Source organism: Panicum hallii, chromosome 5 (assembly GCF_002211085.1).
Source record: "Panicum hallii strain FIL2 chromosome 5, PHallii_v3.1, whole genome shotgun sequence".
In the NCBI taxonomy this organism is placed as follows: domain Eukaryota; kingdom Viridiplantae; phylum Streptophyta; class Magnoliopsida; order Poales; family Poaceae; genus Panicum; species Panicum hallii.
In genome coordinates, this window is record NC_038046.1 from 1,366,865 (window position 1) to 1,496,887 (window position 130,023).

The 130,023-nt window shown below is 49.1% G+C and overlaps 20 protein-coding genes, 3 long non-coding RNA genes and 1 pseudogene across 34 annotated transcripts; 13 read left to right on the forward strand and 11 right to left on the reverse strand.

The window, feature by feature from the left end:
* Window positions 1-1,560: 1,560 nt before the first annotated feature.
* LOC112894265 (BTB/POZ domain and ankyrin repeat-containing protein NPR5) lies at window positions 1,561-4,957 on the forward strand. Its single transcript, XM_025961914.1, has 2 exons — window positions 1,561-2,574; window positions 3,678-4,957. Exons 1-2 carry the CDS (start codon window positions 2,041-2,043, stop codon window positions 4,659-4,661), a joined length of 1,518 nt encoding a protein of 505 aa, XP_025817699.1. The 5' UTR covers window positions 1,561-2,040; the 3' UTR covers window positions 4,662-4,957.
* A 4,424-nt stretch (window positions 4,958-9,381) lies between these two features.
* LOC112894012 lies at window positions 9,382-11,213 on the forward strand. Its single transcript, XR_003228933.1, has 3 exons — window positions 9,382-10,144; window positions 10,349-10,803; window positions 10,914-11,213. It is a non-coding gene; the product is annotated as an uncharacterized LOC112894012 (long non-coding RNA).
* A 1,177-nt stretch (window positions 11,214-12,390) lies between these two features.
* On the forward strand, window positions 12,391-15,790 carry LOC112892162 (U-box domain-containing protein 43-like). Its single transcript, XM_025959267.1, has 3 exons — window positions 12,391-12,942; window positions 13,221-13,521; window positions 13,899-15,790. The coding sequence occupies exons 1-3, from the start codon at window positions 12,688-12,690 to the stop codon at window positions 15,353-15,355; spliced, it is 2,013 nt and encodes a 670-aa protein (XP_025815052.1). The 5' UTR covers window positions 12,391-12,687; the 3' UTR covers window positions 15,356-15,790.
* On the forward strand, window positions 15,711-18,711 carry LOC112892163 (pyrroline-5-carboxylate reductase). Its single transcript, XM_025959268.1, has 7 exons — window positions 15,711-16,363; window positions 16,476-16,524; window positions 16,707-16,798; window positions 17,473-17,545; window positions 17,841-17,961; window positions 18,032-18,137; window positions 18,357-18,711. The coding sequence occupies exons 1-7, from the start codon at window positions 15,743-15,745 to the stop codon at window positions 18,537-18,539; spliced, it is 1,245 nt and encodes a 414-aa protein (XP_025815053.1). The 5' UTR covers window positions 15,711-15,742; the 3' UTR covers window positions 18,540-18,711.
* A 147-nt stretch (window positions 18,712-18,858) lies between these two features.
* LOC112892164 (protein GDAP2 homolog) lies at window positions 18,859-20,857 on the reverse strand. Its single transcript, XM_025959269.1, has 3 exons — window positions 20,525-20,857; window positions 19,558-19,822; window positions 18,859-19,272 (listed from the first exon to the last, which is right to left on the reverse strand). Exons 1-3 carry the CDS (start codon window positions 20,778-20,780, stop codon window positions 19,023-19,025), a joined length of 771 nt encoding a protein of 256 aa, XP_025815054.1. The 5' UTR covers window positions 20,781-20,857; the 3' UTR covers window positions 18,859-19,022.
* A 1,208-nt stretch (window positions 20,858-22,065) lies between these two features.
* On the reverse strand, window positions 22,066-24,630 carry LOC112895650 (scarecrow-like protein 3). Of its 2 annotated transcripts, none has more exons than XM_025963630.1 (2): window positions 24,434-24,630; window positions 22,066-23,940 (listed from the first exon to the last, which is right to left on the reverse strand). In XM_025963630.1, exon 2 carries the CDS (start codon window positions 23,688-23,690, stop codon window positions 22,362-22,364), a length of 1,329 nt encoding a protein of 442 aa, XP_025819415.1. In that variant the 5' UTR covers window positions 23,691-23,940; window positions 24,434-24,630; the 3' UTR covers window positions 22,066-22,361. The 2 variants fall into 2 exon arrangements, with proteins under 2 accessions (XP_025819415.1, XP_025819416.1); XM_025963631.1 differs by lacking the exon at window positions 24,434-24,630 and adding an exon at window positions 24,024-24,339.
* Window positions 24,631-31,517: 6,887 nt separating this feature from the next.
* On the reverse strand, window positions 31,518-39,211 carry LOC112895235 (crossover junction endonuclease MUS81-like). 4 transcript variants are annotated; one of them, XM_025963172.1, is made up of 15 exons: window positions 38,757-39,211; window positions 37,932-38,008; window positions 37,727-37,805; window positions 37,471-37,557; window positions 37,273-37,386; window positions 36,030-36,162; window positions 35,376-35,451; window positions 35,062-35,162; window positions 34,819-34,964; window positions 34,311-34,368; window positions 33,520-33,678; window positions 32,693-32,772; window positions 32,285-32,519; window positions 32,098-32,188; window positions 31,518-31,931 (listed from the first exon to the last, which is right to left on the reverse strand). In XM_025963172.1, exons 1-15 carry the CDS (start codon window positions 38,990-38,992, stop codon window positions 31,924-31,926), a joined length of 1,680 nt encoding a protein of 559 aa, XP_025818957.1. In that variant the 5' UTR covers window positions 38,993-39,211; the 3' UTR covers window positions 31,518-31,923. The 4 variants fall into 4 exon arrangements, with proteins under 4 accessions (XP_025818957.1, XP_025818956.1, XP_025818955.1 ...); XM_025963171.1 differs by having other exon boundaries at window positions 32,102-32,188; window positions 34,819-34,961; window positions 38,757-39,208; XM_025963170.1 differs by having other exon boundaries at window positions 32,102-32,188; window positions 38,757-39,208.
* A 1,366-nt stretch (window positions 39,212-40,577) lies between these two features.
* LOC112891833 (crossover junction endonuclease MUS81-like) lies at window positions 40,578-45,392 on the reverse strand. Of its 4 annotated transcripts, none has more exons than XM_025958812.1 (11): window positions 45,006-45,392; window positions 43,835-43,932; window positions 43,636-43,695; window positions 43,447-43,538; window positions 43,195-43,337; window positions 43,031-43,103; window positions 42,587-42,745; window positions 41,791-41,873; window positions 41,338-41,572; window positions 41,155-41,241; window positions 40,578-40,973 (listed from the first exon to the last, which is right to left on the reverse strand). In XM_025958812.1, exons 1-11 carry the CDS (start codon window positions 45,209-45,211, stop codon window positions 40,854-40,856), a joined length of 1,356 nt encoding a protein of 451 aa, XP_025814597.1. In that variant the 5' UTR covers window positions 45,212-45,392; the 3' UTR covers window positions 40,578-40,853. The 4 variants fall into 4 exon arrangements, with proteins under 4 accessions (XP_025814597.1, XP_025814598.1, XP_025814596.1 ...); XM_025958813.1 differs by having other exon boundaries at window positions 43,678-43,719; XM_025958811.1 differs by having other exon boundaries at window positions 43,636-43,719.
* A 468-nt stretch (window positions 45,393-45,860) lies between these two features.
* On the reverse strand, window positions 45,861-46,705 carry LOC112894538 (annotated as a pseudogene).
* A 14,117-nt stretch (window positions 46,706-60,822) lies between these two features.
* On the reverse strand, window positions 60,823-61,943 carry LOC112893151 (glucan endo-1,3-beta-glucosidase GV-like). Its single transcript, XM_025960330.1, has one exon. It carries the CDS (start codon window positions 61,891-61,893, stop codon window positions 60,949-60,951), a length of 945 nt encoding a protein of 314 aa, XP_025816115.1. The 5' UTR covers window positions 61,894-61,943; the 3' UTR covers window positions 60,823-60,948.
* Window positions 61,944-63,896: 1,953 nt separating this feature from the next.
* Window positions 63,897-64,691, reverse strand: LOC112893156. Its single transcript, XR_003228743.1, has 3 exons — window positions 64,437-64,691; window positions 64,055-64,163; window positions 63,897-63,933 (listed from the first exon to the last, which is right to left on the reverse strand). It is a non-coding gene; the product is annotated as an uncharacterized LOC112893156 (long non-coding RNA).
* Window positions 64,692-65,276: 585 nt separating this feature from the next.
* On the forward strand, window positions 65,277-67,788 carry LOC112893150. 2 transcript variants are annotated; one of them, XM_025960329.1, is made up of 6 exons: window positions 65,277-65,905; window positions 66,062-66,173; window positions 66,281-66,631; window positions 66,971-67,130; window positions 67,219-67,353; window positions 67,561-67,788. In XM_025960329.1, the coding sequence occupies exons 3-6, from the start codon at window positions 66,384-66,386 to the stop codon at window positions 67,663-67,665; spliced, it is 648 nt and encodes a 215-aa protein (XP_025816114.1). In that variant the 5' UTR covers window positions 65,277-65,905; window positions 66,062-66,173; window positions 66,281-66,383; the 3' UTR covers window positions 67,666-67,788. The 2 variants fall into 2 exon arrangements, with proteins under 2 accessions (XP_025816114.1, XP_025816113.1); XM_025960328.1 differs by having other exon boundaries at window positions 66,281-67,130.
* Window positions 67,789-68,524: 736 nt separating this feature from the next.
* On the reverse strand, window positions 68,525-69,406 carry LOC112893152 (NAC domain-containing protein 18-like). Its single transcript, XM_025960331.1, has one exon. The coding sequence runs from the start codon at window positions 69,319-69,321 to the stop codon at window positions 68,671-68,673; it is 651 nt and encodes a 216-aa protein (XP_025816116.1). The 5' UTR covers window positions 69,322-69,406; the 3' UTR covers window positions 68,525-68,670.
* Window positions 69,407-71,142: 1,736 nt separating this feature from the next.
* On the forward strand, window positions 71,143-75,363 carry LOC112893155. Of its 2 annotated transcripts, XR_003228742.1 has the most exons (3): window positions 71,143-71,934; window positions 72,021-72,076; window positions 72,172-75,363. It is a non-coding gene; the product is annotated as an uncharacterized LOC112893155 (long non-coding RNA). The 2 variants fall into 2 exon arrangements; XR_003228741.1 differs by having other exon boundaries at window positions 72,021-75,363.
* Window positions 75,364-76,037: 674 nt separating this feature from the next.
* Window positions 76,038-77,593, reverse strand: LOC112893142 (protein JINGUBANG). The gene has a single exon (XM_025960318.1). The coding sequence runs from the start codon at window positions 77,531-77,533 to the stop codon at window positions 76,253-76,255; it is 1,281 nt and encodes a 426-aa protein (XP_025816103.1). The 5' UTR covers window positions 77,534-77,593; the 3' UTR covers window positions 76,038-76,252.
* A 2,747-nt stretch (window positions 77,594-80,340) lies between these two features.
* LOC112893145 (RNA-binding protein Musashi homolog 2) lies at window positions 80,341-85,441 on the forward strand. Of its 2 annotated transcripts, XM_025960322.1 has the most exons (15): window positions 80,341-80,523; window positions 81,386-81,415; window positions 81,517-81,585; window positions 81,677-81,766; window positions 82,168-82,233; window positions 82,332-82,397; window positions 82,486-82,574; window positions 82,661-82,706; window positions 83,359-83,413; window positions 83,890-83,966; window positions 84,150-84,288; window positions 84,374-84,507; window positions 84,578-84,682; window positions 84,795-84,926; window positions 85,076-85,441. In XM_025960322.1, exons 3-15 carry the CDS (start codon window positions 81,568-81,570, stop codon window positions 85,139-85,141), a joined length of 1,083 nt encoding a protein of 360 aa, XP_025816107.1. In that variant the 5' UTR covers window positions 80,341-80,523; window positions 81,386-81,415; window positions 81,517-81,567; the 3' UTR covers window positions 85,142-85,441. The 2 variants fall into 2 exon arrangements, with proteins under 2 accessions (XP_025816107.1, XP_025816106.1); XM_025960321.1 differs by lacking the exon at window positions 81,386-81,415.
* Window positions 85,442-85,899: 458 nt separating this feature from the next.
* Window positions 85,900-89,215, forward strand: LOC112893140 (amino-acid permease BAT1 homolog). Its single transcript, XM_025960314.1, has 8 exons — window positions 85,900-86,139; window positions 86,261-86,521; window positions 86,692-86,710; window positions 87,470-87,689; window positions 87,848-88,029; window positions 88,140-88,429; window positions 88,514-88,643; window positions 88,733-89,215. The coding sequence occupies exons 1-8, from the start codon at window positions 86,033-86,035 to the stop codon at window positions 89,078-89,080; spliced, it is 1,557 nt and encodes a 518-aa protein (XP_025816099.1). The 5' UTR covers window positions 85,900-86,032; the 3' UTR covers window positions 89,081-89,215.
* A 1,979-nt stretch (window positions 89,216-91,194) lies between these two features.
* On the forward strand, window positions 91,195-93,849 carry LOC112893139 (amino-acid permease BAT1 homolog). 2 transcript variants are annotated; one of them, XM_025960313.1, is made up of 7 exons: window positions 91,195-91,525; window positions 91,600-91,860; window positions 92,092-92,110; window positions 92,264-92,483; window positions 92,590-92,771; window positions 92,865-93,284; window positions 93,362-93,623. In XM_025960313.1, the coding sequence occupies exons 1-7, from the start codon at window positions 91,419-91,421 to the stop codon at window positions 93,473-93,475; spliced, it is 1,323 nt and encodes a 440-aa protein (XP_025816098.1). In that variant the 5' UTR covers window positions 91,195-91,418; the 3' UTR covers window positions 93,476-93,623. The 2 variants fall into 2 exon arrangements, with proteins under 2 accessions (XP_025816098.1, XP_025816097.1); XM_025960312.1 differs by having other exon boundaries at window positions 91,202-91,525; window positions 93,382-93,849.
* A 180-nt stretch (window positions 93,850-94,029) lies between these two features.
* On the forward strand, window positions 94,030-96,946 carry LOC112893137 (amino-acid permease BAT1 homolog). The gene is made up of 7 exons (XM_025960311.1): window positions 94,030-94,384; window positions 94,474-94,734; window positions 94,955-94,973; window positions 95,329-95,548; window positions 95,675-95,856; window positions 95,944-96,366; window positions 96,456-96,946. Exons 1-7 carry the CDS (start codon window positions 94,266-94,268, stop codon window positions 96,801-96,803), a joined length of 1,572 nt encoding a protein of 523 aa, XP_025816096.1. The 5' UTR covers window positions 94,030-94,265; the 3' UTR covers window positions 96,804-96,946.
* A 3,384-nt stretch (window positions 96,947-100,330) lies between these two features.
* On the forward strand, window positions 100,331-103,139 carry LOC112893141 (amino-acid permease BAT1 homolog). Its single transcript, XM_025960317.1, has 8 exons — window positions 100,331-100,518; window positions 100,596-100,856; window positions 101,067-101,085; window positions 101,417-101,636; window positions 101,799-101,980; window positions 102,082-102,374; window positions 102,454-102,583; window positions 102,684-103,139. Exons 1-8 carry the CDS (start codon window positions 100,418-100,420, stop codon window positions 103,029-103,031), a joined length of 1,554 nt encoding a protein of 517 aa, XP_025816102.1. The 5' UTR covers window positions 100,331-100,417; the 3' UTR covers window positions 103,032-103,139.
* Window positions 103,140-103,429: 290 nt separating this feature from the next.
* On the forward strand, window positions 103,430-107,097 carry LOC112893143 (DNA repair protein recA homolog 2, mitochondrial). The gene is made up of 8 exons (XM_025960319.1): window positions 103,430-103,614; window positions 103,867-103,927; window positions 104,140-104,360; window positions 104,997-105,084; window positions 105,482-105,651; window positions 105,955-106,101; window positions 106,196-106,330; window positions 106,404-107,097. Exons 1-8 carry the CDS (start codon window positions 103,483-103,485, stop codon window positions 106,686-106,688), a joined length of 1,239 nt encoding a protein of 412 aa, XP_025816104.1. The 5' UTR covers window positions 103,430-103,482; the 3' UTR covers window positions 106,689-107,097.
* A 443-nt stretch (window positions 107,098-107,540) lies between these two features.
* LOC112893148 (glucan endo-1,3-beta-glucosidase GII-like) lies at window positions 107,541-108,933 on the forward strand. The gene is made up of 2 exons (XM_025960326.1): window positions 107,541-107,752; window positions 107,855-108,933. The coding sequence occupies exons 1-2, from the start codon at window positions 107,680-107,682 to the stop codon at window positions 108,787-108,789; spliced, it is 1,008 nt and encodes a 335-aa protein (XP_025816111.1). The 5' UTR covers window positions 107,541-107,679; the 3' UTR covers window positions 108,790-108,933.
* A 2,029-nt stretch (window positions 108,934-110,962) lies between these two features.
* Window positions 110,963-111,679, reverse strand: LOC112893154. The gene is made up of 2 exons (XM_025960332.1): window positions 111,270-111,679; window positions 110,963-111,176 (listed from the first exon to the last, which is right to left on the reverse strand). The coding sequence occupies exons 1-2, from the start codon at window positions 111,605-111,607 to the stop codon at window positions 111,014-111,016; spliced, it is 501 nt and encodes a 166-aa protein (XP_025816117.1). The 5' UTR covers window positions 111,608-111,679; the 3' UTR covers window positions 110,963-111,013.
* Window positions 111,612-112,564, reverse strand: LOC112895765. The gene is made up of 3 exons (XM_025963756.1): window positions 112,123-112,564; window positions 111,701-112,000; window positions 111,612-111,626 (listed from the first exon to the last, which is right to left on the reverse strand). Exons 1-3 carry the CDS (start codon window positions 112,423-112,425, stop codon window positions 111,612-111,614), a joined length of 618 nt encoding a protein of 205 aa, XP_025819541.1. The 5' UTR covers window positions 112,426-112,564.
* Window positions 112,565-130,023: the final 17,459 nt, after the last annotated feature.

Here is a 130,023-nt window from a genome sequence, read left to right on the forward strand (position 1 = left end):
ACGCCACTACATACATCGGACTTGATTTCTTGACTTTTTAACTTAATTTTTTATTTCGAAGAAGTCGGCCGAGGAGCCCCTACTTTTTTCTAACTCAAATATTAAACCCACTGATTAAAAAACAAGTAGAGAAATGCCAATATTATTGTGAATCGTATCATGGATGGATTAGGACAGCTCGATCGACTAATTACAACTTAATGTTGTTGCGGTAGCTAGCGACCCCACGCTTTCGATTGTTTCAATCGGTAACTATATGCGATGCTTGACACTTGCTATTGATGGGAGTGTTGTCAGTTATCTCTCCCCATATTCTTTATCTCTAAAGAGCAATCTGCTGGAACTATATTAATTGTAGCGATCATAGAATATACTCAGACGTCACGCCGTTATCTGTACCTTTTCATATCTCATCCAATCTTATTGAAAGAATGAAGAAGGGGAGAAAAAGAAAGGAAAGGAAATGATAGAACTAAAAGTCAATAACATGTATGTAGCCTTTGCAACTGATGAATCGTTATTATAGACCAAAAAGGTAATTAACAAAGATCTCTTCCTAATACTTTATGATCTCCCTAATCATCACCTAATAATGCTTGGGATCATCGTTTGGCCGGGCTATTAACAAACACATGGTGAGGAATCTTGTCCAGTTAGTCAACACAGAAAGAATGATCACTGATAGCAGCTAGCAGCGTATGTGTATATACACAACTATATCCGTCGCTGCATCGATCATACACGCATACACACGAGCCTATCTGAAATTCTGAATAGATAGATAGATGCTGTCTTCCTTGTCATGTTGCACGGGAGGTAAAGTTACGGGCATGCCTGGGCCGATACGCCACTTGAAAGCTTGCAGGCGGGCATTCTTTTTTGGGAAGCTGCTAGGTTGGACGCAATTATCACCAAATCATTTTATTGGCAGGGCGTCACTCTTCTGCCCAGGCCATACTTTTAATTTTTCCCTAGTAATTTGACATGCTACATAGACTCTAATACTATATCATGTACTACCTGTTTATCAATTCAACGGAAGCAAACAAAATTAGATTTGGATAGTTAGGAATCATTGTGATGTATCACCCGCTAGCTAGCAATAGCTTGTTCACGCCGGCTTTCCCAGTTTTTGCAATATAATAGCTGGCGGCACACAAGATACATGCATGTGTCGTAGCTTGAGCCAAGCAAGGATGATTGTCCCTGGTATTATGCTGCATTAAGATTTGTGACTTTCACCGGTCAAAAAACTGTCAAAGTAAGCAACTCTCTTAATTTTCGTCACACGCTACTGAATTATTAATTTCCGGGCCCCTGAATTGTAGACTCTGTTTGCGCATGTAGTAGGGCACGGCTAATATCTCCCCCCCCCCCCCCCCCCTCCTCTCTTTTCTCTCTCCTGACGGCATGCATTTTTAAACGCACCATACTAGTAGCAATTATTTATGCCCCCAGGCGGGCAGGACAGCCACCTACATTGCCCTCCTTCCTCGATGCATACACCGCAAACCCCTCCCTGCGAGACAGCCTCCAAAAAAATCTCGAGCATAAACAGTAACAGTAGCCCAGTCCACCTCTAGCTCTAGAGGGAGAAAAAGGAGGGGACAATAACTCGAGACGGAGAAAGAGGCCAGGGAAGAGAGAGAGGGGGGAGAGAGAGAGAGAGAGAAACAGGTGGTGAAGAGAGGAGAAGAAGAGAAGTGGTCACACGCAGAAGAGAAGATCAAAAGAGATCGGGAGATGCAGCGCGAGTTCGAGCTGCTGCAGCAGGAGCCCAGCCAAGAAAGCAGCAGCAGCAACCGCTTCCACTACCCCTCCCCCTGACTCTCTCAGCCTGTGTGGGCGGCTCAGTCCAAGCAAGCTGAGGAGCGAGCGAGACCGCAGCAAACCAAGCTGTGCTCCGTCCGTGCTGGCCTCCCTCTCTCCCCTCCGATCCGCCGTCTAATTCGCCAGCTCCACCACCCTAGCTAGCTAGCAGCGATTGAAGGCTAGGGGACGGAGCAGGAGATCGAGCAGATAGAGGGGCGGCGGCCGGCCATGGAGGACACCCTCAAGTCGCTGTCCATGGACTACCTCAACCTGCTCATCAACGGGCAGGCCTTCAGCGACGTCACGTTCAACGTCGAGGGCCGCCTCGTGCACGCGCACCGCTGCATCCTCGCCGCGCGCAGCCTCTTCTTCCGCAAGTTCTTCTGCGGCGCCGCCGCCGCCGACCAGGCCGCCGCGGCCGGGCCCGGCGCGCTGCTGCTGGACCACCTCAGCCCGCGCTCCCCTTCCGGCGCCTCGGCGTCCTCCCCGCGCGGCGCCGGCGCCTCCGCGGCCGCAGCGGAGGCGGCAGCGCCGGGCGCCGTGATACCCGTGAACTCGGTCAGCTACGAGGTGTTCCTGCTGCTGCTCCAGTTCCTGTACAGCGGGCAGGTGTCCCTGGTGCCGCAGAAGGGGGAGCCCCGGCCGGGCTGCGGCGAGCGCGGGTGCTGGCACACCCACTGCGCCGCCGCCGTCGACCTCGCGCTCGACACCCTCGCCGCCGCCCGCTCCTTCGGCGTCGAGGAGCTCGCCCTCCTGACCCAGGTAATTGTCTTAACTGCCTCGCTCATCTAACGAATCATCACCCACTTGCTGACGCCTTCTTGGTTTCTTCTTCATTGTTTCTGTTGCTCTTGAAAGAGATGTGGAAAAAAGAAAGAAAAAAATTCTTCTTGCCTTTTCTTTTTCGGCACTGCTTGCTGGGAAATTGAGGATTGCGGGGATCAAGATGGGAGTTGGGGTTGGTTATGTTGGGATTGGCGAGCATTCTGCAGCATTGATTTGATCTCTGTACCCCTGCTTCCGCTCCGCCCTTTTTAAATGAAGTGAAGGATGAGTAGCCGCAGCAGCAGCAGCAGCTGCAGGCAGTGGTCATCGTCGCCGTCGCCGCCAGCCTGCGCACGCGTGCGTACCTGCGCTTCTTGCTTTCTTTCTCTCTTTGTCCATCCATCTTTCTGTCCGTCCGTCGGCCTGCTGCTGCAGCGCTCGCATCCTTTCGTCCTCCCGGCCTGCTCGCTTGCTTTCTCCTTTCGCCCTTAGGGTTCGTTACACGGAAATTTCTCTTTTCCTTTCCGCCACTGTTGCCGCATCGCCCTCTCCCACCATGTTCTTCTTTAGGAGCATTTCTCTCCGACTAATGCCATTGCTTGCTGCCGCACTTACCTCTCCATCTTTCTCTCTCTTTTATGGTCACGCACTGTTGCTAAAATGCTAAGCGAGCAGCACAGATCGACAGTGATGGCTTTCCGTCATGCAAACTGTGCAATTAGCATTCCTGTCAGGAAAGGAAAGGTCCCTCTTTTCCCCACTGATTTGCAATTTTGGTCTAGGGTTTCGTCATGCTGGGTCTCGAATGCCTAGTGATGCTTGTTTAATTCCTCTGGTTTCCCCCAAAACTTTGCTCCCCAATCAGCACCATGATGCTCCCATACTGTTGCACCCCTTCTCTATATTTTATGCACAGGGCCAATCCACTATGCTTATCCGATTCTCTCAGCCAGAGCCAGCCCCAGCTCTCTCTCCCCTTTATATTCCATCCACCGCATGCTGTGCTCCATGCCTTTGTGCTTTTGCAATGCGCTACTTACTACTAGTCACAGTGAAAGCCAGCAAGGTCACACTGAAAATTTTGGTTGTTGCACTTGCAGAAGCAGCTGGCGGGGATGGTGGAGAAGGCGTCGATCGAGGACGTGATGAAGGTGCTCATGGCGTCGCGGAAGCAGGACCTGCACCAGCTCTGGACCACCTGCTCCCACCTCGTCGCGAAGTCCGGCCTCCCGCCGGAGGTGCTAGCCAAGCACCTGCCAATCGACGTCGTCGCCAAGATCGACGAGCTCCGCCTCAAGTCCTCGATGTCCCGCCGCTCGCCGTTCCTGGCGCACCACCACCCGCACCACCCGGCGGGCATCGAGGCCTCGTCCGCCGGGGAGCTCGACGACCACCACAAGATCCGCCGCATGCGCCGCGCCCTCGACTCGTCCGACGTCGAGCTCGTCAAGCTCATGGTCATGGGCGAGGGGCTCAACCTCGACGAGGCGCTGGCACTGCACTACGCCGTGGAGAACTGCAGCCGGGAGGTCGTCAAGGCGCTGCTGGAGCTCGGCGCCGCCGACGTCAACCACCCGGCCGGGCCGGCCGGGAAGACGCCGCTGCACGTCGCGGCCGAGATGGTGTGCCCCGACATGGTTGCCGTGCTGCTCGACCACCACGCCGACCCTAACGTGCGCACCGTGGAGGGCGTGACGCCACTCGACATCCTCCGCACGCTCACCTCCGATTTCCTGTTCAAGGGCGCCGTGCCGGGGCTCGCGCACATCGAGCCCAACAAGCTCCGGCTGTGCCTCGAGCTCGTGCAGTCGGCGGCCATGGTCATGTCCCGGGAGGACGCGCACACTGCGGCCGCGGCGGTCAATGCCGCGCCGATGTACAGCGAGCCTTCCGGGGGCGCCGGCCCCGTGTACAATGCGAGTGGCACCAACTCGAGCATGGTGAATCTGAGCTTGGACAACAGGATGGTGTATCTGAACCTAGGGATGGACGCGCAGTTCGGCAAGATGAGCGACGGCGATGACGGCGGGAGCAGAGGGCAAGGAGGCCCGTCTTCTTTGTTCTCCCCGCATGGCTACCATTGACAAGCCGGAGCTAGCGGCTGCTCTACTATCTCCTTGTAAGCTTAGATCGAACTAATTAATTACATGTTATTCATATCCACATTACAGGAGATGATGAGAATGGTGAGACAATCCTTTTGCCCTATCATCCTCTGACTCTTGGTAGAGATTAGAGAGGGACCGTGCATGCAAATTAAATGATGCATCATGTACAAGAGTATGTTGGTGGGTTAATCTTTTGGTGTCTTGTAGTTCTATTGGTGAGGGGTGTTGTTTTGGAAATTTAAGAGGTGTCAAGAGGTAAAACGGTTTTTGTTTGTTGGTGGGTCATGTGCCTTGGTAATGCATATACAAGAAAGCTATAACTTGGCCTTACAGTATCTTAATCTGTCTCATCAACCATATACCTTCAATTCAATCCTTTAGAAGTCGCACAAGATTGACTGAGCCATTCAATCTTCATGTGTGTTTGACTCCAGACCAATTTATAAATTATTTTCTTTTTTTCTAAGAGCCATGCACATATATAACTAGTATTCCTCCCTTAAAAATTGCAACATTTTTGCTAATATAAAAAGATAGTGACAATAATCTTTACTGTGTACTATATTTAACCGCATTAATGTAGATGTAAAGAACTTTTGGGGTGTGTGTGTGTCTGTTTCCTGTAAATGAGTGAACATGCATGTAAAGTAAAGGAAGCTTTTCATGACAAGCATTGCTGCTTTCAACTGTTTGTAGTGTGTTGTCTTTTGGAGTTATTTGCGGGTGAAATATTTTTTTTGAGTATTTGGCGCGCGCGATGGGCTACAGAGCCGGGGCCGGGGGTACACACACACACAAGCACAAGCATGTGGGGGATATGAAGAGGGAGACAACGAGAATCTAACTTGAGCTGTGAATGATGGAAGCGATCGATGCCGGTCAATGCTTTAACCTCACAGCCCCTCCCCGTTTGTTCTTATTGCAATTCTGGTCTGCTTCCTTGCATGTTACCACTTGCAATAACCAGTTTGCTACTGGGGACTTCCATTTTTCTTGCCATTCTTTTTTCCTTCTTCTATGTATCTTTTGTTCATCTTGGCCTTGCTTATTTTCCTCCGTTCATGGAGGTTCCAGCATATGGTTTCACACGCAGTGTCTTCTGTATCCAGTATACCAAGTATTAGGTGTGTACGTGAGAGAGAGAGACTATCTTGGCCAATGACAACTTTTAAGCCTTCTTGTATTAAGCTTATTTTTCGATGGCTGAATAAAATTATCTCAGCTAGCTAGCTGCACAGGCCGGGGAGAGAGAAGTGATGAGCAGAGGTGCTGTGTGTCCCCTCTTTTGCGCCATCTCTCCTTGATCAACAGTGCATGACTATTGCATGTATTGATTATAGAGACTCATCAGACTATATATTTATCTCTCAGCTCTCCGGCCGACCCCTGCTTGCTGCTGTTTCTCTCTCTGGTGGCTAGCTAGTGCAACGCTGCTGCTCCTAGCTTTCCATGAGACATGGCCTATCTATCTTTATGGCCAAATAGTGCCTGGGCTCACACGCTGCCAGGAAAATAGTAGGGTTTGCACAGCTGTGGACAAACGGATCCCTTGTCTTGCATGTTGCATGAGTGCAACACTGAGGGTGACTACACGACGCACACACCATGCATCCGTGCTGCATTCTAGCTACATGTACACCTCCCTAGCTTTCTCTCCCCACACAGGCTCTCTCTCTCTCTCTCTCTCTCTCTCTCTCTCTCTCTACCTCTCTCCACATGAGTACACTGTTAATTCCAAACAGATCAGAGCTTCCCGGGCTTGTTGTTCCTGTATGGCCTCCTCTCTTTTACTTTGGCTCCCACACCTTTACTTTCCATTTGTGTTACTGGTTTGTCTTCACAATGCAAAAGCTCTGCAGCTGATCCCCCACCCCCGGTTGTTACTGTTACTTGGTTCTGTGGCGAGCCAGGTAAGTTTTGCATGTGTGTTTGACTCCCTCCTGCATCCTCCAGAAATTAACAATTTATTTAGACCAAGAGATGTTAGGTGTGAATACTGGTACGTTGTATGATGCTGCACATCTATATATATTATCATATAGCATTCCCTGCCTATTGATCAGTTAAGATCTGTGCTTTGTTATGGTATGGGTGTTTTGTGTGTACTAATGCGTGAATAAATAAGCCCATAGCATGTGCATAGGTTCACAAAATAAAATCAGATCAATTCATAGTAACACTATCCTAATTTGTATCGTAGCAGCTTGCTGCTAGATATAAGAATAAGATAGCACAAGGGGGGCTATCAACATCAACTAAGATAGTGTGATGGAGAATCTGCGAGAAAAGGATTATCTTGGTTTATTACCTTTCTTAACTTAAACTTGTTTTGTGCTTTTCCTTATTTTGGACTTTCTATTGGCTCATTGTGTGATCTGTCTGCATTTGAGAACAGGCTATTTTGTTTCTTTGTTATAGATATTGTAGGTTTGACGTCCGCATCTGGTGACTTGTGAGGTCATATAGCAATTTTCTAAGCTCAACTTGTATGTGAATTGCACAACTGACTTGAACATTTTTTTAATATATGCTTATCTGAAGATACTACTGTATGATATGATCATCTTAATTGTGGTGGATGCGGTTCAAAGCAAATATCAAAATGTTATCCTGAAACGAAACAAACACATGTGACTAGCTAGTACAAAAAAAAATGGCGGATTGATATATATCACTGGCATATGTTTGCTAGTTCATTATTTGAGGTTATAATTTATTTTTCTTCTACCTTCGGGAATTATACTATTCACTAAATTTTTATGTCAAAATCATGCATTTCCTATAAATTAAACTAGTATCGCCCAAGGCAAGGCATTTCATCAACTCAATATATAATGTTAACATGTGTTGTGGATGTATCCCATAAGTGTGTGATTATGAAGTATTTATTACTTTCTAGTGTGTTATATGATCGTATGGCAGAAATAATATCATTTAGTGTTATAGATATATCATGTTAACATCTATGTTGGAAATTCTTTCACGTATGTTGTCTACCATATTAGTCCATCAGCCCACATAGGCTAGCAATATGATTAGAAAACATAGGGATAATAAATAGAGCTTCATGAAATATCTATTATTCAGGTTTATATATTATTGACGTGCGTATTTGCCCACATTTCATTACTATGTTCCCCTATTGAATCAGATTAGTTTTTGACAAAAGTATTTTATATTTTAGTTTGGTATCTAGAATACACTAGTGATTGAGGAGGGGTGGGGGTGTTGCTAATCAAAATGCTACAAGAAAAATGTTACTTCAAGTTATTTATGGTAGCGTTATAATTTAAAAGTAGACATGAAGGCGTGGGTTTGTTTTCATAATTGGTAATTTATATATAAGCAAGTGGGGAGGTACTTGGAGTTAAACTTTTAACAGTAGAGGTGGGTAATTGAGAAACAACTATTGGGGTGTTAGGTATATATAGTTTGTTTTTGCCTCTAACGCTATAGTTGGATAATTTAAATGAGAGCCATTGGTTAGTTTTTGTCGTCGTTGTCAATGAGGATTAAAGTCTACTAAATTGATATTCCTGTTGAATTCTCCTAACGCCTTTTTTGTGGAGTTTATTCATCCCTCTTTTGCTATCTCGTTCCGTTTGAGGATTAACACATAGGATCGCTTAGTTTGAAGTGAAGTATATATTAGTAGAAACCCAAAAAAAATATAGAAAATAGGGTGGAAACACACATTATAGGAAACCAGGAAGAGCATCTCCCATAATATTTTGACATTTACTACACCGAGCACAACAACGACATCCAGGAGACTCGGCAAACGATCGATCCACCTAAACGGATATACGAAATGGGCCGTAGATCACCGGGCTCAGAGGCCCACGTATCTTTTCCTTTCCTTATATACCAAGAAGGCCCACGTATCGTAAATCACTGTTATCTTCTTCTACTACCATTCGCTCGCTCACCAATTTTATTTATTTCATCAGGAGCCATCTCTTTTTATCTCACCTGCTGACCTGCTGCATAAGCATGAATGACAGACAAAGCTTTCTCTCTCCTCTCTGCGGATGATGAAGAAAAAAATATGTGATTTAGCAGGTCCGGTTGTGTCTGCGTCAACATCTAGTGCAACAGAAAGCTTCGCTTGAGAAATTACAAGAGGCAACCACACCTGCATGTACCGGTAGTCGAAAATTTGGATGTGAAAATGGCCTCAATCTTTTTTTAGATACAGGGAATTTTTCGCTAGATTTACCTTTTGAGACTTGTGCTTTCTTTTGCATATATCATGTTGCACTACCTATGATTCGAAACTTTATTCTTTCTCCACCTTCTTACTCTTATAACCATCATAGGACCAAAATGGCAATCAAGTGGTGGCCGAACTAGCACGGCACTTGGATTGCCAATTTCAAACATTATAGGTCCGGTAGCATTGCCCTTATCGCTGGCCAGTTATAGTTTGTTCTATTTCGGTCGAATTCGAATAAGTTCTGCGATTGTGCCGAAGTTTCATCAAACTATGTCAAAATTCTCAAATCCAATGATGCGTGCTCAGATCGATCACAAATGCTACGGTTAATCAAAACTTTTGACTTGGTTTAATTGGGAAGCTAAGGATCAAATGCAGCTAGACCCACATAAATCCTCGAGAAAATTTCATATTTGACACTGAAAAAATAAGCCATTCCTTTATTAGCTCTAAAAATTTTTGTTCCCTGTTTGACACGGACTTCAACTTTCATTTCCAAACTGACACTACGTTCCATTTTCCATCCATTCACCGTTAAATGCCATGCGAAAAGACCATTTTGCCTTCCTAGACATGGGCCCCACGGCTTCTTCCTTTTTTTCCTTCCTCTCTCTGTTCCTCTCCTCCGACTCTCCCATGCCCGAGCGCGTTGCCGCGCCGCTGCCGGCCCGATGGCTGCCGCGCCGCAGGGATCCAGCGCCTGCAGGGGCTGCGTGCCCGCCCGATGGGGCCACGAGCCCAGTTGCCGCCCCACCCCACCCCACCGACGGACCGCGAGCTCGCCTGGCTGCCGCGCCGCCGAGCCGCTAGGGCCACGAGCCCGTAGGGCCGTGAAGCCCGCACGATGCCGTCGGGCATGAGCTTGGCCCCGACCCCGTTGGCCAAGCGGTGGCGGCGCGAACTGGATGGCTAGGGCGGTGCCCGCGGCGTTGGCGTGGGCAGGACGGCCGGGGCAGGCCATCTCCCACGATGCAGGGGCCCGACGGCGGCGGTATGGCCGGGACGGTTGGGGTGGGCCGTTTCCCGCGGAGCAAGCCTAGGACGTTGGCGCAACGCGGGCGGGACGGCCGAGGCCCAGCCATCTCCCGCGGCGCAGGGGCCCGGCGGGGCAGCCGAGCGGCGGCGGCACGGCCGGGACGGCAGGGGCGGCCCATCCCCCATGTAGCAGGCCGGACGAGTCAGAACTGAAGGGAACACGAGGAAAGGAGAAACGAAGAAGCGGTGGGGCCCACGTCTGGGAAGGGTAAAATGGTCTTTTTGCATAGCAATTAACGGTGAATGGATAGAAAAGCGAACCGAATGTTAATTTGAAAATGAAAGTTGAAGTCGGTATCCACAAAGCTAGCTAGCCACTAGTCAAAAAATGTGCAAATTTTGTAACGCAGTCAGACACCCAGCATAAGTTCGCTTCACACTCTGCCTGGTTTGTTTGCTTAATCCGATGCAGTGATCGATGACGAACAGCAACCGTTTCCAGTCGCAATTGTACGACGGATGGACACGCAGCTAGCGACGTACTAACCAGACGCTGAAAGCCAAAACAGCGGCGTGCCCGGAACAAAGAAGAATCCAGTGTCTGGGTGGATGCACAGGAATTCCTGCTGCTGGGAATCGTAGGAAAACTTCAAGCGGAGGAGAGGAAAGGCTGCCGCTTTGCATCTGATCTTTTAATTTGCTCTTCGTTCTGGAGGGAACCAGATTCCCCGTGATCTGAACATCTCATACACGTCAAACTTTGAGAAAAAAAGGGAAGCTTTCCGACGTTCCACTTGGAGCTTTGCTTCCTCCAATCCTCCGTGCTCTGGCCGCCGACCAAACGCACCGCCGATGGCAGCCCTTTCTGTGCACCCGCTCGTGTCCCTCTGCTCTGTTCAACAAACTTTGATTCGATGCCGCGCAAATGTATGTGCAGCCTTCCACTCTTCTTCTTTCTGATTACGTACACGAAGAGATGAATACATTAGTTTTGTCAATTCGTCAAAGCTGTATGGGTCATGTCATTCATCATACAGGGAATTGACGAGTTGTCAATCTGTGAGTGCGCGCTAGAAAGGCCGCGGCACCTTTTGCCACCCTCTGCTTTCCATGTGTTGAGGATCCGTCGCAGGTCTTATCTGTAAGAAGACCAGGGCGGCAAGCAAGGAAGGCACCAGCAACACACTACTGCCCTGCACCTGGCGGCTTGCAGCTAGCTTCGCAATCTATATAAACCCTGCCGGGGTCTTGAGATCCCAACCAACAAGACAAGCCACCTACCCATATCCATCGTCAGTTAGAATCTGCATCATCGTGCTCTAGAAGCGAGGAAGAATGGAGAACAACGGCAACAGCCAGGCGCCACCGCCTCCACCAGGTCAGGTTTCTGAATAGATAGATCTCTATGACCAGCAGCACAGCACAAAAAACGCTTCAGTTTCTTGCTGCCTCTGCCTGGATTCTGACTGAACCCGTTCATGGCTTGCGTGGACGGCCAGGCTACCCGACGACCGCGGCGGGTGCGGAGCAGCAGGGAGGGAAGAAGGGGCGCCGGGGGAAGACGACCTCGCGCGGAGAGAAAGGCTTCATCGAAGGATGGTGATAACCTACTTTTACTGACTGAAAAATCTTTGCTTTTGGAGCAATCAATTTCATTCTCTGATTAAAGAAATCTGATTTCAGCATCGCGGCGCTGTGCTGCTGCTGGATCTGCGAGATGTGCTGCGACTAGCCACCTTATCATCTATCTCCATGGTTCGTTGGTACGGAGCATGATGCATCTTTCGGAAAACAAGGGGAGGCGTCGCGTTGTGTTGGTCTACAGTACATATAATTCCAGCTAGCTGCGTGGTTTCATGTTTAATTACCATGGTTGTAAAAATGTTGGCGTAGGGAGATTGCTAATAACTGATGAGACGTGCTGTGCGTGTGCATCCTTGTATTGTTCTGTTGCTTGGATTTGAACGAAGGTGCCGTGGTCTGGTCATTTTTACAGTCGTGAACCTTCCAGCCCCTACTTGAAAGTTGAAAACCTCCCTTCGCTGTCGTGCTCGTGCGCGTGGTTTCGTGAACCTTCCTATGCTTGGGAGCCTCATGGGCCGTTTGTTCTTAGAAATTGGGCTGTATGGAATTGGGCCGCAGCCGCTTTCTGCTCGGCCACGAAACAAGACAAGGAGCCCTTTGTTGATGAGATTAATGGCCTGGTATGGTAGGCAAATCTATCTTCTTCTTGCTTTGGCCTTTCCAGTCAGCACCGATGTCTGACCTGGTCGTGTGCGGTGTGCCCTTCATTTTCTCCGAGAACGGGTCAAACGCGTACGCTGCTGTGGCCGCGCATCGCCAAATCCGCCCTAGCATCTTACTGACGACAGCGACGGGCTGGGCTAGTTCCTTCCAGACACCTACGAAATTTAAAAATTAATAAAGGAAACAAAAAGGATTGGAATCATTGGAGGGATTCTTGCCTGATTCGCTGACTGGGATTTCGCTAACTGAAACTAGCACGGCCTCAGTTCTGACTGGCCCCCGCGTGTGGCGTGTGCGTGTCCCGCAAACCGGAGGCGGAGAGCGACCCCGACCCGGAGAGACGCAGCCACCCTATCCGCGGCCGCGGCCAAGTCGTCTCCTCCCCGCCCCTCCCCTTCCCCATGGACGGCTTGACCTCTTCGCCGGCTCCACCACAAAGCTACCACCTGTTACCTCTTACCTGCGTACAGCGGTCGCTGGCACTGCCGGCCGCTCTTGTTCTGCTGCTGCTTCGTTTTCTTCTCCTCGGCGCGCTGCCGGCGGACCGGCGGCTGCGGCGCTGCGATGCCGAGTACGGCGGTGGACGTCGAGGACCTCCTGGTCCGCGTCAAGAACGGCGACGACGCCGAGCTCGCCGGCGTCGCGCGGGAGGTGGCCGCGCTCGCCGAGGAGGGCAGGCTCGGGGAGGACGACGACGACGACGGGCTCCTCGTGCCCGCGCTGCTCGCGCGGCTCGCCGCCGCGGGCAGCGCCGAGGCCAGGGTCAGCGTAATGGCCGCGCTGCGCCGGCTCGCGGGATGCGTTGGCGGCGAGAGCAAGGTGAGACCGAGACTGACACCCGGTTTTGATTGTGCTCTTCCTTCTTAACCGTATATGCTTGCGCACGCTTTCTGTTCGATGCTATGCTCCCGGTGCGCTGCTAGTATGGTGGCACTTCGCTTGGTACGGTGGATCATGGCTGAGCTGCATTATGTTTCACTTTGGACTCTGTAAGCAGGGCATGCGAGCAAGCATTATGATTAATCAAACGAGTTACATCTGCTTGACGATCGCTCTTGTCACAATCACACTCAGTAATTCTCTCCATGGCTCTGCAGGAGAGGTTGGCTAGCATCGAGGCGCTTTCGAGCATTGTACGTTCCTTGTCAAGAGATGCTGATGAGAGAGGGGAAGCAATTGCAGTGCTATTGGATCTGTCATACATCCCACAAGTTCGGCAGAGGATCGGCAGGATCAAAGGGTGCATCGTAATGTTAGTCACATTGAGGAACGCACATGAATCAGGCACCAATGATGATGCAGAGAAGTTGCTGCACATCTTGTCGTCCAACCCACAAAATGTGCTGTTGATGGCGGAGGCTGGTTATTTTCGACCATTGATACATTACCTAAAAGAAGGTATTAGCTCTTGTACTATACTTTAACCTGACCTTTTTCAGCATATGTTTCTAAGAACACGCATCTAGAATTAGGCATTCGCAATATTCCATTTCATACAAAGCACTCCAAATGGTGCACAAAACTCCAAATTTGGGCTCTTGTAAGAACAATGACCACAAGACTACATGCTAACTGTTACTTGCTTTGTCAAATTTATCTACCAAGAATTTTGGTTCGGTCGGTCCGTTCCACCTATTCTCCTCCAGATTACAATACTTTAGCACACACTCTCAGAGCAATTTGACCTTATAAATTGGAATACCATGTCAGACAAAATTTTCTTCACTCTATCTAACCATATGATCAACTACTTCATTCTCCTATTTACTTTGCAGGTTCTGACATGAACAAGGTCCTAATGGCTACTGCTATTTCAAAGATGTTCCTATCTGAGCATATGAAATCTTCCCTCGGTGAAGATGGAGTTATCGAACCCCTTGTGCAAACGTTTAAATATGGAAATCTTGAAGCCAAGCACTCAGCCTTAGGTGCCATACGCAATCTCTCTAGTTCTCTACAGAATGCAGAACTTTTGATAAATTCTGGAATAACAGGACCACTGCTCCAGCTCCTTTTCTCTGTGACATCGGCGCTCATGACCCTCAGAGAACCAGCCTCAGCTATACTAGCAGCTATTGCACAATCTGAACGTATTCTGCTTTATAAAGATGTAGCTCCTCAGATGCTCTCACTTCTTAATTTGTCGAGTCCAGTAATTCAACTTCATCTTCTAAGGGCCCTGATTAGTATTTCTGGGCACAAGAATGCTAAAAGAGCCAGAAGTAAAATTAGACAAAATGGTGGGGTGCAACTGCTTCTGCCTTTCCTAACAGAAAAGAATGTGGAGATCAAAATTGCTGCTTTGGATTTAATGTTCCATCTGTCAAAAGATTCTTCGCAAGAATTGGCTGAACAGTTCAGGGAGACCCATCTAGATATTTTGGTAAAGATCATCTCTTCACCTACTTCTCGAGACGAGAAGGCTGCAGCTGTTGGTATCCTAAGCAACCTCCCAGTGACGGACAAGAAGATAACTGAGATTCTAACACGAGCGAACTTGCTTCCTATTCTGATCTCCTTGTTTGAAGCGAACATCACAGCTTCTGTGACACCTCAAAGGATGCGTTTACTTGAGGGTATTGCTGGTGTATCTATTCGGTTCACAGTTACCTGGGATAAGAAACTACAGAGCTTAGCAGTTGGATGCGGGGTGGTTCCTTGCCTTATCAAGTTGCTTACAGAAGGATCGGTAGACGCCAAGTCTAAAGCAGCAACATCCTTGGCTCAATTGTCTCAGAGTACAATGGCATTGCGTAAGTCAAAATCACCAAGGTGGCTTTGTGTTCCTCCATCAGCTGAATCCTACTGTATTGTTCACAGCTGCCAATGCACTGTCAAAGGCACTTTCTGCTTAGTAAAAGCCGGTGCCGTCAAACCTCTGCTACGAATACTAGAAGGTGAAGAGCGTGAAGCAGACGTAGCAGTGCTGGAAGCACTGGCAACCCTTATGCAGGATGAGATTTGGGAAAACGGGAGCAGGGCGATAGAAAAGGCATCAGGTATCCATGCTCTTCTGAGAGTTGCCGAAGCAGGCGACTTGAGTTCCCAGGATAAGGCGATATGGATGTTGGAGAGGATTTTTCGGCTTGAATTGCACAGGGAGCGGTACGGCGAAATTGCGCAGGCCTTGCTCATTGATCTGGCTCAGAAAGGAGATCCTTCCCTGAAACCAATGATCGGCAGGATACTGGCTCACCTGGAGCTGCTGCAAACACAGTCTAGCTATTTTTAAGCGCTGAGATGTTGATGCAGTGACTGGTGGTGGTGGGAAATGGCATGGGTAACCAGAAATGTGCAGGCTGCCGTTGTGCCGGGCAATGGCATCTGACTATGCTGTTGAAGAAAGATTGTAGTCAGCAGGGACGATCTCTTTTGAACCAAATGGAGTTCATGTGAACAGGTTCCAAGTGGCGCATCTCACTACTTCACCAGAAACTTTCCTTCAGGACTGCACCAGATTTTAGCTTCATTGTATGTTGTTTGTAGCAGATTGCGCAAAAAAGGTAGCGTTGTTTTTCTTGTAGATCCAATGATTTTCTCTTGAACGAAGAAGAATAGAAGATGTAGGTTGTGTAGTTAGCGACATGGTGCTCCTCTTTCGTCTGTAAAGTGTAAAGTGATGATAGTGGTTGCAGATAGAGTATACCAACAGATTAGCATTTGTGCAGCAAACTCGTTCAACAGCGAGATGCTTGTGAGTCGCCGTGATCATGACTGGACGGTGTGTCCATCTCCCCGTATGCCCCAGCACAATAGAGACACCGAAGATTTGATGCGCCGAACACATGTCAGATGCTATCTGGAGTTGAGCATCGTGGTGGCGTACCGGATGTCCTATGAATCCGGCGAGTGGCAGCCGGCGAGCCAGATTTGCAGCCGCAAGGCGACGAAATCCGCTCCCATTTTTACCATAAAGCCCCCGCTGGATCGTCAGAAATCTCTCGTCGGCCCCTGCCACTTGCACAAGCCCCCAAACCCGCTGCGCTCCGTCCCCCACTCCGTCTCCCTCGCAATGGCGGCGCCGCCTCTCCAGCCCGTGCCACCTCCCGCGGCCGTGAACGGAGACGCGTTCCGCGTGGGTTTCATCGGCGCGGGCAACCTGGCCGAGAGCATCGCCCGCGGCGTCGCGGCGTCGGGCGTCCTCCCGGCCTCCGCCATCTGCACCGCGCCCCACCGCCGCCCCGAGCGCGGCACGGCCTTCGCCTCCATCGGGGCGTGCCTGCTCGACACCAATGCCCAGGTTTCACGTCGTCGTCTTCACCCCTTTGCTCGAGTCCTCTTGATTGTGTATACTCCCTAACCCATCACGGTAAATACACCCAACTCTTACGCGAATTTTAACCCCGTGTTAGGTTGTCGACGACAGTGATGTGATTGTCATCTCCGTGAAGCCTCAGATCGGTAAGTGGCATCCAGTCCTTTTTGTTGGACATGTTGTTTTTCGGGGTCCAAAGGAGTTAATTGTGCAATCTTATCATATCCCGTGTTCCATGAACCATTCGTTGCCGTGTCCTACTTGTTCTCGATATTTGTTTTAGTTTATGTATTCATTGTTTTGATGTTATGCGCACATCAAATTGCAGTAAAGCAGGTTCTACTTGAACTGAAGCCCCTGCTGTCAGATGAAAAGCTTCTGGTGTCTATTGCTGCTGGCGTCAAGATGAAAGATTTGCAGGTCAGCATGCTTTTAGAAGACAATTTTCTCATCTCAGTCAACTTGGTTGTACAACTAAAAGTGCCTGAACTTAAAATGCCCAATGGGAATGCATTTTTTTTTCATATATCTGTATTCCAGTTTACCAGGGTAGTTCAGTACACAAAGCCCCTAGAGTTGTGTTTTGGATGAATCACACTATCATGTTAGTTCCTACCTGAATTTCATTCACAAGGCTCTGTTTCCTACCATTTTAAATCCATAGATGTATTCTGCTTCTTTTTTCTGGAGTTGGATTTTTTTTATTCGATGGGGGTATTTCATCATCGCAACTTTCCGATTAAAAACTGTCATACAGATCTATGATTTGCAGTACATGGAAATTAATTTGTATGTCTATATTGGATATATTGTGTTCAAAATAATTTCTTAATAGACCCCATTGAACTTGTAGGATAATGCTCATTTTAACTTTCAATTAACTAGTAATTATTACTTCATCGTTCAGTATGTCCAATTCTCAGCATGACTATTGCTACTAACACTACAGTCTACAAGCAACAGCTTATCCCTATCAGTTTGTAAGCTCTGCTACCCAAGTACTATTATAGTATTGTTTTCTCCAGGTCAACATGTTGTATGCTATGCTGGAATACTATATCCTGAGACCCTTCCTCCCTCCCTTTTCATTTCAGGATTGGTCTGGTCAACGGAGAATTATTAGAGTAATGCCCAACACACCTTCAGCTGTTGGACAAGCTGCATCAGGTAGCATTTCCTGACAACCCACCAGCCACGTTTTCCAGTATAGTTAGCTTTATACATTTTAACCTATCAACTATAAGTGAATTGTAGTATGCTTCTTGAAGGAATGAAAATTGCTAGGCAGCATCTATCATGAAGTGGCTGCTTTGTATGCTTAATAGTTACGGTCGTAGCAAATTTGGCTTCAGGATGCTTCCACTGTGGAAACTTTGAATTATCCTTTTTTAGTGCTCGTAAATGAAATTATCAGGGAAGGTAACAAGATGCAACAGTCTCTGATGTCTTTGCTGCTCCTCAGTGATGTGTTTGGGAGAGATGGCTACTCAGAAAGATGAGAATCGTGTAAGAAGTTTATTCAGCGCAATTGGAAAGGTTTGGACAGCTGAAGAGAAATATTTTGATGCTGTAACTGGCCTGAGGTATGTAGCTGATTATGCATACATGTGATCAGTTCGAGAATGAAGCTGAACTTCCTTCTTTTCAACACAGTGGTAGCGGTCCGGCCTATATTTTCTTAGCAATAGAGGCCATGGCTGATGGTGGAGTCGCTGCTGGGCTTCCTCGGGACCTTGCACTTGGTCTTGCATCTCAAACAGTTAGTGCTCATTACATTAAGATTGGCTGTGATCCGCTCTTTCCATATGCTTTTAAGTCACTTGTCTCCTGATAGACTTTTGTATTTTGCTTCAGTAAACTGAGTTCCTTTATGCTTTACATATTCAGTTTACTCTACCGTTGTCTTCTGTTTTATAGTGATTTCTGTTTATCATCGCACTTTCTCATTTACTGTTTTTGGCTATTATCTGCTATGTAGGTTCTTGGTGCTGCAACGATGGTGAGCGAGACAGGAAAACATCCAGGTCAACTGAAGGATCAGGTCACTTCTCCAGCAGGGACTACTATAGCTGGGGTTCAGGAGCTCGAGAAGGGTGCGTTCCGTGGAACGCTGATCAGTGCTGTTGTTGCTGCCGCAAAGCGTTGCCGCGAACTGTCCTAGATCTAGGTTGAAGTTCATTTTACCGGATTTCGACAGTTGCATTCTGTTGATATATTCGCGTTGAACGGCAAAGTGTGGATTGTTGTGATGATAACTTGGCAGCTTTTAGAGCAGCCGTGATGTTATCAGTTAAACATGTTTTGCAGAATCAGGTGGCATAGGGTTAATTATCTGTTTCCTTGCTAAAATATAAATCGTAGTGCTTAAGTGCTTTCAGTTTGAAAACTAGCAAAGCTTTGTGTCACCTTACCACATGTATTGAACCGGAGTCTGCCCATAGACACGAAGTTGCACATCAACCAGAGTTGTAAACTGCAGATTTTAAAATCACAGCATATTGCGTCTGCTCAAAAGTTTTACAAAAAGTTCAAGACATGACTGTATAAGCAAAGGTTTTTACATTAACCTGACATCACACATCATAGTCCACTATTACTATACAAATACAATCATCTTTTAAGCATTTGGCTACAACAGAACAGTTCACATGTAATTTTGAGAATACCATCGATCTTCAGGAGCCCACTTATTTTCATATCTTCCAAGCGAGTATCCCACAGCAGGTACATCAGCAAGATGCAGTGGATCAGGTTCTATGCCATAATCAGTCAATGGTCGGTGCTCAAGAATCTTATCGTGTTCAACAACAAAATCTGGAATTTCAACTACCCCTTTTCTTATATCTCCCCAGAGGTATTCTAGTCGACTAATGTACTTGATTTTCCAATACAACCTGTAACAGAATAACTATCAGAGGTCAGGAGTCAGGAATCTGTTATATTCCAATATTCTAAATAAACCTTCTATTTGATGTATTCATCTTATCACCAAAAGGAAAATGATCAGTAGGAATATACAACGTGTATGAGTATGGCAATTTTTATTAGGGTTTAGGGTACAGCAAGAGGATTGTATTCAGTTTTGTGACATCCTCGTTTTGTTTAAAGTGTCATTGTGAAACAACTTAACTACTTCCAAATTAGCGTAGTGCATGAGAACTATATGAAAGAGTACTGACCCTCCACTTAAGAATAGCCTGCCAAGAGTGGCAATGGCCAACCTGGAGCGAAGTCCAGGATGCAAGAAGTAGAAAACTTGAAGCCTTTCCTTGTATTCAGGTGGAAGGTCCTCATAAATTGTCCTCAAGATTGACATCCCAGGGTTGTTGTCATCTGACTGCACAGTGCTGTGAATGTACAAAATGCAGAATGGACCCACTGGTAATTCAGTTTGGAGCTTGTGGAACACATACTTCTTCAGACGTTCACCATCAATTACTGGCGCTGGAAGTCCACATTCCAAAGTAAATGTCATGTTAACATTGACAATGAGAAAAATCTGGGGAGCAATATCATGGTAAGACAAAGATTACCGACTTGTTAGCAGTAATAGTGAAGGAATAAAAGATCTACTGATATACGCGTTGGCACTAATGTAAGCTAAACAGTAGCAGATAGATCATCCAGATTGAAGTTTAAATGAATATTATGAAAAAAAATGCCTTGTGGTGGTAGAGGAACTTCAATATAATAGAATAAGCCACCTTCATCAAATTTATCATTTAATGCATGTAAAAGAATGTGTAGATGTTCCGCTGGAAGTCTGATAAATTTATTATCACTTCAATCAAAAGATCCATGTATCCGACCATTGTGAAACCTAGCACTGACATGCATTGAATATAAGTCAATTTGTACATAGTTCTGAATCTGTACCACCAAGTCATTTAGGGGAAATCAGAATCCCGTCTAGCAAGTACTCCACTTTATATTTCATACACAATTGCACATCAACGCAGCTACAAACTATCGGCAAACATGAGATTTAGCTCGAACAAATCGTTACTGGAAGTCACGCATAAATCAACAGATACTACAGGCGCATCAAGTATCCCCAATCACTAATAACCGACAAAACCCCTAAAAGAGCGGATGAGGGACCGTAAGTGGGGCGATCGATGGAAGATATGGGGTGGATTCCCTCACCAGGGAAGAACTTGCCGACGACGCGGACGATGTTCCGGCCGGCCCGGTCGGTGCCCTGGACGCGCACGACCTGGAGCTCCTCGAGGTCGGAGAAGCAGGCGTCGGCGTCGGCCTCGGAGAGGTCGGGGAGGCAGTCGTGCCACTCCTCGCGGTCGGCGGGGGTGAGGAGCGCGGCGCCGGCGTCGGTCGCGAAGTCGGAGCCCAGCACGAGCACGGAGAAGTCGCTCTCACCGCCGGCGGCGGAGCCCGACGCCATCGCCCTCCGCTCTGCTCTGACTCGGCAAGCCGGCCGTCCACTTCCGACCGTCGCGGCAGCTGGGCTGTGGTTGGGGAAGTGACGCGATTTTAGGCCGCGACGGGGTGGATTGTAATTTGTATCGGGGGCTATGGCTCAGACCGGGCCGCTTCTAGCTAAGCCCGTCCACTTTTATGGGCCGCAACGCTGTTTGTGTGGATTTCCCAAGCAAAAGAGAAAGATGCCTGCGGTGCGGTGGACAAGAAGCATTTGGGCTGTCCTTTTGTTTTGGGCTGGCCTCCTCTCTTCTCTTTCGGGTAAGGGTCTTCTTCAGTGTCGTCGATGTCTAATCTTATTTCCTCTGCGTTTTGTTTTGGACAGATCTCTAGTATCAGACACTGCCCAAAAAAAGGGGGAGCAGAAATATCAAAGGCAGCAAAAGTGCTACAGTGGCAGAAATCAGCAGCAGCACTCTAGAGCCTCCAAAGTTTCCAAACAATACTATGCTACGGTGGCATCAGCACCTGCACTTCCAGGAAAAGAAAAGAGAAGCGTCCATTTCGGAGAGGGAATCCTCGCCGCATGTCAAAAAGGTGTACAGCACCCGCCATGTTTTCGCAGAAACAGCAAGACTGCAAACGTTTTTGTCAAGCGTAATTGCATGCAGTCCGCGACTCCGTCCCAGCTCCACTTGGATCATCACTTTCTTCCAGCTTTCAGCTTTGTATGCTATCAGGAGCTATTCAGCTCCAAAAAAAAAACAAAGAAAGAAAGATCATGTCACGCGTGATGCAATGCTGCGTAAGCCATTCTTCCTTTCAGAAGAACCAGATTAGGCACGCGGCTCCGTGGAAGTTCCGACAAGGTGACCTTTGGCCGGTTTCCTCCGACGCGTTGAATTTTCGCTGCAAAGTCCAAGCTGCTGTTTTGTTTCTTGCGAAGGTCCAAGCTGTTGAATCGATTCAGATCAGACGGGGAGGTTTCAGTTTCAGAGCGTCCAAGCATGGCAAAAACAGAGTGCCACCCCTGCTTTTGCACGACACCAAGACTCAATTCCACCCAAACTTTACGCCTAAAGTCACAGATGGCGAGATGCCTCTCCACTAGCTATGCTCATCATCAGCATCACCACCCTTTACGTAACTCGTAAGAGATGGATTCACGTTTATGTAGTGCCACGACTACTTTTGTTTTTTTTTTCCAAATGCAAATCCTCGTTCCTTGATGTAACCAACATCGGCATCATGGTGGATGTCTGGATGAACTAAACAAAAAAGCACCAAAACAATCCAATCACTCGATCGAATTTATGGGGGCAAAAAAAAAAAGGAGATTTGTTTAGATCATTCCTAGGAAAGTTTATGCATTTCATCCAGAACGGAGAGGATACAGTTACTACGGAGTATGAACAAAACAACACATGGCAACCGACTTCGCCTGACCTGAACACGACACCACCCTAAGAACACGGACCAAAACAATACGTGACGAGCACCTGACGCGAGTACCACGAGCGAATCTACGTCTCCCTCCCACAAAATACGGGAAGGGCTTACAGGGCGGCACCGGCGGCGCCGTGTCGGTGCGTGCGTCGTCTGGGGGTCAGTCGAAGCGGCGGCCGCGCCAGGCGGAGACGGAGAAGATGGCGCGCTCCTGCCAGCACAGGAAGAAGGAGCCCTTCTCCTCGCGCACCTTGAAGCCGTCGCAGCCGAGGGCCTGCGCCGCCCGCCGCGCCTGCAGCAGCGCGTAGTAGCTCAGCGGCACGCGCCCGAACCCGGCGCCCTCCATCCGCGCCGCCCACCGGTCCAGCCGCTCGTGCCGCTCCCGCCGCTCGCCGCCCTCGCACGCCACGATGTTCTTGATCTCCTCGCCGAGGAGCCACCGCTCCACGCGCGCGCGCTCCACCGACCCGCGCGCCGCCACCACCTCCAGGCAGTCGAACAGCGCCGCGTAGTAGTTGAGCGCCTCCACGAACCGCTCCGTCAGCGCCGCCGCGTTGTGGCTCGCCTCCTGCTCCGTCACCACCATCACCTTGGGCGACAGGCCCCACAGCGCGCCCAGGAACGCGTCCGCGCGCGACGTCGACGGGGACAGCCCGGACTCCGGGCTGCGCCGGTCCTTACTGTTGCTGTCCTTGCCGTTCGCGGCCGAGTCGTCGTCGGAGGCGAGGAGGCAGTGCAGCTGGAGGCTGGAGGTGATGGCCAGCGCCTCGCCGGTCTTCACGCGGAGGGACTCCACGTCCAGCGCGTCGAGCCGGGACACCACGGGGTTGAACTGGAAAGGCACGTCCAGGCGCTCGGCCTCCTTCGTGAGCACCATGGCCGTCTGGGTGAGCACGTCCTTGTGCTCGTGGACGGCGGTGAGGCGGAAGTGCGGCGGGCCCTCGGGGCGCGCGGCCAGGAGGTGGAGGAGCTCGAGCCATTGGGTGGCGTCGGCGCCGCCGAGGTCGATGACGTGCACTATCTTCTCCGACTCCATCGCCTCCAGGATGGACTGGTTCGCGGCGGCGCCTGCGAGGCGGAGGAACGGGCAGAGGTCGAGGAAGTGCCGGCGCGCGGCGGCGAGCTCGGCCGCGGTGGGCGCGGCGCGGGGCAGGAGCAGCGCCCGGCAGAGGCCCGGCCACGCCCGGAGCGCGCGCCGCGCCAGCGCCTCCGCGAAGGCTGCCGCGACGCGCTGCATGGCGTCGCCGTCGGGGGCGGCGAGCGAGGCGATGTGCTCGAGCGCGGCGTTGGCGGCGTCGAGGCGGCCGGCGGCGGCCGCGGCGGCGCAGTTAAGGAGGAGGTGGATGAGGCAAAGGCCGCGCTCGTCGGAGCGGAGCTCCCGCAGCAGCCAGGGCGGCGTCGGGGCGGCGGCCGGGTGGAGCGGCATGTTGGAGAAGTTGTGGAGCGGGGAGGATGTGACCGACGACGAGGAGCCTTCGTCCTGGACCATGAGCCTCGCCAGCTTATTCGCCCGCCCGCCCGTCGTCCCCGGCAACTTTTATGAAGCAAGCAGAAGCAGGCACCACCGCACCGCACCAGGCAGGGCAAAGCTTCGACCTTTGCTGCTGTTTGTTGTGGATTTATACGACGGAAATGGTATGGCTGAGGAACATTTGATGGCTGGTCCGGGTGGCAGCGCCAAGCCAAGCGGGTAAAGTCAGTGGGAGTAGGCGGAGGCGGCCTGGCAAAGCCTGCGGCACCTGCATGCGGAGAGAAACGGTGTGAGGAAGGAGACAGGGCAAGAGATTAAGGGAATCCACCAATAATCTGAGGCAGCTTTTACATAGAAAAAAATGGACGGATTGAGCAACGAAAACGAAACTCTTATACAACATGCTACAGTGGCATATATTTTAGGGAGAAAGGAGGAGGAGAAGAAGAAGAAGAAGAGGCGCCAAAACGGAAAAGCCAAGGAGGTGGCACCAAGCAGGAACAGCTCGAGAAACAAAAATACAAGCCGGGGACGGGGAAGAGGACAAAGGGAAATCACTGGGTGGGCAGCAGCAGATGCAGAGGCGCCATTTATTTCATCAGGCAGCGCGGCAGTAGTGAGTCGGAGGTGGTAGCTTTATTGCTCATGGATGATGAAAGGGAGGGGGGGGGGGGGGGGCACGCGCAGCAGCGCCACCATCGCCGGCTCAGAAGCAGAAGCGAACAAAAGAGAAGAGGGGAGATGCTTGCTTGGTTGCTCACCTGGTCACCTCGGGTCTTGCACGCGCGCTTGCAGGAGGGAGGGAGGGAGGAGACGCGGACGCAGATCGCTGGCACGGCAGGGCAGAGCAGCAGGAGAAGAGACGACGGAGACGGGAGGGCGGCGGCCGGTGGAGTTATAAAGAGAGATGGCGGGGCGAGCAAGAGGAGGGAGATGGCCAGACGGGGAAGGAAGGAAGGAAGGAAGAGGAAGCAGAGGGAGGGTGTCCTGGACTTTTCGTGGCGTGTGCGGTGGGGTGGCGACAAAAAGGTGGCTCGGGCTTTTGTCCGGACCTTCTATTCTTCTCAGTCTACGTGGACGCACTCGCCGTGCCCCTCCTCGCTCGCTACGCCACAAAAAACAAAACTGCTCCTTGTTCTTGTTCTTTTCTCTGCACAGACCCTGGCGGTGGCCGGATCCTCTTGCAGTTTGGTGAGGCGAGAATGATTCTGAGCGACACGCGCTCATCTTACCTGTTCATCATCGCGTCTGCCTAAGGGTCCGTTTGACGCGGCTCCCGCCGCCGGCAGCTCCTGCGCCGGAGCTGAGGAGCCGCACCAAACGCACCGGCGAGTAGAAGCGCTTCTGCGCAGGAGAGCCGGGAAGGACGAGGAGGTGGAGCAGGCGGAGTAAAGAAAATCAGCTCCAGCTCCGGATCCGGCTCCGTCCTCGGAAAAGGGCTCCTAACGCTTGCCCGCAGATACGCTAAACTGGTTGGAGTTTTCTTTCTGGTTTTCTTGCAAGGATTTCTCTGTATCTTTTATACTGGTTGTCGGAGGATTTCTCTGGCCGAGTGACGAAATACACCCGCCTAATCCTAGTTTAGGATGAATTTGGGAAAGTCAACAAACGCTAGATCAAGAGGTGTATGAACATGGAAAGCACATAAGGGATTTAGAGTGTTTCAGGCCGCCGGAGCGTAAAACCCTACGTCCACTATGTGTTGTATTGCCTGAGCTTGTGAATCATGTGTGTTCGTGGAACTTAAGTGAACCCTAGTAAGCCCGTGTGGGTGTGCGTAATCTTGAGAGAGCACCTGAGCGAGCTTGAGAGAGCCTATGTTCTAACGTGTGCGTTCTCCCTTTTATAGGCTCAAGGGGAGTGAGTACACTGAGCGGGGTCCCGATAGGTGGACCCGGCAACATACGTACACATTGGAGACTTTAATGCCTCAGATCCGGAGATCTTCCTCCTCAGCCTCCGTGCGTGTCCTCCGTCTGTATTTGGTCTTGTGCCGTCCTGTCAGCATAGTGGGGGTCGTGCTGTCGCTGTAAAGTCAGCTCCTGCTGATAGGCGAAGGGGCTACACTGACCTGCCGTGCTATAGCTTTTCACACTGTAGCTGTGCACGCGCGTGGCCTTCCTGTGGCAGGTCATAATGATTCCTTGCTCACGCGCGCAGCGCTGTAACGTGACTATTCATCCCTCGCCCACGCACGCGTCGCGGTGACATGACGCGCCGCCTTGGTAACTGGCGGGCTTACCGTGATGTCGGCCATACCTGCCCGCCGTGTCAGAGGGCAGCCCATGCCCTGTCTCGGGCACGTTCACCCCAACCACCCCCATTTAATGCGTTAGTTGGGTTGGCTTCTCGCAGAAGACTGGAACCCTCCGTACACGTGGCGGCGCTGGTTTAGCAGGCGCTTCTCGCAGAAGACTGGAACCCTCCGTGGGAAGGGAGGTCCGGGTCGCCAAGGCTGGCACAGGCGCACAAGGCCCCCTGGGGTCCGGCTTCGACACGTAGGGGCCCGGACCATGCCGCGGTGGACCGAGCCGGCGGTAGCCGTTCCTGTGCGTCGTGTCCTCGTGGGCACGTGGAGGCGCCGGACCTGCCAGAGCACGGGGGAGGGCCGGAGACCGTGACCCCAGCTGTCAGGCCCGGGCCGTACGCCCCGTTACCCAAAGGCTTAGCGCGAGGTTACGGATAACCTCGCGCACCTCGTGTTGGATACACTGGCAGAAGTTACCTCTATCTGTATATATATATATATATATATATACCGACACTCGTAGTAATCAAAGTACAAAACACCTATTAATCAAAGTACTAAACGCCTGACGAAATTTGTCCGTGCCGTTCACTGATGGAGTATACGTACCGTCGTGGAATGAAGTCCGCTCTGCTACATGGGACGGGATAGGGCTGGAGGCGTAAAAAACGATGTGGCCCAGGCCCAAGCCATGCATGCGTAGGCGTAGCTTTTGGCGTCACGTAGTGGGAAGGACTGGAGGGAGGAGTATTAAATTGGGAAACCCCATCCCCACGGGCGTTGTCGCGAGGCGGCCAGCGGCAGAATAAAACCCCGCAACGCGACGAGGGCGCCGCAACAAAACAAAAACGCCCGCCCGCCCGCTTCTTGGCCTGGCCTGCCGTCGGCCTTTATTCCCTTGCGGCCTTGGAGTTGGAGTAGTGTGGCCGCTGCTTTCGCAGAACCAAAACCATTTCTTTCTTTATTTTTCTTCTTCTTCTTTGATTGATCATGAGATGTGGAGTAGGATGGGAGTATGTGCTCAAGAAGAACAAGGCAAGCAGCGCGACAAAACACGTGTGATGGTGGTTTGGAAAGAGGACGTCTTTTTTTGACCGGGGAGGAGGGAAATAAGGTCTTGTTTGGGAGAGCCTGGGGTGCTCCGGCTCCATGCACCGTAGTTGTGCTACTGTAGCGTTCCGGAGCAGGAGCCGGAGGGGCTACTTTTTCTGGCTCCACCGGCTTCGCTTCTTTTCCGGTGCGTTTTGTGGATCTCGATTCGCGTTCCATCTCCTTGCTATAGTGCAAAACAATACCACTACAATGCCATTCACTGCAGCATGGAGCTGGAGCTGTTCCAGCGGAGCCGCTCTAAATCAGCGCTCAAGATTGGCCGGCGCGCACCGATATGAATATGATTCGAGAATGCCAGAATAAGAAATGCTTTGGCTATGCGTTTCAAACTAGCTAGAGAAGGCGCGTTGGCTGGGCTTTTTTTTTTTTTGGGGGGGGGGGACGAGAATACTCCTGCTTATATAGAAAGCAAATGTTCGATACAGACACAACCGCACGCTGGGGAAACCAGCTTAACCAACAAGGCACTGAGGGCGCAGCCTCCAAATGTAAGAGAAATTCTCCAAGCTAAAAACAAGAACAAGACAGGCCACTTGAGGAACTCCTTCATCCCGCTCTCCATCACCATCAAAACGATCCCTGTTCGTCGCCTTTAGCAGCACCCCCCCCCACCCCCACCTTCTGCATTTTAAGATAGATCGAATATCCTGGATGATTCGGAAATTTCCTCTCCATTCGCATTTTGTTACGAGAAACCCGAAGCGACCACCATGTGATAGCAAAAGAAAACAGTTTTAGATCATAATCGGCGCACGCAGCCGGAATCCAGTCTCTGAAACCCAAGAGCCTCTTTAGAAGACGACCAAACAAGCGAGTGGAATAATCCAAACAAAAGGAGCCAGCCATCCGCGACCGCGACGCGACCTCCCTTGGCAATTGGCATCCAAAAGAAAGCCCAAGCGGCGGCCAAGCCAAAACCCAAATCAAATCATGCAAGAGGACGGGAAGGAGGGCCGTCGCGTAGCGTGTTGGCGCGGCGTCCGGAGTTCATCTTGGGTGCCTAGTATTAAAAGACGAGACGACAGTGGGATGGGATGCTGCACCGGCGGCCTCTGGGGCGGTGGTGGAGTCGGGTCGTCGTGGTCATGGAGTGATTCCAATTTCTCCCTCCCCGGCCGCCTAAGATTCTGTGCGCCCGTTGCGTTGCGTCGATGCAGCTGCACCCCTCGCTCCACCTCTTGCCTCTTGTCTCGGGCTCTGCCCCTGCTCAAAGGACCTTGTACTGTACGACGTGCTTCTTCATTTCACCAGTAAAACAATGCACAATATCCGCCGTGTCTGGTTCCACGGGAACAAAGCACCCTAGCTAGGGAGAACTTTGGGCGATCGATCGACAGCTCAAAAGGCGCGGTCCCGTTGGTGCCAAGAAGACCACCGGCGCCTACTACTAGCTCCGTCGAGGAACTACTAGAAATGCTAAAGATTTGAGCATGCAGATGGGAAGCAGGCACGCGTGAGTTGCTGCAACCGACGGATCGATCATCTTGCGACTCGACTTGCGCAATTCGCGACACGTGGCCGCGGCCGGGGAGATTATTGGCCCGCCCGGTACCGGATCAATGCAAAGCTGTGGGCGCCGCGCCGGCGAAAGGATTTCCTCCCAGATCACCTCTAATTATCTGCACAAATGGACGGGTAGAGGATCATCAAGAGCAAGCAGCAACTGATCTCGTCGCTGCCATGAACAAAAGGTCTCAATTCAATTCTTGACCGACTAACACCAGCACACAGCTAGCTATGGAGAGTAGATCTGCACACGGCTGCCATTTTTAATTAATTTGTTATTACAAGCTTCTCCTAGGAATCTTGTTTCCTAGTGGATTTGAACTTCTTTGGCCCAGTTCCAACATGCGCTGTGCTTATGTAATTCATGCATTGAACCTTATTTTACTCGTGTGCTGCCGATTTTTCTGCCATTTCTCCAGGCAGTCGTGAGGTGTCTGATTTTGACCATACCGGTGGTGTAATGAATGACGACTTGAAACTTTGAAGCGAAACTTGTCCTTAGTGCAAGGTGGCGGACGGGTCCAAAGAATCGAGTCGTTGGAACCAAAGATCTTGGATTTTTCTTCTTCTTCCATGGAAGACAAGGCATGAAGCCACCACTCAATGCATGTTAATCATGTTTTCGTTTGCAGAGTTTTCCTTTACGCTAATCCAAGTCACTATGGTCGCGCGCCAGAACTAGCTTAACTAAATACTGCTTCACACAAGTCGCGGTTCTTAACGATTAGTCAACAGAAAACATTAGTCATCATATGAGAAAGATGCTTTTGCTGCATATAGTTGTATTGTGGAATGGTCATTTTAAACCGAATGGATAGGGGACGGCATCAACGGCCGACGCGGCTTATAATAGGCTCGGTACCACGATAGGTAGTTGTGTGTTAGTGTTGATGAAGCAACTAACAGCCTAGTAGCAATATGATAGCAACGGCTTGACTGATGGGCTCAAACTAGGCCAGTGCGGCGCTTAGTTTACTATTTGTTTGCCTGGTGATCTCCAGGGACAGAATATGTTTATCTCCCTCCTTTAAAAAAAAATAGTAATGGGGACCTCCTTGTTGCAGCAACGAACCAGAAGGTCCAGGACAAATGAATTTGGATCCGTCGACGGCCGGTCGCCACCTGCAGGCTCCCATCTCTCGCCATTATTCCCTTCCGGTGAAGAACAAACAGGCCAGCAGCAAGAACGCTTCGCGAGGAAGAAACGCACGTACACGTACTGCTGCTGCTAGTGGCGAGCAGGCATGGGAGTGAGGTCAGGCGACGCGAACAGGACAGAGAGCAAGCGGCCGCGAGGATAGGGATGGGGGGTAGCCGGTATCCGGCAAGTAGAGAGAGCAGCCAAGGGAGCAGGCGTGCACGCGAGCTGCAGTGGGGCGGGGCGTCGGCACCCGCGCGTCCGCAAACTGATTCTTTGGACGCATCACCGGCGGCTACCCGCGGCTTTAACGCGAGCTCACGAGCCAAGGCCTCTCCTCTTGGAGGCTTGCGCGGCCACCTGAGCTGGGTTGGTTGGGTGGCTGGTCTCCGGACGCGACCGCTCGCTTGTTTCCTTGTTCCCGTCCCCGCCCGCCTTGGCTCCGTTGGACGCTAGCTACCGCCGGAAACGGATGCCGCGAACAAAGCGCAAGGCGCCCGAACCAGACGACGCCGACGGGGCGGGCTCGCCTGGCTTGGACTTTGATGCCCGCCCGCCTGCCACGCCGCGCCACCGCCATGCCACCGCCATGCCACGCCGCGCCGTGCGTGGGGAACCAACAGGTGGTCTGGTTTGGCCTTGGTTCCGCGCGCAGCGCGGCGACAAGCGGAAACGGGGGTGGCGCGCCGTGGCGTGGGGCGGGGCGAGCTGGTTTGTTTGGACGCGTCCCCGCTGCGCCAACTGCCAAGCTAACCTTTGTTTGGCTTTGGTTGGAGTCGGGCACGGTGGCGGGGCGCGGATCAGCAGCGCCTATCAGTGGCGCTACGGGACGGCCGCGTCCGCTTGGCACCATTCGCCCAAGCGGCATGGCGTGCCGTTTTTCCCCCGTTATTCTAGGGACATCCCGTTGTCACCTTGTGCAGCTGCCCTTCTGCTCCAGTACAGTACTCTCCATCGCAAGTGCTAGTACCAACAGGCAACAGGTTCCACTTCCTGATTATACTAAGATCCTGTTTCGATACATGCACTAAATTTTAGGTCTAAAATTTAGTCTATTAGATGATCCAAACATACCAAATATATAGACTAAAGTCTAGTCCATTAATCCTTAAAACACATCTAATTTGGTCTAAACCAACCTGCAAACTATGAAAAGACCAAACTACCCCTCACTATGCGCACGTAGGCACAACAACAATATAATCCAAGGGTAAAAAGAATATTTCTATATTTTTATGTGTCCCACCTAAAATTTAGTCTATGGATCCAAACAGGTATGGACTATCACGTAAAATTTAGTCCTAGGCGATTCAAAGGGAACCTAACTACTACTGGAGTAGATTATCATTTTGTATTACTGATATATAGTCTATGGTTTAGGAACAGAACTTCTGACGCGCTGCTCCGCGAGAGGGGTGATAGAACGGAACCTGATTCTGGTGCACGTATGACGGCCGTATCAGGCGATGAAGTTAGCATCCGTTGCCACTTGCCATCCGAGTCCTCTCCTCCCAGCAACCATCCTTTCTGGAACCGTTCCATGAGAACACAGACCACCGGCAAGCACATCGCCGTAAGATTCACGCATGAATCAAAAGTTACCGAAAGCACACTTCTACCTGATCATAGCTGGAGAGCCTCAACCAACCAAAGATGACCCAAACAAGAATCAAACACCGACCAGACAAGGCGCCGACCATGAATTGGTCTCGGCACATGGACGAACCCATAACCCTGTAGGCAGCTGTGCATGGTCCGTAGCTGCAATCTTTATGTTACCCTGTCGACTTCCACTCGAACAAAGCCGAGGCAACAAGAGACATCACATAGTCCAAGCGACTGAGTAACAGATATTTATATGCCACCTTATTCCATGAGCAATCCCATATCGTACGATCCAGTGACCACATAAGAGTACTCTAAACAGGACGTAAAACTATGCTAATACCTTTCTTAGTAGTGACTACATTACATCCTCTGAAACTCCCGGTGTTCGATGGCACCATTTGCTTCAGAACATGAAAGCCTTGCAATTGAATAACTAAGGCCCTAAGGGTGCTCGTGAGCTATACACAAAAGCTGGAAACCAGATCACTACGACGGCGATACAAAAGCCAGTTATGCCAGTCTGAAACTAGTTCCGAACATTCCGTCCATCGCCACAGAAAAGCTCGAAGATATTTCGGCTTGCTCCTGCATTTACCATCTTGCTCTTGTTTTTCAACATCTCCTCTTGTGCATGGGTATCACCATCCTACAACATTGTAAATGAAATTTTGAGTTCATAGAAACGAGCTGAAGTATTTTGCGATACACAGCACTGGAACACAAAGGATATGAAACGTAGTACAGCAATTTGTTCTTAGTATGAGTAGCTTTTCTGATTGTAAATGAAAACAAAGAAAAAGAACAGAGAGGACCTACAAGTGCGGAGTATGCCTGTGCCAGAAACAAAGGAGTTGGATATAGCTCTATAACAGCTAGTGCAGCTTCTTCTGTTACTTGCGGCACCTGCATTGCATGCACAATCGATTATGATACTTTTGCATCCCACTAAATAAACCAGCTGGATAACTTTCATGATGGGGGCAAATATTGCCCAGTTACCTGCATAAGTTGAAGGGCAAATATTTCGCTCACTGTTGTTTTCTCAAGATCACAGCACTTCCTCTTAAACTCATCATAGGTTGGGCAAACATGAGGAGTTTTAGCATAAGTTGAGAAGTTTATATCATAGTATTTGATTATTGAACGTGTAAGATGGCCATATCTCCTCTGAGTATCAGCAAACCCACTGGTTCTCTGAACATCAAACCCATCGAGAATCTCAGTGGTGAAACAGCTGAAAATAAATGGCAGGGAGCAATTAAAAAGCCATGCATCTGGCACTTCACTTTGGTAGTTAAATAAGTATAGACATTCACATATAAGTGACAAAAATAACAATAAGATGTCAACAAAGGGACAAATGTACTAATGTTCAGCATAACATTATGACTTGAGCAGTATACATACGCTGTTTTAATCCTCTCTGGTGCATCTGGATGGTTTGGATCACCTTCAACAAGATATATCAACTTCCTTAGCCCACATCTCTACAAAGATGCAAGAAACGAAAGTACCACATGATGTCATGGCTAAAATAAACAAAATGGTAATTCCTGTAAGTCCATTAACATGGACAGCAAACATTTGTCTGTGAAAAAAGATTCGGAGTCTATAGAGTCACGCTTAAATCACCATACCCTTTATCATATCATTGCCTAGGATGAGATACTTTATGCTTTTAAGTTCACAAAGGTTAAAAATAACCTCCGTAAAGGTTAGAATTGGGCCACATTGGACTGGCCAATAACATTCGACAGATGCAAAGATGCAACTCCCTGAAGTGATACACACCTTGTTAATTCAACATTTCTTTATATTCACAATATATGATGCTATAGTCTCTGAATGACTGCCGCAGTTGCCTCCAAGATCATGGCAGCAAAAGCACATATATGATTTAAACATCAATCTAATTGCAGCATAGGTAATTCAGTGATGAACAGAGCAACACATTTTAGTCCCAAGCAAGTTGGGGTAGGCTAGAGATGAAAGCCAACATAAGCAACCAACAAAAAGGAAAAACTTATATTATAAAATAAAAAAAGGCATTAATGATAGTAATAATTAGTAGGGGTCTACAGCCTAAGTGAGTTTGCCACAACAACCAATCAGGATTATCACAAGATCTGAGGCGTGCAATATTTAACAGTCTAAGCTGAAAGTACAAAGGAAGAAGGGAGTGAAGGCTCAAGGCTTATAAGGACATCTGAAGCAGATGAAAGTTCAGAAGGTACCTTGAGCCTTAATTTCTGATCTCTGTATCTGCTGTCTGCAATTGAGCCATCTAAATCCAAAACCTCTTTCCTTTCAACAATGAAATCAAGAACATACTCTGTGTGATCTTTCCTATGACGAGCAATCCAAATACCATCACCCACAGGTAACTTTCTAATCTGGATGACAAGGTTGAAACTGAGAAACTAAAACCATTTTCTCTAGCATATTGCGCAAACAGATCAATCAAGCATTGCACCTTAGCCTTTTTATGTTGGAAAAGAAAAACAAGGATATATCCAATAGGATATATTCTGGACGTTCATAAGAAAGTTAAAATCCATTGGGTTGCAACTTTGTCTACAATGTGACATGAGACACTGATGCCACCTCGAGCGTAAGGAAGCAAGCACTGTAGGCTGAAAGCAGCAGAGCAGTTGGGACAGACAAAAACTCAACCAAGTGATCCTATTATTTCCGTCAATTTTTCCTATAATTTATGCCATCTGTCTAATTTCCAGACTTTCTATTTTTAGTCAAATGTTAGTTATTTTTCAGAATTTTTGTTAACTTTCAAAGATCATTGAAACTGATGAAACTTGGGTTCAAATGGCATATTTTTGAAACACGCTATGTAGTAGATGAATAAATGTAAGGGAAGGAAAATATAGTGGCAAATGAAATCATGTCTCAGTTTAGTGTAATATATTAGATATCCCTAATTAGTATGACTATTTACCTACTTTCATGTCTATGGCAGAGAGAAAGTAGGATATGATGAAGACCGTGCATAACTCTGATCCCTACTAACCTCTACAGGCACATGGATCTGTGAACAAATGTTATCAGCAACTTTTCTTGAACGAGACCTGCACAAAAAGGTAACATGAGAACCCAATTCCATGCGCAGCAAATACACTGAATAGAAATCGAAACAATGACACATCCAAAAAATGTTTTGCAGCCATAATAGTGTTGGCATATGGATAAAGATACTGAAAAGGAATAAAAAATTACAATTTTATACCTAATAATCTATGAACCTATGGAAGTCAGGTCACATATCAGAGTTGTGTGCAGAAATAGTAGAGTAAATCACACCAGTGATACCAACAAAACTTGTGACATGATTATAAGCATTGCATAAGGTAACCTTCCTTGTGATAATTTGAATGGGTTTAGAAAAATATGCAGCAAGGGCCACTTTTCTCTTAGTATTATGCATTGGGTGAGATATCCTACCTGAAGATCAAAGATAGCTACATGTCTACAATAGTAGATACAGTTTTTCTTCGTGAATAGGAAATGATGATACAAACCCGAATTTTTCACGATCATCCAGTATGAACACAACTTCATAACCATCAAGAAATTTTTCATTGGATTGACGCGGTGGCATAGCTAGCATAGGCTTGTCTGTGAATGCAATATCATTGTCCAGCATATTGAATTTAGCAGGACCCTGCTGGTAGAAGATAAAAAATAACAGTATGTTTCGATAGAAATAGTTTTTTAGAAAAAAGATATGCTGACAAAGTTTTTGCACCAAAAGTCAAACATACCATTGTACTAGAAAATTGCAGCTCAAATATTCCTTGGGATGATAGAGGAGAAACAGAAACTGGGTAATCTGGCTGTCCATAATCTGTAGTTGGTCCCTTGCCTATAAAGAAATGTAGGAATCAGCTCAGAACTATCTAATGCAAGCATAGTGATATCAAGAAAACAGAACTGCATGATTTCAATTTTGGTGGTCACCCCTTTCAGTAAATTCTTCAGAACTTGAAACTGGTAGCAGAATGAATTGTAATGCAGCGGAACAAAAATGCAAACATAGTTCTATGAGTATGCAATATTAACAAAAATCGGTCAACACCTTTGAGAAGAATGTTTTTTCTACAAGGTTCTTCTGAATCTGAATCACAGCAAATGATTCCTTCGTCACAGTAATTCTGCACATGATAAGCGAAACCATGAGTCAGAAATGTATCACGGCATCTAGCATGATGGGAGAAAATATGCCATAGTAGGGTTTTCCCCTACTGTATCAGTTCCAAAAAAAGAAAGAATGCCAGTAAGTTGAAGAAATACCAGCTGAAATTATGCAATATTTTTAATATTATATTTAAACTACAAGTGTGAGTAAATCTCGAATAACAGTATCATAGGAATGTATTGCAAGTAACAGAAGCTCCTTACAAATTGGAAAGCTTTTGATCAAGTATAGGAATAGCTCTTTGGCAAAAAGAATTTAAACAATTGAAGTTACTTTTCCTTGTCACATTATCATTGAACCTACAAATATTCTGGTAGAGCATGTGAGTATGCAGTGTAAATTGACTATAAAAAGGCTATGCACTTTGAATTAATGCATAATATTAAGCGTTGCTCTGCTATTAAAGTTTGAGAACTGAAAAACATTTTTATTTGTGTAAGGCCAGGAGCCAAGATTCTTTGAAATGGTTCATTTTAGCTAGCTTAACATTGTCAGCGTGGGGGGAAAACACTGTTAGAAAATGGCAGGCCTTACAATAGTTTGAACTTGACTTGCAGCAGATGCATTGTGAGCATTGGTCATCGTTAAAGGCCCTGCAGAATCATCTAATCCCGATCGTGAAAGGCAATCACGAGCAGTGCTTTCCCCTTCGCCAGTTAACAAATACCTACAAAGTTCACCAAGCCAATGCCAAGCTATGCTTAACATCTCAAAAGAATGTTGATGCTTGATGATATAAAAAATTAAAAAAAGCAGAACAGAAGATACATGACATACAAATTGTAATAAATTACAAGAGACAATTCTCCTGCTATTGCCCAGGATGAAACGCAGAAGGAAAAGATCAGTGCACCAGAGGGAGATGACTAAAAGACTAAGATAGGTGAGAATGGTAGGTCTCAAAATCATGCTGGCCATGCACAAGGTTATTAAACACATGTTGCACAACCATATTGTTGGCTCTACAGGTGCAAAGGGCTACGGAATAGGTTAATTGACCTTTTTTATCTCTATCTCTGTAGAATTGATGGAATGGAGTAATTAACCTTAACAGATATCTTCCCATTATGGGAATCCCGTAGCATTTTCAGGAGATTAGAGAATATTAGGCAGCCTAATGTACATGATAAAATCAAACAGCAAACGGCCAATATATCTGCTAGCATACAACATCACTTTACTTTGTTAACATATCAAGTTTCCTCACATCAAATAAAAAAATCTGCAAGTGCATTGATGTGATAATTTCAAGCCCTTGCCCCTTGCGAGCAATCTGGGTGCTTCTTAAACACTGTTTTAACAGTGGGAACATTCTGATGAAAAAGCAGTAAGGTTCATGCATACAGCACAATAAGCACCGATATCCATCAATCCTTAAGCCCATCCAATCATCAAAATATCCTTTCAGAAACCTCTTCTTAAAGAAAATGTTACTATTTGTAGTTAGTGTTGATGCCACAGTGCACTATAATGCAGCAGTCAATTGCAGAGACCAGACATACACCTATGACATGTACTTACAACAAGTTCTAGGGCCCTGTTTTTCTGCTACAGCATCTCTTACATCATGAGGGTCTATGTGTAATCTTTTTTATAGGCAAGTATTTGTCTTGCCAAAGAAAAAATGCAGAATAGGTGCACGGAGCCCACAACATTGCTTCATCAATGACAACAGTTAAACGTTTGTGACTGCATTCTCTAAACTCAACAAGTCTTCATCAAAGAAAAAAAAAGGTCATATGTTAACACAGACATGAAGATGAGACTAGTGTATTACTCAGCTGGACTACGCCTCTTGATGACAAGTCCTTTAGACATCAATGTCTTCACGCAGCTCCAGCCAGTATACCAGTCCTTCCCAAAACTCTGTTTTGCTTTACTTTTATTCGGACTGCTCAAAATAGCAGCTACTTAATAATGCAGTGAAAATAGCAGGTGTTATCTATGACAGCATAAATTTACTTCAAAACAGTACCCGATCGCTTCTCGTGACAGACCGCTGGCTTCGGCAGCATCAATAAGCTCTTGTTTCATCATAAATTCTTTACCTCTAATCTTTGCCCTGTACAGAAAATCAATTGTTATATGATCTCTTCCTGAAAACTTAGGTATCTTTCTCCTGACTCCTACGACTTAACATCATTATTTGGTTTATGGAAAATATATATATTTTCTTCCATGGGCCTAAAAAAGGAGGTCAAATATTAAAATATATCCCAGATTAATCATACCTGTGGAGTGTGATCAGTATTGCGTAAGCAGCAGTGTTCTTCCTTGGCAAATAGCACTTTGGTCCTCTTGTTTTCTTTCCTGTAAGAAATAAACAACATGTTTCAAACTTCACATAAGAACATGAATGGATAGCCTAGAAAAGGAAGATTTTAAACGACATATAGTCAACCATATAAACAATTACAACCTCTCCTGCGACATTACCTTTTACGGAAGATAAGTCCTGACTTGAGTCTGCAAAGAACCCTTCCATATGCCTTAAGAGCCACTGCCCGACACCCCTGACAACAATTGATGGAACACAACATAGATTGATACTTCAGTATGCAATGCTACATTGGAAATGCCGTATGATACAGCACAAGTTCAAATTATAGTGCTAATGTAGCATAAGGGAGAAATCAAGCTCAAGCATGTCAGACCTATATCATTATATATAACATTAACTTGCAAAAACTTCAACCTTATCAGAAAATGGTGACCTACAAATCAACTATGTTTACTGGGGGAAATCAAATCACAATGTACAATACACCTTGCAGCCTAACAAAGATTATAGTGTTATTGAATATTGCAAACACAAATATGTGATATTACATCCCAAGATGTGAAAATGACCAACGAGTTCCTGAGATGTTGGAAACAACCAGAACCAGGATGAGTCCCCAGTTCAGATTAGCAAAATGAGCACCACTGCATGCCAAAACTACAACCTAATTCATACGACTTATAGTATCCAAGTGTTAGAACGGGGGATGAGCCCTTGATTTGATTAGCTAAATGAATGCGCCGGCATGGCAAAATAACAAAGTACATCACAGGTCTTACAGTATCCACTATTAGGGGCCAGAAACAACATAAAACAAACGTTCTCTATCCAATTCCAGTTTGAAATGAAACATCCTCACCAACACAAGGCATCCACTCAGCACGAAACAAAATCAAACAAACCCTTGCCTCAATGCAGCATTTCACACCCACTGGTTGGGGAGCGGTGCGAGGGGACACAAGCAGAGAAAGCAAACGTACTTGATCTTCGAGAAGTCCCTCAGCGTCTTGATGGGCTCCTTAGCGGCACAGAGGCTCCGGTTGGCCTTGACGATCGTGAGGTAGTTGTTCTCCGAGAGCCCGTCCGGTTCCTGCATCATAGCCCGCCACTTCTCCAGGAAGAATCGAGATAGCGCCTCGTTCTCCGGGTGTTGCACCTTGAGCTGCTTCGGCACCGGCAGCGCCGGCTTCGCCTGCTTCGGCGCCGGCGGCCGCATCAGCGAGGATTTGGGGCTCGGGGTGGAGGGGGATCGCGGGATCGGGGATTAGGGTTGAGGCAGCGCTGGCTTCGGCTACTTCGGCGCCGGCGCCCGCATCAGCGAAGATTTGAGGCTTAGGGTGGAAGGGGATCGCCGGATTGGGAATTGGAGGTGAGGCTAGGATTTGGGGGTTTTGGAGTGGGAAGGAGGAAGAACCCGCCATTTGGGGTGGTTTCGAGGGATTTTTGAGTTTTGCGGTCGGGTTCTCTCAGCGACTAAAGTTGAGTTCGAATTTTCACATGCTAATTAGTAGAAGTAAATATAATTAGTAGGAGTAAATATAATTCAATTATAAAATTAATTATATAGATGAAGGTTAATTCGCGAGATGAATCTACGAAGCCTAATTAATCTATCATTAACACATATTTACTGTAGCACTATATTATCAAATCATAAACTAATTATGCTTAATAGATTCATCTCTCGCAAATTAGTCTCCTAATTAATTTTATAATTAATCTATATTTAATACTACTAGTAATCATTCGATGTGATAGTGATTTTTAATTCGTGGAACCAAACACCAAGCTTTGATAGCTCGAGGGATTATTCATTCACTTCTCTGATCGTTGCAAAGCTGGGCTGTTTTAAGCCCAATGTAGAGCAGACCTACTACTTGGGCTCAGGTCGTACTTACAATGTTGATCAAGGCGAGTTGGGCTCAATGCTTTTTCTACTTCTTCCACGCTCAAAATAAAAGATAAGATTGTCGCACCGCTAACATTAGGGGTCGCGCGCGCGGGTACGATGCAACCTGTCGCAGAAGGCCCAGCTACGGTCCGCCGCCGCCCGGGCTGCCGGGGTTAGGGTTTCGGGGGGGGGGGGACGAACGCTGGCGAGGGGTGGGAGGTGGGGGAGCGACCGGCGGCGTGGCAGCAGGCGGTCGGGGTGGTGGTCGAGGCGGTGGTTAGAGTTAGGGTTAGGGTTTCAAGTTTCCGAGGATGAGGGCTTTCATGGCAATAGCTATAGGGGGGAGGTCGGCGGCAGCGGCTTGGTTGTGGTGGTGGTTCGGCCGGCTGGGGGCTGGACCTCTGGACGGTTGCCGGCGGCGGGGCAAGGCCGGGGTCGAAAACCGGTGGCGCGGCGGTGGGTGGGCGGGCAACGTGGCGGCGGCAACCACCGGCCAGGGATGCAGACGAGGGGCGGGGGAGGCACGAGGAAAAAGATGAGGAGAGGCGGGGGAGGCAGGGAGCCTTTCGTGAGGTTTCCGCTCCTGGTCGCACGTGTGACTGGGAATAGCCCCCTATCGGACAGATCTACACTTTTCTGTGAGGAAAGAGAAATAACATTTAGCCTTCATGGATGTTGGATTTTCAATCGTACGTCTGCTGCCTAGCGCTTTGATTATATATTTATATGACAAATATATCAGTGCCCAGCCGCTAGTACAGTCAGTAATTTCTACAGATCAGATACAGATCATTTCATCATATTATCCAAGCCTAACTTAACGTTGTGGCAGCACGGCAGAGGCTTCACCAGAGATAATCAAATCTCATGTTATCCAGTCGTTTTCCATGCAAATAAAAAGACAAAGGCATAAATAAGAAGGAACATCATATAATCCAAACACTGAGCAATAGATGCTCCACATGATTACATCTTGTACAACCTGGAGCTACAGCACAAAGATACTCCAAACCAGAGGCGCAACTAATTACATGATCTGAAGCGATCAGTGTTTGCCGAACCATTTGCCTTCAGAACATGGAAACCTTGCCATTAAATCTCGGATAAATAAGTAGCTAGTGAGCTACACAAAACATGGCCACCAAGATGGTGACATACAAAAGCTAGTTAAGTTGGTCAGTCGAAACTAGGTCTGAAGATTACATCCATCACCCCAGACAAGCTTGAAGATGTTTCTGCTAGCCCCCGCGTTTATCACCTTGCTCTTGTTCTTCAACATCTCCTCTTGGCTACAGATGTCACCTTCCTTCAAAATCAGAAAGGTAAATTTTAGTTCACAGAAATGTTAATGCATAATATGATAGTACTTGAACACCAACAGCTATGGAACACGCTACTGATATTTGCTCCCATGATGAAGCAAGTGCTGCGCTACCTTGTAAGTTTAACGGATAGAGTACGGATATTAGAAGGAAGAGAAGACTTACAAGCATAGAGTATGCCCTTGCGAGAGATAAAATAGTTGGATAGAACTCTACAACAGCCAATGCAACTTTCTCTGTTACCTGTGGCACCTGCATTGCATGTATAATCGTTGAGGATAATCTTGCATTTAACTACAGAATCAATTGAAGCAGCTGGCTAACTTTCGTGAAGGACCAAGTAATAACCTGCATAAGTTGCAGAGCAAATGTTTGGCTCACTGTTTTCTTCTGAAGGCTACGGCAATTTCCCTCAAACTCATCATAGGTTGGGCAAATACGAGCACTTTTAGCAACACTACAGAAATTTGTGCTGTAGTAGTCAATTATTGATTGTGTAAGATAGCCATATGTTCTCTGGGTATCAGTGTACCCACTGGTCCGCAGAACATCAAATCCTTCGAAAAGCTCAGTGGTGAAACAGCTGAAATAAATAAAATGGCACAGTTATTCAGTTAAAATGCCAAACATCTTATGTCTTAAATACTACACGTGAACATGCACACCACATATTTGCAAGGGAAATAACAGTAAGACATATAACAGAGAAGAAAAAGGTGCTTTTATTTCAAAAAAGAAGAAAAAGGTGCTAATGTTCAGGCATAAAGTTTATCACTGAGGTGAAATGAGCAGTGTTCATACGCTGTTTTAATGCTTGCCACTGATCCATTAGAAGTGTTTGGATCACCTTCAACAAGATATATGAGCTTTCTTAGCCCGCAATTCTACAAAAGCACAACAGGCAGAAGCATCTCATCATATTGTTGCCAAATTAGAGATATTCTGCTAGGGTAACTTAGTAAGCCCTGAGAGTCCTTCTACAAGGACAAAAAAAGAAAAAGAAAAAACGTTTGTCCTGGAATAGATTTGCAATCTACGGGCTAAAGCTTGTCTTCCAACCACGCCTTATCATCTTGTTGCCCATTAGATGACCAAATAATAATAAGAAAATAAATAAAGATTGGACACAGTCCACAGCAGATCAATTTGAACAGGCATGCAAGCATAAACCAGACAGATGCAGAGAAGAGAGCTTTGAGGTGGAACATTCCTATCATATTCAGCATTTCTCTACATAGGCCAACATCAACTGTAGGAAAAATTAAAATGCGTCTACATTTTAATGGCATCACTACCATTTTAGTACAGTAAAATCCAAACAAGTTACACTGAATTCTTTGACATAATGTTAAAGATGCTTCCAACATAATGCTGGCAAACACACACATGATTTAACAATTACTTTAATTGCTGCATACATGATTGGTCCATGAACAAAATAAAATGAACATTTTAAGGTTTGTTGCCACAACTACGAATGGAATCATCACAAGAATCAACTGAGAAATGGAATATTTAACAGTTCAAACTGTGCAAAGAAGGGGTAAATGAACATCCAAGGTTTATAATAACAAGTCATTGCAAGTTCAGAAAGTACCTGCAGCCGTGATTTCTGATCTTTGTATCTGTTGTCTCTAATTGAGCTACCTAAATCTGCAACATTTTTCCTTTCAACAATGAAATCCAGAACATACTCTGTAAGAAGTTTCCTGTGACGAGCAATCCAGATGCCATCACCTACAGGCAAACGCTTAACCTGCATGAAGGTTCAAAAACAAGAGTCAACAACATTTTCTGTGGAACATAACACAAACAGATTAATATAAGCATCGTTCAAAAGAACAAACCCATTTGAAACATCACCAACAGGCTTGTGTTCTGGATATTATAAGTATGATCAAACAAGTGCAAGGTTGTCAACAACTTGACTCAACAATAACAATGTGTGTGATACCATATAATCAATTCACCAGTTTTAAGAATCTAGGGAAGGTTAAGCAGGACATAAAGAAGATTTAGTCGAAGTCTGTTTATAACTAACCTGTACAGATACATTAAACTGTGAACATATGTTATCAGCAACTTTTCTTGACGCAACTTTTCTTGAACGAGACCTGCAAGAAAAAAGGTAACAATCATGATAACAAATTCTGATGTGTTTCAACATATATAATTCTTGTATAAGTAGGATACGATCATACAAACCCGAAATTCTCACGATCATCCAGTATCAAAACAACTTCATAAGCTTCAAGAAACTCTTCATTGGACTGATGAGGTGGCATAGCTAGTATAGAATGGTCTGTTAATAAGTAGTTCTTGTCTAGCATATTAAATTCAGCAGAACCCTGATGGAAAAAAAGTGAACAATCAATATATTCCAATTGAGAAATAGAAAATGTACTGTACAGATGCACAGGGGGAGGGGTGGGGTTCTACATCAAAGGTCAAACATACCGTTTTACCAGCTGATTGCAGCTCAAATGTTCCTTGGCATCGAGGAAGAGACTGAGCAATCTGACAGTTCAAGTTGGCAGGAGCCTCCTTTCCTGCAAAAGAAGTATTGAAATTATAAGTGAAAAGAACAGTAAAGTACACTACTTTTATTTTGGGTAGTATACATCTAAATAGCAAGCACAAGGGTACCAGGAGAACCAGAAGCAGCAGTTTTCTTATTTGGCACGCAACCTTTGGTCCTCTTGGTTTCTTCCTTGTAAGAATAAACAGCCGCTTTCAATTAAAAAAAAACGCTTTTCAGACTTCAAAGATGAAGAGAATGGATGCTTGAAAGAGAGAAGGAAAGTGGTTTTCAAAGGGCATGCAGTCAAACATGAAAAAGACTTACCATTATCTCCTGCTACATTACGTTTTGTAGGAGATAAATCCTGGCTAAACTCCGCAAAGAATCCTTTCATACAACGTATGAGCCATGGTCCCACACCTCTAAAAAATGATAGACAAAAGACAAAAATTAATACATTTTAAATTTTTTCCAAAAAACAAATTAATATTTTACAATGCAACACTGCATCAGAAAATGTCTCGCAACCAAAACAACAAATTTATAGTTATATGCAGCATAAGGAAGAAAACAAGCATTTCAGACTGACATTTATGAATAACATTAGCTTGCAAAAAAAATATGCTTACAAAAAAATAGCAGTGTTCAAATGTGATATGTTACAGGGAGAAAAGGGAGAGCGTCAGGGGAGGTGATAAAATAACCAAGAATGTAAAAGTTTCTGAACAATTTTGCTGCAGTTTGAAGCACAGACTGGCGTTTTGACTAGAAATGTTTCATATATTTATGAAATAGCCAAAGGCTCTGGTGACTTATGTCTCCCTATTGAACATAAAAAATCAAAACCAAAATCATGAAGTTCCACATTAACCCAAACTCCAAAGTAGTGTTACAGAAATCACATGGTTGCAAGCAAATTTCAAGCTGGACTGCAACCCGAAGCAGTTTAGAAATTATTTAGAAAGTTCAGGACTGTACTACTATATGGCACCTAGATTATCCGTTTCACAAGAAAAAGGCTTTATCAACAATGGGTCTCCAAAGTCATATTGCACATTGCAACTTGCAGCCTAACTAAGGTTACAGAGTTACGAAACATATGCAAAGCACATTTCTGCAATTACAGCCAAAGACATGAAATTAAGATTGACCACAGATCCTGACATTTATTTTTGAAAGAAAGCAGGAGCTCTGCCATTTCATTAAGTGTAAGCAACCAAGTTTTACCAAAAAAAATGAAAAAGAACTGACATGTCGAAAGCAACCAACTCGTCTGCATCCAAAGCTCAGTTCTCCACATTCAGAAGGCGCCAAAGAGAAGCCTACGACTACCGGTTTCCATCTAATTACATCTCGAAATGAAATATTCTCGCGAACCCAAATCCTCCGCGCCAAACAAAATCAATCAAACCCCAGTCTCACCGCAACAATCACCCCAGCAACGGACAAAAAAAAAAGAAAGGATTGGAGAGGTAAGCGGGCAGCATCGGTGCACTTGATCTTGGAGAACTCTTTGAGGGTCCGGATGGGCTCCGTGGCGGCGCAGACGTTGCGGTAGGCTTTGCCGAACGTGCGGTCCAGGTGCTCCTTGAAACCGCTCGGCTGCTCCCTCATCGCCAGCCGCTTCTCGTGGAGGGCGCGTGCGACCTCCTCGTTCTCCGGGAGGCGCACCCTGAGCTGCATCGGCGCGGGCGGCGCCATCTGCGAGAGCTCGAGCTTCTGATGGAGGGGGGTTGCTGGATCGAGGGCTAGGGTTTGTGATGGAGAGATTGCCGGACGGGGAACAGCTCGTGGTTCGACCGTTCGAGCGATTTGAATTTTGCGATCGGGGGTGCTTCGAGTGCTATGCTTTTGTATTGGAAAAATGGGGATTTATTTTCTACCCTCACATCGTCTTTGCCGAAATTGCAATGTGAATCCTGAGTTTATTTGATTGCAGATCTGGGCTGGGCTGGGCTGTCCTACTACAAGCCCAGTGAAGAAGAAGAGCGGAGGTTTATTGGGCTTCAGTTTGACTGCAAGCCCAGTTCTGCTTAACTAGCCATTGGCATTTGTCCTCTCATCAAAACAAAAGAAAAGAAAAGCAAAGCCATTGGCATTTCAAGACGAGCGACTAGTATGATCAGCCTTGACGAAGCCACAAGGGGTGCACAGCTAGCTCATGGATGTTACTCTTTGCAAGCCGAGCATAATTCAGTTGTTCAGGTTTTGTTAGACTTCAATCACTCTAGTTCAAGTCGTCGACTAAAGTAAAGATTTCTTGGCTAATTATCTGAGTTTATTTCTTGACAAAGTAGCCGCCGCATCACACTGAAACATCCATCTTCTCCCTCAAAACCTCCATACCATGTTAATTTGGGAAGGTGATCGGGTACACAGGCTGCATGTCCGGGTAGAAGAGCCCAAAGTTTTTCTCCGTCGGATCCCCCGGCTTCTGGTTCTCGTTGAACATGGCAAACATGTACGTCTCCAGCACCCCGGGCCTCTTGGGCGTGCCCCGCCGGACGTGGTCGATCGCGGCCTGGTTGTATCTGCGCGCGTTGTCCACGGTCGCCGCGAACCCGCCGGCGGACGGCCACCCGGTCTCCCACACGACGACCCTGACGTTCGGCGCCCCGGCCTTCTCCAGCGCGGCGTAGATGGCGTCCACCATGGCGTCGAACAGGTTCGTGTAGATGGCGTCCAACATGGCGGCGCGCCGGTGTCGGCCAGGAACCGCGCGACGGGCACCATGTACCGCTGCACGTCGTGGCTGAAGACGCCGCGCGACGGGGGGTAGGAGTCGGCGATCACGTCCATCCTGACCGCCGTGGACACCTTGATGCTGATGGAGAGGCCGGCCGCGACGAGGGCTCCGTGCACGTTCCGCATGGCCGGGAGGACGACGAACCCCGCGTTGCCGGCGGGGACCTCGTTGCTGACGGCGATGTACCGGATAAGGACGTCCGGGTAGTAGGCCCGCACGTTGTCGTGGACCCAGACGATGGCGGCAGCGCGGCTGTTGGCGAGGCTGCGGACCGCGCCGACGCCGCCCACGCCGAGGATGAGACCGATGCCGCTGCCGGGCAAGGCGGCGAGGGTGTCCTGGTCCGGGCGGAAGATGCGCATGGCGTGGATGTTGTGGGACTTGTAGAGCTGCACCACTTCCGCACGCGGGGGCAGGTTGTCGACGGTGATGCCGTAGCAAACACCGTGCGCGCCTGCGGCACGAGACGGATCAACAAGTAATAAGCTGCATCAGCATTGCTTCTTCTTTTTTTTTATCACAGAGATCGATCGAGATGTTGTAGCTCGGTCACTTCTACTTACGATTTACCTTACATATATAGCGCTGCCGCTGCTCTTGAGGAAGGGCTAGCGTTTTACCTTCTTTTATCAAGGCGGTCATCGTCCGACCAACGACATCAAGATTTTCACCCGGAAAGCACACCGAGAGGAGAGAGTAGAGGGGAGAGAGTGACGCCTTCAAAAAGGTAAATGATGTCCGACGACGTCACCATCACCGGCCCACATGCAGACTCTAGACTTTCGCCTGCACCCCGCTCCCTCTCCAAAGCCGAAGGAACCGCCGGAGCGTCGTCACGAAGCTGAAGAGCGCCGCCACAACGCAAACCGGGACAACCTACCAACCACAATGTCACCGCGGGGAGGGCAACCCCTAGACATGGGCAGGGTGCCTAAACCATGCCCTCGACAAGGGTTGCACCACCAGCGATGGGCGGTACACACCAGGAACCACGGCCGGCGGGCGGCCCGAGCCAGGAACCACGGCCGGCACCAACGCGGGGCAAACCACGACCAGGCAACCCACCAGCGTTGGGGGCACGGCGGCGAAGCAACGCACGCCAGCGCGCCCCCAAGAGGAAGGTAGCGGCCGGCACGCAGCAACGCAAACGTGCCCCGCGGAGGCCGGTGCACCATGAACGCAAGGCGCGCCCCGCAGAGGAGGGCAACGCCCCAGCGCGAGGTTGGACACCTAGGGGCGACCGTGACCCCAGCCACCATGGCGATGTGAAGCGTCCCCCCCATCAGGGAAGACTTAAAAGTGTTGCTTTATCAGTCCCAGGAGGCTGATAACACTTTTATTACATCAGATGGCACATCACCGTACAACTCTGCGCGGTAATGGGCAGTGAAGCGCCACTATCGCGAGGATTACAACTAAAACCCACACTACTACACTAGCTACGAGAAGGGGATCATCAGAGTCTTGCGCCATGCGGAACTTCAGTGGTGGCCCTGACCACAGGCAAGACTGGGTGCAGGACGAAACCCTACTCGATATCTTCGGGGACGTAGTCTGGGTCTTCCACTGAAAAAGTAAGAATGGGGTGAGTACAAACGCACTCAGCAAGTCCAATCACACCCACGGGGGGGGGGGGGGTATAACAGAAATTAATGCAAAGGACAATCCAAGGGTACGGTTAGGGTTTGTTTGCGGAAAACTCGGTTATATGCAAAGGTTCGTTTATAAATGTTTTCAAAACTAGTTTTCAAACACCAAGAAGCACGTAATGTTGATCCACACAGGATCCAAGTTTTAAACTGCTACCGGACTCCCCGTCCGCCGTAGCACACGGCACAACTGCCGGATACTTTCCAAACAACTCACGCCAGCCCAACCGTTCCAGAGAGAAACACTAGTTAGGTGACCACACCATAACTTGCCCAATACCGTGGGCACGGCTATTCGAATAGATTTTCAACTCTGCAGAGGTGTGCAACTTTACCCACAGGTGGGGTACCACAGCACGAACACCTTAGTGCCGGTGCAGATCCCATCAAAGCCCTTACCCACCTTAGCTAGACCTGGCTAGCCACCACGGGATCTATCAAGGGGTCATTCGACCTAACACCGAGGTTTAACCGGGGCATAAGTCACACAGAGCTTATCCCGTCTCCTTGATCACCCGTTGCTCCCAGCTCTCCTGATGGCTATCAGACTAACTAGTGGGGTTAGGCCAAGCCGTTGCCCATACAACGGTCAAGTGGTTTGCACGACAGGAAGCTAGGTGAGACGACACATCAACTCGGTCCTTAGGGGTGACAAGATGGATATCTCCCTTCCACGCTCAACCACACAGGTACGAGCACACCAACGGCAATTCACACAGAAATGCCATCCATCCCGTCTAACTCTCTTTTCAAAACCACACTTTATCCCTCCCCACACGCACACACACTTTCTTTGCAAAACCAGGTGGTCAAGGTATGGTTATCACAAGTAGGGGTGGCTATCCTACCATGTTTTCAGCACACAAAACCATGCAATTTTATAAAACAGGCCTCCGGGTTATGTTTATAAAAACTAGGACAGAAACATGCATCAAAGGGTGGAGTTGAACTTGCCATCATCAAACCCTTGCGGGAGGTCCTGATCGAAGTACTGTCCCTCGGGTTCGGGGTCGCAGAACTGGTCCTCGGTTGCTTGGTCGCAGTCGGGAACCTCTTCGTTCACTCCGTGTCCTACGACGCAAACAAACAGACATACAATCAAGCGAAAGAACTAAAAGCTTTTATCGTTGGGCTTGAATCGGAAATAATTTAGTTACGGAGTTAGGGGTGATATCTTTGGGTGGTTTCTTAATGGCATGGCTAAAACTATACTAGAAAGGGCGTGGTAAAGTTTCGGGTCGATCGGAGGTTGTTTCGCACATAAAATGACGAGTCAAAGACGGTTTCAGGGATTAAACGGGGTCCAGGGGCTTGTTCGTAATTAACCGGAAGGAGTAAGGACCTTTTTGCGAATCCTAGAAATACCCTAGGCATGCAAAAAGGTGTCAAGTATATCTAGGTTTATGTATTGGAGGGTTCAATTTGAAATAACAAAAAGCGCGAGGTTTCTTCTACAAAAAGGAAGTGGATAGGGGTGCTCCTAGAGGGGGGGGGTTTCTTGGGAAAACAGGAAAAGGAGGGGGCCATGGGCAAAATGCCCTTCTCCTTCCTCTCCCCCGTGCAAAATAGAGGAGGGGGGAGGGTAGGGCGCCGGCGGCGGCCCAATCCGGCCGGCCGGGGCACGGCGGCGGTCCGAGGGTGGGGGAAAAGAGAGAGGGGGGCACGGGGATTCCATCCCCGGCCTCACCTTGACTTGGGACGCGGTGAGGGAGCGGGCCCGCGGTGAGGGGCGGCGGCCGGTGGTGGTGTGCGCGGCGGCGGCGCTAGGGACAGGGGGGGAGAGTGTAGGGGCGGCGGTGGTGGTCGTGGTGGTGGAGTGCGGCGCTGGGGGGTATTTATAGAGGGAGTGGGCGGTGAGGCGGAGGGGAACGGGGCGGTGGTGGCCGGCGGGCGGTGCGGGGCGCCATCAATGGCGCTCGGCCGCTTGCGGCCGTCGCGACGCAGCGTGGCGGGGAGGGCGCCGAGCTCCGCACGTGGGGGGGAGTAGCGTGGTGCGGCACAGGGGCAGCGCGCGCGGCGGTGGCGACGGGTGGCGCGGCGGGCGGCGCGGCGTCGTGGCTTGGCCGCGCGCGTGCAGGCGACGGGCGGCGCGGCGGTCAGCACGGCACGCGGTGCACGCGCGGGCGCGCGCGTGGGCACGGGTGGATGCGCGCGTCGCAAGGCCGGGCAGGGCGCGTGCGCGGCGCACAGGGCCGGCGCACGGCCGTGCGGTGCTCGAGGGCAGGGGAAGGAGGGAGAAACAGGGAGAAGAGGAGGAAGGAAGGAAAAGGAGAAAAGGGAAAAGAGAAGAAAGGAAAGAAAGGAAAAGAGAAGGGAAAAAGGAAAAAAATGGGAAAGGAAAAAGAAGGGGAGAAAAGACAATGGGGAGAAAATAACGCGTGCCGGCGGGATTCGTGCGCGTGACACACGCACGCAGCGCGAGGAGAACAGCGAGGGGGAAAGGAAAACGCGTCGACGCCAATCGCGGCGGCGGCCGCGGCCGGTCGGTCACGCACGTACGTCGTCCGCGCGCTGCGCGAGGAGAACAGCATCGCGCCGGCGCTGATTGCGGAAAACGGTCGCGCGTGAGCGGTGCGGGATGGGACGGCGGTCAGGCTCGCGTTGGTCGTCGGTGTGGCGGTGAAACGGAGGGAGTCAGGGTTTTACGACGAATAAATTTTCGGTCAGGGCACCTTAACGCGTAGTTTAAATTTGAAATTTTTCAGGGCGTCACAAACCTACCCCACTTAAATGAATCTCGTCCTCGAGATTCGGCTGGTTCCTAAACAGATGGGGAAATTCCTTCTTTAGAGCCTTCTCGCGTTCCCAGGTTGCTTCTTCTATTCCGTGTCTGCTCCATTGAACCCTGCATATCCGTACCTCGGAGTTTCTTGTCCTTCTAGTGACAGTGTCCAGAATTTTGACCGGTACTTCCTAGTACCGCAGATCCGGTTGCAGGTCTATTGTTTCCACTGGCACGTGTTCTCCTTCCGGTACTCTCAGGCATCTCCTCAGTTGCGAGACGTGAAACACTGGATGTATATCCGATATTTCTTCTGGTAACTCCAGTCGGTATGCTACTGCTCCGACTCTCTTTAGAACCCGATACGGTCCAATGTATCGAGGGGCCAATTTTCCTTGTACTTGAAACCTTCGCGTTCCCCGAATGGGTGAGACCTTGAGATAAGCAAAATCGCCTGGGTTGAAACTTATTTCTCGCCTTCTCTTATCCGCGTAGTTTTTTTGTCGAGATTGAGCCGCCTTCAACTTCTCGTGGATCTTCGCTACGTTTTCTTCTGCTTCTTTTATAAATGCAGGTCCTACTAGTGCACGTTCCCCAACTTCCGACCACATCAAGGGAGTTTTGCACTTTCTTCCATAGAGGGCTTCGAATGGCGACATGACCAAGCTGGCTTGGTAACTATTATTGTACGAGAATTCTGCATAGGGAAGACTCTGCTCCCAGTCCTTTCCGTAGGTCAGGACACATGCTCTCAGCATATCTTCCATAATCTGATTTACCCTTTCGGTTTGACCATCCGTCTGCGGATGATATGCAGAGCTGAAATCTAACTTGGTGCCTATGGCTTGATGCAAGCTTTTCCAGAACCTAGAGGTGAATTGGGTCCCTCTATCTGAGACAATCCTGCTAGGTACTCCGTGTAGCTTGACTATGTTCTCCACATAGAGTTTTGCCAGCTTTTCTCCACCGTAATTAGTTCGTACGGGTATGAAATGTGCCAATTTAGTGAGTCGATCCACTATTACCCATATGGAATCGTATCCCTTCTGTATTTTGGGTAGACCCACTACAAAGTCCATTCCTATCTCATCCCATTTCCACACCGGGATAGGCAAGGGTTGCAATAATCCTGCCGGCTTTTGATGTTCAGCCTTGATCCTTTGGCAGGTATCACAATGAGCCACAAATCTTGCAATATCCGCCTTCATTCCATTCCACCAATATTTTTGCCTTATGTCCATATACATTTTGGTGGACCCTGGGTGGATGGAGTAGGCCGAGTTATAGGCTACGTCCATGATTAATTGCCGGAAATCCCCATTCTGGGGAACACAAATCCTATCCTCGTACCATAACGTTCCCTTATCGTCCACTCTGAAACCCGGTGCTTTGTTTTCTCCAGTTTGTTTGCAAATCTTTACTAACTCTTGATCCGATCCTTGAGCCTCTCTGATCCTATCCTCTAGTGTTGATCGGACGTTCAGCACCTGGCTGGAACCTCGAGGCACAACGTGCACATTTAATCGTGCCATTTCCTCTCGTAGGTGGTCATCCTTGGGCCCATAGGATTTTCGGCTTAGGGCATCGGCTACTACGTTTGCTTTCCCGGGGTGATACTGAATTTCCAAATCGTAATCCTTGACCAACTCCAACCATCTCCTTTGCCTTAGGTTTAAATCCGGTTGGGTGAATATATACTTCAAACTCTTGTGGTCGGTGTAAACCTCACACTTATTTCCAATCAGATAGTGTCTCCAAATCTTAAGGGCATGCACTACGGCTGCTAATTCCAAATCATGGGTCGGATAATTCTGCTCATGAGTCCTGAGTTGGCGGGAAGCATATGCAACGACTTTCCCGTCTTGCATCAGTACACACCCTAATCCTTGTCGGGATGCGTCACAATAAATGGCAAAGTCCCGATGGATGTCCGGTAGGGTCAGCACTGGGGCGGTTGTCAACCTTTGCTTCAATTCTTGAAAACTTCTCTCACAGGATTCTGTCCAAGCGAACTTTTTCTCCTTCTTAAGAAGTTCCGTCATGGGTCGGGCTATCTTAGAGAATCCCTCAATAAATCTCCGATAGTATCCGGCTAGTCCAAGAAAACTTCTGATCTCACTAACATTAGTCGGTTGCTGCCAGTTGGATACGGTTTCGACCTTCTCTGGGTCCACTGCTACACCTTCCGCGGTCAGAATGTGACCAAGAAAAGCTACTCTCTCCAGCCAGAATTCACACTTGCTAAATTTTGCATATAGTTTGTGTATCCTTAGTTTTTCCAACACTACCCGCAGATGTTGTTCATGTTCCTGAACACTCTTGGAGTAGATAAGTATGTCGTCGATAAAGACTACGACAAACTTATCCAGTTCGTCCATGAATACCTTGTTCATGAGGTTCATAAAATAGGCAGGGGCATTGGTTAGTCCGAAGGACATTACGGTGAACTCAAACTGCCCGTAGCGGGTGACAAAAGCTGTCTTAGGGATGTCACTTTCTCTAATCTTGAGCTGGAAGTACCCTGACCTTAAATCGATCTTGGAAAAGTACTTGGCTTCCTTTAGCTGATCGAACAGGTCATGAATCCTGGGGAGGGGGTACTTATTCTTAATGGTAACCTCGTTCAGTGCTCGGTAATCTACACACAACCTCATACTCCCATCTTTCTTCTTGACAAACAGCACTGGGGCTCCCCACGGCGACGAGCTTGGTCTAATGAAGCCAATTCGTTGCAGTTCTTCTAGTTGTTTCTTTAATTCTGTCAACTCAGAGGCTGCCATCCTATAAGGTCTCTTGGCTATCGGAGAAGTTCCGGGGATAAGGTCTATGACGAACTCTATATCCCTGTCCGGCGGCATACCGGGAAGCTCTTCGGGGAACACATCTGGGTATTCGCTTACTACCGGGACTCCTTCTAAGGGCTTAGCTTCCACGCTAAACACCATTGGGTCGAACTTACTGTCCCGGGTATGGCAGATAACTTGAACTCCTTCGGGGTTTGTTAGGTGTACCACTTTGTCGGTACAGCCTATGAGACCATTGTGTCGGCTTAACCAGTCCATTCCAAGGATCACGTCTATCCCCCCAGACTTAAGTACTACCAAATCTGCTAGAAAGTCTACCCCACTTAAATTGATCCTTACCCGTGGACAACCTAACTGACAATTAATGTCGCCTCCAGGCGTCCGGGTTAATAGGGGTGTTTTTAGTAGCACCGTAGGTATTATGTGTTTTTCCACAAAACCCGAGGATATGAACGAGTGTGACGCTCCAGAATCGAATAGTACTGTTGCCAGAGCTGAGTTGACTAGGTACTCACCGAGCACTACGCCTTGAGCCTCTTGAGCCTCCTGCGCGTCGATGTGATTGACGCGGGCTCGTCCAAATGATTGCTGCTTCATCTGCTGGCTGTTGTCGTTGTTGCGGATGGGCACTCGGTTGGCACCGGTCAGGGCTGGTCTGGGTCCATTCACCGTGTTGGAGAAGGCCGATATTGCCGGCTTATTCTTGGCATAAGGGCAATTGGCGATGAAGTGCCCTGTCTCACGGCAGTTGAAACAGGCCCTAACACTGTTGTTGTCGGAGGCGACCAGGCTTGTATTGCTCTGCGGGGCCCTCATGGTACTCTGACTTTTAGGCTGTGCTTCAGGGGCCCGCGTTCCTGTCACTTGGGACTGAGTCCTATACTGCATTGGGGCCTGAGATCTTGGTGCAGTGTAGCTGGAGTTCCTCGGCCTTTGGAAGCGGTCCTGTTGGCGGGCCTTACTTTCCAGGAATTTGCGTTTATTATCCTTCCTCTCCTCAGCTTTGGCCCTTTCCGTGAGGATAGCTTTATTCATCAGGGTGTTGAAGTCCGGATAGATATGTGGAGTAAGCAAGGTCCGGAGTTCTGGGCTTAATCCCTTCTTGAACATGTCTTGCTTCTTATCGTCGTCGCTCACTTCTTCCGGCGCATATCGGGCCAATTCTATGAACCGGTGGGTGTACTCTTCCACCGTCATGCTTCCTTGTTGTAGTGCGCGGAATTCATCCGCCTTGCGCTTCATGGTGGCCGAAGGGATGTGGTAGCGGCGGAACTCCCTTACGAATTCTCCCCAGGTGATGGTAGAGGCATCCTCGGCTGCGGCACAATAGTTTTCCCACCAGGATAATGCTGTTCCGGTGAGCTGGTGGGCTGCCAGAAGGACTTTGTCCCGGTCCTGGCATTCGAATGGTTCGAGCTTCCTCTGAATCACTCGCAACCAGTCGTCAGCATCCAACGGGTTGCAGGACCCGGCAAAAGTGGGTGGCTTGGTCCTTAGAAAGGCCATCAGCTTGTCGTTCATATTCTGCCCTCGTGGCTGCCGGTTAATGAGGGCATTCACCAGCGTCTCCAGTATGAGGGTCTGGTTGTGTATTATCTGCGCCAAGTCTCCGAGGGGTGGGGGCGGTGGTAGTTGTTCTCCTTCTTGACTTCCTCCTCGGTTCTGGCTTACTTCTTGTTCTTCTTGGGGAAATCTTGTTCAACGGGCTGTGCTCCGGCACTAGCGGCTACGGGGTTCCGGCCACGGGAGGCCCTCGCGACGTTCCGGGGGGTCACCTGTTGATTGGGTAAATTGGGATTACGATTACGTGTCGTTTAAGTTGTTTAATTCGTATATATGAGGCAGAATCTTCCTTCTGCCGGTACCCATATAAACAAGCAGCACACAACAAACCAGCACACAATCATCACAAACAATAAGCACAAACCCTTTTATTACTGCAAGGGAGGGGTACAACTTGGGGGTACGACTAGGTCTCGTGCTATTCGGCCAGGGTCTTGTCTTAAGGGTACGTCGTAAACAGAAAGGCTGGGAAGGGCATCACTGGGACGGCGTCGGTCGTTCTACTTGCGTGGTGTGCCTTCTTCCGGGGCGGGGAGGGTGAGAGGTCCTCGCTCGCCGTCTTCTAGGTTCCCATCGGTCAGGGGTTGCATTGCAGCATCCCCCTCGTCGGCGGCAGCAGAACTTTCAGGGTTCTCAGGTGGGGCTCGTGTGCTCCCAAAGAGTGATCCCCACCCTATGACGGGTGTCCCGAGTAAAACATGGTCTTCCCCAATTGCTGGGACTGGTGTTCCACTTTGGGTCCAATCTTACATACGCCAGTCTCGGGCCTGCCTAAAGCTGTCCTGGGCAACTGCTTCGCTGCTAACTGCGGCTGCGGCTCTTGCTTCGGCGTGGGCGGCTCGGATCTGCTGTAATCTCACTGCGAGCTCTGCCTGCTCGGCTCGATGGGTCTGCTCCCTTAGAAGGTTGGCTTGCTCATCAAAAAGTTGGTCCAGGGCGGCTAGGTAAGTGGCCACTTGGTACAGGGGGCCTTCTTCGTGGCGACGTCGCTCCAGGTTTCTCATGCGTGCTTCCCAGACTGGGGTTCTGATGGCCGGCGGGAAGAACTTCGCTGGCATGGGGGTGAGGTGTTCTTCAAAAATCCGGCACAAATAACGGAGTGCTTTTCTGATGGCCAAAGGGTAGGTGTCTTGGTGTCTAAACCCTGTGGCGGTCGCTCGCCAAGGCTGGATGTCGGGGTAGCGGTTGCTCCTGGCGATGACCAGAATCACCCTGCAGCGGAGGGTACCATGGTGCTCGTACTCTCGGCTGTAGTACCTTGGGCGTTCTGTAACGCCAAGATCCTCCAGGGTGTTGATTAAGAGGCCGGGAAAGCCAGGTGCTGCTTGGCAATCGCCCTGGGTCCATCCTTCCTCAGCCATCTAAAACATGAACAGGGTAAACAGTCTAGCACAGATACAGAAGGGAGTGGATGACATTTATTATTGCAATACAGGGATACAATTTTCATGGGTACGGGGTTATTAGGGTCGGGTTCTAGCTTGGAGCGCTAATCCTATTATGGGGATTCTTCCTCGGTCCTGATAGAGCGCTTCTTTATTGGAAGGAACCGATCCATCTCATTTTCGGTCTGAGTACCCTTATCCCAATGAGTTTCCATGGGTTCTTCTTCTTCTTCTTCCTCTATCCATCTACCTATTCCGTTGCGGTTCTCGTATTCTTGCATCTGGGCTTGGAGGGCGGCTAAGGAATACTCGTCGCTTGCGGCTTTTGTCCGTTGTTCCTCCAGCTCTTGGGTTATCTTTTCAATCCCATGGATTAGCTGCTTCAGTTGTGCTGCTTGTTCGCGGTAGAGTGCATCCAAGCCAGCAAGGTAGATGGACAGGTGGGAGACCGTATCTTCTAGGTCTTCTTCTTCTTGTCCAAGTCCCCTCATCCGGGCAATCCAAGTGCGTCCCCTTCCCTCAGCGGGTAGGAAAAATCCCACAGGAGTCCACTGAAGGTGGCGCCTGTAGAGCACACGCAGCCATCGCAGGGCTTTACGGGCGGCCTTTCGATAGGTGTCGGGGAAGCGGAAGCCAGTGGTGGAGATGAACCAAGGGTCCACATTAGGGTAGCGGGTGCTTCTCTCCATAAAAACCATCATGTCGCACCGAAGGGTGCCTCCGGCGATGTACTCACGGTAGGCATACTCCGGTGGTTCCATAATCCCAACGCGTTCCAGACTGAGCAATAGTAACTTAGGGAGGCCGGGCTCTGCGTGGCAGATTCCGTTAACCCATCCATTGCCAGCCATCTGGAACAAGGCAAAGACCAGTGGTGAGTGTTTGTGCAGAAAATTTCTAAATCGGGACAAGTTCTAGGGCCTGAAAAAGGGGTCTCGTTCCTAGGGTCACGTCCTACGGCCAGCCTACGGCTCTGATACCACCTGAAGCGTCCCCCTCATCAGGGAAGACTTAAAAGTGTTGCTTTATCAGTCCCAGGAGGCTGATAACACTTTTATTACATCAGATGGCACATCACCGTACAACTATGCGCGGTAATGGGCAGTGAAGCGCCACTATCGCGAGGATTACAACTAAAACCCACACTACTACACTAGCTACGAGAAGGGGATCATCAGAGTCTTGCGCCATGCGGAACTTCAGTGGTGGCCCTGACCACAGGCAAGACTGGGTGCAGGACGAAACCCTACTCGATGTCTTCGGGGACGTAGTCTGGGTCTTCCACTGAAAAAGTAAGAATGGGGTGAGTACAAACGCACTCAGCAAGTCCAATCACACCCACGAGGGGGGGGGGTATAACAGAAATTAATGCAAAGGACAATCCAAGGGTACGGTTAGGGTTTGTTTGCGGAAAACTCGGTTATATGCAAAGGTTCGTTTATAAATGTTTTCAAAACTAGTTTTCAAACACCAAGAAGCACGTAATGTTGATCCACACAGGATCCAAGTTTTAAACTGCTACCGGACTCCCCGTCCGCCGTAGCACACGGCACAACTGCCGGATACTTTCCAAACAACTCACGCCAGCCCAACCGTTCCAGAGAGAAACACTAGTTAGGTGACCACACCATAACTTGCCCAATACTGTGGGCACGACTATTCGAATAGATTTTCAACTCTGCAGAGGTGTGCAACTTTACCCACAGGTGGGGTACCACAGCACGAACACCTTAGTGCCGGTGCAGATCCCATCAAAGCCCTTACCCACCTTAGCTAGACCTGGCTAGCCACCACGGGATCTATCAAGGGGTCATTCGACCTAACACCGAGGTTTAACCGGGGCATAAGTCACACAGAGCTTATCCCGTCTCCTTGATCACCCGTTGCTCCCAGCTCTCCTGATGGCTATCAGACTAACTAGTGGGGTTAGGCCAAGCCGTTGCCCATACAACGGTCAAGTGGTTTGCACGACAGGAAGCTAGGTGAGACGACACATCAACTCGGTCCTTAGGGGTGACAAGATGGATATCTCCCTTCCACGCTCAACCACACAGGTACGAGCACACCAACGGCAATTCACACAGAAATGCCATCCATCCCGTCTAACTCTCTTTTCAAAACCACACTTTATCCCTCCCCACACGCACACACACTTTCTTTGCAAAACCAGGTGGTCAAGGTATGGTTATCACAAGTAGGGGTGGCTATCCTACCATGTTTTCAGCACACAAAACCATGCAATTTTATAAAACAGGCCTCCGGGTTATGTTTATAAAAACTAGGACAGAAACATGCATCAAAGGGTGGAGTTGAACTTGCCATCATCAAACCCTTGCGGGAGGTCCTGATCGAAGTACTGTCCCTCGGGTTCGGGGTCGCAGAACTGGTCCTCGGTTGCTTGGTCGCAGTCGGGAACCTCTTCGTTCACTCCGTGTCCTACGACGCAAACAAACAGACATACAATCAAGCGAAAGAACTAAAAGCTTTTATCGTTGGGCTTGAATCGGAAATAATTTAGTTACGGAGTTAGGGGTGATATCTTTGGGTGGTTTCTTAATGGCATGGCTAAAACTATACTAGAAAGGGCGTGGTAAAGTTTCGGGTCGATCGGAGGTCGTTTCGCATATAAAATGACGAGTCAAAGACGGTTTCAGGGATTAAACGGGGTCCAGGGGCTTGTTCGTAATTAACCGGAAGGAGTAAGGACCTTTTTGCGAATCCTAGAAATACCCTAGGCATGCAAAAAGGTGTCAAGTATATCTAGGTTTATGTATTGGAGGGTTCAATTTGAAATAACAAAAAGCGCGAGGTTTCTTCTACAAAAAGGAAGTGGATAGGGGTGCTCCTAGAGGGGGGGGGTTTCTTGGGAAAACAGGAAAAGGAGGGGGACATGGGCAAAATGCCCTTCTCCTTCCTCTCCCCCGTGCAAAACAGAGGAGGGGGGAGGGTAGGGCGCCGGCGGCGGCCCAATCCGGCCGGCCGGGGCACGGCGGCGGTCCGAGGGTGGGGGAAAAGAGAGAGGGGGGCACGGGGATTCCATCCCCGGCCTCACCTTGACTTGGGACGCGGTGAGGGAGCGGGCCCGCGGTGAGGGGCGGCGGCCGGTGGTGGTGTGCGCGGCGGCGGCGCTAGGGACAGGGGGGGAGAGTGTAGGGGCGGCGGCGGTGGTCGTGGTGGTGGAGTGCGGCGCTGGGGCGTATTTATAGAGGGAGTGGGCGGTGAGGCGGAGGGGAACGGGGCGGTGGCGGCCGGCGGGCGGTGCGGGGCGCCATCAATGGCGCTCGGCCGCTTGCGGCCGTCGCGACGTGGCGTGGCGGGGAGGGCGCCGAGCTCCGCACATGGGGGGGAGTAGCGTGGTGCGGCACAGGGGCAGCGCGCGCGGCGGTGGCGACGGGTGGCGCGGCGGGCGGCGCGGCGTCGTGGCTTGGCCGCGCGCGTGCAGGCGACGGGCGGCGCGGCCGTCGGCACGGCACGCGGTGCACGCGCGGGCGCGCGCGTGGGCACGGGTGGACGCGCGCGTCGTAAGGCCGGGCAGGGCGCGTGCGCGGCGCACAGGGCCGGCGCACGGCCGTGCGGTGCTCGGGGGCAGGGGAAGGAGGGAGAAACAGGGAGAAGAGGAGGAAGGAAGGAAAAGGAGAAAAGGGAAAAGAGAAGAAAGGAAAGAAAGGAAAAGAGAAGGGAAAAAGGAAAAAAATGGGAAAGGAAAAAGAAGGGGAGAAAAGACAATGGGGAGAAAATAACGCGTGCCGACGGGATTCGTGCGCGTGACACACGCACGCAGCGCGAGGAGAACAGCGAGGGGGAAAGGAAAACGCGTCGACGCCAATCGCGGCGGCGGCCGCGGCCGGTCGGTCACGCACGTACGTCGTCCGCGCGCTGCGCGAGGAGAACAGCATCGCGCCGGCGCTGATTGCGGAAAACGGTCGCGCGTGAGCGGTGCGGGATGGGACGGCGGTCAGGCTCGCGTCGGTCGTCGGTGTGGCGGTGAAACGGAGGGAGTCAGGGTTTTACGACGAATAAATTTTCGGTCAGGGCACCTTAACGCGTAGTTTAAATTTGAAATTTTTCAGGGCATCACACGATGGCAGCCATCGCGACGAGAAGCCCGCAGGCGCCGGAGGGCACGAGGAGCTGGGAGGGGCGGCCCCCAGCAACGGTCGAGGGGGAGGCACCACATCCGTATCCGGCTAAAGGGTGCCCAGATCCGGCGAACGGATGGCCGGATCTGGCCCCCGCGACTAGCGGCGGCGAGGTAGGCGGGTGTCTAGATTTGGGGCACGGGGAAAAGAGAGGAGAGGAGGGAAAAGGCGAGCTGGGCCGGCTTCGGCCCCGGCCGCGACCGATGGGGCGGAGGTGGGCGGTGGCGTTTGGGAGGGGGCACCACACAGTCATACATATTTAGTTCAATTTTATTTTAATCTGCAAACTTAGAATTTATTGTTGTGGTATACCTATAAGGTACATGTGCTCATTATTTTTTGATGTGGTATATATACAGCACATAGGGAGTGAAGCACTTATATATATCGTGCTTCTTTTTATATGAAGATAATCATATCATCCGACGTGTTAATTTGGGAAGGTAATCGAGTATACCGGCGACTTGTCCGGGTTGAACAAGCCAAAGTGCCTCTCGATCTCCTCTCCGGGCTTCCGGTTCTCGTTGAACATAGCGAACACGTACGTCTCCAGCACCCCGGGCCGCTTGGGCGTGCCCCGCCGGACGTGGTCGATCACGCCCTGGTTGTGCGCCCGCGCGTTCTCCACGCTCGCGCCGAACCCGCCGGCGGACGGCCACCCGGTCTCCGACACGACGACCCCGACGCTGGGCGCGCCGGCCTTCTCCAGCGCCGCGTAGATGGCATCCACCATGGCGTCGAACAGGTTCGTGTACGTGAGCCCGTTGCCGGCGTCCCTCACCGTGGTGCCCGGCCGGAACGTCGCGTAGTTGAGGCTGATGTCGCGCGGGTTGTCCCGGTAGGCGAAGTAGGGGTACACGTTGGCCAGCAGCGGCCCGCCGGTGCTCGCCAGGTACCGCGCGACGTCCGCCATGTAGCCCTGCGCGAACGCGCCGCTGGAGGGCGGGAAGGTGTTGGCGAACACGTCCATCCTGACCGCCGTCGACACCTTGATGCCGTCGAGGCCGGCCGACACGAGCGCGTCGCGCACGTTCCGCATGGCCGGGAGGAGGATCCCCGCGGCGTCGGCGGGGGGCACCTCGTTGCCGACGGCGATGTACCGGATGATGACGTCCCGGCCGTAGGGCTGCACGTTGGCCTGCACCCAGGCGGCGGCCGCGGAGGCGCTGCTGGCGAGGCTGCGGACGTCGTCCACGCCGCCGACGTCGAGGATGAGGGCGATGGCGCTGCCGCGGAGCGCGTCGAGAGCGGCGTGGTCGGGGGAGTAGATGCGCATTGCCTGGATGTTGTTGGACTTGTAGAGCTGCACCACGTCCGCGCGCGAGGGCAGGTTGTCGCCGAGCATGCCGTAGCAGACACCGTGCACACCTCCCATTTGCGCAAAGCTGTTCTACGTAGTAGCAAGCTCGGGTATCTTTTTGCTAGCTTCTGATATGCTCAGAGTCAGCCAAGAATGTCCAACCTATATATGTAGTGTGGCCGCAAGAGATGATGGATGGCATTTGAAACCGACTTGTTCCATTACAAGCTTGAGGCTTCTGTTCCATTCCAAGTGGCACGAGCTTGGGTTGGTAAGCTACTCTCTCAATGTGACTAGTGCTAAGTGTTAGCTACAAGTCTGGCCAACCTATTTGACATTTCGTCGACAGTTGCTTGATGAAAGCTTCTTAATGTACAGTATGTTATTATATATACATATAGTATACTATTAAGATCGTGACCCCTCTCTCTCTCTCTCTCGGCCACTTGATCGAGTATGTATGTACATTATATATACGTTCATGTAGTACACGTGCAATGTATAGCCTGCTTAATTTGACGAAATCAAAGATCAGAGATGGCTCGTGGTCGATTGCCTTGATTGGTCAAGCAATAAGCACGAACTGAACAGGGTAGATACCGATGACAGGAGGCTTGCTTGGATGGATGGAAGCAACAAGCAAGTGCGTGCGTTGAAGCAGCAGCGATGCGTTGCTTGCCCGCGTCAAATTCTGATCGTGGCTGTCTAACGGCACTCGCATTGCTCGTTTTCACAAAATAAAAATGCAGCAAGTGCGTGCGTGGAAGATTTATAGGAGCTGGAGATAAATTCATGTATGAACACATGTGGCAATGTTCTCTCGAACTTTAATTTGCCGCTGCCACGTCGCCGGACCAACGCCGTGTCGAGCAGCTCATCGACCATTCCAAGTGAGATTGAATCTTGTTCGCCTTAATCTCGTCGATACAACACAAGATCTGCCAAAAATCTAGCTACTAAATCTCTATTTCAAGCACAAAGTCTTAAGTAATAAAACCTTTGTATTTTCTGATAATAACCCATCTAGATGTCTTTTAGCAATGTCCAGAGCTCTGAATCTTGTTCGCCTTTCGAACTCTTCATCATCACCAAAGTGATCAACTCGATCGATAGTCAAAGACCACCAGGTTAGGGGCGTTTTCAACAGCATTCACCAAAAACTCAACTTAACCTGTGCACCCTGCAAATCCCGTGATACATAGGCCATTCAGATGATTATGTGTACACCGTCGAAGCCTCCTGATAACCTCTGAGCAATGTGGGGAGGCACAGACTGCAAACTGCAATATTCGGAAGACAAGGAAAGACATGCATGTTAAACAGGGTTCTAATTCAAGGATCATCAATTTTGAAACGTCACAGTGCATAATAACAGAGGACATAACATTGGACAAGGAACTAAAAGGAAGTCTGAAATGTAAGGTATAACTACTAACAAGGAAGGACGTAGGAAAGTACTTACATGTATCTCTAACTTTTCGATGAAAGGAGCATCACTCAAGAAAGAGGCTAAGGATACAATGTTAACTTGATCGTCCGACTTCACAAAAGAGCTCAGCTGTAGATACTTCAACTGCAATTTGCCAACATATTTGGAAGATCTATCTGAGTGGCACGCACGACATGAAGATCAAGCTTCTTTAGGTTGGGGAAACCACTAAATTGTGGAGGTGGTTCGAAAGAGATAAAGCTCAGCTGTATTTTTTGGAGACGGGATACGCTTCCACCATCACAAAGCTCAAAAGGAAATCTGTACAGATCAGGATGGAGCTGAAAATTGGCCGGTAGTAAGTCGAGTGCTAGATTCTTTGCTCGTGAAGATAAGGCAAAACTAACCCAGCTATAGAGGTGTTCAGCTAACTTGATGTCGAATTCCAATTTCACCTCAAGCTCTTCAACCAACTTTCCATTGTACTGTTTTATGACAGCATTAACCTTCTCAATAAACTTCTGAGTAGAGAATTGTGTTCCAGTAACATCTTTGCAGCACATTGTACCACCATCAAATCTAAGTTTGGGACAAACTGTCCAGATTTGCCTCCATTTGCTTCATAGGACGCTAGTTCTCACAATTTCCTTTGCTGGAAATTTTGATAAAATCGTGCCCAAGACATCCTGCAGCCAAGGAATATAAACAGCTAATTCCATAAATTGTTCAGATCATAAGTTTATATCCCTTCAGTACATAAGTGTCATTAATAGACAAACAGAATGCTAGATTGCTAGCTCAGTATACCTTGGAAAGGTCTGACAACTTGATTTTTGCATTCCTTTCTCAGAATGGGCTTGTTATGGCAGCGCTTCAGTCTTTTGCTTCTGTGCATTATATGGTTTTCCATTTGAGCCTGCAAGAAACAATCTTACGTTGTGTATGAGCATATTAAGGACAAGGCAAAAGACAGGTACAAACTTCAGCACATAAAGTCATCACATTGCATGACCTTGCTATTTCTAATAACCTCACTGAAACAAAAGTTTGAATCTTAAAGCTAGTTCTCCTGCTTCCCCGGCTCAAACAACTGAAATTCTAGCATATTGGCCATAAACAAAGCTCCTTCTTGGGCATCGTTGCAGAACAGTTGGGAGAGCGAAATTACATTATGAACTTCCACACATACCTCTGCTGTGCTCTGCTTGGCTCGACTGCTAATAGCACGCCTAGGCTGTCGGCTCGGTGCCGTGCACTGGTGCTTGAATGGCCTTTGCCGCTTGCCGCCGCCCGCCGCCGCCGCCTGCTGGTGCCGCACTGCTGTCTGGTATGGTGCTGCCCGCTACTACCATGGGGGAGCAGATTCGATGTGCTTGGTTTCGCTCAGAGGATCGTATCGACCGCGGTCGGCTTTTACATGGGCGGATTCCCGGAGATTGCCGACTCGTTCGCGTGGCGGCGGCGGCGGCGGAAGGGAAGGGGAGGCCATGGCCGCCGTGGAACGGGGAAGCGAGGGGGTTATATTATATCCAAAACGTTTGGATCGCTATTAATAACTGCGATCCAAATGAGGGGCTTTAGTGTAAAACTGTCATCCAGTATTTACATAAAGCACCCTGGATTGGATCGCGATCCGACTTAGGGGGTTTAGTGTAAAACAATTATCATCCAATATTTACATAAAAACCCCTGTATAGGATCGATAGTATTAATCGCGATCCAAATTAGGGTGTTTAATGTAAAAATGTCATCCAATATTTACATAGAACACCCTGGAGCGCCGGTAACGCGCCGCCGCCGCCCCTGTTCAGGGCGCGAGATGTCCAGCCTCGAAAGGCCCCGCTGCAGGATCCGTCGCCGTGCTCTGCGGTCACCGCGACGCCGTCAGCTACGCCTGCTTCCATCCCTTCTTCTCTTCTCCGGGTACTCCACTCTCTCCCTGTTCCCAAGCTCTCTCTGAACCCCTCCCCGATCCCCCGCAGCGGCTCGTGCTGCAAACACCTTCTTCTAAGCGTGGCGCTGTTTTTTTTTTTTTCATTTTCACCCTACGCAACGGCGCCGGGTTCTTCACTTCCCGAAGCTCTTGACGGATGTTCTGAGGAGCGTGGGAGTGGAACGCGGGTGCGACGATGGTCGCGCCATTCCCCGGAGGCCTTCGTACAGCCAAGCCATGTTCCAGTAGCTGGTCAAGCTGCCCCGCCGCGCCCGAGGGAGGAGAAGGCTCTGGGCAAGTTCTTGTGCCCGACAAGGCCGCCCCTGTCCATCTTGGCCAAGCAGAGGGGGCGGTCGTTCATCGCCCGAGCTTCTTGGCCGACGGGAGAGTTCCGCTGTCCTTCTCAGCGAAGGAGATTCCGAGGTGAAGTTCGGAGGCGAAGTCCTGGTAATGATCAAGAAATGGCTGCGGAATTCGCCACCCCCGCCGCTGGTAAGGGTGTTCTCAGTCCACAACGAAGCGGATGCATCTCTTCCGATCGGGGGGCAATGCGGAATCGTAGTCCGGCTAGGGTTATGCTTATGCAACGAAGAATCCGAGTCCTACTTCCAGTCGCCTCGCTTCGACCGGTCCTGCTGGCTTTATATTGGTCCGAGGAGAGCCAGAATTAATCGGTTCATCTTTTCTTGTGGATCGCATCTCCAAATGAAGCTGTAGGCGTTCAGGTTCGACAGACAAACTCTCATTTCTCCCTCTGTCCCGCACTGACGGCTTTGGGTTCCCCAAGGCCTAAGTGGATAATCTAAGAAAAGAGGGACTTGTATTTTTATGCTAGAATTTCAGCAAGTTCATGTGCTCCATGTTTGCACTATTTCCTGCAGAATCAAAATGGAAGACAATTTAATGCGCAGAAGGAAAAGACAGAGGCACTGCTATGAAAAGTCCATCTTCAGACAAAGGAATGCAAAAGTTCAGTTTTCAGAAATTCCAGAGGTATATAATACTGAACCATCGTTCTGTTTTACCATAAATGGAGTAGTTATCAACCTAGGAATTTTAACTAAACAATCTACGGAATCAATTTGTTCCCTTCTCTGCAGGATGTGTTAGGGACAATTTTATCAAAACTGCCACAAAAGGAAATTGTAAGAACTAGTGTTAAATGGAAACACATCTGGAAAGTTTGCCCCAAACTCAGATTTGATGGTAGCACAATGTGTGTTGAAGATGTGGCTGGAACACAGCACTATACTCAGGAAGTTTATTGACATTGTCAATGGAGTCTTGAAACAGTACAGTGGCAAGGTGGTTGAAGAGCTTGACGTTAAGTTTGAATTTGACGCCACACTAGCTGAACATCTCGATGATTGGGTTAACTTTGCTTTATCATCACGAGCAAAGAATCTAGCTCTTGACTTACTCCCGGCCAAGTTTGGGCTCCATCCTGATCGGTACAGATTTCCTCTAGAGTTATTTGATGGCGGAAGCATATTCCGTCTACAACATCTGCAGCTTAGCTTTGTGTCTTTAGAATCACCTTCCAACTTCTGTGGTTTTCCCAACCTAAAGAAGCTTGATCTGCATGTGCTGCATGTCACTCGTGTGGACCTTCAAGATATGTTGTCAAACTGCTTTAATCTTGAATGGCTGAGTATAGTTAGATGCCATTTAGATAATGCTGAACTGAAGGTGGTTCGTCCGTTGCCCCATCTGCTATACTCGCATGTCGCGTACTGTGATATAAACGGGATAGAATTCAGTGTCGTGAATCTGCAGACTTTTGTATACAGGGGGCGCTGGATTCCTTTTCACCTCGGTCATGCTTTGGCGGTGAAAGATGCTAGGGTCAATTTTATTGGCAAGATGACTCTTGAGTTTGCACTGAATGCGCTTCCCAACTTGCTTCCAGGCGTGCAGAATCTAATTTTGCATTCATCCTTGCCACTTAAGGTTTGTTTCAACAACTTGTATCTTTGAGTTGTTTTCTCATATTTTTTTTCTGTTTTGGTGAACCATATTTGTGTTTTCCATCCTTCAGACACCCCGTCTACAAGGAAATTGTTCCAAGTTTTGTCAGCTGAAGTTTTTTGTGCTGGTTGAAGATCTCAGTAACCTTTTGTGGTTGGCTTCATTCTTGAGAGCTGCTCCTTTCATCGAAAAATTAGATATACATGTGAGTATTCTCATGGGTTACTCCCTTGCCCAGTAGTTAGTTGTTAATGAATGTATCCGCTAAGTTACTTAACAATCAAACTGCGTACGTACACAACTTTAGCAGTTTAGCACCTACTATTATGTGCTGTATTGTTTCAGAGTTAGTGATCCTTGGATTATAACTGTTGTTGACATATCTTTTTTTTTCTCTCCCGAAATGTTGCAGTTTTCAATCTGTGCCTTCCCGCATTGCCCAGAGCTTATCAGGAGTCTTCCAATATCTAAAGAACCTGACCATCACAGGATTTGCAGGGTGCATGGGTCAAGTTGAATTGTTGACGCACATTGTAGAAAATGCCTCTAACCTGGAGGCTTTGACTATCGATCGAGTTACTCACTTTGGTATTGACGAAGAGTACGAAAGGCGATCAAGATCCAAGGCACTGGAGATTGAGGAGACACCTTGAGGGAAGAACATCAGAAAATACAAAGGTTTCTATGATGTAGGACCATGTGCTTGAAAAGGAAGCTCCGTCAGATTGCTGGCAGCTTTTGTGTAACTTGTTGTTTTGTACTTTGTTTGCAAATGGCAATGCAGTTGTAAGGTAAGTTTATGTTGTAGCGTTTGTAGGTTTTGCTTCGATCTGGAACATGACAAACGGCCAAGCTTCCTCCTCTCTGTCAGTAGAGTTTGAAGCCTTCACGGCCAGGTCGGCCACGCCAGGCCAAGCTCCTTTGTGTTGAGAGTTGAGACCTATGCTGCAGCCAACTGGAAACAGTTTTCCCGTGGGCTGTACATCCATCTGGAGATTAAACAAGGCTGGAGATGCCCAGCATCGAAGCACTTCTATAACAAGCTACGGCTTTAAGCAGAATCGGTTGATTCCCAACATTTTTCAATAGAAAAGCCTTTTCTTTCCTGTCAACCAGTTGGGCAAGAGGAACATTTTCTCATGTCGATGATCAGCTCGCGTTTGTCGTGTCAATGATCGGGTACTCCACGAAGGGTCCACGCTATTCTTAGGGGGGAAAACAGAGAGATAATGGAAACAGTCTGCACTAAGCCTGTATCATGGGTACCAGCAATACTTTTTTTTAATTATAATGGGGGTGCCAGCAATACTGATGCATTGCATTCCAACGCCCTCACTAGTTACTGCATCAGCACTAAGCTCTAGATTAGAGTTTTACAGAGCACAACTGAACACATGTGCGTGCCATTTGATTTTGCAGTTAGAGCAGCCAACAGCCCAAAACAAAGGCTGTGGCAGGCAGGCGGGAGGTTGAAGATAACAAGGTAAAATGGCGTCTTTATTCATCGCCTCACCTCGTGCTCTCACGTGCGCAGCGGCCGTGAGATCTTCGCCTTCGCTCCCGAATCCGGTTCCAGCTCGTCGAGCCTGCGCCACCGCTGTCTGGCAGGTGGGGAGGCCGCCGCGGGCCTCTTGCTCTTCCTGACGCGGCAGAGCACCCAGTAGTCGTCCTCCTCCCCTTCCTCGTCGCAGCGGCGGTAGCACCGCGGGTCCGTGATCTCGTACTCTTCCATCACCCACCCGGTGCTCCGCTGCTGGCCCTGCCCGGCGCCGGCGGGCCCCCCCGCGTAGAAGCAGAACTTGACCCGGCTCCAGCGCACCACGACGCCGAGGTCCGTCACGGACCGCCCGGCGCGGGTGGAGCTGTGCATCCAGGCGCCGGCGCCCGCGACGGCGCGGCGCACGGAGGGCCGCCCGCGCCCGCGCCCACGCGCCGCGAAGAAGTGGCCCTGGTCCCGCAGGCCGTACCGCGCCAGCAGCTCCCACGGCGCCGCGGCGCAGGGGTCCGCCTCCAGCACGGCGCCCGCCACGCGCGGCGGGAACCCGCGCAGCTGCGGGCGCAGGAAGTGGAGCACCAGCTCGTCCTCCGTCGGTTCGAACCCGCCGAGGTCGCCGGCCGCCAGGTGGTCCGCTCCGTCCTCCTCGGCGCTCAGATTCGGCTCCTCATCCTCCATTCTTTCCTTGCAACGACCGACCAGTCGCTTTGCAAGTCAATAGAGCCGAGGAGCCGTGGAGAAAGATACAGGCAGCAGATTCGGAGACGGAGTGGTGAGGGCAACACTGCCGCTGGTTGGGACTGGGCCCTCTTGGGCCTCCGCGCAAATAGCAAGCGTCTGCGAGCCCAGCACGCGGACCGCTGCTGCTTCCATTCCATCCAGAGCTTGCGAAAATACAAATAGGCTCTTTACTGCTCGTCTGCTCCTGATTACCCATCACTCTCAATCTATCATGAAGATTCCTCTTCAAAAAGCAAAAAGAAGATCCTATGTTTGGCTATGCTCTCTGTCCATCTTTAGTTCATCATGGTGATGAAGTCCATATAGCCTATAATTTGGATAGGCTAAACATGCGTTGACTTGGCTAGGAGGTTGTAAATTTGGTGGCAAAGAAAACAGCTCCAAATTTCATGACTTGCCTCAGGGGCTCAGGAGCAGGGAGGAGTGAACACCAAGATGACCAGACAAGCTAGGCCCTGCACTAGGAACTGGCACAAAGCTGAATGCCGCCCATCGTGTTCGTGGCGACCCCGTGGGCCGTGGAGGACCATCGCTGCGTTCTCGCCGAAGAGGGGAAGCCGACGGGAGTGCGACCGCGACGCAGCAGACGCAGCATCCGATAGCCAAGCACACCTCATCGGTGGGGACGCCAGAGAAGCGCAGCAACAGATGCCTGCTGACCACCACGAGCAGGCCCAGCGAGCGCGACCTTGCTCCGAGGTTAACTAACCAGGGTTCAAACGGCAGGATCTCGCCGCACAGCCGCGCCACAAAGATCGCGGAGAAGACGACGAAGATGCCCACGCCGAGTTCCTTGTGCTGTGTGTCCTCACGGTCTGCGCGGCTCCGGTGGCGCGGGCTGGACAAGGAGGCGGCGCCGGCCCGTGGACCGTTCAATTGGTCCCGGCGCTTGGCCGGCGAGAGCGCAAGCGGGGGACACCGTGGTGACTCGTGGCCGCTTCTGAGGGGGCTTCCGCATGCAATGGCGAACTCCGGCAGCGGCGACGAGGCGGCAACGGGCATGGTCGCGTGCAGTTGCGGCATTCGTGGCGGAGGCGCCCGCGGTAACCGTAGGTGGGATGCCAAGTTTAGAAATGGGTGCGCCTGCCGTTGCCTTCCAAAATTCCACTGCTTCAGGTTCATGGCCCTTCGTTCTGTACGTACTTCATACAAGCTTCCTTCCGCAATATCGATAGCAGAACGTCCATCAGAATTTGCGCTGCTGCTGGCTAATTTGACAAGAGGATAGGGGGCAGACTCCTGGGATATACTCCTGGCCTCCTGGGAGTAGATTGCAAATGGCTCCATCTTCCATTGGAATATACAGTGTAGAGAAGGGGGTTTTGTTTATTACCTCCAATTATCTTGATTTAAATTTTCACATCACCAGCATCTTCCAATAGATACTATAGCATTGTTGCACGTTAATCGACTAGAGTGGAATAACAGTGCAAGTGATGCATACCTTCTCTGCAAAGGTCATGTTTTTTTTGTTTTGCTTTTTGTCTAAAAAGAATGACATACAGTGGGATCAGACTGATGAGCGGATCAGGAGATGGTTAGGGACGGAAGGCAATATTTCAGTATTTGGCTTTGGTTAACTGAGGAATCATGATAATATTATAATATTTTATTGCTGATTTCATGCCTTGTGATTTGAATAACTAGACTAGCCTATCAACTCGTGCTTCCGGACGGTCTAATTAGAATTAATATAAAAAGGTGAAACTACTCACCAGCCGCCATATTTTTATTTGTGTGCACGGCCTCTAACTCACGTCGGGCATCCCTTCCGAGCCGCGAGTTACTGCCGCCTCCCCCACTACGTTCTCTCTTCCTCTTCCCCTCCTCCTCCTCCTCCCTGCCCTGCAGCCGCCTCCACTCCTCCCCGCCACCGCGTCCTTCCTTTCTCTCCCCGTCCCACTGCAGCCTCCTCCCCTCGTCCCCCCACCTCCTCCCTCGGCGGCGGCGCGCTGGCACACACGCGAGGACGTTGCGCCGCGGCGCGGTGAGGATGAGGCTGCGGGCGGGACGAGGAGCGGCGCACGGATCCGTGGAGCTGCAGCGGGGACATCGATGCAGCGGCGCGTAGGGCAGTTTTCGCCTCATGATTATCACCGCCGGGTAATGGTCCTCCTCCCCCTTCCCCTTCCCTCTCCCTCATCGAGGCATGGACGGGTCAGGATCCGGAGATTTGGAGCTAGGGGGTAGGGTGGGGATTAGGCATGGAGAGCCTCTCCAAGCTTGCTAGCGAGCTCGACGACGTTGAGACCAACAAGGCTTCCACGCCCCCTAAGCTCCCACCATCCTCCTCGCTGGATCTGGCAACCCTGCACCAGAGAAGCAGCGGTGGCGCTTGCGCGACTATACTGTGGGAGCTCTACCGAGAGAGTTTCATGGATCCACGAGGAGAAAGGAGGGAGGTCAACGATCATGGTGGCTAAGGAGGTCTCCACACCGCTGGCCCTGATGAAGGGGCAAAGGCCTCTCCTCTTCATCCCCTGGTCTTGCTTCGCACTCTCCGCTAGAGCTCTATGGATGCTCTTCAATCTCCATCATCGAGGATTCGAGGTGAGGGGCTAGGGATCTAGTTGTTCGATGTGGTTCTGATTTTACCATTTCTACTTATCAATTTGCGCTTGTTGTTTTGGTGCTAGAGCTGGCTCATACATACCGAGTGATGCAATCGATCCATGTTTGTAGTCAGAGGATGGTAAGTGAAGATGTGGATGGGTGTGTTTAGGATTCTGTTGTACATACGATTTTTATTGTTTGATGTGTGTTCAGGAATTAAACTTTTTGCTGTAGTTGTCTGTTACAATGGGGGTGTAGGCAAGCATGATAGGGTGCTGCGGGAGCCATTCAAGAACGCACTGGTGGATGTGGGAGGGAGTTTGTGCTGCTTGACACCACCACATTCGTACTTTCCGCCGCTTGTGTTCGAGTTGCCATATATTTTAGTTCACAACTCAGTTGCTACATATATTTTGGTCATTTTTTTCGTAAGCAATAGATAAAGGGGGGGATTGGTAGTTTAGATTTTGGTCATTTTTCTAAGCAATTTACTGTATGCATGCTAAGCATTTTATATTGAATTTACAAGCAATTTTATATGAGCCACTACCACTATGCAGTTATGGTTATACAATAAGGGTAGTCTACTTTTAGGATTTAGGCAATTGACAAGCAATGCATGCAAAGCTTTTAATAGTGAAACTGGGAGCAATTCTATTTGCTTCATTATGTAGTTTATTATGCAACTATGGTTGTCTAGTTTTGTGGTTGTATCTATATGATGTGTATGACCTCCAATATTTTACTTTTACATATGATAGATCACAAGCACCTACGTTATTTGTCTTATCATTTTTGAGATATGATTCAGCATTTGGATGATTGCCTTTTTACTTTTTATAGGCAACTTGTGTGAAATCAATAAGCAAATTATGTATTTTGGTTTAGTATTTTTCATGTTCTAACTAGCATTTTTGGTGTTAAGCTGATCGTCCATTTTTCAACTGATTTTAATTTGTTCTTGGTGCATATTGCAATTTATATATTAGCTAGAAAATAACACTTTTCAGTGTAGTTTTGATCCCTTTTGTGATAAGCAATGATAAATAACTATAGACAAATAACCATTTTTGTGATAAGCAGTGATAATTAACTATAGCAAATAACATGTTATACTTCTGCTCAAACAACAGGGTACTGCTGCCTTTTCTTTTGTGTTCATGTGATTTGGGGTGATGTGAAACATTGAAGGAGGCAGATCTTTTGTTGTTTGTCTGAACTACAATATATACTTGATGTTGTATCAATTTTTCATATTTGGTTAGTTTTACCATTTTGGTTCTACTGGCCAATTTCTGAAGGAAAAATTCATTTTAATTTAGCACGTTTTGTATTCTAGTTTAGCAGTTTTGTACTCTAATTATCTATCCTCTTAATGTATACTGATTCAATTCTTGTGTTTGGTACTTTGTGCTTGGTTCTATAGCAGGCTCATACAAATTTGAAGGAGGCAGTCCATGCATTTTAATTTGGTGCTAGAGGATGAGGTCTGAAGACTTATTTTTTGAATGTTTAGAATTTAACTAGATGTGTGAAAATATCATTGTATATGTTCTAAGTTGCTTACATCTTTTTAAAGTTTTGCCTATGAGGTCTTGAGAAGTTGCTTTTTGACATTGTAAATGTTGATTTGATTTACCAATATTATGAAGTTAAGAACATCCAGAAGCACGGCTAATGTTTTTATTTTGCTTATTCTAGTTCTGGTGGTGACAACACCAGTTCCGATCGGTGCTAATGCATATTTTTTTGTCAGAAAGAGAAAAGGAGGACTTGCCGGTCTTGCTCCTTTTCCAAAAACGGGGTGGCTGTACGGCCGGCCTAACTTAGGGTCGGCCATACGTTAGCTACGTCAATATAAAAATAAGGCTTATTAGCTAATAATTAAATTATATATCTCACACCCTCTTTCATCTATTAAATATTCTAATACATATTCTAAAATACATATTTATTATTATATAGTTGCAATAGATTTTATTTTGCATCACACCTTCATGTATGTTTGATATATATTTAATCAAACCATTAGTTTGTGAATTGGTATTCTTATCTCTTCCATCATACATGAATACATGGTGACACGTATCGTGAATAGTATATTTATGTAAGCAATAACATAAATAATATATTAATAATAATATAAATAGTAATTTAGAATTTTATATTTATGCACTTTAATATTTTGTTATAATTATATAATTTAGGTTTAGATTTAGAGGATACTTCAACTTTTAATAATAACATAATTGGATAATTTATATGCAAATTTAGGTGGCTATTTGCATTATTTTTATAATGGCATAGGTGGGTAATTTATACGAAGATCAGGGGTTACTTTAGTCTATTTTCGTAATGGCGGATATAAGTAATTTATTAGGGAAGATAACAGATCCAATGACTATTATGATCAGAGTTGTCGGATTGATGGCGGGGTGTTTCTGATTTTTCTTAAGAATATCTAGGATTTCTCTATTTTTTTAAGTATTAACTTAGGATCCTAAGTGGCTTCATGTGAAGGCTTAAACTACCTAATTAGTAATAGTAAGATTTCTTGCCTCACGATTCATCATTATCCTTAAGCTGCACTTAAATTGTTTCTTTGGAAATGTTCTCGTTGGATTGTCAATTGTCATAGCTCCGAGGCCTACTGTTGGATCTTGCCAGTAACAAGCTTTCGAGGCACTTGCCGGAAACTTCACCGAAAGGGTACTGTACCGCAAGAACAGCTGAGCTGATTATTTGTGGGGCTTGGTCACTCTGGTCAGGGCGAAATGCAAGGAATCACGGCAAACAAAACTGGGATTCTGCAGCCGCGGCTAGACGAATCTCGTCTATGCTGGAAGACTTTATTTATTCAGGTACGGAAGCGTCCTCGAGCCGAGCCGGAGTCCGGAGTCGCTGGTCACGGCCACCGAGCGGAGGGGCAAAGGTTAACACTGATGATGCAGCCTTCTCGATGGCCACCGGAACTGGGTGCACTGGAGCAGTACCGTGTGACGAGATGGGAGGCGTGATGGCGGCAGCGGCGCGTTCTTACTCCAACATTGCAGATGTGCTGATGGCGGAGGCGTTGGTGGCGGGGGACGGGATGCTCTTACCAGTTGAGCAGGAAGCAATGAAGGTGATCCTGGAGACCGACAATGCAACGGTGGTCACTCTTCTTCATCAGATGATGGAATCCGTAGCTGTATCGCTGGTGTTTGGCATGAAATTAGAGAGCTTAGCTTGTCTTTTGCTTCTTTTGTTTGTGCTCATGTTAACCGGGAAGGCAATGAGGCTGCCCACTTGTGCGCGCGCATGCCATCGGTGTCTTCCCCTGTCATGTCCTGGATTGGGGCTCTTCCGAACTGGTTAAGGGAGGCCGCCAATACGGATTGTAACGTTGAGGTTCAGCAGTAAAGCTCTATGATTTGCCCTCAAAAACAGGAGAAGAAAGACTGGGAGTATTCTTTATCTGATGAAGAACCTATAGCTTTCTGACAATGATCTGACTGCAGAAATGCCTGCTGAAATGGAGCTGCTGTGGGACAAAATAATAATTCTGATCTGTCAAGGAATTTCTTCCTTGTCCATATTCCAGATACAATCGGCAGTATAAGTTCTTTAATCTCTCATTAAACCAACTTCCTGGTGTAATTACTAAGGGCATGACCATCACTGCACTTGCTAAGCCACCACACCAATGTCTCCGGGACTATACCTCTAGATTCTCAACTTCCAGCTCTTGGTGATGAAGACCCATACATAAATGCAGGCAACAACTATCTCTACAGCCACCTAGATTCTCTACAAGCAAGGATGTGCAATGTGTCATCTATTAGCAATTTGAAAGTGAGATGTAACGATTGTGTGATCATTTATCTTGAGTTTTTTTTTGTATGAATTCTTGAATCTTGATACTGCCCTTATGTTGAAAGAATTAAGTTAAAGTCTGAACTCTGATCGATTCGTCATCAGTCTTAGGGAATACTATGCTTGAGGAATTCACCTGGGGATGCCATTGACTAGCATTTCAATAATCAATACTAACAAGAATTAATCCGTTCTAAACAAAAATGAAGGGGATAATAAACATTATAATTCACAAATAAGGTCATCGAGCCTTTTCCTTCCAATAAAAAACCTATTTCAAAAATCAGAATATAGTATACAGCCATTTACGCAATTACACCCACTCTATGGCTACTTTACTTTTTATGCTCTCCTTTTCTAATATAAGAATCACCAACCCCGGCAGTGTCAAACAATCCAAACTAAGGACTAGACCAAAGCAATAGCAAACAATTTCGTTTTGAATTTGAAAGAAAAAAATTCATCTCAAGAACAGAGAGGCCTTGTCATTCTGATTCTGATCCTTGATACACTTGTCTTGCTGCTGCTGTTGATCATTGTCGTCCAAACCACCGGGCACCCACCAAACTCTGATGCTCTTGTCAAGGCTCCCGCTGTACACCATGCAGCCATTGCTCACCCTGCACCAGGAAGCCTGCAGGCATTTGACAGGGCCGTCGTGGCCTCCGATGGCGCCCACCTTGGCGAGCTCGCCGCTGCTCTGCCGGCGCCACAGGCCGATGGTCTTGTCGGCGGAGCCGGTGCACACCAGGTCTCTGGCGATGCATAGGCAGAGCACAGCCATGTCGTGCGCCTTGACGTCGCACGCGAGGGTCCACCGGGCCGCGCTCCTGCTGCCGAGCCGGTCCCAGCCGACGACGTGGCCGTCCGACCCCGCGGCGTACACCCGGTGGTCGGTGCCAACCGCGAGGGCGTTCCACGAGACGCCGTCGCTGGCGACGAGGACGCCCTGGAGGAAATGCGCGGCCTTGCCTTTCTCCCAGGCCTTGACGCGTCCGTCGGCGGATGCCGAGTAGACGACGCCGCCGTCGGCGGCGACGGCGTTGACGGCGTCGTCGTGGGCGCGGATGGACTCGAGGCACTTGAGGTCGGCGGTGCGCCAGACCTTGAGCGTCTTGTCCCAGGATCCCGAGTAGAGGATGCCGTCGTGCACGGCGAGGCAGGAGATGCTGTCGGCGTGCTCGATCCAGAGGCGTTTGTGGTTGCGGCGCGTCTGGACGTAGCTCGCCTGGCGGAAGATCCGACCCAGGTAGTCCCTGGCGGTGGGCAGCGCGGCGACGAGCTTGAATGCGTTCTCGGAGCGGCGCGACACGCGCCAGACCCGGACGCGTCCGTCCTGGTGCGCGGAGAAGACGCGCCCGCCCGCCGCGGCCAGCGCCTTGACGGAGCCTTCCCCGTGTCCGAACCGCGCGAAGCGGCGGAGGTCCGGCTGCTGCCACGCGACGATGTCGGCGCCCGTGCATGCGCTGAGCAGGAACTCCCCGCAGAGCGAGAGGCAGGAGACGGAGCCCGGGTGGTCCCGCAGCACCGCGAGCGCCTTGCACGCGGTCGGCCCCCCCATCGGCGACGCGGCCCCTCCTCCCTCCGCGGAGGGCGGCGAGGCGGCGGCGTCCGTGAAGGACGAGGACGTGGAGCCGAACGAGGAGGAGGAGGAGGAGGAGAATGAGGAGGAGAGGTACGCGGGCCGCGTGAGTAGGGGCGCGGACACCGCTGCGCGGTCGTCTTGGTCCGGCATTCCCATGGTGGTTAGGGCAGGAGGGGGAGGGGCTCCTCGCCTGCCGGGCGGCGCAGAGACGTTGGGAGGGGGCGATCGCGAGCTCGCGATGGCTATAATAGCGGAGAGGAGAGGCGCGGCGCTGGCTTGGCGTTGGGGATAGAGGGGCGCGGGGCACCCGGCCGTTTTAAGACGACGACCAGACAAGGCTGGGTAGGCTGCTGTCTTTTTTTTTTTCTTTCCAGACAGACAAGAGAGAGAGGAAAGGTAATTAAAAGCGGCTGGGTGGGGCCAGGGACGCAGGGGCGGTTCAACGGCTACTAGCTAGCTAGGCGCCGTGCCGAGGGCTGCAGCTGTCGTCGACGTCGACGTCGAGGTGAGCTGCTGCTTGGCCACTACAGTTTCAGAGCTCTGTTTTTATTTCCCTTTTCTGAATCAGGCAGCACAACGGCTGTTACAGGCATTCGTCTGTTTGTGCAGACTGCAGAAGCTAAGTTGGATCCCGGAGCGTTTCTGCTTCAACGCTGGCGATTCTGTGCCTGATTTTGGTTCTCGTCACCCATGTCTGCAAGACTGCATCGGTAGCAACGTGTTTAGGGATGCTTGAGGTGTGCGATCGCCGATCGCCTATGGAGCTACTCCGTAATTAATATAAGACGGCGATTGGTTTATTCGTTGTGGAGGTATTATGACGCTATGATCCGCCATGATGGAAAACATGCGCGCAATCAGGGCCGTACGCCCACTACGGACGATACAAAAAAACGAGACCAGCTAGAGGTCACATGCGATGCGACCACTACGGAGAACGCTTTTCGTTTCTTCTGCCCTCGTTCTGACATTTGGCCTGCTAATTAGCCCCTCATGTCTTTTCGGTGTGCTTTGATCATTAGGCACTTGGGACAAGGAAATGATTGATTCATAGGCAAACTAACAGCCGGTGCATTGAACGACGATGCGATTGCCGACTCCAGCCTCAGAAACAGGAGACGATCGAGAGGAATGACCACGGCTGGTCTGTGAGAGATCGACAGACCTCTTTCGCATGAACGTGCACCCAACTTTTGTGGCTGGAGTTCCCTTCAAGACTAGTCTACCGAACGAACTTGCAGCTACTGCCACTATTTATCCACCGACCAGGGCCGGACCCGGACCGCATGCGACTACAGATCGATACTGTTCAAGAACACAGCATGCATTCTGCTTGTGCCGGACAAGCCTACGTACTGTAGCTTGTGCTGGTTACCTTCACTTGCAGAGAACATCCACGCTTGTACAATTTATGTCTGACAGGTTACTCGCAACACGGCTAGCTTTACGTTGCTTCCGGCAAAGCAGGAGAGGCTAGCTTGTTCGTCAAACACTCAATCAAACCTTTCATTTAGCATTGGGAACAAGCTCAAATCACGTGTGAAATTGGCTAATGGCTGGGAAGGAAATTATATGATCAGCTTGCTCGGTGCGTTGACAGTCGTAGGGGCCGCTGAATCCGGCGACAAAAGCTTGGCCTTGGCTGGTTTGACGACGCACGCGAGCCCAAAAACAATTGGGGGTACGCGCTGTTTACGCTAATGCGGTAGGTTCAAAAGTTTTTCAAACATTTTATATACGGCGTTTGATTTCGAGTGTACATATGCTGTGCATGCCCCGCGTATGAAGCAATTGCCGCCCTTCGGTTGGAGTTGGAGAACACCTTTCCAGACTGAAAAATTAAAGAGGCAGTTCGATCGTGTTTCTGCTACTCATCAGGCTTCTCAGCTGCCTTCCTTTTTATATACTCAATAATCAGCAAAGCTTTTGGACCGGAGAATGTTCATTCTGAAGCAGCTGAGAAGAGTGGAGAGCAGGTAGAAGAGCTCCATCTGAAAACGGATCGGAGGAGACGATCGATCGCTGGAGCTGCTAGTTATCATGGCAATGGTGGGAACGTTCGAAACCCTCAAGTGGCAACAGAAAATTAGCCGAAACCTCCAGAAGGTAATGCCGAATTAGCACCGTAGATTATATTAGCTGAAATCTTTTGAATAATGAACGGACCTGACGGACACCGTTAGCATCAGCTTGTTGATGAGCGACATGCATGATTCAGATCAAGAAAGCGATGCTGCGCGGATTGCGTGAGCACTTGACGATCTGACCCGGCCCGGCCGCCATGTGGCATTGACCTGAGTATGGAGCGTGTGACAGACAGGTTAGCTTCCACTGCTCCTGCTCCGCTCTCCTTCCACATAGTAGATGGATGATGTCAAAGACAAATTTGGTGAAATCGGACACGCACACCAGCCTTGCCAAGAAATCTTGGCAAGTACTTTACAAGGTGGGCTATTTTTTAGTTCCAACCAGATGAGTGCCAAGATTGAATTTATGGTTGCCAGAATTTTGGCAAGGCAAATTTTGGAACCAAACCAATCAATCTCTGAAACTATGAAATGCAAGAGTAGAAACCATGCTTCGGGCTTAGCTCGGTTGGCTACCAAAATATAGGCATGCCAAAATATGGGCATACCAATCTTTTTTATCAAAACGTTGGTAATTTTAGAAGGTGAGCTATTTTTAGCTTGCAACCAAACAAATGCCAATTTTTTTTTGACTTTCCCGTATTTTTGCATGACAAATTTTGGTAGGCAACCAATCGGACCCTTCATCCAAACAAAAAGTATCGGCCCGCAGCCCATATGGGCCAAGCTCCAGAGTGTTGCTCTTAAATTTGCCCCATGAAGAGCTAGCAATACCCCTTATGGGCCGAATTCTAGGCTGTTGCTCTTAAATTTGGCCCATCAAGCCTTCGCTTTACGAGAGAGAGCTTATGGGCGGCAGGCGGCTGTTGCTCCATCAAGCGCTGCGCTCCCCTCGCGCTGCCTCCCTCCTGCTGTGCGCACCCCTCCGTCCTTTTCTGTCTCCCGTGCTCTCCCTCCCTCGAGGCTCCCCTTTCCTTTCCCGGCGGCGACGACTTGGCGAGCGGCGACGCCCTTCGACTCGCTTCGCCGGGCCATTCACCGGCGACGAGAGCCCACCAGGTAGGCCCGCCCGCCCCCCACCCCTTCTCTTCACATCCTGCTGCGCTAAACGGAGCACCCCAAACCCTAGAGTAACCTATTCGTATTCGGATCTGACCCGATTGCAAGTATATACATGTATCGCACCTACTAACTTTGATTATCTCTCAAAAATTATCGGGTGTACGTGTGTACATCCATGTCCTATACTGGGACCGCCCCTGCCATGCCCCGCCCCCAAGTCTTCCCCTGTGATTTTGAGGAATTAACAGTGGAATTTAGGGTTGCAGCTTTTATAGCTGCGACCAAGGCCGTAGGATCCTGTGCTTGGTACGGTGTGGTCCATCTGGAATTATGTGACATTGGGGGGAGAATTTCTGGAGAGGATTTCTTTCTAGCTTTCAAACTGTGTTGTGTAGCTGATAAGTAAATTTTCGACCTCGGCATGAGCCCAATGGGGGCACATGGCAACACCAAATTGTATGGTTGCATCCCATGTAACTGCTGGATAACTAGATAGATGGAGATGTTCCAAGGAGAGGTCAATCCAATGTTTCTGCAGTAGTAGTTTCTTTTGCCACAATGTTTTTTTTACCTAATATCGAGTGGCTGTTTATCCTTTCCCCCTTTTGTTCACGCATTAATGGCCTCTTTTATGGTATACCCAGCTAACCCCTTATGAGTATCAATTTTGCTTTTCGAGGATATCGTATTGTCGTATTCTTTTCTTTTGTCGTCTAGCGCAGATAGATACTGTCCTTATCCTGTATTAAAATTTGGGTTACCATTGTATTGTTGGTGATTAAATGTTTTTTTTTTACTCCAAATTCGATATGGATATTCTCTGGCTGAGCAACCATTACTAAATCATATCAACTTTCAGATCCAGTGAAGGTTGCCAACTTGACATAAGGTGTTTAGTAATTCAAGCATCTCTTCACCATAACTTCAAGGCAATATCCTTGTTAATTTTGGTAACCTTCAGTACGTTGCTGAGAGTTTTCCTGGACACAGGGGAATAAGGATCCGAAGGTTTTTTGATATTGCACTGTAGCCAGTGTTATAATGGCTACAAAACTTGTGGTAAGTGACCACCCCACTTCTTTCCTTTGTAAGATTCTATTCGCGAATGCTAACCTGTGGAATAATGAGAACTTACAATTAATGCACTTAGGTTCTTGGTATCCCCTGGGATGTTGACACTGAAGGATTACGGGAGTACATGGCCAAGTTTGGACCCCTAGATGACTGCGTTGTGATGAAGGTTTGCAATAATTTCACATCCAGATCAAGTATCATATACCATACTGGCATACTCTTTATGTTTGCTTTGACAAAATTTTGCGGCATTGCAATTTCGGAAGTATTTGATAATATTTGTATGGAAACTCCTGGTTATTTATCTCATATTTATTTGCTGCATGGATGATTTGCTTAGGAATTGGTAATTATGTGTGGCCACATGGCCATGTCCTGTCTATTAATTTTTCGTCCATTTGATCTGTTTGAAGTTTACTATTTCATTTTTAATTTTTGTGGTATTCAAGGGCAGCGAAAAAGCGTGCAACTATGAACCTTTTGTGTTCATCAGCTCATTACATGCACTATATGTGCTAATTGCCATTCTGATTGACCACCATGTTTCTTGCATGTTGAAAATAACAGGAGCGGTCTTCCGGGCGATCACGTGGGTTTGGCTATGTAACATTCTCATCAGCTGATGATGCAAAGGTAAATTCTGCGCATAGTGCAACCTTTCACTAGAATCCTTATGCAGTGATTCTTTTGTGCCAAATTCAATTTTCTGAGTCACTACATTATCCTTTCAGAATGTTCTTGAATGTGAACATGTTCTTGGGAGCCGGACTTTAGAAGTGAAGATAGCTACTCCAAAGGTAAATAACATACACGAGAACTTGCCTCTCCTTTGTGTGACCAAGATGACGCTGAAATTGATTATGGTGTAATTTTCACTTATCGCAGGAAGAAATGAAATCACAAGGAACAAAGAAAGCTACAAGGATATTTGTTGCTCGAATTCCACAATCTGTGGATGAGTCGATGTTTCGTAGGTGAGCTAAAGACTGACTTTTCTTCATTATTTAGTTATGTATTGATTTGTATCGAGCTTGTCTAAACTGGGATTCTGTATTAACAGGCATTTTGAAGCTTTTGGAGAAATTCTTGATCTTTACATGCCAAAGGTTAGAAAAACTTTACTTGTTTGACATGCGTTGCATCTGGTATCCTTCAATAGTGATACTACTGTTTCATAAATAAGGCACATATGCTTGTTGCCCTGTTCAACCTATTAACTCGCAGCGGTATTGAGTTAGGTGATCTTCAGTAATTTTATCATTATTGCCTATGCAATTGTGGGACACCTCATCTTAATCTGAATGAATCATATGTGGTTTAGATTAGTGCTTAAGCTTTAACATGCAATGTTAAACATAAATGTAGTATGTTTGATAAAACTAAATCCCTAACTTAATCCACAGAATGAAATTGCTTTGTTCCTGACTTGTATGCAACATTCGTGGATTTCTTTAGCCTTACTGGTGAGGCATCATTCGTGTAGCAGTCTGGGAATATGGGGAGTGCTAGGGAAGATGAGGATTGAAATTATATCAGCACGTTCACAGCATTTTGAATACGACAGACATTGTACTTGCTACCTGCGTTAAGACCATAGTGCAGAAACTTTGTTTTCATGAGTATTTTGCTGAATTGTTCGTAAAGCAATTTAGAGTAGCATTCAATGGTTATGCAGCATTGCAGGACTTATATAGACTACAGCTGGATATGACGAGATCTTACTAAAATTTGCACTCCACACTCTTATCTCCTGTGTAGGAACATGGTTCAAAAGGGCATCGTGGAATTGGGTTTATCACGTTTCAGAGTGCAGGTACATTTACGGATACCTTCTAGCTTATTATATGTGAATAGAGTTTTTTCGGCTGAGTTGAGGGGGTTGGGAACAACAGCGTTAACAAAAAGAAGTAGTTGACTTATTTTTTGGGGTAGCAATTATGTGTCAACCTGTGGAGAGTAAATGCTAGAGTGATTTACAATGGTCTTACTTACCTTGTTGCAAATTGTTCTTTAGCCAAGGATATATTTCTATGTTAGATGATTGCACTTGTAGACAATTGTTACACCGTCCTCTTTCTTTGATTTTTCCTATTTGGGCTTGACATTTGATATGTTAGGTTTTGGATTAGGTTTGAGTTGTAGCAATGCTTGAACCATTTATTTATTGCTGTTTGTGTTCTACTCAGTTTTGAACATAAAAGTTGTCTTGCGCTCCTTCTCCTGAGCCTTTTTCTTGTTTCTGCATTATTTCCTTTTTGCATTTTTCTAATTTTAAATGTTATTTAACAGAATCTGTGGACAGCATCATGCAAGAGTCGCATGAGCTGGATGGTACAACTGTAGTTGTTGATCGTGCAACTCCAAAGGTACCTTACTCTGTTCTGAAATAGAGCTCAATGGTGGTCAAATTGAATTATTAGCTCCATCTAGGTTATCTAGTCATACATTTGTAATTGTTTTAGTGCACTGTGTAAACTAAAATACTAGATCATCAACTTAGGTGCCCACTATTTATAACCAGCTAATGACCTGAAATATGTTTGTATCAGGATGAAGATGTCAGACACCCCCCGAGCAGGGCATCGCAAGGTGGCTATGGTGCATATAACGCATATATTTCAGCTGCTACCAGATATGCAGCTTTGGGTGCACCAACACTGTATGACCATCCAGGATCAGCTTATGGAAGTAAGTCTTCGGTTATAAGTTTGCTCAGATTTGAACACGCAGCAACTATTCTAGTGGACTAAGTGTTATGGATCCTCTCAAGCAGGAGGGTATTATGGATCCTCTCAAGCAGTTGGCAAGAAGATATTTGTTGGTAGGCTTCCACAAGAAGCAAACACGGATGACCTGAGACATTACTTTGGCAGATTTGGTCGAATCGTAGATGCATATATTCCAAAGGTGAGGCTAAGACTGCTACTGTTTGCCATGTCATGGCATATTATCTGTATAAACTTTTCTACCCTTGTAGGATCCTAAAAGAAGTGGCCACCGAGGTTTTGGTTTTGTCACCTTCGCTGATGAGGGTGTGGCAGAACGGGTAGCTCGCAGAAGCCATGAAATTCTGGGACAAGAGGTAAGGGGCATTCCTTGCCGTTGCGGCGTCGCTTGCATCTAGTATAAAAATATGATAGTATTGACTTTATACCGAGGGGAAAAATGTGAGTTGTTGTGTTCCGCTATTTCAGGTTGCAATAGACACAGCTGCACCGCTTGAGAGCGATTCAACTGGTGGCGCTTACATTGATCCCATGGACCTTTATGGTGCTTATGGTTCAATGCGATCTTTTGGCAGGTTCTGTGGCAGTCTAGATTATAATGTAAGCACAAAAAGATGTTCTCATGAGTAGGCTTATTATGGTACAAATGAAATTGCTTGATTAGGTCCTGCAAAACAGAAACCTTCAAAATTCTTTGTTGCCGTTACCTGTTTCCGGCATGATCTAAATCAATCCTTGTCATGTTCCAGTATGGGTATGGTCCCAGCAGCGGAAGCAGCAGATCAAGAGGGGATTGGCGATACCGACCTTACTGAACAGGTCGCCTGTCTCGGTTATCGTCAAGTGCTGTTTTAGTTCACCTCTAGGGGAGGAGACTGTGGAGATGGGGAAAAGAAATACTTGTTTGAGAATGCTAAGCGGTACCTCAAAGTGGTATGTGAATCTTAAGTGGGGCGTGTGGAACCTATCTATTTGTTCATGTTGTAATTTTTGACATGGAAATGCTATGGTGCTATTTCTTTGTCGCAATTAAACATTGGTGCTAAAAGATGAAGGCAGCCTTGTAGTTATTGTGTGGAACTGCTGCCTGTAATAAAAAAAAACTTTTACAAAAACTTATTAGCGGACAAACTGACTGATCGTTCACGGTCGATCGCACATACTAATATACTAATGCTTTGCAATTTCATTTTCGTGTTCGTTAGTGTGACTTTTTGAAAATCCCGGCTATTACTTTTGAATTCGAACTGTACAACACTGTTTTTTTTTTATAAGAGTGCAACACTGGTTCGGTACGGGTTCCGAACAATAGTTGCACCTGTTAGTTTAGTTGGCTGTTGGCACAAGTTGAAGCTGGAGCAAGTAGAACTGAAAGATCTCAGCGTGTGGATCTACCGACCTGATGCAGCTGACGTTACGTTGCATACAATTCATCCCAATCATACAGCTTATTATTCCCTTCAGTCAGTCAAGGAACGTGAAAACGAAACCATCGTTCGAAACGGACTGCGACTTGCAAGAGCGGCGTTCTGTTGACTTTGACTACTGCCTAGTTATGCATCAAGAAGTATCACAAACGCAGGTGAAGCCTCCTGCTAGGCTTCTATCAGTACTGAGCGCTGCTGGCCCTGTCAACCCGAGTCCCGGGGGCAGCAAGTAGCAACCGGCCTGCACTTGCTCTGCTGCAGATCAGAGGTCAGGTCAGGATGTCACCCCGCAACGCCGAGCTGCCCGTCGCCGATCCGGCCGCCGACCCGGACCGAGCGCGGCTGCAGCAGCTGGGATACAAGCAGGAGCTCAAGCGCGGCCTCTCGTACGTTCCGAGTTCCGGTTCCTCAACAAATGCAATTTCTTATCCCAGCTCTCAGTGCCTGACATGCAAGTTTCTTCCTCCTGCATGGTCACACATGATGACATGGTCGCCCATGTCGTAGCCTCCTCTCCAACTTCGCCTTCTCCTTCTCCATCATCTCCGTGCTGGCGGGCGTGACGACGACGTACAACACGGGGCTGCGCTACGGCGGGCCGGCCTCCATGACGCTGGGCTGGCTCGTCGTCGCGGCGTTCAACGGCTGCGTGGCCCTGTCCATGGCGGAGATCTGCTCGGCCTACCCGACCTCCGGCGGGCTCTACTACTGGAGCGCCAAGCTCGCCGGCGAGGACTGGGCGCCCCTCGCTTCCTGGGTAACTGGATGGTAACACACGCTTCTTCCGTGGGTGTTTTTTCTCTCCATCTTTTGAAAATTATTAGGAAATCTTTTCGTTTTCTTTATGTTACTTTCATAGTGAAGACAAAAACGACGTTTTCGAATTATCATCTTGCATGTGGTACGTACAATGTTTAATCCTGTGTCGTGTTTCCCAGGTTCAACATCGTGGGCCAGGTGCGCTTTCACCTCACAGGATCCTCCATCAGACCATGAATAGATAATACAAGTCTGCTGCCCGTAAAATCTTATATACATGTAGCAGTATCTATCTAGTAGTATCTATGCTGCCTGTCACTGCCAGCTACGTACATTTATTAGCTAGGCAGCCAGCCAACTTGGACTAGTAGGTTCCAGTGTTACGTCTACTTGATGACCAGTTGATCTCAGGTAAAAGGTGATCCAAGACTAACAATGACTTCGTAGCCAATAATGCAAAGACACTACATATAGTAATGAACACCCAAGATTTTGGTGTACTAGTCAGTAACGTGCCATTACAGCAGTCAGCAACTACAGCATCAGCTGAGCTCAATGCAGTCAAGTAGAATTGACCTGTCCTCTGGCCGCTTGTGTGCACGTCATGCTGCTGGCACCTCGGATTCTCTTCCATGCTCATGGATGCAAGCTATGTATATATTTTAGGTCATTAGCAAGAAGTTGATAAAATAAATTAGGATGGTATTCTGCGTAAATAATTTAGGAGGAGAAATGAACTGGCATGCCAGAGTGGCGTGCCATAGTAATTAGTCAGCTTACTCAAAAAACACTATTAGATACACACTTGCATCCTTATCCATGCTGTTGGCAGCAAGATCCTCTGAATCATTGGACAACTGAACCATGCATAGGATTATCTGAATCGTCATTATTAGTCAGGACACAAGTTATGAGTCTATTGACACTCTAGTTTCTTGGTTGATCTGTCACACGCAGTGGGCCTGCACCACGAGCGTGGACTTCTCGCTGGCGCAGTTCGTCCAGGTGATCGTCTTGCTTAGCACTGGGGGAGCCAATGGCGGCGGATACATGGCGTCCAAGTACGTAGTGCTGGCGATCTACTGCGCCATCTTGATCCTACACGGGCTGATCAACAGCCTCTCTATCCAATGGCTGGCATGGTTTGGCCAGTTTGGAGCCTTTTGGAACCTTGCAGGTACGTGGAAGTGGATTCTTTTTTATTTTCTTCTTTTCCATCTACGAGCATTGTGCATATGTTTAGCTTTGTACAAATGTGACTATGATAGATCCACGGTGATAATCGGTGGCACAAACGATGGTTTCAAATTGATCGGTGATATGATAATGATGTAGGTGTATTTGCCTTGACGATATTGATTCCTGCCGTTGCTAAGGAGAGGGCAACCATGGAGTTCGTTTTTACCCACTGCTACACCGACAATGGTGTGGGGATCCACAGCAAGGTTTATGCACTAGCCATTGGTTTGCTGACAAGCCAATACTCCCTCCTCGGATACGACACGTCAGCCCACATGGTAAATCGTTGATATGTCCGGCCAATAATCATATGTTATCTGCACCTTGTTCAATCCAGAGATGTGTAATAAAGATTTGATCCTTGTGTTTGTTTACGAGTTGGATGCAGTCAGAGGAGACGAAGAACGCTGCCTGGAGTGGGCCAATGGGGATCGTCGTCTCCGTTGCTCTGTCGAGCGTCTTCGGATGGGTCTACCTGGTGTCCCTGACATCCATCGTCACCAACATCCCCATCCTCCTCGACCCCAGCAACGACGCCGGCGGGAACGCCATCGCGCAGGCCCTGCACGCCGCCTTCCGCACGAGGTTCGGCAGCGGCGCCGGGGGGATCGTGTGCTTGGCGGCCATGGCCGTCGCCATATTCCTCTGCGGCACGGCGTCCGTGACCAGCAACTCGAGGTGCGCCTCGACTGCATGCTAACAAAAGAAAAAAAACTGACCATTAATAATGCCCTGCAACTGCAAGCACATCTCTGCATGCAGGATGGGGTACGCCTTCTCCAGGGACGGGGCGATGCCGTTCTCGCGCTTCTGGTACCGGGTGAACAAGCAGGAGGTGCCCTTCAACGTCGTCTGGCTCTCCGTCTCGGTGGCGTTCGTCATGGCGCTCACGGTGCGTCTGAGCATCTCTCCATAACTGCATATGCAATGCGACTCGTCAGGTAAAACATGCTAGGTATCATCCACGTCCTACAATGGCAGTCGCTGGGGAGCCAGGTGGCGTTCCAGGCGATGGTGTCCATCACGACGCTGGGCATGTACATCGCCTACGGGCTGCCCATCTTCTTCCGCGTGACCACCGCCCGGAGATCCTTCGTTCCGGGGCCGTTCCACCTCGGGAAATATGGTGTCCTCATCGGCTGGGCGGCAGTCGCCTGGGTGGCCCTCGTGACCGTGCTCTTCTGCCTGCCGGTGGCGTACCCTGTCGCGGTGGACAACTTCAACTACACGCCGGCGGCCGTCGGGGGCGTGCTGCTGCTCAGCCTCGGCGCGTGGGCGCTGCACGCCCGGTTCTGGTTCCGAGGTCCCGTCACCAACGTCGACGCGTGATCGATGAAGATGGCCACCCACGATGGTACGCTCTGTTTGTTTCCCTGGAAAATTCCCTGGAAGACCCTCAAGCAAATGACGCTTCCTTCCATGGTCCTGCAAAACTGAGACGCCCTTCTGTGGCCTTCTTTTTATTTTCGTTCCTTTCCATGGCCCTCCCGTTAGATCCGTTAGCCCATTCTGTTAGGGTTTAAGGTTTGAGGTGAGAAGAAAAATATCTTGATCTGAACTGCCCCTGGCACTCCCACACGCGCCCCCGACCCCATCTTCCCCATCCATCCCGTGAGCGGCGTGCGGGCAGCTGCGGGCGCCGGGCAGAGGGCTGCGGGCGGTGGGCGGCGGGCTGCGGGCGCCGGGCGGAGGGCTGCGGGCGCCGGGCAGCGGGCACGCGGCGGGCGGCAAGAGGCGCGCTGCAGGCGCCGGGCGCCGGGCTGCGGGTACTATGGTCTTTTCACAGCCACTTAACTGGGACTTAACTGCAGATGTAACGGGAGGGTCGTGGAAGGGAACGAAAATAAAAAGAAGGTCACAGAAAGACGTCTCAGTTTTCCAGAGCTACAGAGCTACAGAAGAAAGCTTATTTGCTTCAATGCCTTCCAGAGAATTTTCCCTTGTTTCATCCGGGCCGGGTCTGCAGCTACGATCCGATCTTTGTTTTTGTATTGACACTCATCGACCTTCTTAATCCTTTTTCTTTAGACCAATCTGCTTAATCTCTCTGATACGGTATGTGTGTGTGTGACTTGCGCGGCGGATTTGTCCACTTTACTTTGGTCAGCCTCGACGCCGTCCGGAGCACTTGGCCGTCGCCGACCGTGCTGCTTTCCATCCTTTGGCGGATCTCTGCTCCTTTCTCTTGGTTGGCTTGGTTTCTTCCCTTTCTGCACGGCCTGAGCTTAGTGGCGTTTGCCCCTGAGCTTAGTGCCTCGTTCGTAGGGAGGAACCGTTGTTCTAGGCCCGAGCTTCGCCGCTCCTCCGCCGGCGGCGGGGAGAATTCACCACGGCGTCCACGCCTCTCCGAAGAGGGCCTCCCGGCTGACCATCCTCCGCTGCGGCCGGAGCGCGCGGTTTGCTGAGCCTCCGTGCGCGTGTCCGAGTGTCCGTCGCTGATGTGCGCAGTCCACGCAGACCTCGCAATGGGGGCTGCCGGAGCAAAAAGCTGGCCGGGATGGCAAGGCCCGTCGCCCGTCGCTGTCTCAGGGCTACGCGTATGCGAGCATATGTAGGCGGAGGCTCACGCGGGACCAACGACGGCACGAGTCTTGCAGAGCAGAGTCGGCGTCGCGGGCCCGCGGCGCCGCCGCAAAATATTTTTAAAAACCTCTAATTTGAATCGTGATTAATAGTCACGATCCTACTAAGTCATTTTGTAAATATCGGATGATATATGTGCATAAAAACTTCTAATTTGGATCGCGATTCGATTTAGGGATCTTTTTCAAAACATCCGAATCCAACATTTGCAAAAGCACCCCTGAGTCTGTTTGCTCGGCTGCCGGCCACCGGCGGTGGCGGCAAGCTCGCCTCCGGCCCAACAGACGGCTCCAGGCCGCGTGCGGCCCCGAAGAACACGTCGCCATCGATATCCCGGCCGCTGTCGTGACTCAGCCCGCCCTCGTCCTAGACGCCGCTGCTACGCCGCCGCCGTAGTTGCCGTCATCGACATCCCGGACGCCGGACGCCGTCATCCGGCCCGTCGTCCGTTGCGTCTCGACGACGCGCGTCGGCCCCTTCGTCAGAGCGCTGGCCACCGCCGCGCTGGCTCCGGGGCGCTTCCCCGTTCCTGCAGCTCATGGTGTTCTTCGCCGGCGTGTTCACGGCCGCGCTGTTCAAAAAAAAGAAAAAAACAAATCCGTTCTTCCACGGAAGTGAAAACCAAGCCCCAAGCGTACTGGCCCAGCGCTCGTAAGTAGGCAATGGCCCATGGACTGTGGGCTGGATTCGGCCCATTGACGCAGTAGGAGGGCTCGCGCGAGACACACACGACGCCACCCCTGGCCTTCCTGACTGACGCGTGCGATCATATCATTCGACTGCGCGATAGTAGTATCTTTTCCAAGGATGGAAATGGTTACGGCGAGAGTATGGCGCATCGCCGCCCTCGAGTCAAAGCATGTCGAATCATCTGAAAGAGATGCGCTGGACTAGCTTGCACATGCACATGCCGGACCGGAGCAGCCCCTGGCGACGATTTCAGTTGCCTCTGCTGACTGCTCCTGCTGTCCTGCATCATCACGGACGACTACTACTGCTGCCACGACAGAGCGGCACCGACCCTTCCAACCCGGAGACGAGATAGAGCACAGCAGCTGCAGCGCCGCCGTAGCCGGAGAGGGCGATGGGCACCGTCGAGGCCGGGCTGCCCCTCGCCGACCCGGCCGCCGACGCCGACCGGGCGCGGCTGCAGCAGCTGGGATACAAGCAGGAGCTCAAGCGCGGCCTCTCGTACGCGCTGTCGATTCCATGCAATTTTCGATCCGTTCATCCCTTTCGCTTCTGATCCCGTTCCTTTTTTCTAGTGTTGTTTCCAACTTCGCCTTCTCCTTCGCCATCATCTCCGTGCTGACGGGCGTCACCACGACGTACAACACCGGCCTGCGCTACGGCGGCCCGGCGTCCATGACGCTGGGCTGGCTCGTCGTGGCCGCGTTCAACGGCTGCGTCGCGCTGTCCATGGCGGAGATCTGCTCGGCCTACCCGACCTCCGGCGGGCTCTACTACTGGAGCGCCAAGCTCGCCGGCAAGGAATGGGCTCCACTCGCTTCCTGGGTCACCGGATGGTACAGTCCTGCTCAAAATTTTTATTCCTGATCAGTACTAGTTCCCATAGCTATCTCGCCGCCAAGCCAAGTAACAAACAATCAGATTCAGAATACGCTCCCGCTTATCGTTTGAAACAAGCAGCAATCCGGTTTAATTCAGTTATTTTCACCATGATGCCATGGATGACGTCCTCCCAAGCAATCATGTCACGAGTCTAATTATGTTTTATCTTCTGCCCTGTTCTGCAGGTTCAACATCGTGGGTCAGGTACTCAAATAATCTCCAGCTTCACACAGGATCACTAATCTTTGGAGTGCAGTGAAGGCATTAGTGTGCTACTTATTGTAATATAATCAGGTCGCTGACTGGCACTCTATTATGGAGTACTTCCTCTGATGATTTGAACTGTCGTACGTGCAGTGGGCTTGCACCACGAGCGTGGACTTCTCGTTGGCGCAGCTTATCCAGGTGATCGTCCTGCTCAGCACCGGCGGAGCCAACGGCGGCGGCTACCTCGCCTCCAAGTACGTCGTGCTCGCCATCTACACCGCCATCCTGATCGTGCACGGCCTCATCAACAGCCTGCCCATCCAGTGGCTCTCCTGGTTTGGCCAGCTCGGAGCGTTCTGGAATGTAGCAGGCATGTAACAGCCATCGACCCAAAGCAATAACACTTTTCATGATATCCGAGAATATTTTGAAATCTAGCCACATTAATTTGCTCCATCTAAATTAATAAACTGCAGGTGTCTTTGTCCTGGTGATCTCGATCCCATCGGTGGCCAAGGAGAGGGCGAGCGTTGAGTTCATCTTCACCCACTTCAACACAGAGAACGGCATGGGGATCCACGGCAAGCCTTACATCCTAGCCCTGGGCTTGCTCATGAGCCAGTACTCCAGCATCGGCTACGACACATCTGCTCACATGGTAAACACTCGAATTGTGGATGCCACACCAAGGTATCCCCACATCTCTTTCTAGCTACTCATTCCATCCCCCACTGGTCGATTGCAAGTGCAGACGGAGGAGACGAAGAACGCGGAGTGGAGCGGGCCGATGGGGATCGTTAGCTCCGTTGCTCTGTCCAGCATCTTCGGATGGATTTACCTGCTGACTCTGACGTCGGTAGTGACCGACATCCCGTACTTGCTGGACACCAGCAACGACGCCGGCGGGTACGCCATTGCTCAGGCCCTCTACACCACCTTCCACCGGAGGTACGGCAGCGGCGTCGGGGGAATCGCCTGCCTGGGCATCATCGCCGTCGCCGTCTTCCTCTGCGGCACCGCGTGCGTGACCAGCAACTCGAGGATGGGGTACGCCTTCTCCAGGGACGGGGCGATGCCCTTGTCGCGTGTCTGGCATCGGGTGAACAAGCAGGAGGTGCCCCTGAACGTCGTCTGGCTCTCCGTCTCGGTGGCGTTCGTCATGGCCCTCACGGTGCGTGCGATCGACCGTCCCGTCTCTGAACTGCAACCGGCCGGCCGGTTACATACACCACATTGACAGTTCCAAAGTGTGCTTCTGTTCTCGACAGTCGCTGCGGAGCCAGGTGGCGTTCCAGGCCATGGTGTCCATCGCCACGCTCGGTCTCTACATCTCCTACGCGCTGCCGATCGTCTTCCGCGTGACGACGGCCCGGAAGTCCTTCGTTCCAGGGCCGTTCCACCTCGGGAGGTACGGGGTCGCCGTCGGCGCGGCCGCCGTTGCCTGGGTGGCCCTCGTCACCGTGCTCTTCTGCCTGCCGGTGGCGTACCCCGTCGCCAAGGACAACTTCAACTACACGCCGGCGGCCGTCGGGGGCGTGCTGGCGCTCAGCCTCGGCGCGTGGGTGCTGCACGCCCGGTTCTGGTTCCGAGGGCCCGTCACCAACGTCGGCGAGGCGTAAGTTGGGCTGTGCGCCTGCGGCCCAACAGTGCTGTGACGTGTATTGTATGTATTATGCGGGACACTTCCTCCGATTTACTATAACCTTGCAAGGAGCGAACTGAACTTGCCATTTTCACCTCGGGCGGGACACTGCCTCCGATCTATAGAAACTGGAAGCAAGGACCCAATCCCCGTCACGGCTCCACGTCTTCCCTCTTCTCGGAAAGAAATTAGAAATGTTTGCAGGTCTGACGAGTACAGTGCCTAGGCATCGCACATCGCAATCACAGACGCATGCATCCCCGGCCCCTTCAGTCAAAACAAAAACAAAAAAAAATCCAGAATCCAATCATATGAAAAAGATTGCTGATTAGCACTCTGACATGCCGGAACGAGGCAACCATTCGAAATTTCCACACCTTCTGTTGACTCCCTGGGCATCTAACATCAGCTTTAAGAAGCTAATAGTTCGCCACGGATCTGTCCTATCAGCAACCTGCGTCTGCGTGCCTACGTGCGGCACCAGGCCGGCCACCAGCGGACGGGAGGACGATGGAGGCCGTGTCTCGCCGCTCCCTGGAGCTGCCCGTCGCCGGGACGCCGGCGGCCGATCCAGACAGCGCCCGGCTGCACCAACTGGGCTACAAGCAGGAGCTCAAGCGCGGCCTCTCGTAAGTCCTACTTCGACTCCCATGCGATCCCTTCCTTCCTCCTTTCCCGGCCCGCTTCTGAAATCTGAATGTTTCACATGCGTGAACAGCGTTCTTTCCAACTTCGCCCTGTCTTTCTCGATCATCGCCGTGATGATGGGCGTGACGACAACGTACAACACCGGGCTTCGCTACGGCGGGCCGGCCTCCATGACGCTGGGCTGGCTCGTCGTCGCGGCGCTCAACGGCTGCGTCGCGCTGTCCATGGCGGAGATCTGCTCGGCCTACCCGACCTCCGGCGGGCTCTACTACTGGAGCGCCAAGCTTGCCGGCAAGGAATGGGCTCCACTCGCTTCCTGGGTCACTGGATGGTACGCGCTGTTCAGAGTTTTAATCTGGGTGCTATATGTAGCTGGCCAACAAATAAATACTTAAAACATTTACAATATAATATATGATCTTGTGCCTAGTATATTAACGAACAATTGTATCGGACAATGATTCTGTATCTTATATATACAAATATAGATTTTATAAAACTCGTTGAACCATTGTAATCAAGTTATATATCCTGTGTCTTTTGTCATTCAGGTTCAACATCGTGGGACAGGTACGCCGGCTTGATGCACACAGGTCCTTTGGAAGAACCTTAAAGTATTCCCATGATTTGTTTCGGTACCTAGTTACATATATGCTAGCTAGTATATTTTACTTGGTCATGAACTCATGCTTGGTCAGCTTAATTGGACTGTCGTCTGGCTGCACCTATTGGCATCCTGGCATTGGCATTGTTGTTTCCACACGCGAGCCGGCAGGCCTGAAAATTCCTTGTGCATGCCTCAATCACATAGCATTATGATTGTGTAGCTCAAAACTGCAATATTAATAGTTCAGTTGGACCGATAGAGTTTAGATGCTGAGCAATCCATCGATGTGTTTGCGTGGTTGAACTGTCTGTCACGCAGTGGGCTGGTACCACGAGTGTGGACTTCTCGTTGGCGCAGCTCGTCCAAGTGATCATCCTGCTTGGCACCGGGGGGCGCAACGGCGGCGGCTACATGGCGTCCAAGTACGTCGTGCTGGCCATCTATGGTGCCATCCTGGTCACGCACGGGCTGGTCAACAGCCTCCCTATCCAGTGGCTGGCATGGTTCGGCCACCTCGGAGCATTCTGGAACGCCGCAGGTACATCTTTATTTGTCACAAAGATACATGCAGCACTTGAAGTTCGAAGATAACTATGATTGTTCGAACATTTGTACAAGTGTAACATTGTTGGTGTTAACTGGATGGATGGATCATGTATGCTAGGTATATTTGTTCTGGTGATCTTGATTCCAGCGGTTGCAAAGGAAAGGGCAAGCTTGGAGTTCATCTTCACACACTTGAACACGGACAATGGCATGGGGATCCACCACAAGGCTTACATTCTAGCCATCGGGTTGCTGATGAGCCAGTACTCTCTCATCGGCTACGACGCGTCTGCACACATGGTAATGAATAATATAAGCCCCGTGCTAGATAGCCTAGAACATTAGCAGCACATCAAAGTTCTGACGACCGATCGATCACGAGTGCAGACAGAGGAGACGAAGAACGCGGACCGGAGCGGGCCGACGGGGCTGGTCACCGCCGTCGCCCTGTCGAGCGCGTTCGGGTGGGTCTTCCTGGTGGCCCTGACGTCGCTCATGACGGAGGACATCCCATCCCTCCTGGACCCCGGCAACGACGCCGGCGGGTACGCCGTCGCGCAGGCTCTGCACAGCGCCTTCCGTAGGAGGTACGGCAGCGGCGCCGGGGCGCTCCTGTGCTTGGGGATCGTCTCGGTCACCACCTTCCTGTGCGGCACCGCGTGCGTGACCAGCAACTCGAGGATGGGGTACGCCTTCTCCAGGGACGGGGCGATGCCCTTCTCGCGCTTCTGGTACCGGGTGAACAAGCAGGAGGTGCCCTTCAACGTCGTCTGGCTCTCCGTCTCGGTGGCGTTCGTCATGGCGCTCACGGTGCGTCTGATCATCTCTCCATAACTGCATATGCAATGCGACTCGTCAGGTATAACATGCTAGCTATCATCCACGTCCTACAATGGCAGTCGCTGGGGAGCCAGGTGGCGTTCCAGGCAATGCTGTCCGTCGCGACGGTCGGAGCGTACATCGCCTACGGGCTGCCCATCTTCTTCCGCGTGACCACCGCCCGGAGATCCTTCGTTCCGGGGCCGTTCCACCTCGGGAAATATGGCCTCCTCGTCGGCTGGGTCGCCGTCACCTGGGTGGCCCTCGTCACCGTGCTCTTCTCCCTGCCCGTGGCGTACCCCGTCGCGGAGGACAACTTCAACTACACGCCGGTTTTCGTCGGCGGCGTGCTGTTGCTCAGCGTCGCCTCCTGGGTGCTCCACGCCCGGTTCTGGTTCCAAGGGCCCATCGCCAATGTTGACCTGTAAATAGCCTGTTCTAAACATACTCAACCATGATTTCTCTTATGATAAAATTAGGATATGTCTATATGCTGCTGGGGTGATTTGAAATATGCGGTCACTCGAGTATTTTGTAATGTCAAATCACACAAATTATTGCATCTCAGAAATCGAGTGATTCAAAGCAAGCCAACACTCGAATTTGTAGTCATAGGATTAAACCCAACTGCTGAGATTTCAAAGCGTGTTAATTATTTATACTAATAGACATATAACTAGTACAAACCTTATCATAAATCATTAATAGCTCAACTACTGAGTGCCCTCCTCAACATTGAAATGCAAGCAGATGACCCAGCTCATAAGAACGCAGTGCCTACTCAAACAAATGGGTGGATAGAAATACATCTACAAACAAAGACATCATATCAAAATGACATGAAAATATGACATCACCTAACATTTCAACAATTACACATTGTTTACATAGAAATGACAGTACAATGCCACTGTCATTCTAGAAAGTATGAACTGTAACTACTAAAATATGAACAATAACACTATAAAATATATTAAAAGGGAATGAGAACAACTACGTTGAAGAAAAAGGCATAAGCAATAAAAGTTGTTGCTGACTAAGAAGATAATTTGAAATCTTACAAAAATAATTAGTTATAAATTACAGGAACATATCAATAGTCTAGAAGCCAAAACTTATAAAGATGTCACGGATTGAAAAACACCAAACGTATCGTCTATATTTAAGAAATATGTTCTCTTGATTATTATATTATACAACTCTAGCTAGTAACATATGTAGATCAAAGCTGAGTAGGCATAGAACAAGTTGTAATAATACTTCAACAGAACAAATGCAAATAACATGTAACAAAAGGACTAGCATAAAAAAAAAGTTGTTTGGAGCTCATTGCAACGAACCAAATGCAAATGACAAAGTTTTGAAGTATTAAAAATTGTTCTATCACATCCAAGAAACTACATATAGTATGGTTTAAAAGAAATAGAATTAAATAATCCACAAATTAAATAACAGAGATGCAAAAAAACATAATTACATATTTCTCAAAATTATTCTATGTTTTCCAAATTTACAAAAATTTTGGAAATGATTGAAACCCCATAAATGCAAATGCCACATTTTAAGATTCAAATCGCTGACCACGCAATATCCCACTACAAATTTATGTAGTTACGAGATAAGTGAATAAAATTGCAAGATAAAAATTAGTATAACTTTGTTCACCCAGCAGGTGCTAAATGATTCAAGGAAATTGACAAGCATGTTGAGATCTGCAGAAGAACAAAATTAATAATGATTGGATGAATTTAACAGATAGTTAGACCAAAAGGAGAAAAAAGGAATGGAAAATTTATTGACACCAACAAAGAAAAAGATGCCATCATCTAGAGAATTAAATATGTACAAAGAATGATAGTAAATCCATTTCTAAAAATAAATGATTCATCCAATTGAAGATAAAATTAATCCAGGCAAACATACCGGATCAATTATTTTTTCCAAGAATCCTTTAATGGATAAAAACCTGAAATAACCATTACCAAAATCAACAAATGGATAATATGTAGGTTGGTACGGTAACATACATAGAACTCAAAGCAATACATCTATTATCACTATCTACTTACATAACACTTCACAAAAAACTTACGTCGGGACACAAACTGTAACTCACAGATATTTTTATTGTAACTCCAACCTCCAACCAAAAGTACATGTAACTTATATACAAGCTCAGCCATGAATAATGGCATGCAATGTAAATATTGATAATGGAATTCAAAAGGGAGAGGGGAATCGCTGAATGCTACAGCCTCACCTGAATCAAACTTGGAAGGAGAAAGATGAAACCGTCTCACCCGTGAAATAGGATCCAGAAAATCTGGACGCTTTTGCAAAAAAGACAAACAGTAACTAGTGGTGACAAGTGAGACCCATATCAGGGAGACAAACGAAAATGAACACAGCAGAACGGATCATAAGGAGGAGAAGCAACACCATAATTAATCCAACGGTAACAAAAATCGAGTGACGGAAGGCTCCAGATCACTTAGGTGATGTTTAGCTTTTCCTTAAAATTATAATTTAATTTGAATGATCAGCTTAAATTTACTACCGGAAACGAGAACTTTGCCGAGTGTCAAGAGCTTTGCCGAGCGCAAAATATCGGGCACTCGGCAAAGGAAAACACACGGTAAATTTATCCTTTGCCGAGTGTCTGGCACTCGGCAAAATAAAACACTCGGCAAAGATTTTTTTGCCGAGTGTCGAGTACTCGGCAAAGAATGACACTCGGCAAAATCTGAAGAATCTTTGCCGAGTGTCAGATCCTCGGCACTCGGCAAAGAAACCATATTTCCCGAGTGCCAGGTATCTGTCACTCGGCAAAGTAACGATCTTTGCCGAGTACCAGGTTAACGGCACTCGGCAAAGAAGCTATCTTTGCCGAGTGCCAGGTCCTTGGCGCTCGGCAAAGTAACAATCTTTGCCGAGTGCCTCAGCGCCGGCGCTCGGCAAAGATTATCTCTTTGCCGAGTGCCAAGGACCTAGCACTCAGCAAATCGTCCGTTATGCCCCTGCTCCGTCACGGCGCTTAAATTTTGTTGAGTGCGGAACTTTACGCTCGGCAAAGGCTTCACCGAGTGCCCGTCGAAATGCACTCGGCAAAGTCCCCTTTGCCGATATTTTCTCTTCCGCGTGTCCTTTGCCGAGTGCAACACTCGGTAAAAGCCTTTGCTGAGTGTTTTTGGAGCTTTACCGAGTATTTTTGACACTCAAAGTTCTCGTTTCCCGTAGTGATCGGTGACTTTCATAATTTTGAAACTTTGCTCCATATTAGCAATTTTGAAGCGACAGCTAGCGTAGAATGGTCTACAGTAGAAAAAACCGGCCAGTATGGGATGTTGGCGACGTGGCTGCTCCCAGTCGCTTGCGTTGACTCCTTGGAGTGCGTGCGCGGCGCCAAAGATAAAGGGAGAATTCTCTGGAAGGTACTGGAACAAATCACGCTTTCTTCTATGGTTCTGAAAAACTGAAACGCCCTTTTATGATCTTCTTTTATTTTCGTTCTCTTCCATGGCCTCCTGTTAGACCTGTTAGGCCAATCTGTTAGGATTTGAGGTTTGAGATGAGAAGCAAAAATTTATTGGACTGAACTACCCCTGCCACTCCCACACACACCCCGACCCCATCTCCGCTATCCTATCCCGTGAGCCCCGACCGGAGCAGAGGCGGGCGGCGCGCGGACGGCGGGCGGCGAGCGGCTGGTGGGCGGCGGCGCGCGGGCGGCGGGCGGCGGCGTGCAGACTCGGGAGCAGAGTCACCCCAGGGGCGCGGCGGAGGGCTCTCCATAGGTACTATTGTCTTTTCACAGTTATTTAAGTGGGAGTTAATTGTAGATGTAATGGTAGGACCATGGAAGGGAAGGAAAATAAAATCAGGGAAGTTGCAATTTTGCAGGGCTATAGAAGGAAGCGTGATTTGTTTGAGGGTGTTGCAGGGAATTTTCTCAAAGATAAACTAGACTAGCATCAGTAGATAGCAGGAGCAACCTGCGGCACCTGCAGAGGATCGACGTGCCTGCTCCGCCGGAGAGCTGACGATGGCCGTGTCCCGCCGCTCCCTGGAGCTGCCGCCGGCGGATCCGGACCGCGCCCGGCTGCACCAGCTGGGCTACAAGCAGGAGCTCAGGCGCGGCCTCTCGTAAGTGCTTCCATCGATGAGCCCCCATCCCCTGCTCCTCCAATCCTTTCGCTATTGAATGTTTCTACTCCATGTAGCGTTCTCTCCAACTTCGCCCTGTCCTTCTCGATCATCTCCGTGATGATGGGCGTGACGATAACATTCAACACGGGCCTGCGCTACGGCGGCCCGGTGTCCATGACGCTCGGGTGGTTCGCGGTGACCTTGTTCAACGGCTGCGTCGCGCTGTCCATGGCGGAGATCTGCTCGGCGTACCCGACCTCTGGCGGGCTCTACTACTGGAGCGCCAAGCTCGCCGGCAAGGACTGGGCGCCCCTCGCTTCCTGGGTCACGGGATGGTGCGTTCTGCTCGGAATTTTCCGCTACTATGAATCTATCGTTTGCCATTTTTGTAGCTAGCTCACAATTAAATATTTAGACACCTCCAAGAATAATCAATGATGGACATCGTCAAGTATATATAGAAAACGAACAATATGCGATTAATATAAAAGCGATGACTTTCAAGAACGCCTACCCTAATTTTAATCTTGTGTTCTGCATTGCAGGTTCAACATCGTGGGACAGGTACGCTGGCCATTGGTCAATCTACATATACCAGGCTTTTCTTTTAGATCATACTAGCTTGGGAGTATATTAAATTTGGTCTTGCGTGCTTGGACCGTCACCTGGCTGCTAAGCGGCCATCCTGGCATGTGGCTTCCATATGCTGACCGGCTGGCCGCACTTTCAGTTTATATTCAGTATAACTTTTCAAAAAAAGAGAGTTTACATTCAGTGTAGTATATAGCATACAATCACTGATATCAATCCTCTGAAAATTTCGTGACCACGAGTCATTAGTGCATCAATCATGTAGCTAGCTAGCGTTGACCTTCTTGATTAAACTGTCACACAGTGGGCTGCTACCACGAGCATCGACTTCTCCTTGGCGCAGCTTGTGCAAGTGATCGTCCTGCTTGGCACCGGGGGACAGAACGGTGGCGGCTACATGGCCTCCAAGTATGTCGTACTGGCCATCTATGGTGCCATCCTTGTCGTACACGGGCTGATCAACAGCCTCCCTATCCAATACATGGCATGGTTTGGCCAGCTTGGAGCATTTTGGAATGCAGCAGGTATTATCCTTCTCACAACAAATGTAAATTTGTATCTATGCAAAAAAAAGGTTTAAGCAAGCTACAAGTAGTTATTCTTGCTAGTTCCCTTTAAAAGAACTATAACATTTGAATGCACACATTGATCATTGGTATTAACCGGATGGATCGGATGCATGGTAGGCATACTTGTTCTGGTCATCTTGATTCCAGCAGTTGCTAAGGAGAGAGCAAGTGCGAGGTTTATCTTCACCCATTTCAACGTAGACGATGCCACAGGGATCCAAGACAAGGCTTACATTCTAGCTGTGGGGCTGCTAATGAGCCAGTACTCTGTTATTGGCTACGATGCATCCGCACATATGGTAGTAAATCTTTTTAGCTACGCATTCAGAATTTCAGACAAACGAAAACTAACAGAAGCACGCGGCATGAAGGTTGATGATGCATCTGTTTGCAAGTGCAGACAGAGGAGACGAAGAACGCTGACTGGAGCGGCCCAATGGGGATCATAACTTCTGTTGCTCTGTCCAGCGTGTTCGGGTGGATCTACCTGGTGGCCCTGACGTCGATCATGACGGAGGACATCCGGTCCCTCCTGGACCCCGGCAACGACGCCGGCGGGTACGCCGTCGCGCAGGCTCTCTACACCGCCTTCCACAGGAGGTTCGGCACCGGCTTCGGAGGGCTCGTCTGCTTGGGAATCGTTGCAATCGCCACCTTCCTCTGCGGCTGTGCGTGCATAACTAGCAACTCAAGGTAAGCGCAGTGCTATCTGACAGTTACCTCCATTGTTTTCCGCCTATCTTTCTGAAACCCAATCTGAATGTACACGCAGGATGGGGTACGCCTTCTCCAGGGACCGTGCGATGCCATTCTCGCGCTTCTGGTACCGGGTGAACAAGCAGGAGGTCCCCTTCAACGTTGTCTGGCTCTCCGTGGCCGTGGCGTTCGTCATGGCGCTCACGGTGTGCGCGCGCCCTGCCCTCATTTCTGAAGAACTTCAAGTGGTTGCAGCACACTTACATGCCATCTCATAACATGGCTCATTTTGTGCTTCATTGACAGTCACTGGGGAGCCAGGTGGCATTCCAGGCCATGGTCTCCATCGCCACCGTCGGGCAGTACATCGCCTACGCGCTGCCCATCGTCTTCCGTGTGACCACCGCCCGGAGATCCTTCGTTCCGGGGCCGTTCCACCTCGGGAAATATGGCCTCCTCGTCGGCTGGGTCGCCGTCACCTGGGTGGCCCTCGTCACCGTGCTCTTCTCCCTGCCCGTGGCGTACCCCGTCGCGGAGGACAACTTCAACTACACGGCGGCCCTCGTCGGCGGCGTGCTGTTGCTCAGCGTCGGCGCCTGGGTGCTCCACGCCCGGTTCTGGTTCCAAGGGCCCATCACCAATGTTGACCTGTAATGGCTCCGTTTCTTGTTTGGAGTCGCAATTTGATTTTGATTAGGTGGTGTTGTAGTAATGATTGATGATGATGATCATAATAATATTGGGGATTCGGGATTCCTTTGATCTGATCTCTTCACACAACCGTTCAATTTACAATGTTTTTTTAGACGTCTTTCGAAAAAAATATACAACGTTTTTTCCCACATGGGATAAGGAGGCCCAAACGGACGACGGTGTCGCATCGTGGCAGATGATGGGCTCAGCAGGGCCTGTGAGTGGCGGCCCGTTTGGCCGCTTGCTGTTAGGGTCGGCCGGCCTATCTGGATTGGGCCGATCACGCAGGCCTAGAAGACTAGGCGAGCCCATGCAGCCTACTCCCACTCCCACTACGCTAAGCGGCGGCGTAGGAAGGCGGCTCCAGCAGCCCAGCGCGCGCGCGGCCCACGGCTCCGAGACAGCCGCCGCCATGCGAGGGCTCCTCTCCTCTTCCTCCACTCTCCTCCGACGAGCCGCCGGCGCCGCCGCCAAGCTCTCCCGCGCGGGCTGGAGTAACTCCGCAGCATCCGCACCCTCTTCTCTCCGCCGCTTTCCCCGCCAGGTTTGCCCCCACATCTCTCTCCGCTCCATCTCTGCTGGGCTTGTGGCTTGTTGCCATGTGATAGGGATCTGTAGCTTTTTTGTAATGGAGAATTTTCAATCAGAAGGAGAGGAACTATTTTCTAGTTTCTGCTTTTCTGTTTCGTATATGTCTCACTGATTTCATAACTGGAGTTCCACAATTGTTAATTTGCTCATATTTCAAGATATTTGCACAATTGCTGATCACCTTTTCTTCTCTGTGATTTTCTAGAGTGGGGAAAGAGAGACATTTTGTCCGTTTTGGTCTAAGGGTTGTTCGATGTCAACCACAGGTATACCCATTTACCGTATCATTGCTCAAATGGTTCTTACTGTTAGCGTTTCTACCATAAAAGATTCCACTGTTCCTTTTATGAAGCAACTTGTCGAAGTATGGTAGCAGAGAATTGATAATTTCCAAAGTTGAACGATTATTCATTAGCGTTCTGTATCCACAATACCTTGTGAGTTGCAACGTTACTCAGGAATTTCTACAAATTTCCAGTTGATATGCAGTTAGACTATGAGAGTGACCCCCCACTTGATGATGCAAAAGCTCTTGAGAAGGAGTCGTCACTAAATGTTGCTGTCTCTCAACTTGCCAGTGATTTTGATAGAGAATCTAATCTATGCTTGGAGCGATTTTCCCGAACAAGGCGTGCATCTGTCATCTCTACCGGCTCTCTTAAGCTTGATCTTGCTCTCAGCACTGGAGGATTACCAAAGGTCATAATGTGTTCCCATATCATTTTTAAGTATCCATGTGATATACTATATTGTTTTATATTTCTAGAGGTATTCACTTGATGCTTTAATGTTTCATATCCCCTGTTGATATTAAACATAAGAAACAAACTTCATACACTTAATGGATTGCATACAGTACCTCGTTATTCCTGTCAACACCAGTAAGTTTTAAAAGTCATGTTGTTCTTTGTATCTTTTGATGCCTATCTACTCTATGCATCGATTTAACCGCCATCAAGAGTCGAACTAGTTTATTTAGTGGCAAAGGTCCTTGTCTTTGCAATTGGTAAGCATGCTAGTTTAGTAATAGTCCTTGTCTACAAAAGTCCACTTTTTTTCTTCAGCGTATCTGCTCAGTAAAATATAAGCACCAGAACACATTTATGCTTATCTCTTGCCTAAAATTTCTTCTTGACAGGATCTCTTGCCTAGAAATGCTGCCATCATAATTGCCCATGTCTTTATAGCTGTCTTTCCCTGGTCAGCGTAATGTGTTGAATAGCAACATTTCCTCGAGAAATTTGATCCATGGCAGTAGATTGTATTGAACTTGATGTCTATCATTATGTAATTTTGGTGCTGCTTCGCAAATTACTGATTAGAGTATCTCTACAGGGTAGAATGGTGGAGATATTTGGGAAAGAGGCATCTGGGAAGACAACACTTGCACTTCATGTTGTCAAGGAAGCTCAAAAGAATGGAGGTCTGAGTTTCTTTTATGACGCTCTATTTTTCCTTCCGCTTTTAATGCTTTGCGTAATTTATTGGAAAAAAAATCCAAATAGGAAAATATTTTATTTTATACTCCTGAAATCTTTTCTCCATTTTTGACTTCTTTCATACTACGGGGCTACCTAGTATGGTTGGTGATCTTTATCAATACATTTATATTATATCCCTCTTGCCAGATTTTATGATTTTACTTTACAAGCATCAGTAAAGATTGTCAGCAAGTGTGCTCCTGTTCTTACTATTTATTATTTTAGACAGACGAATCTATTGAAATTTTCTTTCTTTCTTCGCGCAAGATATTTACTACTGCCTTCTCTTATTACTGAATATTATCATACCTGATTGGCATTACGACTGCATATTTGCAGGTTATTGCGCTTATATTGATGCAGAAAATGCTTTTAACCCTTCGTTTGCGGAAGCTATTGGTGTAGACAGTGAAAGGCTCTTAATAGCCCAACCTGATTCTGCTGAAAATTCTTTGAGCATTGTAAACACTCTTGTTGGTGGATCTGTTGCTGTTGTTGTTGTGGATAGTGTATGTTACTTCCTACATCTTTTTCATATATTTATGTTATGACTTCAGTTCCTTACTTATTATGAAGGTATGCTCCGCCAAGTAACACAGTGCTAGAATATGGATTAGAGGAACTGCTGATAGCACTGTCTGGGCATACCTTCTTCTCTTTCTTTTATTTTTTTTTCTTTTCCTTCTTTTGAGGCCTGGAAATCCTATTTTCATATATCTATTGCTTGATTTGCTATTGCAATGTTCACCAACCTCAGTATATTTGCGTGGCACACACCATTATTTACCTTGCTTTTATTGGACTTGTGACAGGTGGCAGCACTTATCCCCAAATGTGAAATGGAAGGTGAAATATACACGAATTTTGAAGACATACAATCCCGTTTGATGACTCGGGCGCTTAGGAAAATTCAGTACACTTTGTGTCGCTCTGAATCACTTATTATTTTTGTGAATCAGGTATGGCCTTGTTTATGTATCTTGGTTTCTTATTAACATAAGGGCAACAATGTTTCTGCCTTATTTGGGCTATATTTATTGGTGATATTCGTAGGTTAGAACGAAGTTGAGCTCAAATCACTTTCCTGGGATCTACAAGGAGGTGCCTTGCGGTGGTAACGCGTTAGGATTCTATGCTGCAGTCAGAATGAGGACGTCAAGAAGGGAACTGCGCTATAATGAAGACCAGGTAGGTGTCTTACACACAGCCTCATGATAACACGTCAAACTTATGCTGATACCAATGCATTGTGCTTATGCAGGCTACTGGCATTAGTATTTCAGTGCAAATCATGAAGAACAAATTAGCTCCAGCGAGTCTGAAGGAAGCCGGTATTGACATCAGATTTGGGAAGGGGATCTGCCATGAATCTGAGATCCTGGAGATGGCTTCTTCTGTCGGAGTTGTTGTGAAGGAGGGGTCTGGGTATTGGATCAACGGCGTGTTCCTGCCTGGCAAGGCAGAAGCTGAGAAATTCCTACATGAAAACACCGGTGTGGCAGATGAGATCTGCAATACCGTGAGAAATCAGTTCCTTCGAAGGTGACAAGCGAAGGCCACTGGAAGTTGGCTGGCTCTGAACTTTTCTCGTCAGTCGTCACCTTGACTGGGTACAGTTTTTATAACATCTGAGAACAAAATTGGGGATTGGGGCACACTGCACTGCCGGGGAATCATTTTAAGTATCTATTCTACCATTTATTCTACAAAGGAAGTGCGATTAAGGGTGTCAATTAGAGAGGCTAATGCATTGTTAGTCAATTTGTCTTGATCTCTGCGTGTGGCATTGTTGTATGATTGTATCATGTATTCATAGTAGATTTATATATGATACCATTGTATTATTAGCTTCTTGCTCTGTAACTTACTGGATTTTACCTCAGTGAATCGAGGGCCATTCCCTCCAATGCTGCTAGTTCCTATGTTAGATAAATGTGAACCGGTTTCTCCTGAAATTCTTATGTTGATACCATGGAATTCCTGTTGCTACGCGGCTTGATAGCCTGGCATTCCAGCTTTGCATCCATACGTGTGTTGACCACAAGAACTGGCGTACAAGACTCGCCGCGCGCATTGATTGTTTCCTGCGCGACACGCTCGCGGACCGTAGCGCCAAGTCCTGGTTGGCATTGGAAAACTTTGGCAGAGTCTGCAGAGGTCTCCCAAGTCTGCGCCCTCTCTGTACTTGCACTTCTGCGTCCCTGTCCTCTCTCTCCGAGGATGCAAAATTTGCACAAGGAAGCATGCTTCGGTGGCCATGGGCGCGCCATTTCTTCGATCAGCTGACCCTGCCCGGTCTTTACGGCTAATTGCACGGTAGCCAACTCTGCTCACCACAGTCTCATTTGCCAGGGCTGAAAATTCCAAAAAAAAAATCTCGAATAGAAAATTCCAAGTTCCATCCAGCAGCCAGCAGGCAGGCTGCTTGTACGGCTATAAATACAATCAGGGTTGCGTTGTGATGAGCATCCAACTGACTGCAAGAGCGATCTCTGGATACTTGCAGCGGTTGCAGAGGCCGGTCGGCGTCGAAGAAGATGGCTAAGCGAGGCGTTGCTCCCGTGCTCACAGCCGCATTGGTCGTTGCGGCATTCGCCGCCACCGCAACAAGTATCCATCTTCGATCTTGAGCTCCGGTGAACCATGCATCTGGCTAGCGTAGAGGGAACACCTCGGAGATTCACTGAACCCATGTTTTCTGGCTGCGTGCAGGTGTGCGAGCCATCGGCGTGTGCTACGGCGTGATGGGCAGCGGCCTCCGGTCCAAGAGCGAAGTCGTGCAGCTCTACAAGTCCAAGGGCATCGGCAACATGCGCTTCTACTTCGCCGACCAGGAGGTCCTCAACGCCCTGCGCGGCTCGGGCATCGGCCTCGCCCTCGACGTCGGCAACGAACATCTCGCCGACCTCGCCGCCAACCCCGCCTCCGCGGCGTCCTGGGTCAAGGACAACGTGCAGGCCTACTACCCGGACGTCAACATCAGGTACATCGTCGTCGGGAACGAGGTGGACGGCGCAGCCTCGGTCCTCCAGGCCATGCAGAACGTCCACGACGCCCTGACGTCGGCCAACCTCGCCGACCGCATCAAGGTGTCGACGGCGGTGAAGATGGACGTGCTCGACGACAACTCCTCGCCGCCCTCCAACGGCGTGTTCAGGAACCCCTCCGTGATGTCGCCCATCGTGCGGTTCCTCGCCAGCACCGGCGCGCCGCTGCTGGCGAACGTGTACCCCTACTTCGCCTACAAGGACAGCCAGGGCATCGACCTCAACTACGCGCTGTTCGAGCCGAGCTCCACGACGGTGAGCGACACCAACGGGCTCACCTACACGAACCTCTTCGACGCGATGGTGGACGCCGTCCACGCGGCGCTGGACAAGGTCGGCGGCGGCAGCGTGGACGTCGTGGTGTCGGAGAGCGGGTGGCCGTCGGCCGACGGGAGGGGCGCCAGCGTGGAGAACGCGCGGACGTACAACCAGAACCTGATCAGCCACGCCGGCAAGGGCACGCCGAGGAAGCCGGGCCCGATGGAGGTGTACGTGTTCGCCATGTTCAACGAGGACGGGAAGGGCGGCGACCCCACGGAGAAGAAGTTCGGGCTGTTCAATCCGGACAAGACACCGGTCTACCCGATTAATTTCGCATGAAATTAAGTGACGCAGGAGTAGCAGCATACAGGCCGGATTTCTACGCATGCTTCGAATACTGCATATACATATACTACTGCATGTATGAATAACTTTTTTTGCAACCATATAAATAAATAACGAAATGAATAAGTGGTTTATTTTCAACAAAAAAAAATGAATAAGTGGGTACTGGCATACTGTATACACAAAGAAGGACCGGGTATCAATTTTAATTCTGTGTGAACGATATGTTCAGCCAAACTGAAGCTTGTCTGCAAGTTTATTTTTGTCGCGAGAACTTGGAAGTTTTCGAAACCAAATGGGGGAACTAGTAGATAGCCAAACAGATACAGTACGTTGACTCAGAGTCAGCACAAGTCCACACGAAAACAAGCGCGCGGGGACCTGGACCTCTCTGAAGATCTAGTGGACCAGTACTGTTGCAACATCTTGACCCTGTCCAAGTCAAGTTTAAGACGACATTATGTTGACCGCGGGTATACGCTCTGGTTTGTACAGTGCACGCAAGAACGCACTACGCCAGAAGCCCTGATCTGAGACGCGCCCTAGGCAAAATGCTAGACGCGCAGGGGTCGCGTCCCGCCTCACGCGCGTCTCAGATTACCAAAACGCAAGACGCGCCTCACTTACGGCTCGTCTCGCCTTGGCTTCACACAGGCTTCCCTGGGAGCCAAATGCAAGACACGCTCTAGGCTAGGCGGTCTCGCATTAGTCTAAGATGAGAGACGCGCCTCACTTACGCCGCGTCTCGCCTTGGCTTCACACAGGCTTCCCTGGGAGCAAAATGCGAGACGCGCTCTAGGCTAGGCGGGTCTCGCATTAGTCAAAGATGGGAGACGCGCCTCATTTACGGCGCGTCTCGCCTTGGCTTCACACAGGCACTCCTGGGAGCCAAATGCGAGATGCGCTCTAGGCTAGGCGGGTCTCGCATTAGTCACAGATGGGAGACGCGCCTCACTTACAGCGCGTCTCGCCTTGGCTTCACACAGGCGCCACTGGGAGCCAAATGCGAGACGCGCTCTAGACTAGACGGGTCTCGCATTAGTCACAGATGGGAGACGCGCCTCATTTACGGCTCGTCTCGCTTTGGCTTCACACAGGTGGCCCTGGGAGCCTATTGAGAGTCGCGCCCCAAGCGAGGCGTGTCTTGCATTAGTCTACCTCCAACAGGGGCCTTTTCTTTCCCCAGCTGCATCCTGGAACTAGGCAGGATTTGGCAGCTGCAATCAAATACCTGCAAAAGATTTCAATTCACAGAATTCACCGCAATCATCGCACGCATCCATACAATTCACATAGTGCGATACACACAAGGAAAGATGGTATTATATAACACATGTACAATCAATTAGCAACAATGATCGATAGGAACAATAGAGTACATGCAAAGCAAGTCTCTCAATCTAGCTCAATGTCGCGGGCCGTGCTATCGTGGATGGAACTCCCCCTTTGTGTTGACCACCTCCATCATGAGGAATCCCGCTAGCCTCTCTCGGATATCCTTCACGTTACCAAGCGTCGTTTGATTGAAATAATCATCTTCGTCCTTCGAAATATAATTACAAGCAGTTAGAATACAAGATGAAGACAGATTTTTTTTAATTATAACATGTGATAATTCTTACCGTGAAATCCGGTTTCTCTGCAACTAGAAGCATGTTGTGGCAAACATAGAACCCACATGAGTTACCCGAGGGTTGCCGTGTGCACTACATGTCAAAGATAGATAGAAATTAGCATTTTGCGACACTTAGAACCAAGAAAACATCGTAATAGTAAAGCGATTTAGTTATAGTAGTTACCGTCCACGCGGTGTGATGTGTAAACGCAGCTTGACGTTGCTCTTTGTATCCTTCTTTGGCCCTAAGATGCCTGTCAAGAGACCTAAACACAGACATCCGGATGTTATATTACAAATGCTTCTGAAATGGGCAAATGATAAAAAACTAAAGCAAACAACAAACTTACTCGTCAAGGATTGAGATGACTAGAGAATAATCACGTATCTGAGGCGCGCCCGACTCATCTGATGGAATGCTCGAGTCAAGGTAGAAGACTTGCTTGCTCCTGACATTGATGATGAGTGTAACCCAATGGTTGCCTGGGTTGTACGGCACCACAATGTGCTCCTTGTCAGCATGTACTCCCATGCACTTCACCATGTACCTAACCAAGTTGAAATGGAAACAAGCGGTTACATGTGTTAAATGGAAACAAGTGACTACATGTGGCTACAAGTTGAAATGAAAACAAGTTTAATTGTTGCATGTGCGCACCTGACCAAGCTATCTCTATCTGTCAGCATAAATGTCACCGTCATCAGCTGTGGGTCAATGTACCCACACTTCTTTCCGGTTCGACGCCTTGTCTCTTGTTGCATGTGCCTACACGATCCATATGAATTGAAATAGAAACGACTTAAATTGTTGAACGTATATCAAATGCATTGAAATGGAAAAAAGTCTTAATCGACTTACAATGCAAAGCACCGAATGAGAGAAAGATCCAAAGCGTCGAGGTTGAAAAGGTCGAACAAATCGCTCCAGGCAACAATAAAGATGTTGCTGTTGCCCTCAAGCTGCAGAAAGTGCCGCTCTTCGTATGACACCATGATTTCCTCGGCTTGATTGACATTTTGCATGTAGTACTTGTGCAGGTCCATACAATATGGACCTGCTGCCCGAAGCTCAGAGACACTAAGCAAGGCCTTTCCAACCCTGTACTTTGGATTCTCAGAAGTGTAAGCCCTTGTGACCGGTTGTTTTATCCGCTCCACCTTTTTCTTACCCTCTGAGATCTCCCGCTTCGTCGCCATCGGCCTACTCTGCTTCTTCCTCACAGGATTAGCCTTGCTTGGCTTCTTGGGAGCGGTAGCTGGCTCTGTCGGAACAGGTAGAGGGGGGGTAACCTGAGGCTGAGTAGGGACAGGAGGATGCGGTTCCGATAACGATTCCCGTGTATCCGGCAGCTGTGGGCATGGCTCAGAAAACGTCGGTGGCACTGCAGCACTCTGTGGCTGAGGTTGACTGGTCGGTACTGAATCTGCATCTGCTGGATCAATATGAATACCAGCTCTCCGCCACTGAACCCTTCTCGCAACTGCATCCCGCAAAGTGGTGGTCATGTCATCTGGTGGCACCTCCAGCTTGATATTCTTAGCAAACTCATGCACGTAGTCAATCTTGACCACAGCACAATCAGCCCTGACCTGCAACAACATCAACAACAACAACAAAGCCTTTAAATCTCAAGCAAGTTGTACATACCAAAAGAAAAAAAACAAAAAGAAATAGGAGAAAAGAAAAGAGAGGCAAAGACCAATGCACTGACCTGGACACCTTCAAGCTGGGACATACCGGGATACACAAGCCCGTTCCCGACCTCCATGAAAGATGAATCTCCGACCAGCTGCACGAGAAGACTGCATCGGGTCGGACGAGCCAAGCCATCTATCGTATCCGGCTCCACTGATGTAGGCACAATTGCCCTCTCTGTCCCTCTACTCTGAGAAGCACCCGCTGCAGTACAAGCGAAGCTGTCCCTTCTCTCTTCACTCATCGTACTCCCCGGCATATCAGGGAATGACAATCCCTGAGACTCGAAGATGGTCTTCAGCTCTCCAAACATCTCCATCTTCACCTGCTTTTTGATCTCATCTATGTCAACCTTTGATGAGGAGTCTCGAGTCCGCTTCCGGTATCTGCCTTTGTGTTCAGGGAACCCCTCCTTCCAGGTCAACTGACTGGAAACACCACGGACACGGCCCCGTTGCTCACGGGTTCCCAAAGCCCTGGTGAGCGCATCAAACTCCCTCACTCCTTCATTTGAACCTTGGCTGCTCTCCATCAAAGCCCTTTGAGCAACTTCCTCAGCGCTCGTGCTGTAGAAATTGATATTGCCATCCTCCGTGAGCTTTGATCTAGCACGCATAAATGGTGCCAGCCGTCCCTCAAACGATTCATAGGGATTCTCAATGCCCCTCGCTGCCAGCATCTCATCCTCCTGCTCCCACTTGCGTTGCTTTCCAGCATATCCCGCTGAGCCAAGGTGGTGGTCAAGCTCGTTCCGCGCTCGGAGACCCCGAAAATACTCACTTGACTGTTGGAACTCGGGAGTATTCCACTTTTCAACAAGCTCGTCCCAGGCTTCTTTGGTCAAGTCCGCATACTTGTCAAAAGGGTTCTCTTTCTTCTTCCAACACTTTAAAAGCCTGCACGACAAAACAATAAATCTGCATAAGTGACAGTAGATAATGAAAAAATGTTAGTAAATGACAATAGTAAGTGACAACACTTTACTTGTTCTTATAGCTCCTCCAGGCTTTAGAGATGATCTTCATAGCATGCTTCGTAGCCTTATCGTGCAACTCTACCGGATATTCAACATAGGGTTGAATATTGTTTTCGAAGATTCTCTTTTTGTCGTCCCAAGACAAGTCATCGAAATGTTCCAAGGTGAGTGGCACCCTTTGCCGGGCAGTGAGGCCACAAACCCGTGCTAATCTCACCAAGACTGACGATTCTTCGGGTGCTGCCTCAGAATTGAGCCGGCCACAACTTTTCACATCTGATGGCCACTTTGTCTGTGACCTTTTCTTTCTGCCAGCACCAGATGTGCTAGCTCCTGACTGTGACCGTGCCGGCCGTCCTGATGATGCTCTGTCATCTGTAGGTTGCTGCACACTGTCCTCACCGCCTGCAGCTTGCTGCACACTGTCCGGACCACTGGACATCGTCCTACATGAGAAAGAAAAAATAAACAGATACAACCATAGAGTAAACGCTCCGAATCAGATACAACCATAGAGTAACCGCATGAATCCCATACCTAGGCCTAGACATGCTTAATGCTTTAGTGATACATATTCTCGCAAAGTAATCTCCATTTTTTGAAATATATGACTCAATCTTTGGTCATTAACCGCTCTTTTTTTTTATTTGGCTAGGTTGGTCTCTTTTTGCTCTTGATAATTTGATTTAAATTCTGTGTAGGGTATGAACAGTGACTAATTAGAAAGGGGGAAAGCTCACCTACGGCGGCAGTGGACGACGCTACGGTGGCTTGGGGCGGCGCCGCGGGGCCGGGGACGACGGCGCGACGGCTCGGGGAAGGCTCGACGGCGGCGGCACTCGCGGGGACGGGAGCTCGGGCCCGGGGGGCGCCGATAGCGCGGAGCGGCGCTGCGGGGCCGGGGACGACGGCGCGACGGCTCGGGGAAGGCTCGACGGCGGCGGCACTCGCGGGGACGGGAGCTCGGGCCCGGGGGGCGCCGATAGCGCGGAGCGGCGCTGCGGGGCCGGGGACGACGGCGCGACGGCTCGGGGAAGGCTCGACGGCGGCGGCACTCGCGGGGACGGGAGCTCGGGCCCGGGGGGCGCCGATAGCGCGGAGCGGCGCTGCGGGGCCGGGGACGACGGCCGCGAGGGAGTGACGGTCTGGCTCAACGACGACGGGCGGCGCGAGACGACGGCGCGGCGGCGGGGAGCAGAGAACGGTTGTATCTGATTTGAAAATTTGACCTAAGTCCCAGAAGGCCGAGCGTCGCGTTCTAACCGAGGAATGCGCGACGCGCGGTACCCACGGCACGTCGCGCATTGGTGTGGGACTGGGCCCCGAGGGCTCACCCGTTCAATCTGTTCGTGGTCTTATGCGCGACACGCGGTACCTACGGCGCGTCGCGCATGATGATATGCGCGACGTGCCGTAGGTAGCGCGCGTCTCGCATTTGAGGCCCCCGAGATGGTTGCATGATCAGGCGCGCGTTGGGAGGGGATTTTGTCCCACCTCGCCAACGCAAGGCGAGTGCGTCCAGCTTATAAGCTTGGGCGGTCTTCGCCGTTTCGAATTTACAATACATGTACCTTTGAGCCGCAGTTTCCTCTCTTTGCCCATGCTGTCGGTGTGGGTCTGTGGCCCGAGGGCTCCCTTGCCGGTCGAACCCGTTCAATCTGTTCGTGGTACCCTGCGGGTTGAGCCCGGTGGCCCCGGACCCCCAACCGGGGTGTAATTTTTTTTTGTTGCCTCTCTGAGGCACAAGTGTTTTCCGCCCGGACCCCCTTATAGAACCGGAAAAATAATTGCAGATACCGGGGAATGCGCGACGCGCGGTACCCACGGCACGTCGCGCATTGGTGTGGGACTGGGCCCCGAGGGCTCACCCGTTCAATCTGTTCGTGGTCTTATGCGCGACACGCGGTACCTACGGCGCGTCGCGCATGATGATATGCGCGACGTGCCGTAGGTAGCGCTCGTCTCGCATTTGATGCCCCCGAGGTGTAACTCTTTTTTGTTTTCTCTCTTTAGGCACAAGTGCCCCAGGGTCCCTGGGTTCCTCCCGGAGTAGGTATATGAGCGACGCGCCGTAGGTAACGCGCGTCTCGCCTTTCTTGTTCAGTTCCAGAACTGAATGTCCAGAACAATTAAAGTCACAACCATTCAGTTCTGGAACTGAAAATTCACACATATTGATATCTCACAAAGGCACAATTAAAGTCAAATTTTTACCATATTTCACAAAGGAACAATTAAAGTCACACAATTCCCATACTTGACAAAGGAACAATTAATATACATTGTGTGCCCAATCATTTTGCTACTTTCCGTTGATCCCTTGGTTTTTTGAAATTCTTGACTTTTTCTTTATGGTCGTTGCGCAAGTAGGGAGTTTCGTTGGCCGATGGTATTCTTGGCTTGATCATTGAGGTGGCGAAAGGAGGTATCTCATCAAACTGATCGAACTCTTCCTCGTCGACCGCATTCTCAACACCGACGATTCGCCGTTTTCCAGGTATAACCACCTTGAGTCTTTTGTTTGTGGTGTCAGAAACATAGAACACTTGAGCCACATGTTGTGCGAGGACGAAAGGGTCCGTCTTGTATCCGTGACGGCTAAGATCGACACTAACGAACCCGTACTTGTCTTTTTGTACACCTCTATTTGCATCAACCCAATTGCAACGGAAAAGAGCAATTTTAAAACCGTGAAAGTCAAGCTCCCATATCTCTTGTATTTGACCATAGTACGCAGTTTTGTCCTCTCCGTTAACATCGTAAGCATCAACACGTACACCACTATTCTGATACATGCTTTTCTTATCTTGTCGTTCGGTGTAGAACGTGTATCCATTTATGTCATACCCTTGGTATGTCATAACGGTGAATATAGGACCAAGAGCCAAAATTTTGAGTTGTTCACTTATAGGAGTATCTGATCGTGAAATTCGATTCCGGAGCCAACCACAGAATTTGTTCATGTGTTCCTTTGCTAACCATGATTCACTGTGTACAGGATTCTCTCTAAGCAACAGCTCCTTGTGCTCATCGAAGTACTCAGACACAATGTCCATTTGTTGCAACACGTGGAAATGAGCCCTATGAAATAAATCTCGATCTGGAATTATAGCCTTCTTCCCGATCGTCCCCGTGCCTGTGAGCCTCCCCTCATGACGAGACTTGGGAACACCAACCGGGTTACTCGGGTCAGCGTAGTTTAGAGCCCACTCAATGGCTTCCTCTGTACAATATCCTTGTACCATGCTGCCCTCGGGGAAAGCTCGATTTCGTACTAGTGACTTCAAGATGCCGTTGAATCTCTCGTACGCATACATCTGGTGAAGGAACACAGGACCAAGTAGCTTTATCTCCTTGATAAGATGGCCCGTGAAATGAAGGCTGATATCGAAAAAGGCAGGTGGAAAATACATCTCAAGAACGCACAAAGTTTCATAGTGCTTCTTTTCCAATGACTCAAGATCTTCTTCACTTAGAACCTTTTGACCAATTGCATTAAAGAAAAAGCACAGGTTCATAATAGCCTCCCGAACATTGACCGGTAGGATATTCCGAATTCCTACGGCAATCATCTGCGTCAGCAATACATGGTAATCATGAGACTTTATGCCGGGAGATAGCTTTAGATCAGGCATTGATACAAGCTTCGAGACGTTGGTTGAGTAGCCAGTTGGAACTTTCACACTTTTCAAGAACTCGCAAAACTCCTTCTTCTCATTCTTTGACAGGGTGATGCATGATGTGGGCAGCTCCATTCCTTTAACGGAGTCATCATTGAGCCACAACTCTTCTCTAATTTTCATTTTCTTCAGATCAGCTCGTGCATGTGCGTGATCTTTCGTTTTTCCATCCATGTTAAGCAATGTGCCGAGAAGGCTCTCACAGACATTCTTCTCCACGTGCATCACATCAATAGAGTGACGGATGTCTAAGTCCTTCCAATACGGTAGCTCCCAGAAAATCGACTGCTTCTTCCACATGTCATCTTCTTCAACAACGACCTTCTTGCCCCTCTTGCCTTTCTTCTCTCCTTTCCGCTTACCGAGGACAACATGGACATTCTTAACCATTTCGTAGACATCATGACCTGAGAAATGCGGAGGAGGACGCCTCTTCTCGGCCTTACCGTTGAAGTGATCACACATGTTCCGGAACGGGTGTTTCATTCCAAGGTAGCGTCTATGTCCCATGTACACTATTTTTTTTGACTCACTCAAGTACTCAGAGTCTGTCTCTCTCAAACAATGTGGGCACCCGCAACCTACTTTCTTGCTCTGTCCGGACAAGTTCCGTGCCGCTGGAGAGTCACTGATAGTCGCGAACAAAATGGCTCGAAGCTGAAAGTACTCACGCTTGTACTCATCCCAGACCTCCACTCCTTCACACCACAGCAACTTCAGATCGTCAACCAAAGGACTGAAATAAGTGTCGATGTCATTACCAGGTTGATGTGGCCCCGGTATCAAGCCCGACAGCATAATGTACTTCCGTTTGTTACACAACCAAGGTGGAAGGTTGTATATCGTCAGAACAATTGGCCAGGTGCTATGTGTGCTATTGTTCATGAATGGGTTCATGCCATCTGTGCTCATTGCAATCCTAATATTCCTCGGATCTTCCGCAAATTTAGGATATCGCAAATCTATGTTCCGCCATTGTGTGGCATCAGCAGGATGTCTTATCAACCCGTCCACCTTATGCTTCTCCTTGTGCCATCGCAACAATTCTGACTCCTTTTTGTTTGCAAACCAGCGCACCAATCGTGGAACAATTGGAAAGTACCAAAACACCTTTTTAGGTCCGCCCTTTGTTCTGTTGCAGTCCTCATCATCACCACCATCTTTTCTACGGTTGAATCGATCGAGTCCACAAACAGGGCACTTCTCAAGGTCCTGATAATTCGAGCCACGATAGAGAATGCAATCATTCTTGCACGCATGGATCTTTTCCACCTCCAATCCCAACGGGCAGATAATCTGTTTGGCCTCATAAACGGTCTCAGGGACGGTGTTGCCTTGTGGAAGCATGTCCTTAAGGAGTGCTAACAACTCCTTGAAACTGCCATCACTCCATCCGTGGATTGCTTTCAACTGGAAAAGCTTCACCATCGCAAATAGCCTTGAGTATTTCAATCCACAACCAGGATAGAAAGGTTTCTTAGAGTCTTCGATCATCCTCTTGTACTTTCCGAATTCGGCTCCTTTGAACTCATCGTCGCCGTGTCTGCCAGCATTGCAAACCATCTCCTCTATGTTATCAACCTGTCAAGCCAGACATGAAAAGTCATATTAGCACGACCTTATTATTCTAATTGTAAGCTTTATTATGGGGCCGGGTTTGAGTACTACCTGTTCCATGATGTCGGCATTGCTCAACCCTAGTATATCCGCCTCATCCACATCGTCGTCCTCTTCTTCGACAACACTATGGACCTCCCTCTCCACATAGGAATCCCTACTCTCTGCTTCATTAAGTCCTTCTTCACCGTGTTTATTCCAACATCGATAATCCTCCATGAATCCACGTTTGATCAAGTGTGATTTCAACACGTGCTCTTGAAGATATCGCTTCTCATTTTTGCAATTTTTGCATGGGCAATAGAGATACTGTATACCATTGTCCACCATATCTTTCTTCGCGTTCTTAATGAAGGCTTCAACACCATCCATAAAGTCCTTGCAAAGGCGAGGACCATACATCCAACGCCGATACGACATCTATATAGAATATGAAATCAAAACGTTAGGATTCTCATAGTTTGGGGCCATGCACAACTAGTGTTTAAGTTCAAATATTGTTAGCAAGCATGGAATTATTGCTTGCTTGGAAGTGTAGTTCTGCGAAATATTATTCTGCATGTAGAATCTGTGGTTTTATAATTTTTTAGATGATGGAATAAAATTTATTATCCCAGCTTCTGTATCTTGACGTGTCATCTACGATATAATACATGCAGGCAAGAGGCAATATTAATTAGAGACACGAACTCTTACAAGACAAACCATAGCCAGTAAGGTCATATGTGGAGCCAAATATTGCCAATGATGCAAGAATGTAAAAATATTTTAAGATCTTCATCTTTACTTTTCATGCTATATGATTTATCTCGGATTTATTTAGTATTAGATGCTCTTAACGTCTGAATGAAGACAATCATGGAAAAATCTTGGTGTATTTTCGAACATAAGTTATAATGCCCTATTCTAGCCTGTTGTCGGTCAAAACCCGCCGGCGGGCAGCGACAGGCAACACGAGGAGCCGGGAGGCTTCCGGGACGGCTGGTGGGCCCCGGTCCCTCGGTCAACGGCCCAGTGATCCGGCGCGCGCCCTGGCTGAGAGTCGCTAGGCGTGCCACCTGATCCTACACCCGATCAGGAAGGTGTGACGTGTCCAACTCCTGCATGCACAGACATGCGTATAGGTCAATCCGAGCCGTGATCGGCTCATTACCTCCTCCCCGGCATCGGCTATGAAGAGCCGATTGCGTCAATACCGGATCGGATCTTTAGAACAGGCAATATGGAAATTGATACGTATGTATACATCTAAATAAAACTTGCTTCATAAATGCAATCTAATCCAATCCACAACAACTAAGCCCTCACTACACGATCGGAACATCCTACACGTAATTGAGCCTAATAGATACACAAAAACATCGACAAAACGATCTAAACAGAGAGCGAGAAAACAACTAAAAGCCGATTCCCGAACAACCTCTATTCAAGCACAAGCCGATACAGAGCATACTATCGGATCATTCAATTCGTTTGCAAGGCCTAATCGTGCACATATTGAACCAAGCTTCTAAATACATAGAAGCCAGCCATAACAGATTGGATCTACTGACAACTACGAAACAAAATAAAACCATCATATCCACGAACAGGTACGATGATCAAACATGCGAGAGCAATGCATGAAGCACAATGAAAGCATCAAAAGAAAAGATTACTCAACGCATGCTAAGATAAATAACGCTACTCGCCATCTACAAGGCTTCAGCACGAGCAACGTATAAGCGAACGAGCAAGGGTAACGCTACCCCGATCACGCAAGACGTGATCGGGGCCGCGTGGCGCTTACCCGATGAAGAACCCTAAAACAGGGGAGGCGATACGCCGAGAGTTGATGATGATTGATTATTTTTTCTTGTTTATTCACGGTACATATTTATAGTCCGTAGGCTTGTTCTCTTTAACTAACCCTAACCTAACACAACACGAATCTTAACTGTTTATTCCTAATTTACGCGGCTTTATGGCCTCCATCTTCCACGCGGGCCCAACTCGCAAGCTTTATCACGACCGCCTTCCAAGCCCATCTTGCTCCGTGGCCCACTTCTGACCTGGTCAAAATACGGTGATAACACATGCCCCCCTGGTTTCGGTAATAGAAATTCCGAAATCATTACTGCCTTGACCCTTCGTCTTCCGATCCGTACGACCGCGCCCTTTCGGCTCCCGATGGACGTGACTACTCTGCATCGACCTCCTGGGGAACCGTTACGGTGCCGATTCATTTCATCCACTCGTTGGCTTTATAAATTTGTTTCCAGCACCTTCTTTACCCACTTTCCCTCACAACCATCGTCGACTCCCTCTCCTTCTTTCACCATGGCCTCTTCTTCCTCTGCTTCCTCCGTCATCTCCTACGAGTCCGGAACAACACGAGAACCCACTCCAGAATATGACCCAATCGCCGCTTATGAGGTCCGTGCTCCCCTGCATTGGGACGCAGTGGAGTGGGACTTTGATTATCAGTCCGAAGATGACGGCTCTCTGACTGACGGCGAGGATCTCGCTTTCCTCCTCGGAGCCGAGCTGGAGGAAGAGGAAGATGATGCCCTTTGGGGAGAAGACTTTTCTTTCTCAGAGGAAGAATCCGACTCCCTCTCCTCCGAAGAAGATCCGATGGCAGGTAACTTTCTCCTTGACAGGTCATCGGACGACACTTCCGACAGTCGCGGAGGAACCGACGATGATGACGGCTTCACCAGTGGCAGCGATGGGAACGACGCTGACGATGATAGTGACGACGGTAGTAGCAGCAGCGGCGCCAGCATCGCTCCACCGTCCAAGCGCCGCAAAGCCTCTGATGTGCACTGGTGGTAGATTGTAGTACCCCTGTTAGGTTGGTTCCAGGAGTAGCTAGTTCCTCTTTTGTTCTTGCTAACTTGCCATGAATACAATCTGCTTTGTGTTAATCCCTCTTATTATGCACAACAATTCATTCAAGAGCCGATGGCATCGCATCGGCTTTAAGGTATACCACCCCGGATCTGAAACCGCTCTTCATTTTACTTTACCTTCTGCCAGTCAATCCAGCGCAAACCTCTACAGGCCGATTCCGATCCCCTTTTCGCTCGCAAACCCTAGCCGCGAGATCTCCCCTAGTCCTTGAGACACACGCTCGATCTTGCGCCGCCACCCTAGATTCATTCTCCAAGGTTTCGATCCACGTCTCCCGATGGCGGAATCTTCGCGCACCGCCGCCGCCGCCTTTGGTCTGAAGGTAAACTCCGACCCCCATTAATCTAACCTAGCATCCGCACATTTTTTACTGCGCCGTTAAATGACTTTTCCCCCGGCAATTTTTGGGGTTTTTCAGGCTTCCGATATCTTCTTGCCACATCCTTCCTCCCCCGATTCCTTTTGCCTTGGACCTCGCTCTTACGAAAAACCCATAGATCTGATCTCGTGTGAGGCCAACCGAATCCCCTTTGTGAGCCAGAATGTAGACCTAGAATTCTGGTCGGATAGCCTCCGCGCCTGGCCAAACCCTCCTGAAGGCTGGATGGCTTGGTACAATAGGGTAGCGAACACCTACCAACCCCTGTGGGAATCAATTGGAATAGCCGATGCCTTGTCTTTGTCACTCTCCCCTCTTGAGAAAGATGAAAACCTTCTGAAGACCATCGGCTATTTCTGGTCTGATGCCTTGAATTGCTTCCTCTTTGGGCATAGCCCATTAGCGCCAACACTGTTAGATGTTGTGATGATTACTGGCATGAACATATCTTCAGCCTGTCCTTCTGCTTACAGTCTCCATGTGGTCCCTTACAAGTTGTCTTCAAAAACTGAATGCACTAACTGGAGCACATACCTGAGCCAACACCAAAAAAGCAAAGGCCCTGTATCGGAAAAGGAGCATACGGCCTTCCTGAACTTATGGCTCGAACACTTCCTCTTCTGTGGCCCTTCCCTTGCCCCGACTAAGAACTATCTTTCTTTGGCTTATGAATTGGCCAGGGGTCAACCCATTGGCCTCGGCAAATTATTTCTGGGGGAACTCTACCGCTATCTTCATCTGATGACTTCCAGCCTCCTTACCCAGAAGAAGATTAGAACCGGTGGCCCGTGGTGGTTCATTCAATTGTGGGCTCGTCTTTACTTCCACAATTCTGATCCTGATTTCCCTTCCTTGGTCGGTAATTCCTTCCCTGATCTGAGTGGGAGACAAATTAGATGTACTAGCTTTGGGCAGGCCCTATACAGTCTCCCTGGCGGGAAACTGAATCCCCCAGATGCTTCCCGTTGGTTCAAGATTTTCTATAAAGGCCTCGCCAACCCGGACTTCCTTCCTTATGCCGACTCTGAGCTCTTTGAGAACCCAGCTACCTTCCGTTTGGCTGATATTGCCGATGATGCTGACACCAGGCATCTTTATTCCATCATGGTTCGGCCTTGCCTCCTCCCAGTCGGCATGAGCACCTCTAACCGGATTCTTAAACCCGGTTATGAGTTTTACCAGCCGGTCGTAGCGGCCCGGCAATTTGGCCTTGCGCAAGTGCCTCCCCACTTCCTTCTCCACCTGCTAACATCCAGCAGGGTAGACCTCCCCGACGCTCTAACCGCCCAGAGGTGCTACAGTCTGTTCACAGACCTTCCCCTGGCCGTTCCTGCCAACTTCACCTTCACCTTCTCGGCTGTTGGTTTCGATGGATGGTGGACGATGTGGAAAACTCATGTTTTCCGAGGAGCTCTGGGTCCGCTGCTTCAACAGATCGACCCTGAATATGACATCCCTGATGGAGAGGTACCCCCCTTCTGGACTAGCATCCTTTCTTTAAATTGCGTTGGATCCCTCCTGAATCCACCTTACTGCTGCAGCGAGAAGATGGCCCAGAGCCACTAAACGAGGATGGGTCGCTTTTTTGCTTCCGGGCGGTCGCTCCCGTGGTTCTTTTCGGCAAGAACGCACCCCCTCCCTCGAAGAGTGTAATGCAGATCCAGCCGAGCACCGCCAAGTTGACCCCCAAGCGGAAACGGCTTTCTGAGGCTGCTGCCCCCCGGGTCTGTGCTAAGACGAGAAAGACCCTTGTCCGAAAGGTCCGGAAGGGAACCGCGCCGTCTTCTCCCAATCCACCACCTCCAGTCGCCGACCAGGTTCGGCCCCTCTTTCCTCTTCGCAATCGGGTTTTGTTCATCCCCCTTTTAGTGACACCCTCTTTTCCTGCAGCCTGCTGTTGTAGAAGTCTCCAGCGGGGAGGAACCTCCATGTCAGAAAGGTTCGTCTGTGGAGACGTCAGAGGACGTGGACGTACCCATCAGGGCCTTGATCACCCTTTGCAATCCTGGTGTGACAGACTCGGAAGGCCCTCCTGCATCGGCTGCTGCCCCAACTGCTTTGCTAGGCCTGCAAGTCATTGACTCCTGTCTGGAAGGGTCCTTCCCCGCCTCGGCTATCGCTGATTCCCCTGCACGAGAGGTACGCCCAACGGAGCCGATCGCCGTTTCGTCGGCTGTTGCTGATTCCCCTGCAAGAGAGGTACGCCCAACGGAGCCGATCACCGTTTCATCGGCTGTTACTTCTGTAAAGCCGACTGCTGCTCCATCGGCTGTCACTCCTCCCTCTGGAGGTGCAACCCATGCGGCCTTTACCACCACCGCTCATTCCTCGGGAGGGACACCCTCCCGGGAGCCGATCACCCCTTCGTTGGCCATCGTTGCTTCCTCCTCAAGACAGGTACATCTTCTCTCTGTAACTATTTTGGTCCTTTTCGTAACGCCTGTCTCACTCTCTTCTCCTTCAGAACCTGGATCTTTCAGAGCTCCTTGCGTTTGACCCTGCCACGATTGGGTCAACCATACTGGAGGCCGATGATTCTTCATCAGGCCCAACTAGCGCTGCCGATCAACTTCTTCGCGTGAAGGATCTTCTATCGGGTCCTATCTCTGCTTTGATCCAGGATTCTAGTGCAATCAAGCAGATCCTCGACGAGGTTAGCTCCCAGCTCCCTGTCAGCCTCCAGGTTAAACTTTTGCCAGCAGGGTATCTTTCTTCCTTTCAAGCGAAAGTAGCAGAGGCTCGCCGCAGGATCGAGACCCGGCGTTCCCAATCGCTCTTGAGGACCATTATTGCCGAAATGTGTCAGTCGATCAACAAGAAGAAAGCCGCACTCGACGCCAAAATCGATACATCTGCTTCCGCCCATCGGCTCCACCTCTTGGAGAAAGAATTGGAAGACCTTGAAGCTAGGGTCCAGGCCACCAAACAGCGCATCCAAGAGGAGAAGAATCTCATCGCGGGTTCCAAGCAGGAGGCAGAAATCCTAACCACTGAACTGAAGACGGACTTGGCCCAGCTGAACAGCTTGAACAAACAGGTGGTGCCGGGGGCAGACGAAGAGGACGAAGCAGTGCTTGATGAGGTTGACCGCATCCGTCTTGATGCTATCGCCGCTATCGACGCCTTCCTTCTGCAGCCTTGTCCGAGATAAACCTTGTGTTTGTGTGGTAAACCTGTGGTGTTTTTTATGTAGCGAATCTAAAGTCGATGGTGGCACATCGGCTGTTTGGTAACCTGTGACTTCTGATTACCATAAGCACAATTCTAGAGCCGGTGGCACCGCATCGGCTGTTCTACTCTGATCGGGTCGATCGATACTTGTTGTTCTTTCTTCGTCTCCTATAATGCCGACACCGATCCTCGTCGACTCGGCCTTTGCCCCCCTACTTAGCTTGCTGGTCGCATCGGCTTGTGGCACGATGGGTATCATCGGCTTCATTATTCATTAGCCCACATACTTGGGAAGTACCTCTTAAGGTGTTGGCCATTGACTGCTACTGGGAATTTAACGCCGTCCAATTCTTCGAGCATGTACGCATTCCCTGGTAGGACCTGGTCGACCCTGTACGGCCCATGCCAATTTGGAGACCATTTACCATAGGCCGCGTCTTTAGTTCCCAGTGGCAACACTGCTTCCCAAACCAAATCTCCCACCTGAAACTCCTTCGGCTTAACCTTTTTATTATATGCACGGGCCACTTTAGCCTTATTTTCCTTGATTTTCTCTAGTGACCATAGCCTGAGTTCCGTGAGATCTTCCACATTGTCGCTCATCAGGGTAGCATACTCTTCAGCGGACAAATCATTCTGGAATTCTACACGCCTTGATCCAGCCGTAACCTCCCACGGTAACACGGCCTCCTGCCCGTAGACCAAGTGGTAAGGAGAAGTTTTTGTCGCTCCGTGACATGATATGCGGTATGCCCAAAGTGCTTCTGATAGGACCTCGTGCCAACGTCTAGGGTACTCATCAATCTTCCTTTTGATCAACTTGATAAGACTCTGGTTGGACGCTTCGGCTTGTCCATTTGCCTGAGCATAATATGGAGACGATCTAATCAACTTGATTCCCATATCAGCAGCAAACTTCTTGAATTCTTCTGAAATGAAAACCGAGCCACCATCCGTTGTAATAGTCTGTGGAATTCCGAATCTGTGAATGACGTGCTCTTTGACAAACCGAATAACGTCCCTGGACGTCACTGACTTCATCGGAACCGCTTCCACCCATTTGGTGAAATAATCTGTGATAGCTAGGATGAACTGATGACCCTTGCTAGACGGGGGATTAATTTTGCCGATCATGTCCATACCCCAGCCTCTGAACGGCCATGGTTTAATGATGGGGTTCATAACGGACGCTGGTACCATCTGGATTTTTCCAAACCTCTGACATGCCTGACACCCTTTATAGTATTTAAAACAATCTTCAAGCATGGTGGGCCAGTAATATCCTGATCGCCTAATCAGCCATTTCATTTTGTGTGCCGATTGATGGGTTCCACACGTTCCTTCATGAACTTCATGCAGGAGCCGATTGGACTCCACTGGCCCCAGACACTTAAGCAGTAACCCCTCTAAGGTCCTGTAGAACATATCATCCCCTATGAGAACATACTTCATAGCTTTGTATCGTATCCTCTTGGGTGCCCCCCGAGCCGAATCCTTCAAGTAATTGAAGATATCGGCTCTCCAATCTCCCTGGTCCAGGAAGTATACCTGATGAACTGACTCATCGGCTTTGTACCCTGAAGCCAGCTGTGCTAGATCATTAGCTTCGGCATTCCGAGCCCTAGGTATCCAATAAAAATTAATGTATCTGAACTGGGCTATTAGCTCCTGGCATTGGACCCACATTGGGAACAGCAGTTCGCTTTCGCACCTGTATTCTTCTGTAAGCTGGGAAACTACCAATTTTGAATCCCCAAAAACTTCCACTGCTTCAGCTCCGGCCTCTAAGAGCAATTCCATACCTTTCCGTACCGCCTCATATTCTGCAAGATTATTGGTACAGGCGACAGGTAATCTGATCGAAAAAGAATACGTTGCCCCCCGAGGCGATACCAGTAAGATGCCGATGCCGCATCCATCCCCACAAACTGACCCGTCGAAGTACATGGCCCAGGCTCGTATAGAAAGTACTGCGATATTGGTGTTAACCCTCTCTGCAATAAGATCCGCTAACGCCTGCCCTTTAACTGCTTTCGCAGGTTGATATCGGATATCGAATTCTGATAACGCGAACATCCACTTCCCTAATCGGCCTTTCAAAACAGGAGCCGATAACATATGTTTTATGACATCCGATTTGCAGATGACGACCACTTCAGCCGATAGCAGGATATGGCGAAGCTTGGTGCACGTAAAGAATAAGCATAAACAAAGTTTTTCCATGTCGGGGTACCTTGTTTCCGCATCCAACAATCTTCTGCTAAGATAAAAGACCACCTTTTCTTTGCCATCATACAATTGTACCACCACTGAAGCAATAGAAGTGTTGCCCACTGATAGATATATATGAAACGGTCTATCCTGTTGCGGTGGCACCAGCACAGGCGGCTTCGACAAATATTCTTTGATTTCCTCAAATGCCCGCTGTTGGTCTGCCCCCCAGCGGAACTCGTCAGTTGTTCTAGTCTTGACTAACTCCATAAAAGGCTCGATCCGTCCAGACAAATTAGAAATAAATCTCCTGACAAAGTTAATCTTACCAATGAGCTGCTGGAGCTCTTTCTTGGTGGTGGGTGGCACCATGGTGCGTACGGCTTCCTGACTTTTTAGGCCAATCTCTATCCCTCTATCATGAACCAGAAATCCCAGGAACTGCCCAGCCGACACACCAAAAGCACACTTCTTTGGGTTCATCCGGAGCCCGAACTTTCTAGTTCGTTCCAGAACCCGCCGCAGGTCGTCTAAATGTCCCTCGACCGATGCTGACTTTACCACAACGTCGTCGATATAAATTTCTACTAGATTACCGATCAGATCATGGAAGATATGGTTCATAGCCCGCTGATATGTAGCACCAGCATTCTTCAAGCCGAAAGTCATAACCACGTACTCGAACAAACCCACGGCTCCAGGCACTCTGAACGCAGTCTTGTGTATATCTTCAGGGGCCATGAAGATTTGATTATATCCGGCATTACCATCCATAAAACTCAAAATTTTATGACCGGCGGCAGCGTTGATTAATGTCTCTGCAATGGGCATCGGGTATTCGTCTTTTGGAGTAGCCCTATTAAGATCCCTGAAGTCCACGCACACCCTCCATCGGCCATCTTTCTTCTGTACGGGCACGACGCTCGAAATCCATTCGGCGTACCTGCAAGTCCTGATAAATCCGGCTTCCAGCATCTTTTCTATTTCTTTCTTCACCTCGACCAGAACTTCGGCTTTCATCTGTCGTGCTCGTTGCTGGAACGGCCGAAACCCGCTCTTGAGGGGAAGCCGATGCTCTACTATTTTCCTATCTAGTCCAGGCGTGCCAGAATGTGTTGTCGGTCAAAACCCGCCGGCGGGCAGCGACAGGCAACACGAGGAGCCGGGATGTATGCGCACATGTAACCATGTGGGATTTCCTTGGGCGGTTCGCTGAAGAACTGGTGGTCTGTAGGATCACCTCCCACTTTGTAAACCACGTAAGCTGGAGCACCATGTGATTCCGCTGCTGCAAGCGCATAAGGCAAAGGAGGCCTAGTCTGGAACGGCAACTCTCCCTTATGGCTTCCCAAAGCGGGTCCAGTCGGAGAATGTTGATGCTTCATTATTTCTTGGACCACCCGTAAAGCCACACGCTCAAAAGCATTAACCAGACTTTCAGAGTGCCGGTGCAACGAATGAGCCACTGCATAATTCACCTCCTGCCGCAAAGCTCTGGTACGATCCTCGGACGGGATAGACAGATCCACTCCATCAAGAGCACCCTCAGGTGAAAAACCTCTCCACCTGATACCATGGTTGCGAGTTCTCTCGAAAGAGCCGATGAGATCGGCTTCAAACTGAGCCTTGATTTCGTCGTACCTTTGCTTGTGCTCAGCAGAAAGCTCCTCATAAGAGATCGGATCCTCCCTTGCCATCTTGTTGACTACTACTGACGGAGTCAATGAAGATGACGAAGTCGATGAAGAAGGTCCCACTGGGCGTGCCAGAATGTGTTGTCGGTCAAAACCCGCCGGCGGGCAGCGACAGGCAACACGAGGAGCCGGGAGGCTTCCGGGACGGCTGGTGGGCCCCGGTCCCTCGGTCAACGGCCCAGTGATCCGGCGCGCGCCCTGGCTGAGAGTCGCTAGGCGTGCCACCTGATCCTACACCCGATCAGGAAGGTGTGACGTGTCCAACTCCTGCATGCACAGACATGCGTATAGGTCAATCCGAGCCGTGATCGGCTCATTACCTCCTCCCCGGCATCGGCTATGAAGAGCCGATTGCGTCAATACCGGATCGGATCTTTAGAACAGGCAATATGGAAATTGATACGTATGTATACATCTAAATAAAACTTGCTTCATAAATGCAATCTAATCCAATCCACAACAACTAAGCCCTCACTACACGATCGGAACATCCTACACGTAATTGAGCCTAATAGATACACAAAAACATCGACAAAACGATCTAAACAGAGAGCGAGAAAACAACTAAAAGCCGATTCCCGAACAACCTCTATTCAAGCACAAGCCGATACAGAGCATACTATCGGATCATTCAATTCGTTTGCAAGGCCTAATCGTGCACATATTGAACCAAGCTTCTAAATACATAGAAGCCAGCCATAACAGATTGGATCTACTGACAACTACGAAACAAAATAAAACCATCATATCCACGAACAGGTACGATGATCAAACATGCGAGAGCAATGCATGAAGCACAATGAAAGCATCAAAAGAAAAGATTACTCAACGCATGCTAAGATAAATAACGCTACTCGCCATCTACAAGGCTTCAGCACGAGCAACGTATAAGCGAACGAGCAAGGGTAACGCTACCCCGATCACGCAAGACGTGATCGGGGCCGCGTGGCGCTTACCCGATGAAGAACCCTAAAACAGGGGAGGCGATACGCCGAGAGTTGATGATGATTGATTATTTTTTCTCGTTTATTCACGGTACATATTTATAGTCCGTAGGCTTGTTCTCTTTAACTAACCCTAACCTAACACAACACGAATCTTAACTGTTTATTCCTAATTTACGCGGCTTTATGGCCTCCATCTTCCACGCGGGCCCAACTCGCAAGCTTTATCACGACCGCCTTCCAAGCCCATCTTGCTCCGTGGCCCACTTCTGACCTGGTCAAAATACGGTGATAACATAGCCATAAAAGTTTGAACTTAGAACTTAATTATTACATGGTGAACCAAAAGA

Excerpts from the sequence above, each read along its gene's own strand:
- LOC112894265 (XM_025961914.1), top strand. The coding sequence starts at position 2,041 with ATGGAGGACACCCTCAAGTCGCTGTCCATGGACTACCTCAACCTGCTC. Across the intron at positions 2,575-3,677 it reads AGCTCGCCCTCCTGACCCAG|AAGCAGCTGGCGGGGATGGT; the intron begins GTAATTGTCTTA and ends TTGCACTTGCAG.
- LOC112892162 (XM_025959267.1), top strand. The coding sequence starts at position 12,688 with ATGCCGAGTACGGCGGTGGACGTCGAGGACCTCCTGGTCCGCGTCAAG. Across the intron at positions 12,943-13,220 it reads GCGTTGGCGGCGAGAGCAAG|GAGAGGTTGGCTAGCATCGA; the intron begins GTGAGACCGAGA and ends ATGGCTCTGCAG. Across the intron at positions 13,522-13,898 it reads GATACATTACCTAAAAGAAG|GTTCTGACATGAACAAGGTC; the intron begins GTATTAGCTCTT and ends TTTACTTTGCAG.
- LOC112892163 (XM_025959268.1), top strand. The coding sequence starts at position 15,743 with ATGATAGTGGTTGCAGATAGAGTATACCAACAGATTAGCATTTGTGCA. Across the intron at positions 16,799-17,472 it reads TCAAGATGAAAGATTTGCAG|GATTGGTCTGGTCAACGGAG; the intron begins GTCAGCATGCTT and ends TTTTCATTTCAG. Across the intron at positions 18,138-18,356 it reads TTGGTCTTGCATCTCAAACA|GTTCTTGGTGCTGCAACGAT; the intron begins GTTAGTGCTCAT and ends TCTGCTATGTAG.
- LOC112892164 (XM_025959269.1), bottom strand. The coding sequence starts at position 20,780 with ATGGCGTCGGGCTCCGCCGCCGGCGGTGAGAGCGACTTCTCCGTGCTC. Across the intron at positions 19,823-20,524 it reads CGTCGGCAAGTTCTTCCCTG|CGCCAGTAATTGATGGTGAA; the intron begins GTGAGGGAATCC and ends GTGGACTTCCAG. Across the intron at positions 19,273-19,557 it reads AGGCTATTCTTAAGTGGAGG|GTTGTATTGGAAAATCAAGT; the intron begins GTCAGTACTCTT and ends ATTCTGTTACAG.
- LOC112895650 (XM_025963630.1), bottom strand. The coding sequence starts at position 23,690 with ATGGTCCAGGACGAAGGCTCCTCGTCGTCGGTCACATCCTCCCCGCTC.
- LOC112895235 (XM_025963170.1), bottom strand. The coding sequence starts at position 38,992 with ATGCGGCCGCCGGCGCCGAAGCAGGCGAAGCCGGCGCTGCCGGTGCCG. Across the intron at positions 37,806-37,931 it reads GGACTTATCTTCCGTAAAAG|GAAAGAAAACAAGAGGACCA; the intron begins GTAATGTCGCAG and ends TATTTCTTACAG. Across the intron at positions 36,163-37,272 it reads AAGAGGCGTAGTCCAGCTGA|GTATTTGTTAACTGGCGAAG; the intron begins GTAATACACTAG and ends TGAACTTTGTAG.
- LOC112891833 (XM_025958811.1), bottom strand. The coding sequence starts at position 45,211 with ATGGCGCCGCCCGCGCCGATGCAGCTCAGGGTGCGCCTCCCGGAGAAC. Across the intron at positions 43,720-43,834 it reads TAATGTAGCAGGAGATAATG|CGGCTGTTTATTCTTACAAG; the intron begins GTAAGTCTTTTT and ends TTTAATTGAAAG. Across the intron at positions 40,974-41,154 it reads CAAGGGCATACTCTATGCTT|GAAGGTGACATCTGTAGCCA; the intron begins GTAAGTCTTCTC and ends CTGATTTTGAAG.
- LOC112893151 (XM_025960330.1), bottom strand. The coding sequence starts at position 61,893 with ATGGGAGGTGTGCACGGTGTCTGCTACGGCATGCTCGGCGACAACCTG.
- LOC112893150 (XM_025960328.1), top strand. The coding sequence starts at position 66,384 with ATGGTAGCACAATGTGTGTTGAAGATGTGGCTGGAACACAGCACTATA. Across the intron at positions 67,131-67,218 it reads ATTCATCCTTGCCACTTAAG|ACACCCCGTCTACAAGGAAA; the intron begins GTTTGTTTCAAC and ends TCCATCCTTCAG. Across the intron at positions 67,354-67,560 it reads TCGAAAAATTAGATATACAT|TTTTCAATCTGTGCCTTCCC; the intron begins GTGAGTATTCTC and ends GAAATGTTGCAG.
- LOC112893152 (XM_025960331.1), bottom strand. The coding sequence starts at position 69,321 with ATGGAGGATGAGGAGCCGAATCTGAGCGCCGAGGAGGACGGAGCGGAC.
- LOC112893142 (XM_025960318.1), bottom strand. The coding sequence starts at position 77,533 with ATGGGAATGCCGGACCAAGACGACCGCGCAGCGGTGTCCGCGCCCCTA.
- LOC112893145 (XM_025960322.1), top strand. Across the intron at positions 81,767-82,167 it reads ATGACTGCGTTGTGATGAAG|GAGCGGTCTTCCGGGCGATC; the intron begins GTTTGCAATAAT and ends TGAAAATAACAG. Across the intron at positions 82,707-83,358 it reads TTGATCTTTACATGCCAAAG|GAACATGGTTCAAAAGGGCA; the intron begins GTTAGAAAAACT and ends TCTCCTGTGTAG.
- LOC112893140 (XM_025960314.1), top strand. The coding sequence starts at position 86,033 with ATGTCACCCCGCAACGCCGAGCTGCCCGTCGCCGATCCGGCCGCCGAC. Across the intron at positions 86,140-86,260 it reads GAGCTCAAGCGCGGCCTCTC|CCTCCTCTCCAACTTCGCCT; the intron begins GTACGTTCCGAG and ends CCCATGTCGTAG. Across the intron at positions 88,644-88,732 it reads CGTTCGTCATGGCGCTCACG|TCGCTGGGGAGCCAGGTGGC; the intron begins GTGCGTCTGAGC and ends CTACAATGGCAG.
- LOC112893139 (XM_025960312.1), top strand. The coding sequence starts at position 91,419 with ATGGGCACCGTCGAGGCCGGGCTGCCCCTCGCCGACCCGGCCGCCGAC. Across the intron at positions 91,526-91,599 it reads GAGCTCAAGCGCGGCCTCTC|TGTTGTTTCCAACTTCGCCT; the intron begins GTACGCGCTGTC and ends CCTTTTTTCTAG. Across the intron at positions 93,285-93,381 it reads CGTTCGTCATGGCCCTCACG|TCGCTGCGGAGCCAGGTGGC; the intron begins GTGCGTGCGATC and ends TGTTCTCGACAG.
- LOC112893137 (XM_025960311.1), top strand. The coding sequence starts at position 94,266 with ATGGAGGCCGTGTCTCGCCGCTCCCTGGAGCTGCCCGTCGCCGGGACG. Across the intron at positions 95,549-95,674 it reads AGCATTCTGGAACGCCGCAG|GTATATTTGTTCTGGTGATC; the intron begins GTACATCTTTAT and ends CATGTATGCTAG. Across the intron at positions 96,367-96,455 it reads CGTTCGTCATGGCGCTCACG|TCGCTGGGGAGCCAGGTGGC; the intron begins GTGCGTCTGATC and ends CTACAATGGCAG.
- LOC112893141 (XM_025960317.1), top strand. The coding sequence starts at position 100,418 with ATGGCCGTGTCCCGCCGCTCCCTGGAGCTGCCGCCGGCGGATCCGGAC. Across the intron at positions 101,637-101,798 it reads AGCATTTTGGAATGCAGCAG|GCATACTTGTTCTGGTCATC; the intron begins GTATTATCCTTC and ends GATGCATGGTAG. Across the intron at positions 102,584-102,683 it reads CGTTCGTCATGGCGCTCACG|TCACTGGGGAGCCAGGTGGC; the intron begins GTGTGCGCGCGC and ends CTTCATTGACAG.
- LOC112893143 (XM_025960319.1), top strand. The coding sequence starts at position 103,483 with ATGCGAGGGCTCCTCTCCTCTTCCTCCACTCTCCTCCGACGAGCCGCC. Across the intron at positions 105,085-105,481 it reads GGAAGCTCAAAAGAATGGAG|GTTATTGCGCTTATATTGAT; the intron begins GTCTGAGTTTCT and ends GCATATTTGCAG. Across the intron at positions 106,331-106,403 it reads TGCGCTATAATGAAGACCAG|GCTACTGGCATTAGTATTTC; the intron begins GTAGGTGTCTTA and ends GTGCTTATGCAG.
- LOC112893148 (XM_025960326.1), top strand. The coding sequence starts at position 107,680 with ATGGCTAAGCGAGGCGTTGCTCCCGTGCTCACAGCCGCATTGGTCGTT. Across the intron at positions 107,753-107,854 it reads ATTCGCCGCCACCGCAACAA|GTGTGCGAGCCATCGGCGTG; the intron begins GTATCCATCTTC and ends GGCTGCGTGCAG.
- LOC112893154 (XM_025960332.1), bottom strand. The coding sequence starts at position 111,607 with ATGGCGACGAAGCGGGAGATCTCAGAGGGTAAGAAAAAGGTGGAGCGG. Across the intron at positions 111,177-111,269 it reads CTCATTCGGTGCTTTGCATT|GCACATGCAACAAGAGACAA; the intron begins GTAAGTCGATTA and ends TGGATCGTGTAG.
- LOC112895765 (XM_025963756.1), bottom strand. The coding sequence starts at position 112,425 with ATGGAGATGTTTGGAGAGCTGAAGACCATCTTCGAGTCTCAGGGATTG. Across the intron at positions 112,001-112,122 it reads CCCAGCTTGAAGGTGTCCAG|GTCAGGGCTGATTGTGCTGT; the intron begins GTCAGTGCATTG and ends ATGTTGTTGCAG.